Source organism: Spermophilus citellus (genome assembly GCF_964194105.1).
Source record: "Spermophilus citellus genome assembly, chromosome: 2".
NCBI lineage: Eukaryota > Metazoa > Chordata > Mammalia > Rodentia > Sciuridae > Spermophilus > Spermophilus citellus.
In genome coordinates, this window is record NC_138183.1 from 35820244 (window position 1) to 35923861 (window position 103618).

Here is a 103618-nt window from a genome sequence, read left to right on the forward strand (position 1 = left end):
ATAATTTTTATCTTTCCAGTCAATTAGACCACAGACCTGATAATCATCTTTTTTTTTTTTTTTAAAGAGAGAGAGAGAGGGGGACAGAGAGAGAGAGAATTTTAATATTTATTTTTTCTTAGTTCTCGGCGGACACAACATCTTTGTTTGTATGTGGTGCTGAGGATCGAACCCGGGCCGCACGCACGCCAGGCGAGCGCGCTACCGCTTGAGCCACATCCCCAGCCCCTGATAATCATCTTTGATTCCTCTTTTTTACCCCACACCAGTCCCTCATGAAATCCTTTTGTCCTAATTTTGAATTACAATCAAAATCTGACTTCACCAACTTCATTTCTACTACTATGATCCAGTCCAGTCATTTCACTTCTGATTTTTCTTTTTCCCTCTCTTTTTTGGGGATTGAACTTAGGGGCAACTCTACCACTGAGTTACATCCCTGGCTCATTTTGTTTTAAATTTTGAGATAGGGTCTCACTAAGTGGCAGAGGCTGGCCTCCAACTTGTGATCCTCCTGCCTCAGCCTCCTGAGTCACTGGGATTACTGGTGTGCACCACTGTGTCCGTTGTCTCTTCTGAATTGTTTCTACAGCCTCTTAACTAGTATCCTGCCTTCCACCCTTATTCCTGTGCGATATTTTCATAACACAGCAATCAGAATGGTCCTAGTCAGAAAATGTTACTCAAAATCCTCCAGTCTTCCTGTTGCACTCAGACTAAAAACCAGTCTTTTTAAAAAATATTTTAGTTTTTAGTTGTAGTTGGACACAATACCTTTATTTAATTTATTTATTTTTATGTGGTGCTGAGGATTGAACCCAGGGCCTTGCACATGCTAGGTGAGTGCTCTACCGCTGAGCCACCGCCCCATCCCAAACAAACAGCCTTTATGGTTGCTTACAGATTCTGAACAATTTAGTCACGTCTTCTATAGACTCTACCTCAGTGTGCTCTAGCCACCTTGGCCTTCTTGCTTCCTCAAACAGCTCAGACATGATGCTGCCTCAGGACCTTGCATGGGAGGTTTCCTCTGCGTGGAATGCTTTTCTCTTGATTTTCAAGTGCCTTGCTTTCTCCGGGCCTTTGTCTAAATAACTTTCTTTTTCTGGTATCAGGGATTGTACCCAGGGGTGTTTAACCACTAAGCCACATCCCTAACCCTTTTTATTTTTTTATTTTAAGACTGCATCTTGCTAAATTGCTGAGGCTGGCTTTGAACTTGGGATTCTCCTGCCTCAGCCTCCCGAGTCACTGGCATTACAGGCATGTGCCACCATGCCCAGCAAATGATATTTTCTGAGTGAGGCTTTAACCCAATTCCTTTATAGACCATAGAATATTTCAGCTTGTGAAGATCCAGCAAGCTATGTGCTTATGGCATTCTTTTATATTTATGTTACACTCTAATAATCTATTTTTTAAAATTTTTTTTTAGTGGTAGATGAACATAATATCTTATTTATTTTTATGTGATGCTGAGGATCGAATCCAGGGCCTCACGCATGTGAGGCAAGCACTGTACCACTGAGCTACAACCCCAGCCCTACACTCTAATAATTTTTAAAAATTACAGCCTGTTCAGAATTTCATACTCCCCCTTCCCTGCCTTATTTTTCTTATCATTTTTTTTAAAGATAGAGCGAGAGAGGGGAGAGAGAGAGAGAGAGAGAGAGAGAGAATTTTTAATATTTATTTTTTAGTTCTCGGCGGACACAACATCTTTGTTGGTATGTGGTGCTGAGGATCGAACCCGGGCCGCACACATGCCAGGCGAGCGCGCTACCGCTTGAGCCACATCCCCAGCCCTTTTTCTTATCATTTAATGTATTTTTTCTTAATTATTTTGTTAATTGTTTTCCCTATTAAATACATGCTTGATGAGGGCCGGAATCTCTGTGTGTTTTATTCATTATGAACTTAGATGAATTCCTGGAAACCGGTAGGCACTCCATATTTGTTGAATCAAAGAATTAGAATGGAGTAGTTATAATTATTTGTGGGAAATGTGAGAATAAGGTAATTAGAAAAAGGTAAGATTGTCAGGTGATCGTAAGCCCCAGATTGGTGATCATTAATTTGTGGCATTTTTCTCTGGCACTGCTCTGCCAAGAAGCAAACCTGGAGAAGGTGGAGAATTAGATTCATCCAGGATGGTGCCTTTGCCATGTGGATGACTTGAACTGACAGATGTCTGAGATGATACACAAGCTGCATGAGGAGGAGAAGGCAGGAAGGGAATCTAGGGGTCAGTCCCACTGAGGACAGTTGTAAGAAGCAATAACCCTGAAACCTCTAATGCCCTAAATATCTTTCCTTCATTTTGAATGGAGAGAGAAGTTCTTACTTTGAAAAATAGAACCCGTTCATTGTGTTTTGCTTTCAGAGAGAGAGAAATTACCAGCAGTGACCTTTCAGACTATTACCACAAGAGGTGGTAAGTTAGAATTTTTTGGTTTTACAACTAAGTGTTCATGGAGTAGCCTGGAAGGGACCTTCCGCCACAATTTATGCTCTTTATTTAGGAGGAAAGTGCAAATGTTTTTGTGATATCAACAAATTAATTTCACGGGATAACGCTGAAACTGGAGACTTCTGAAAGATCTGATACAGCAGTGGGAGTTTAGGGGAGCCTTTCTTCACAGAAGTCAAGTTGCATTCCCTCTGATTATTTGAGGTATTAAGTTGAAAAGAATTATTCTTATAAAGTGCTATTAGGTCAGTGACACAAGGCTGCTGAAGAAGTTGGAAGAGAAAAATATTTACTGCAACAATTACTTTTTCCTCTTTAACCTAACCCTCACTTTGTTTGCAAGCACTCAACTGCTTTACAAATTACCACCATGAAAGAGCAATTGCTTTTCATTTATTTTCATGAGTTAAAGGGTGCCCATGGTGCAGCACTCTTACCTGAAGGTGAAGCCAGCTCTTGGTTGCTGTTGCTTCACCACAGCTACCATTTGCCTTTGATGATCTTACTGTGAAAAATAGGACCCCTTCATTCTGGGTCCTTTTTTCCTTTGAGAGAAAGAAACAGAAGGTACTGAGTGTCTCTGTTAACTAAAGGGGGTACCTGCTTTAACAAAGTATTTAATGTTTTTTCTTCTCTTCCCTTTCAACATGTTTTCTTTCTTAAGTATATCAGGTTTAGATCCCCCCTTAATTATTTTCCCCATTCCTAAGTTTACAGAGTACAGCAGGGGAAGGGTTAGAATCTTTTCACTAAATTATTTAGACTCAAAATGTTCCTTTTATTTGCTTCTTCTCAATTCCATGTGTAAATAACATGGTAAAATATCATATTTTTAATACTTATTTGTTGGTAGAAAAAGGACTCTTAGGTAAATCTATCTTTTATGTTAAAAGGATAACTGAGTTTCTAGTCATTATTTTTAAGAATAAATAGGTGATGGATGTCATGTACTTGAGAATCAAAGAACACTTCATATAGAAGGTTGGAAGGATTTTCATACACTGGTACCTTGTGGTAATGGACTCCCTGCCACAGAAGAGGCTCAGATATAATGGAGGAAAGAGTACCGAATTACATATGTCACATACTTTCAGGCATCATATACAGAGGTGCTTTCCAAAACAAGTTGCAAACCAAATCACCTAGGAAGCTTTTTCCAAAGACTTTTTGACTTAGAACCATAAATCTGTTTTTCAGAACCATTGAGCTGATCTAATTAGTTCAAGAACTGCTCTGGTTACCTGGTAAATTAGTTTAACGAAAGGTCTCTATTTCTGAAATTTGGGAATTAGAGGCACAACTACAAATGAAAGCAGTTTTAGGTTTCATTAGTAAAATTGTGGTATTAAGGTCTCCAGGTCTGACAGATGCTTCAAGGGTAGCCATCTTACCAGAGGAGGGTTAGTTCAATACTGAAGGAACTGCTAGAGAAATGATTGACAAGATTATGAGTGTTTGGCCTGGGGAAGATGGAGATGGAAGTCAGAGAGCTGTTATTAAAGATGAAAAAGGTTGTCCTGTCAAGGAGTAAGTATTCCAGAAGGCAAGATAGAATAAATGTTTGGAAAGTTATTCCTTGAATTTACTAACAACCACTGTGACCAAGACGGACCGTGTTGTGCAAGGGATACTTCACTGTAAATTAATATTGGAGACCCTCTAACAGGTGTTGTCACTATAGGACAAAAGTTTGTTGTCTTCCCTGTTCCTGAAAAACATTTGAGTTCAAGTACTGTCTCATATTTTTCTGCCCCAAGAATAAACTGAATAAAACATAATTTTTTTTATTTTATTTTATTTTATTTTTTTAAGTACACAATAGCAGAATGCATTACAATTCTTATTACACATATAGAGTACACATATATCTTTGTATAGAGAGTATGTTCACGCCAATTCATGCCTTTATACATGTACTTTTTTGCATTACAATTCTTATTACACAATATACCACAATTTTTCATATCTCTTTATATATAAAGTAGGTTGACACCCACTTTGATTCTTAATACATGTACTTTGGATAATGATGTCCATCACATTCCACTGCCCTTGCTAATCCCCTGCCCCCTCCCTTTCCCTCCCATCCCTCTTCCCTACCTAGAATTCATCTAATCCTCCCATGCTCCCCCACCTCCACCCCACTATGAGTCAGCCTCCTTATATCAGAGAAAACATTTGGCATTTGTTTTTGGGGGGGATAATAACAACTAAATTGAAAGGGGTAAAGTACTAGCTTTCTGGATACAATCTATTGCCAAGGCCTTAGAAACACATTTGCAGTCTGTCTAATGGAGGTGTTCACAATCATACTGTGTTCGGTGATGGCAGTGGGGCAGGCAGTGTAGTAGGAGGCATATAGCAGAGAATTCAGTCATGGTCCCTGCCCTTAGGAGACTTGCAATCTAGCAGGGTAATCAGTCAGACATTACATCATTCCATTGCTAATCTTTCATCATAAAAACTGCTACGATGGGGCTGGGGATGTGGCTCAAGCGGTAGCGCGCTCGCCTGGCATGCGTGCGGCCCGGGTTCGATCCTCAGCACCACATACCAACAAATGATGTTGTGTCCGCTGAGAATTAAAAAATAAATATTAAAAATTCTCTCTCTCTCTCTCTCTCTCTCTCTCTCTCTCTCTCTCTCTCTCCTCTCTCACTCTCTCTTTAAAAAATAAAAAAAAAAATAAAAACTGCTACGAAAGTAAAGTTCAGATAGCCATGTGAACATGGGATGGGGAGCCTGGGCCTGTTTGGTTGGGGAAGAAGCAGGGAGGGCTGTCTTAAGAAGAGACACATCAATTAAGATTTGGACAAAAAGCAATTGGCAAGGTAAAGAGTGGGAAGAACTGAAGGTATAGCTTAGTAGAGTGCTTGCCTAACATGTGCAAAGCCCTGGGTTCAGTGCCCAGCACCCTAAAAAAAGAGTGGGAACCTTTGAAAGTGTTAAAGCAAATGTGTTTGAGGAAGAAAGAAGACCAGTATGACTGAAATGGATTAAGCACAAAAAGCCCTCAGTCCTTCCAGAAATTTTATTATATTTTCATACTTGATTGCAAGAAACAGTTCCCACTCTGACATCTGCTGGCTAGTGTACATTCTGTAGTTCCAAATTCCACTGTACAAGAAACAACTCTCAGTAACTTTTTTTTTTGTAAAAAAAAATAATAAATTTGAAATAAAACAGTCTTTCCTCCTCTGCATTTTGGACATCACCGAGGGGACAATGAACAGTTGTTAATCACATGCTACTTGTAAACATTCAGTATTATAGATATGCATATGTGGTGCTAGTTGCCTACTTTAGTATAAATTCACAAAAACAGAAATCACACTTAAGAAAAGTTGAATAAAATTGTTACTGAGACATCAAAACATTATAAAATCATTTATTTTTATCTTTTAAAAACAGCATCTGATGAAATATTTTCAGAGTTGGAAAACATATTCTTAACAATTTGTTTCCTTCAGAAATGAAACAGCTGGGGCTGGGAGTGTAGCTCCTCAGTGGTAAAGCCCTTGCCTAGAGTACTCCAGGATCACAAAACAAAAACAACAATAAAAACAGTTGATTTTAGGGTCTGGGGTTGTGGCTCAGTGGTAGAGCGCTTACCTAGCATGTGTGAGGTACTTGGTTCGATTCTCAGCATCACATATAAATAAATAAAGGTCCATCAACAACTAATAAAATATTTTTAAAAAACAGCTGATTTTAGTCCAGTGATCATTCTAGTAAGGCTAAAGATTGACTTTAAACATGTATAATAGTTTCCATCTTTTTCTCAGTCACATTAGTAATATTTCCATTTTCCACTTGTCTATACAGGCCAAAAATGGGGGAGGGAGGAGTAATTACATAAGCAGATACACAGACAAAGATTCTGCTGCACTTGAAACTGAATGTTCCACTGGTAAGCTACCTCACCATGCAGGCAATGGAAATGTTCATTCATCAGCTTACATATGAAAGTGTGAATTTAGTAAACAGTGATTTAGGGACATCAATAGATGTAAAAATTGTAGGTTGTTGGAAAGTGGAGGTCTGTCTGTAGGGAAAGAACACTACAATTAGGAGTTCAGATTCCTAGGTTATCAGCTTTTATTATATGACTATGAGTCAGATTTTTCAGTTGCAAGCATTAAAATCCAATTTTGGCAGCTTTAAGGGAAAAAAATTAAAAGGATTATAGAGTTAAGCATCACAAGGAAGCCTGGAGAATCAGGCCACTAGAACATCACCCTTTGCCATTTGATCACAGACCTGGTGTGGTCAGCACACCATCCCTACTGAGCATTAGGTGCCACCACTTACTTTGCCAAGGGTACAGGCACAGATCCCTGAACCAGCAAGTGTCACTCTAAAGAACTTGCTGCACTTGTCATGGTCACCAGAGAATTATTTCAGAGACTTTGTTGTGTCTCTGGATCTCAGTTCAATCTGGGGAATATTTAACTTGTAGCATTGGAATCACATGGAAAAGCAAAGGGAAAACAGAATATCTGGAATTTCCACTTCCATAGTGAAAGGCATGCCCTGCTCATAAGTGGGGAACTCCCAACTGTAGTAAGGAAGTTCAGATCCCTGAAGGGCAGCCAAAAAGGATGACAGATATCCACTATGTTGACCCTGGATAAATCACTGCCTGAGTCTAATCTTTCTAAAAGTTCACATGGCTGAGGAGATACCTATGTTCCCTTCTTCATTTGACAGTGTACGCCAATTACCTGCCAGAATACAAAGAAAAACAGATCTACTCTAGTTTAATGAAGGAGAAAAATCAACAGGAAGCAAGATGGAGGCATGCACAGGACAGATGAGGGCAGAAAGAAGGGAGGAGTCAACTGTAGTTTGCAAATTATGTTCTTACATTTAAATACTTATATTTAAAAAATCATATCTCTCATACAGCGCTGGGCATAGTGGTGCATGCCTGTAATCCCAGTTACTTAGGAGACTGAGGAAGGAGGATCACAAGTTCAAGGCCAGCCTTAGCAATTTAGCAAGACTCTAAGCAATTTACTGAAACCCTGTCTCAAAAAAGACTAGGGATGTAGCTCCATGGTAGACTGTCATGGCTTCCATCTCCAGTCCAACAACAACAATAAAAATTCCTATGTGGCATTTAATACTTGCAACACTAATGGAGAAGCCAGACAGTATGCCCTAGTAGAAAGCTGCTATTATGCTCCTTTGAAATTCTTAGTTATTTTATAGTTTATTTTACTGATGTATATTAATTATACACAACAGTAGGGTGTGCATCATGAAAGTAGAAGGGAGATTGTTAGGAGCTTGGCTATTTTATAAAGATGTCAAAGCAATGTTGACTGGCACACCAGCAACTCATGATTTTAATTCCTTATTGACAATCTTGTGTAGATTTATCAATTTCATATAATGGGACACTTCAAAGGATTAAATGTGATGTTTTGCCAGTCATCAATAATAAGATAAATCATCAAGTTTATTGTAGTATGAGTTTCTGATCTGACCTGACCTAAGTGTAGTCTCTCTTTATCTGGCTGCTTTATGTACAGCTTCATCTTTACTTTTAAAAATCATCGTCTTCAGGTATAGTGTTTTGTTTTTCCATTTATAAAAGAGCAGCGAGGGGCTGAAGTGTAGCTCAGTGTTAAAGCACTTGCCTAGCACACATAAGGAAGACCCTGGGTCCGACTGCCAGCATCACTAAATAAAACAAAAACCAGCTACATTTTAGGTAACTTAGGCCTCTTTCAAAAGTCCTACCAAATTCATCATATAGTATTAGTAGCTGGAATACAATTTAAAAGAATACATAATAATATAGAATCAGGGACTGACAGGTCAGTGGGCCCACGGGGTCAGCTGTTTTAAACCTTAATCTGGAACAACAGTTTCTTAATATTCTTGGTAGGTTAGGTTTCTGTAACTGATATTTTCTAAAATCTAGAGGTCTGAGTCCAGTTGCTTCTTTAATCACCATTTGATGATACATAGGCATCTTAAATTTAACAGTCCAAATTTGAGTTCTTGATCTTCCCCCACCTCCAAATACACCCCTTACAATAGTTCCTATTTCAATAAATAGCAGCACCTCTGTGGGTGCAGTTACTAGATTTAACTAGAAGACTGGGAATCCCTCTAGTTTTCCACATCAAGCCAAGTTTGACTACCTCAAATAATGTATCCCCAACCCATTTCTCTGGGCCCCCATTACCATTACTCCAGTCCAAGTCTTAGTAACCAATTTCCCTTCCACTCTAAAATTATTGTCTTTTCTCCACATAATGCTGCCATACTATTTTTAAAAGTATCAGATCACCCACATCCTCCACCCTTTCAGTGGATTCCTTTTACATAGAATTTTAAAGTTTTTATCAGAGCCTACTAAGGACTGCATGATCTGGTCAGTATCTGCCTCTCTGACCTCACTCACACTCTTGTCCCCATAACTCAAAAAACTTAAGACAAACTGGATATTTACATTTCCCAAAGGAGCAATCTTTTCTCCATCTACCCTGGCCGAAGAGCTTTCACCCAGGCCTTCCTTGCCTGTCTTTAAATTTGGCTAACTTCACCTTCATCTGAGAGGTCTTCCACAACCACCCTTGATTCTGTTACCAACAGCCTATCTCAGAGACCCTGCCTGGTCCGGCTGACTGGATTCAGCCGCCTGCCTACTTAAGCGACAGACAAAAGAGGGAAAAATGAATAGTGAACTTTATGCAGTTTGATCAAACTGGGGGGCAGGGGCAGCTGGATTGCTTCTCCCCACCTCCAGCCCCACAGTTATAATTTTATAGAAGCAAAAAACAGGTGATAGGAGCCCAGCACGGTGGCCCACGCCTGTAATACCAGTGGTTGCAGAGGCTGAGGCACCAAGCAATTCAGTAAGACCCTGTCTTTAAATAAAATACAAAACAGGGCTGGGGATGTGGCTCAGTGGTTGGGTGCCCCTGAATTCAATATCCCCCTCAAAAAAGGTGATAAACATTGAGGATTTAGTTGTCCTCCTGTGTTAGCACCTGCATGGTGGGGGTTTGCAGCTCTCCCAGCCTCCATTCTTAACTTGTGGAAGTCACTCCCAATTTCAGATTGGGGGGGGGGGCTCCTAGTTTCAGTTTGTTTCAATCATCAGTTTTAAATTAGAGTTCCTTCTATTCATTTGCCATAATTTTAAACATGTGTTGATTGAGACGGGGTGGGTACCACAGATTGAACCCAGGAAAATCCAGTGAGCCACATCCCCAGCCCCGTTTTAGATTTTATTTAGAGACAAGGTCTCCCTAAGTTGCTTAGGGCCTCACCAAGTTTCTGAGGCTGACTTTGAACTTGCGACCCTCCTGCCTCAGCCTCCCGAGCAGCTGGGATTACAGGTGTGCACCACCGCCCCCAGCTAAACATGTTATTTAAATGGTACTTGATTGCTGCCTCTTCTACCCCAGAGAATTTCAGAATAGGAACCATAACAGCTTTGTTCACTTCTGTGCCCATAATAACAATCAGCAGCAGAAGCGACTAACACTGTTACACAGCATTTACTCTGTGGAATGCTTTATGCTAAGCCCTTTACGTATAACTAATTTAATATATACACCCAGTGATCATTTGGCCCTCAGCTAGTGGTCAGGGTCGTTCAGCCCCTAAGTGTACGTCCACAAAGAAAACACCACTTCCTGAAATAGCCCATTATACTGTTAGATAACTCGGGTGCTTGGAAGAAGCTTCTTTGTATTGACCCCCCAAGCACGCCTCCTTGCAGTTTCCGCCCACCGATTCTATTTTCTACCCCTTCTGGGGCCACGCAATGTAAGTCTGCAGCGTCCTTCCCCAAGCTTGCTTTGCAGCACCCGAAGCCCAGTCCGCCCCTTCACATCTCTCCCGGCCCCCTGCCGGCAGAAATTCCTCCCCGCAGCAGTGGTCGCGAGCTCAACCCGGGGCCAGCCGCGGCTCCCGGCAGCCCCAGTCCCGCGCGTCACGTGACGCGGCGGCCCACACGAGCCGCCGGCAGCTGTCGGCCCCAGGCGGGGCTCGAGGGCGCCAGTCCGCCCGCCCCTGGCGCGCGCTGCAGTCCTCCGGCTGCGCTGCGGCTCGGCGGCGGGAGCTGCTTCCAGAGCACCGCGACCGCGGCCCGAGGACTCCTTGCGAGGTAAGCGGCGGCCGACGCGGGCCCAGGGTGACCCACTCCCAGATCTGGAACTGCCGGGGGAGGGCAGGGGTGCCTCGAGGCTGCCTCCCGGGAACAGCGGGCGCTTCACCAGGCGACCGGCGAAGCAGGCGCCGTTCGGTCCTGGCAGAGGCTGAGCGAGTGGTGGGGCTTTGGAATGAGGGGCCTGGCTCCTGGTGAGGGGGTGCTCTAAAGCCACCTGGAACCTCTGCTGGAGGAGCTGTCTTGTTGTTCTCTTGTAAAACCACCCTGCTGGGAGCCAGTAACTCCGCGGTTGCCTCCAGCCATGGGGCTTTGCGAGTGTGTTAAGTCCAAGAGGAACCGTGCGACTCGGGATGGAAAGAACCTGCACCTAGGAACACGAGCAAGTCTGGGGCGGGGTACCCACTGGGTCTTCTGCGTTTTGTACTAGTGGAAAGTCTCTCTCTTTTAAGGAAGAGGGGTAACCCTTGCCCTGCCTCCCTCATGGGACTTGAGTGAAGAAGAGATGGGAAAGCCATTTGAAGAGCCAGAACTCCGGAGGCGTTCAGCCCAGGGTTCAAGTCTTAATTCTTCTACTTAGTAGCCGTGTGACCTTGGGCTAGAGTGAAACCTCATCTGTTAAAAGCAGAAAATAATAGTCCTTTCTCATAAGTTGCTGTGAGGATTAAATATAAAGGACTTAGCGTGGAGTTGGGCACAGAAAGCTCATTACATAGTGCTGTTAATATTAGCATTGTTGAAGTAGTAAGGTTTAGTAGAATAATCACACTTATATGTGGTCCTAATACAGTGCCATTTTGGTTTGTAGAATCCTTTCCCCTTCTGTCATTCTGGGCCCCCTTTGCCTTCTGTTTTACAATGGCATGTGAACCTGTTGTTCCTACCAAATGAGTCAGGCAGGATAGGAACATTAATTTACTTGAGCAGATGGGTATCAGATTCCCTTTGGGAGGGTGGGGGAGAGAAAAGTGCCAGGCATGTGCTGCCACCAAAAAAAGCACAGTACAGTGATTGACTGTCAGAACTGGAAGCTGCCTGGAGAACCATGTAATCCAGCTGTCTCCTTTCGCAAACAGAGAAACTGGACCTGGAATGAGGACAGGACTTTGATTTTGCTCAGGACTCAACAGAGTGTTGGCACTGGGTGGCGGAGAGGATGTACATCTTACCAGGCACTGTGCTTTCCCTATGTTCTAACATAATTTTTGCTTTATTCTACAAGTAGTTACAGAGTCCCTACTGTGTGTTTGTACACCCACCAGGAACCGGAGATAGAGTTGTGAATGAAATAAAAATGGTCTCTGTCCCCTTGGGGCTTTTTCCATAACTAGCTATGTTAGTTTGAGGATATGTATGTTTTATAATAACATAAACATTATAAGCAATACGTTTTATAATAACAATAAGTTCCAGCTCCCAGCGAGCTTGCCTCATAGCAGCTGGCCCCAAGGGACAGCAGTACATAAGAGGCCTGAATTGTTTCATGATCCATTGCTGTTCTGCAGCCCTGTGGAAGCCTGGTAAGATTTTAGAGACTGGAGAAAAAGCTGCTTTGTCAGAGCTTTTAGGAAAGGATTTCCTTCTGGTCTGGAACACTTGGACTTCTTTGTCTTTCTGGTTTCAGGCCTCTTATTGTTGTTAAATTTCTGAAAAGAGCAACCCTCACCATAATGCCTTCATTCTGGTTTCCATGGTTATCAGGGGAATTGTATTTTTATGATAGCACAAGTAGCTATTAAGTAATGCTTGGTCAAGTCCTCAACCAGTTCACCCAGGATTTGTCTTGGATTTTTGTTGCTTTTCAGTTGCAATACAGACATACGCTCCTTTCTCCCTTTTTTTCCTCCTCCTTTTCTTCCTTTTTTTCATTCTTTTCTTAAACAAACATGCACTGGTGGCAGGGCCAAGAGAAGTGGGAATAAGAACAGATAAAAATAGAGAGAGACCCTGGCCTTGGGGACCTCATAATTGATGGAGGGAGAGTTGGGTAAACTGAGGACATTGCCACATCAAGAGGCAGATCAGCAGGTCTCTGATAAAAATGTACATGGAAGCCAGCAAGAGCTCTCTGAGGCAGGAGGGATAGTGGCCCGGGCAACCAAGAAGACATCACACGCTTTTCAAAGGAAATGTCAAAGAAACTAGTTCTTTTTTATGGGCCTCAGTCACACAGGAACAATAGATGGTACAACAAGCATTTTGTTCTTTCAATTTGCCTTAATGAATGAACCTTCTCTTGAGTCACCTTCATGGGCTTTGTTTGAGATGCCTGTTCATTTCCCTCATTACCCTCTGTTAGCTTAATGATTAGTTTCCCACTCATCTGAAATGTTGGATATTGTATACATAAAGGTAGGATAAAGAGAGACATTAAGATTTTGTCTATTAATTTAAATGTTTAACCAGTGTGTCTCATTACACAAGTTGGGTTCTAATGCAGTCACAGAGTTGTTGTTTTTTTTTTTTTCCCCAAGTAGTTTCCCAAGTCCTCTAATGCCCTCACTGGTGAGAATTCCAAGCCCTCTGGAGGCTTATGCAGTCTATAGGGGTTAGTCTTAACCATCACTGTCCAGAGGAGAGAACAGTGTCTGACTGGCGTACCCACTTTGTTATTTCTGACACAGCTATATGGTGTCACTATTGAGGAGCTATCCTGCCTGGTCCAAAGATGTGTGGATGTGTGGTCATTGCAGCTTGACACCCTTTTTGGTCCAGAACCCTGCCAGCAGTATCCCATGCTTGGATTCCCAAGTTAGAGCTTTTTTTTTTTTTTTTCCCAGTTTATATTCACATTCTTAGCCATTTTCCCCAAAGCACTGAAACGGACTGAAGTTGGGAGCCACCGTCCCTCCCATCTGAAATTGGGAATGGCATCCTCAAGCCATGGAGGCTGGGAGGGCTGCAACCTCCACATCCTGACAGGTGCCAAAGAACCCAAGATCTCCAGCTTCCTACCCCCACCCTGTCTAACCTAGGCCAACTAAATCCTCCAATGTATATCACCTGGGTTTTGTTTCTATAAATTATAACTGCTTCTGTGAGACCTGCAAAGAAATAGTCTAGCTGCTCCTCTCCCTCAGTTCAACCAAACTGCATAAAATTCACTATTCATTTTTCTCTCTTCTATTTCTTTTGCAGGCGGGTGGCTGAATGTAGCCAACTGGGATGCAGGCAGTGTCTCTGGGCTAGGCTCTTGGCAACAGCACCATATGCTGGGCCTTGTGCTGTCACCAGGCTGGGTTTCCCTGGTCTCCTGGAGTCACCCGAGACCATCCAAGATATCCTATTTTCAAATCTTTTATCAGAGCTTAAGGGCTCAATAACTTTTTTTTTCTTTTCCTAAATTTAACCCAAGTCCTTTTAGTAAATTAGTTCCACTTGTCTTCAGCATTTTAATTAACCAAGGATTCTCAGGAATGGCAGCCTTCAATAAGATGTCCACTCTAGGACTTTGGGTACCTGCTCAATCTTACTTTTTCACATGTAGGAGGGACCCTCAGGTGACCCTTGACACCATACTTCTGTTCTCTGGAGACTTGTCTCTGCCTACACTCCTAAGAGATTAGACAATGAAAATATACAGGACTGAAAATTTACTTGACATATATCTTAGAGGTTTGGGAGGCAAGGTTTTAATTTTTAAATGAAGGATTTTGGCCAGGGCCGGGGCAGTGGCACACACCTATAGTCTGAGCTATTTACGAGGATCCCTTGGGCCCAGGAGTTTTGAGACCAATCTAGGCAACATGGAAAAATCCATCACCCCGCCTTGTCTCAAAAAGGAAAAAATAAAAAGCTGGTTATGTGATTGAAGAAAAAAGGAAGTCTTTTCAATAGTTCTCTGTTTTTCTAAGAATCAAACAATGATCAATATATTCCGTTTTCTTTATTATGAACTTTTTTTAGTATGAAAAATAACAAATATGCATACAGGAGAAAAAACCCCACAAAGGTTTATAAGGGAAATACAGTGTAACCACCACCACCTCAAAAACTGGACGTTGCCAGTACATACGCAGTCCTTCCTTCCAAATCATAACCTCCTCCCCTAGAAGAAACCACTATCTCCACTTTTATGGTAACCATCCCTTTGTTTTTCTAAATAATTTACATCCCCATATTTACATCCCTAAGCAGTGTAGTTTAGTTTTACTACTTTAACTTCATACGTGTGGAAGCATACTGTTTGCATTTTGTTCGACTTCTTTCGCTCAGATTCTTGCTTGTGGCATCCATCCACATGGCAGCCTGACTGACTTTCATTGCTGATAGTGTTTGATGGTATGAATAGGTCACAGTGTGTTTATTCATTTTATGATGGATGGACACGGATTGCTTACAGTCTCTGACTGCCAGGAATATCCATAGACATTTTCTGTGGTGTATGTGAATGAGCTTCTTTCACATACATCGTGATTTCTGTTTTGAGCCATAGGTATCTAAGAAATGCATTTCTTAATTTCCAAACTTATGAGTATCTTCTGGTTATCTTTGGTTAATTGATTGTGAGTCAGTGAACTTGTTCTATATAATTTTAATTTTTTTCAAAATCCTAGTTAAGGCTATATTTATGATTAGTTGCTGTTTTTTTTTTAATAAATGTTCCAGGTGTGGTTAAAAGTAATGTGCATCCTACAGTTATTGGATTCATTGTTCTATATAAAGCCATTGTTATCAAGTTTATCAGTCACATTCAGGTCTTTGTTCTTATTTTTTGCCTCTATGAGATTATAGAGTTGTGTTAAAATATCCAACCATTATTATGAATTTATTTCACCTTTTTTTTTTTGCTTTATGCCTTTGAGCCCATATTATCAAGTGCATATAATTGTAAAATTGTTATATCTTCCTGGTGAGTTAACCTTTTATCCTTAGGAAGCTGCCCTTTTTTATCTCTAGTAGATTTTTCTTTTTTTCTTTTTTTTTTTTTTTTGCCTTATATTCTATTTCATCTGATAGTAGAACTATGTCACATTCTTAGTTGATCTGGATGAGTTATATTTTTACTGTTTTTTAGTTTCAACTTTTATGTATCCGTGTTTTAGCATTGGCTCTTATAAACAACACATACTTTTTTTTTTTTCAGGGTTGGGGGCAGGTCCTAGGAATTGAACTCAGGGGTGCTCTAGAACTGAGCTACATCTTATCTGTCTATCTATCTATCTATCTATCTGTCTATCTATTTATTTATTTATTTTAGACAAGGTCTTGCTAAGTTGCTTAGGGCTTGCTAAATTACTGAGGCTGACCTCAAACTTGTGATTCTCCTCCTTCAGCCCCTGGAGTCACTGGGATTATAGCCATGTACCACCATGCCCAGCAGGTTTGTTTTGTTTTTTTTATAGGCTGACTCTTTGTCTTTTAACTGGAATGGTTAGTCTGTTTTCATTTAATATCACCACTGTTGTGTTTGGATTTAAGTCTGCCTCCTTATTTTATGTTCTCTCTATATAATTTGTCATGCCGCCCCTCCATTTTGTTTTAGCTTGCTTTCTTCTTTTGGTTTTTTTAAAATCATTTTGGTTTTTGTGTTTTTACTTCTCCTGTTTTGGATGTTATATACTTTCTCTTCTTTAGTTACCCCAGAAATTTTAATTTAACCAAAGTTGATAGATTAAAGTTAGATGTGATATCCTTACTGTTTGGGGGGACTGTGCAGGGACCTTAGAAACTTGAATTTCATTTATCCCCTTCACACCTAATAGTAGACTAGTTGCAAATGTAGTGTATCAGCTTTGATTAGAGTCATTTAGGGACCTACAAAGAAAAAAGGGGAGAGAACAAAGAATTTACTTGAGAGAAGTAGGTATTTGTGGGAACTGGTTGCACGCGATCAGCTTAGACTATCTGAACTTTAAAAAGAAAATCTCTCCCTCTTAATTCCTCAACCTTGCTTGTCTAAATTTGGCCGCATTCCTCAGATGATCTATCCTGAGTTGCCCCCATTCCTGGCAAGGGGGATGGTTCCAATTGTCTGTTTTGGGTCAGGTATCATCTTGTGTAGTAGAGGACTGAGGCATAGCCAATGACAGCTCCATTAGGATTACATGGACTGGGAGCAGAGTTCCTCTAAGAAAAACAAAGTGTGCTGGACAGAAAAAAGTTATACCTACCACATCTACTACACTGAGTAATGAATGGCTGGGAAGTGACAGAAGGAAGAGGGTTAGAGGTTGCAATTGGAATGAACTCAATCTGTATAAGAAAAAAGGGGAAGAGGTCACTGACAGGGAAGGAAGGAGACAGGAGGAGTCTGGTCTGACAGTTCCTTTGACCACCAGCCACTGAGCACTTGGGCATTGTCAGGTGGGACATTTTGATTGTCTGTAGCAGCAGAGGTGAGGGAGGGCTGGTGTAGGGCTGTCTGGCATGTGGATGTAGTCAACATGTCAGCCCCGGTGCTTGCTGTCCTCACAGTTCTTTCCAAGTGAAACGTGTACATTCATGACTCCTGTTCATATACGGGTAACCATGTTTTCTCCCATAAACTTGTGCTCCATCTCCACCCTCTAATCAAAACTTCCTGGACCAGAGATAGACATCAGAGGCACGAACAGCCCCAGTTCACAGGATCACCAGGGACCTGTGATGTGACCAGTGAGGAAAAAGAGATGCATGCTGTCTCTCAGAAATTTGAACTGGGGACTACTGACAGACAAGTTGAAATGGTAGAGAGATGGTGAGATAGAGAAGGGGCCTTTGAGGAGTCCTTGCAAGATAATGGTGATGAGGTGGAGCAAAGTTTGCATCGAGTCCAGGTAAAGAGACTGGAGCAGGCCCAGGCAGAGTGGCTGAGGCATGAGATGAGTAAAGCCCCACGGACTTGAGCTACTGAGGGTCTTGGAGGTGCTGTGGATCCAGACTTTTCATTTTGACTCTGAGAGACCCAGCCCTCCCAGGGTCCTTTTCTTCCACTTCCATAAGCTCCTGTAATCCTTAGTAGACCACAAACACCCTCACAATAAGCGCTACCTTATTTGCACTTTCAGTAAAAAGACTGCCTAGAACAGATGTTCAAAACTTGGGGGGCATTGCTCACCTAGGTTAATTTTTTTTGCTTCCAATGCTGTTCCAATATCCTCTTCTGCAGAACATCTTCTCTTTGCCGTTGGATGATTGGGAGCTATGAACCTTGTTGCCTTGGTTATAACAGTGGGGTCTGGACAACCATTGGCTGGCCAGGTAGTTGAGCGGCTGCCTGTAGGCCAGCAGTGAGCGTCACTCTCTTTGGATATCTTCGTTCCATACCTCACAACAGAAAACTCTGACTTAACTGATGGGTATAACTTATTTTTCCCCCTAGGGTATAGAGAGGATTGGCTCAAAATGTGATGCAGAGGAGCTGGGGTTGTGGCTCAAGAGGTAGAGTGTTCACCTAGCATGCATGAGGCACTGGGTTCGATCCTCAGCACCACATAAAAAAATAAAGATTGTGTCCACCTATAACTAAAACATAATTTTTTTTTTAATGTGATGTAGAAGCCAGGTATGGTGGTAGAGCCTGTAATCCTAGCAACTCAGGAGGCTGAGGCAAGAGGATCACAAGTTCAAAGCCAGTCTCAGCAACTTAGGCCCTAAGCAACTTAGTGAGACCCTGTCTCAAAATTTCAAAAAGGGCTGGGGATGTGGCTCAATGATTAAGTGCTTCTGGGTTCATTCTGTGGTAACACCCTCCACCCCTCCCAAAAATGTGATGAAGAGAGAGAAAGAGAAATGGATTTAGGGAAAGGAAAGAGTCATAGGAAAGAGGGAGTCCATCACCATTTGTTGTGTGTTTACCAAGCGTCAGGCACAGTGTTAACTGTGTTCTAGCCATTCTCTCCTTTCATCCTCCTAACAACTCCCTAAGGTAGTATTACCCCCATTTTTATAGATGAGGAAGCAGAGATAGAGCTGGTCTGACTCCACTGAATGTGTAATGTCACAGTAAATTAGCCATCACTTGGTGTGGGATTGCCTCAAGCTGAGAGTGATTAAAGAGAAGTGGCTGGGAAGTAGATTGTGGCTGGAGAGGAGCAGGAGATGGTGGGAATGGGACCCCGATTAGATAGATCCCTTCTCAGACCATCAGACTGCCTGGAGATAGGCCAGAGGGAAGCAACCATAATGTATAGGTTGGTTTGGGTCCACTTGCCAGGTGGGGGTGCCCTGGATTCATGGATTCTGGCTTGAGGTCCTAAATCTTGGGGCAAGGCTTCCTAACAGAGAACTGTCGGTCCAACTCAGACATTGTACAATACTCGAGTGCATGTTAATTGCAGGAAATGTCATTTCTCTTTGATGGTCTACTGGTGTACATATCTGGGATAGTGAGGCTAATAGGCCCTATACTATTGTTTCACAAATTAATGACCCCAGCACTGCAAGATAGGACCTGGGATGTGGTGGAGAGGCTTTGGACTCCATTCCTGTTAGGAACCCACCTGTGCTGCTTAGCAGCTCAGTAAAATTTGAGGTACTCCTGGAAGCTAGGGGTAAGACTACCCCTGCATTCTGAGTTGTTGGAAGTGCTCTTGAGAGTACCTGCCATTTAATAAGCCCTTAAAACACCTTTTGCTGGCCCCTCAGGGTTGCCCATAGAATTTATGTGAGAATCAGGACTAAAACACAGTCTTAGGATTCCCTGCCCCATGCTTCTTCCTAGGAGAATAATGGTGAATAGGCAGTGAGTTGAAATAGGGGAAGAAGGTCCTGTGGCTTCAAACCCCTCAGAAAACACCTCCCTTACATCAGAACACAGCATTCTGGGTAATGGCATCAAATGTCAAAGCTGAAAATAAGAAACAGCTGGTTATTTCACAGGGCATATGGACCTGAGGTTTGAAGAAACAGTGAAAAGCCCAGCTGAAATGTTCATCACCTTCAAAGTTTTCAGTTTTGTCTCATTTCCAACAGTGTGTGTAGGTGGAGAAGTGCAGGGCTTTTGTGGTTCATATTTTACTCTCTAGTCCTTAAGAACAGTTTCAAACCCAAATCCACAAAAGTAGACAAATCTACTTTGATTTTAAGATTTTAAACCATTAATCTATTACAGTTGTTCAATTAATACAGTTTGTACTTACACTGGTACTTTGTATGCCTCACAATATTGGGTAACCCCTCCACCCACCTCCCTAGATCATCCCCCATCCCCCCCCCCTTTTTTTAAAAAAAAAAACCTAAGCTCCCACCATTTTTGTACTGAGATTGCCAACTCTGATTTTTTTATTATTATAATAATCATGGTACAAGAACACAGAGGTCAGTTACCTACCCTCAAGATTAGCTAGTGAAGCAGAGGCAGAACCCAAACTAGAATGTGAAGCCCATTAAGCCCCTCCTGTCCAAGTCATTTCAGCAGGAGGGATAGAGCCTTTTGTACAGGCAGCTTCCATTGCCCACCCAATTAACTAGCAGCTCCCATACCCTTTGGTAGGGGTGTCTGTGTGAACCAACTGACCACTCTTTATTTGCTTGTTCTTTTGTGGTGTTGGAGATTGAACCCAGGGCATTGTGCAAGCACTCTACCAACTGAGCTATATCCCCAGCCCCAAACTGACCATTTTTGCTATCACTACAGACTCCTGGAGCTGCAGCCAGACTGAACTAAGAACCATGTCCTAAGCCTGGCTGGAGGCTCCCCACTCAGGGCTTTTGCTGATGCTGTCATCTCCTCTGACTGCCCTCCATTCTCTGGATATCCTAGTCCTACCCATATCTCAGGGTCTAGCTCAGATGCCGACTCATCCGTGAAGCTTGGTTAAAAACAAAGACCTTGGATGAGCCTGGCTTCAATGGCTCCAATCCTCTTTCCAGTAGAGTGATTTGAGGAAAGGCATTAAGTTCTCTCAGGCTTAGTTCCTTCATCTGTGAAATGAAACAATAACTACTTTCAATCAGTGCTTCTCAAGCTTATGGTGCATACAAGTTCCCTGGTGATCTTGTTAAAATGCCAGTGCTGACCTAGTAGGTGTGAGGTGGTGCCCAAGATTTGCAATTTCTAATAAATACCTAGATCATGGGAACACATTTTGAGTTGCATGGTTTTGAAGAGGTGTTGAGAGAATAAAATGAAATTATGTATGAAAGGCATTCAAGATGGTGCCTTTTAAACAGTGGCACTTAGTCAATTGTGACTGCTGCTGTTTTTTGTTACATTCTATTATTATTGGCTGATTTCCCTGGCTGGAAGTCACATTTTTATTCCCCCAACCCCCGCCACCCCTAGGGGGTTGAACCAAGCGCTATGCATGCTAGGCAAGTGCTCTCCCATTGAGCTACATCCCCAACTGTTTTTATTTATCTATTTGTACTGGGGATTGAACCCAGAGGCACTTAACCACTGAGTCACATCCCTAGCCCTTTTATTTTGAGATAGGATCTCACTGTCTGAGACTGGCTTTGAACTTGGGATCACTAAATTTTTCTTTTTTTTGCTAGGTGGGGGAGGTTATCAGGAATTGAACCCAGGTGTGCTGAACTATTGAGACATATCCCCAGCCCTTTTTAATATTTATTTTGAGATAGGGTCTTGTTGAGTTGCTCAGAGTCTCACTATGTTGATGAGGCTAGCTGTGAACTTGCCATCCTCCTGCCTCAGCCTCCTCTGCTGCTGGGATTACAGGCATGCTCCACTGCACCCATTGGGCTTTCCCTTTTCTTGTGGCACTAAGGGCTTTTCCCCTTGTACTGTGTTTCATTTTGTTTTTGTTATGCATTTTTTTGTGGGGGCGGGGGTTGGTGGATATATCTTTGTCATTACTAGACTTGGGAGCCAGACCTTTGATCTGTTTCCCTACTGACCCCTCATGGTGCCTTCAGTGTGGTCTTACACACAGCCAGTGTTGAATACATACTTGGGCTTTATTTACTTTTTATTATTATTATTCCACAGGGATCTATGTGGCAGTGAAGGGGACAGAGTGAGTGGTGTTGAGGTATCAGATAACAGCATAATCATTCATTTATTCAGTATTGAGCACCTACTGTGGGCCAGTCATAATATAAAACAATAGTAAAAGCTTCTGCCCTTAAAGGAGCTTACATTTTACTTCAGGGAGACAGGTAATAAATAAAGAAAAACATACCTAAAATCATGAGCTCCTTAAGAGCAGAGAAGGTGTTTAATTCACCACAGTGAATTTCCTCATGGTGTTCAGGCCCCACACCAGCTGGCCAACGTGGGTCTGCACGTGCCCTTTCACTGTTCACATAGTTGGTTCCAGTGGGGTAACTGGGTGTTTCCTCATGTCCCCTTCATCCACCCCACAAATCCACTCATACAAAAGCATTAGTGAGCTGCAAAGATGTTACTGGCAGTTTTGTGAAGGAGCCAAAGAAAGGGCTTCACATTAGGCAACTTGACTGTATCTCCATAGTTCCCTTCCAACCTCTGTTAACACCTAGGTTTCCCCTGGTGGCCCTTTTCACCACACTGCTTCAGCTATGGGTTCTTCAGGAACAGACACCTTGGTTCCTGACCCCAACTACCCACCCATCATGATGATCAGCAAACTAAACAGCCCAGAGAGCATACCTTTCTCAGAAGCAGTGGAAGTGCAGACAGCAAAACCAGACAAGGCAAAGCTCTCATTCCAGTGCCTTCCATACAGAGGTCTGTAGTTTTCCAAGGGTGTTCATCTGCACTATCTCCTTCGTGAGTCCTTTTCCGTCGTGCACCCGTTAGACATTGAACTAGCCAAGGACTTGGTCAGGAGACCTCTTCTATTTTGTCACTAGTAATCTTCTCTTAAGTTATGTTTGAAATGTCCTCCAGATCTCTATTCAAATGTCACTCCCCCAGAGACCTTCCTTGACAACCCTATCTAAAATAGCCCCTACACGCACATGTACCCCTTAGCCCCTACTTCATAGTATTTACATTAATATTTGTTTAATTTGTTGTCTGCCTCGGATGGTAGGGACCTTTTCTTGTTTACAGCTTTTCAGTACTTGGAACAGTGCCTGGCGCATAGACAATGTAAATACTTGTTGAATAAATGATTGTCTTCTTTAGAATTTCTCAAAATCTGCATGACGTGTGGCTTGGCAGCCATCTTTAGCCTCAGAGAGATGAGGAAGTCGATCAACCCTTTGAAGTTCAAAGACTTGCCTCAAGTTACAGGACTAGGAAGCAGGAGAGAAAGCTTGTTGAGAGCCAAATCTTATGAGACTCATCTCCCCAGAGCAGGTCTTTGCCTCTCCTCCTGAGACTGGGGACACCAGGTGGCCTGGAGCATGTGGATTCCTCCAGTTACAGGGACGTTATGAGGGAGTCAGATAGACACCCTGAGCCCACACTCTTGGGAACATAAGAAAATGGAAGTGTTTGGGGGCGCACTGCAGGACCTGCTCCCTACCTTCCCAGACAGTGTTTTTCCAGTTTCTTCTCAGGCAGCACACTCCGGGTGCGCAGGTCCTGGGGGATGTTCGTTACTCTTTAATTCTACACTGGAGGCCCCGATGGCAGGTAGGAAGGGCAAAACTTGAAGAGTACATTTTTAAAAAGTGTTACCTGGTTATAGAAACCCTGTTGCTGCGTGGATCCCCATGGGTTGGTGTAAGACAGTAAATAAAGCCAAGTGCAGCAACAGGCAGTGTGGCATTTGAGAAAGGAAATCCGCATCTGAGCTCACAGGGGGTCCTAAGGGGAGAATTATTGGCTTCATTCTAGATTCAGAGCCCTGGAGTTAGGGACAGGGACTTATTTAGAGGAAGGCAAATCTGAAGGATACAAACGAACCTGCTGGGTGTCCTCCTTTCCCTGAGAGGCCTGCTGTAGCCCATTTGCTTCCTACTGCAGTGGGCTTCTTGGGCCCCCAAGAACCCTGAAGCCCCAGGAGTTTCTGTGTCAGATGCTGTCTTAGTCTGTTTTTTATTGCTATAACAAAATATTCGAGACCAGGTATTACAAAGAATACAGGTTCCGACAGGCATTGTGGCACATGCCTGTAAGCCCAGCAACTTGGGAGGTTGAGGCAGGAGGACTTCAAGTTTGAGGTGAGCCTGGGAAACTTAATGAGACCCTGTCTGGCAGAGGAGTGGGGAAATTTAAAATCTGGGGATGTAACTCAGTGGTAGAGCACTCGTGGGTTCAGTCCCCAATACCATAAAATTCAAACATACAGGTTTATTTAGCTTATGGTTACAGAGTGCAGGAAGTCTAAGAGCATAACTATAGTCCTACCTACTTGGGAGGCCAAGGAAGGAGGACATACTAAGCCCAGGGATTTGAAGCCAGCTTGTATAGCAAGACCTGATCTTTATTTATTTTTTCATTGGTTGTTCAAAACATTACAAAGCTCTTGACATATCATATTTCAAGTGGGTTATGAACTCCCATTTTTACCCTGTATACAGATTGCAGAATCACATCGGTTACACATTCATGTTTTTACATATTGCCATACTAGTGTCTGTTGTATTCTGCTATCTTTCCTATCCTCTACTATCCCACCTCCCCTCCCCTCCCCTCCCATCTTCTCTCTCTACCTCATCTACTGTAATTCATTTCTCTCCCTTGATTTTTTTCCCTTTCCTCTCACATCCTCTTATATGTAATTTTGTATAACAATGAGGGTCTCCTTCCATTTCCATGCAATTTCCCTTCTCTCTCCCTTTCCCTCCCACCTCTCGTCCCTGTTTAATGTTAATCTTTTTCTCATGCTCTTCCTCCCTGCTCTGTTTTTAGTTGCTCTCCTTATATCAAAGAAGACATTTGACATTTGTTTTTTAGGGATTGGCTAGCTTCACTTAGCATAATCTGCTCTAATGCCATCCATTTCCCTGCAAATTCCATGATTTTGTCATTTTTTAGTGCTGAGTAATACTCCATTGTGTATAAATGCCACATTTTTTAATCCATTCATCTATTGAAGGGCATCTAAGTTGGTTCCACAGTCTAGCTATTGTGAATTGTGCTGATATGAACATCGATGTAGCAGTATCCCTATATTACACTCTTTTAAGGTCTTCAGGGAATAGTCTGAGAAGGGCAATAGCTGGGTCAAAATGGTGGTTCCATTCCCAGCTTTCCCAGGAATCTCCATACTACTTTTCAAATTGGCCACACCAATTTGCAGTCCCACCAGCAACGTACAAGTGTACCCTTTTCCCCACATCCTCGCCAGCACTTGTTGTTGTTGGACTTCATAGTGGCTGCCAGTCTTACTGGAGTGAGATGGTATCTTAGGGTGGTTTTGATTTGCATTTCTCTGACTGCTAGAGATGGTGAGCATTTTTTCATGTACTTGTTGTTTGATTGTATATCCTCCTCTGAGAAGTGTCTGTTCAGGTTCTTGGCCCATTTGTTGATTGGGTTATTTGTTTTCTTATTGCTTAATTTTTTGAGTTCTTTGTATAATCTGGATATTAGGGCTCTATCTGAAGTGTGAGGAGTAAAGGTTTGTTCCCAGGATGTAGGCTCCCTATTTACCTCTCTTATTGTTTCTCTTGCTGAGAAAAAACTTTTTAGTTTGAGTAAGTCCCATTTGTTGATTCTTGTTATTAACTCTTGTGCTATGGGTGTCCTATTAAGGAATTTGGAGCCCGACCCCACAATATGTAGATCAGAGCCAACTTTTTCTTCTATCAGACGCAGAGTCTCTGATTTGATATCAAGCTCCTTGATCCATTTTGAGTTAACTTTTGTGCATGGTGAGAGAAAGGGATTCAGTTTCATTTTGTTGCATATGGATTTCCAGTTTTCCCAACACCATTTGTTGAAGATGCTATCCTTCCTCCATTGCATGCTTTTAGCCCCTTTATCAAATATAAGAAAGTTGTAATTTTGTGGATTGGTTTCTGTGTCCTCTATTCTGTACCATTGGTCCACCCGCCTGTTTTGGTACCAGTACCATGCTGTTTTTGTTACTATTGCTCTGTAGTACAGTTTGAAATCTGGTATCGCTATACCTCCTGATTCACACTTCCTGCTTAGAATTGCTTTTGCTATTCTGGGTTTTCTATTTTTTCCATATGAATTTCATGATTGCTTTATCTATTTCTACAAGAAATGCCTTTGGGATTTTGATTGGCATTGCATTGAATCTATAGAGAACTTTTGGTAATATCGCCATTTTGATAATGTTAGTTCTGCCTATCCATGAACAGGGTATATTTTTCCATCTTCTAAGATCTTCTTCTACTTCTTTCTTTAGGGTTCTGTAGTTTTCATTGTATAAATCTTTCACCTCTTTTGTTAGGTTGATTCCCAAGTATTTTTTTTTTTTAGGATATTATGAATGGGGTGGTTTTCCTCATTTCCAGTTCAGAAGATTTGTCGCTGATATACAGGAATGCCTTTGATTTATGTGTGTTGATTTTATATCCTGCCACTTTGCTGAATTCATTTATTAGCTCTAGTAGTTTCTTTGTAGACCCTTTTGTGTCTTCTAGGTATAGGATCATATCATCCACAAATAGTGATAATTTAAATTCTTCTTTTCCTATTTTAATGCCTTTAATTTCTTTTGTCTGTCTAATTGCTCTGGCCAGTATTTCAAGAACTATATTGAATAGAAGTGGTGAGAGAGGGCATCCCTGTCTTGTTCCAGATTTTAGAGGGAATGCCTTCAGTTTTTCTCCATTTAGAATGATGCTAGCCTGAGGCTTAGCATATATAGCTTTTACAATGTTGAGGTAAGTTCCTGTTATCCCTAGTTTTTCTAGTGTTTTGAACATAAAGAGATGCTGTATTTTGTCAAATGCTTTTTCTGCGTCTATTGAGATGATCATATGGTTCTTATCTTTAAGTCTATTGATGTGGTGAATAACGTTTATTGATTTTCGTATATTGAACCAGCCTTGCATCCCAGGGATGAATCCTACTTGATCATGGTGCACGATCCTTTTGATATGTTTTTGTATCCGATTTGCCAGAATTTATTGAGGATTTTTGCATCTAAATTCTTTAGGGATATTGGTCTGTAGTTTTCTTTCTTTGAGATGTCTTTATCTGGTTTGGGAATCAGGGTGATATTGGCCTCATAGAATGAATTTGGAAGTTCTCCCTCTTTTTTATCTCCTGAAATAGATTGTAGGGTATTGGTATTAGTTCTTCTTTAAAGTTCTTGTAAAACTCTGCTGTATACCCATCCGGTCCTGGGCTTTTCTTGGTTGGTAGTCTTTTGATGGCTTCTTCTATTTCCCCACTTGATATTGAAGACCTGATCTTTAAACAAAACAAAACAAAACAAAACAAAAAACAAAAGCCTGAATTTGCATCTGCTCTGCCTCTGGTGAGGGCCTTCTTGCTGCATCATAACTTGGCGAAGGCATCACATGATGAGACCGCACTGTGCTAGCTTGGGTCTCTATTCCTTATTAAGCCACTAAGACCATCATAGGGCCCTACTTTCATGACCTCATCTAATTGTGATTACTTCCCAAGGCCCAACCTCCAAATATCATTAAAACGACTTTGGAGATTAAATTTCCAACACCTGAATTCCCAGGGACACACTCAAATCATAGCAGGTACCCTTGCCCAGAATCTCTTTGTTATTATTGTTATTATTAGAGCTTTATGGTTATACATAGTACTAGGGTTCATCCCCACAAATTCATACATGCATGGAAATTGATTTCAGTTCATGATCCCCCCCTTTTCCCTTCTGTCCTCCCTCCCCTCTCCCATTCTCCTTCCTTTACTAAACTTCCTTTTGCTCATCTGTTAATTTGTATTTAATGGGGATCTTTATGTTACCCTTCCCTCCCCCTTTCCTTTATTTTTACTCTAGCTTCCACATGTGAAAGAAAACATTCAACCTTTAAGTTTCTGGGTTTGGCTAATTTCACTTAGCATGATATTCTCCAAGATTTCATTCTTTTTTATGGCTGAGTAGAACTCCATTGTATGTATGTATGTATGTATACACACACACACACACACACACACACACACAAATACCACTATTTCTTAATCCATTCACCTGTTGACGGGCATCTGGGTTGATTCCATCCATAATTTAGCTATTGTGAATTGTGTTGTTTTAAACATTGAGGTTTGTGCAGAATTTCTGAGATACCTCCATGTCATCTTGAGGAAAGAAATTTATCATTTAACATTTGCAAAATTGTGAGTTTCTGCCTTTATTCTTCCACCTAACATATCTCTCCTGGATGGACTGCCTTAAAAGGTATCTCTGATCACCTCCTGAGAAATCGATAATAGAGTACCAGCTCTGAGCCTGGCATTCAAGGCTTTTACCCACGTGAAATGAGTAAGAGGGGAGAACCTCAGTGTTCCAAGGGGACAGAACTGAGATCAACTAGGGAAGTAATTGAGAGCTAGACTCTGGCTCAGTTTGGGAAAGAATACTGAAGTCACTGTGGAATAGCCATAGAATGGGCCATCACAAGGTGTCCAGGGGCTCCATAATAGTGCCCTTTACAGTTCCATGTGCTCCATCAGTAAGGAATAATTAAGTTATGCTATAGTGCTATAGTAACAAATTGTCAAGTTGTTGTTTGTTTGTTCTCTTTCTCTCCTCCCCCCGCTCCTTCTCTCCCTCTCTCCTTCTCTCCTTCTCTCCCTCCCTGAAACTGGGGATTGAACCCAGGGGTACTTTACCACTGAGGTACATCCCCAGACTTTTTTTTTTTTGGCAGGGTCTCATGAAGTTGCTTAGAGCCTTTCTAAAGTTGCTGGGGCTAGTGTTGAACTTGAGATATTTCTGCTTCAGCCGCCCAGATTGCTGGGATTATCGGTGGGTGCCACCGCACCTGGATACTACCCAAGTTCTTAATGCCTTAACTCAAAATGAAGGTCTATTTTCCATACCCCAATCACTCAAAGGATTCAGGTTACCTGGGTAGTCATCATATATTGCCAGTTGCAGAACCAGAGCTGAATGAGAATGAGCTCTGGAGGATCTTAAATGCTGTAAGCCAGAAGTAACACGCATCTCTTCTAAAAACCCATTTGCTAGCTAGGCTCAGTGGCGCATGCCTATAATCCTGGCGACTTGGGAGGTTGAGGCAGCCTTATCTCAAAACACCAGAAGGGCTGGGTATGTGAGTAAGTGGGTAAGTGCCCCTGGGTTCAATCAGTGGTAGGGCGGGTAGACATTAGCTAATTCTAGGCATATGGCCCTGCCCACCTTCAAGAGTGACAAGAGACCAAAATCTCATCAAGTGCCTGGAGGAAAAACTGGAAATAATCAAAAGGCATCAGTTACCAACAGATGTACATTAGGTCACCACCCTCCTCCCACCCAGCATGGGTGCTGGAGATGGACCCCAGGACCTCACACACACTACAAGAGCTCTTTTAATCATCACAATAAGCCTTTGGGGTGGTATCAAAATCCTCAATTTATGTAAGAAAACTGAGGCCCAGAGTGGTTAATGGGCTTGTTCAAGTTCACTTCCAACTTGATCCCAGGTCTTCTTTGGGATAACTGCTCTTTGCCTGACGCAGCAAAGTCCACATTGGTGAAAGGGTTGAAGCTAAGGAGGAGAGTCATATGTTACCGATGCTGCATCGAGGTATGGATGGCGGGTGGCTAACACAATCTATAGACAGCTTTTTAAAAACACACATAATTGGGCTGGAGATATGGCTCAAGCGGTAGCGCGCTCGCCTGGCATGCGTGTGGCCCGGGTTCGATCCTCAGCACCACATACAAACAAAGATGTTGTGTCCGCCGAAAAAACTAAAAAATAAATAAAATTCTCTCTCTCTCTCTCTCTCTCTCTCTCTCTCTCTCTCTCTCTCTCAAAAAAAAAAAAACAAACAAACAAAAAAAAAAAACAAAAAAAAAAACCACACATAATTGCTTCTACTCTAGAGATCAAGATTCTGGAGGCCTGAAGTGGTGCTAGGAACAAGCCCTGGGTGATTCATAGGTAGATAGTCAAGAGCCATGATTAAAGATCTACTTCTATGGGAAGTCCTACCAAATCTGGCTCAAATATTCTCTTTACTCTGGAGCTCTATAAGCTGCAATGGTGCTTAATTCTTTCTGTCTCATGTTGATATTAGCTGTGTTGATTTGCTTATCACTTGATTTGCTTATCATTTTTTCTCATCCCAGTGTCCCCCCAACTCCTGAAGGGCCATGTGGGAAAACAAATAAACTGAGGAATGAAAAGGATTTTTATTCTTTAATTTCTTATGCACATTGAGACCTTAAGGATCTCTGTGTAGATGGCACATGCCTATAATCCCAGCAGCTCAGGAGGCTCAGACAGGAGGATGGCGAATTCAAAGCCAGCAACAGCAAAGCACTAAACAGCTCAGTGAGGTCGTGTCTCTAAATAAAATACAAACTAGAACTGGGGATGAAGCTCAGTGGCTAAGTACTCCTGAGTTCAATCCCCAGTACCCCCCCCCAAAAAAAAAAGAATCTCTGTGTAGGCTGGGCATAGTGGCACACACCTGTAATCTCATTGACTCAGGAGGCTGAGGCAGGAGAATTGCAACTTAGTGAGACCTTGTCTCAAAAGAAAAAATAAAAAGAACTGGGGTGTAGCTCCATGGAAATGTGTACCTGGTTCAACCTCCAGTAACAACAACAACAAAAGAATATGTGGAAATTTCTAGGTTGATGCAGCTATCTCATGGGGAGGGGGGGTGATCCCCAAAGCTCTGTTTACATAGTAAATAAATTATGTAAGATTAAGAAAACACTAATTATTCACCTAAAAATTGGAGGTAAAGACTTGATGGAAAGAAATTCATTTCTGCTTATTAAAAGCAGTGTTAATAAGCATGTACTTTTTGCTAGATATTAGATGCTGTGTTGGATTTTTGCTGTATTCTAACTAAACTGTGGCCCAGGTTTTTGTTAATGGGCTGTTGAGTAACCATGACAAATCCATCTGGGACCAGAATTGGCAGTGCTGGATGCTATGAGATGTAACATGGAGCACACAAGGGGTTGGCTGGGTGGAACATGTGATGTAGTAAACTAGGCTGAAGTTGGCAGGGAGGCAAGCTTCAGTGGCCAGCACGGTGGTTGTAATGTAGGTAGTATTATCAAAAGTTCAGTCCTGTCCCCAGTGCCCATCTAATAATTAGGACAAGGTTTTGAGAAAAAGGGGAAAGAAGTTTTATTGCTTTGCTAGCAAAGGAGAAACACAGGATTTCTGTCCCAGAGGCTGTGATTCTGCCTATCAGGGGAAATAGGGTTTTATTTTTTTTTAATTTTATTTTTTTATTAGTTGTTCACAACATTACAAAGCTCTTGACATATCATATTTCATACATTAGATTGAAGTGGGTTATGAACCCCCAATTTTACCCCAAATGCAGATTGCAGAATCACGTCGGTTACACATCCACAATTTTACATAATGCCCTATTAGTAATTGTTGTATTCTGCTACCTTTCCTATCCCCTACTATCCTCCCTCCCCTCCCCTCCCATCTTCTCTCTCTACCCCCATCTACTGTAATTCATTTCTCTCCTTGTTTATTTTCCCATTCCCCTCACAACCTCTTATATGTAATTTTGTATAGCAATGAGGGTCTCCCTTCATTTCCATGCAATTTCCCTTTTCTCTCCCTTTCCCTCCCATCTCATGTCTCTGTTTAATGTTAATCTTTTCTTCCTGCTCTTCCTCCCTGCTCTGTTCATAGTTGCTCTCATTATATCAAAGAAGACATTTGGTATTTGTTTTTTAGGGATTGGCTAGCTTCACTAAGCATAATCTGCTCTAGTGCCATCCATTTCCCTGCAAATTCTATGATTTTGTCATTTTTTATTGCTGCATAGTACTCCATTGTGTATAGATGCCACATTTTTTTTATCCATTCATCTATTGAAGGGCATCTGGGTTGGTTCCACAGTCTAGCTATTGTGAATTGTGCTGCTATGAACATCGATGTGGCAGTATCCCTGTAGCATGCTCTTTTAAGGTCTTCAGGGAATAGTCCGAGAAGGGCAATAGCAGAGTCAAATGGTGGTTCCATTCCCATCTTTCCCAGGAATCTCCAAACTGCTTTCCAAATTGGCCGCACCAATTTGCAGTCCCACCAGCAATGTACAAGAGTACCCTTTTCTCCACATCCTCGCCAGCACTTGTTGTTGTTTGACTTCATAATGGCTGCCAATCTTACTGGAGTGAGATGGTATCTTAGGGTGGTTTTGATTTGCATTTCTCTGACTGCTAGAGATGGAGAGCATTTTTTCATGTACTTGTTGATTGATTGTATATCCTCCTCTGAGAAGTGTCTGTTCAGGTCCTTGGCCCATTTGTTGATTGGGTTGGAAATAGGGTTTTTAAAGAAGTGAGTCAAAGGCTACATTCCAGGTGTGCCTTCTCAGGGGTCATAATTCACTTGTGGACTTGGGAGATAGCCATTTCTTAGAGTCGGCTGACTCTGTCCCTGAGGTTTGAATTACTTCACTCCTACTGGTGTAGTTTTTTCTCAAAAAAGATAATTCAGCCTAGGATGGGACAAAGGGTAATCTTGCTTCCCCCAAGATTGGGAAGAAGGAGAAGAAAAATGGGGGGTCAGTTTTTAAATAAGGCTCATAGGTAGGCAGAAACAATTATGTCCAAAGCATGGAATGGACTCCTGTTTCATTAATAGTGATTTAAATCACATGCCTCCAAAGAATTGGAATATTAGCAGAGGTCCCAGGGAGGGGCCTGCATGAACAGACATGAAGCCTCTTACCTGGGAGGCTATGTAGATTAAGGTTAGCTTGTTCACTCTTTTGGTGGTGCTGGGGATTGAACCCAGGGCCGTGTGCATGAGAGGCAAGCACTGTACCAGCTGAGCTACATCCCCAGCCCAGCTCATTCACTCTTAAACACCTACCTGTCAGAGTTGTTCCTTGTAGAAGGAAAGAACTTCTTGAAAAGTACATAGTATATGGCACTCCCTGGAAAAACAGTACCCAGTTATACTCAGAAGAACTAATCAGAAAGTAGGACGTGGGGTGGAGAACAAGAGGTCTAAGAAGAAGTAGGTCAGAGCTCTTATAATGATCAAAAGATATTCCTTCCAGATGCAGCAATTGGTCCTGTTTAAAATGAACTGGCCCTCAGGGATGAACTGTTTGGATAGTGGATGGTTTGCATACTTTCATATGGGAAATTATAAAAATGGGGATAATATAATTCTTCTAGTGATTTTAAATTGAAGTCACCAGTTAATAAAATATGTACTAGGTGAGCACTTTACCATCTCTGAGCCACAACCCCAGCCTGAGTTTTTTTTTTTTTTTAAGAGGATAGAGATATTCAAAAAGAAAAGTGTAAACTGTGTGGGGACATAGTGTGATGGGGGAGGGGGTGGCATCTATTATGTGGAAGGAGGAGACTAAATCTGAGCTAGTTAGCAGAAGTGGCCTGCGTGAAGGGTCGGGGCTAGATAGAAGAAGTATAATATGTGAAGTCTTTGAATTTAGAGAACCAAGTACAGGTTACCAAGACTTATATGGAGATAGCAAAATAATATTTTTTATTACTTTGTAACTGAGGGAAGCCAAGAACATATTATCATCCCTCAGCATCTGTAGGAGATTGGTTCCAGAATACCACCCCCTGCCCCACAGCCACACAACTACAAATACTAAAATCTGCCAGTGTGCAGCAAGCCCCTCATGTAAAATGACATAGTATAGCTGGGTGCACACGCCTGTAATACCAGTGGCTCCAAAGGCTGAGGCAGAAAGATTGTGAGTTCAAAGCCAGTCTCAGCAACTTAATGAGGCCCTAAGCAACTCAGTGAGACCCTGTCTCTAAATAAAATACAAAAAGGGGCTGGGGATGTGGCTCAGTGGTTAAGCACCCCTGGGGTCAATAATCTGGTACCAAAAAAAAGACATAGTATTTGCATATAACCTATGCACATCCTCTCATATACTTTATTTTTTAAAATTTATTCTAATTTGTTATACACAACGGCAGAACTCTCATACACTTTAAATCATCTCTGGATTACTTATATAATACCCAATACAATGTCAGTGCTATATAAATAGTTTTGTTAAATTGTACTGTTTAGGAAATTGACAAGAAAATGTTTGTACCTGTTCATTACAGATACAATTTTATTTTCAATAAGCAGTTGGTTGAATCCATGGATATGGAACTGTGGACGCAGAGGGCCAGCTGCAGCTGGCAGGGAGGGGCTTATTGAGGCTGAATTGTATTTAACCCCCTCAGAGTGGCCTTGCTGTCAGAGCTCCTTCTTCATGCAAATAACACTGTGATAAGAAAAGCAACATTTGAATTATAAAACAATTAGAGACAGAGCCCTGTAAAGCTTTCTGAAAGGTCTTGAGTAAAGTTGGGATGGTTGTGGAATGCGAAAATGAGACCTTCTGAGGGAAATAGGTTATGTGAGGGTCAGACAAAAAGGTTATTTCAGCCTGCTGAGGTGCTAGTGGTTGGTTGGAGATAATGATAAATCATCACTTATTGGCATATTTGATTGAAAGAACCCACAGGCTGAAAAAACTCAAAACCCTGTTCTCAAAGGGCCTGGGACAGTGGCACAGGAGTTATCTCAGTGCCTTATAGCTAAGAATGCTCTTCTTGTCTTTTCTCTTGTCCTGAAGAGTTGGAACTGAGAAGGGAGTCAACTTTGGGTGTTGAATCTTCAGAAATAAGTACCCAGACCCTACTTGAAGGAAACTCACAGTCCTATGGAGGATACAGAAGTACACCAAGTAGGCTTAGAAAAATGACCAGGCCAGTAGAAATAAGCAGGTCTGATACCCAGGTTGTGGTTCTGAAATATAACGTCCATTAAAAGAAACTAGGACAAAAATATATTGAGTTGATTTTTGACAAGAATACAAAAGCAATTCAATGGAGAAAGGCTAACCTTTTCAACAAGTGGTGCTGGGACAGCTGGACATCATAGGCACACAAATAAATAGATACATAAATAAACTTCAGTCTGAATCTTATCTCCAAATAAAAAATGGATTATAGGCTTAAGTGTAAAATGTAAAATTATAAAACTTTTAGGAAAAAATGAGAGAGAAAAATCTCTAGGATCTAGAACTAGGTAATGAGTTCTTAAACTTGACATCAAATGCACAATTCATGAAAGGAAAAAAATGTCAGAAATGTGTTGGTGGTGTGGTGCAGGCCTTAGGATTGACAAAGAGATCAGGGAAACAGAATAATAGCCTAGAAATAGATCCACACTATTGATAGCTGCATAGGAAAAAAAAAATTAGAAAATGAACCTCAATCACCCCCTCATGCCATATCAAACATTAGTTCACAGTGGATCATAGAACAAAAGTAAAAGTTAAGGGCTGGGGATGTGGCTCAAGCGGTAGCGCGCTCGCCTGGCATGCGTGCGGCCCGGGTTCGATCCTCAGCACCACATACAAACAACCATGTTGTGTCCGCCGAGAACTAAAAATAAATATTAAAAAAATTCTCTCTCTCTCTCTCTCTCTCTCTCTCTCTCTCTTTAAAAAAAAAAAAAAAAAGTAAAAGTTAAAAGCCACAATGTTCATAATATAGGAGACTGTATTTATGACCTAGTGATTACCAGAAGTTTTCCAGTCAAGAAAAAAATTAATAATCATGAAAGAAAAAATGATAAAACTAGCTAGGCATGATGGTGCAAACCTATAATTCCTGTAACTCTGAAGGCTGGAGGATCACAAGTGTGAGGCCAGCCTGGGCAAATTATCGAGACCCTATCTCAAAATAGAATTTTAAAACGCTAGGGATGTAGCTCTGTGATAGAGTGCCCTGGTTTCAATCCCTAGTACCATACACACACACACACACACACACACACACACACACACCAGAATGAAAGAAATGGTAAAACGAGAATTCACTCAATTTACAAAGTTCTCATCAGAAGATCCCATTAAGACAAAGGGCAAATCACAAACTGGAAGAAAATATTCACAGAACATAAGTCTGGCAAAAGATATATAAGGACATCTTATAATTCAATAATAAAAATAATGCCTGATTTTAAAATAAGCCAGAGATTTGAATAGGCACTTCAAAAAGGAGATACATGGATGACTGCCTGAAAACATGCTTAACGTCATTAGTCATGAGGGAAATAAATGAAAACCAAAACAGTATAGCATTACATACCAGAATGGTAACATTAAAAGACTGACAGCAACAGGTGGTGAAGTTGTAGAGGAACTGTGTTTCTTGGAAATTCTTGGTGTGAAATGGTAGAGCCTCTTTGGGAGAAGGGCCCACTGATACCACTCCTAGGTATTTACTTAAAAGAAATTAAAACAGGTTCTCAAAAGCACTTTTTGGAACTATTCTTAGCAGCGTTATTATAACAGTCAAACTGGAAACTGTTCAATCTTCCATCATAGGACAATTGATTTTTTTAAGAAAATGATATATTAACATATACAGTAAAGTACAATTCCACAGTAAAAAGAAATAAACTATTGAGATATGCAACTCAGATTATGCTGAATGTAAGAAGCCTTCCAAAAGTATATATACCCCATGATTTCCTTTATAGGAAATTCTAGAACAGACAAAACTAATGGTGGAAAATCAGAGCAATGATTTCCTCTTGGGGTTGGAATTAACCGAAAAGACTCAGGGAACTTCCTGGAGTGTTCCCTTTTTTAATAGGGGTTTGGATTACACATGTGACTTCATTTGTCAAAATTCTACAAAAGCATACTGTGGAATGTCCATATTAAAGAATGTGGCATTCTAAAGAGATAAACTATTGATAAACAAAACAGCTTAGGTGAATATCCAGGGACTTATGCTGAGTGTGTGTGGGGGGGAAGCTAATCTCAAAAGATTGCATACTATATGATTCCATTTATATAATATTTTTAAATGACCTGATTTCAGAAATGGAGGACAAATTAATGGTTGCCAGAGATTAGAGGAAGGGGAGGCAGCTATCAAGTAGGTGTGACTTAAAAGGCCATTGTGAAGGATCCTGTGTTTCTTGTGTGGTGGTGGATACACAAACCTACACAGATAACAGTTGTACAGAACTTAATACATAAGCACAGAAACACATAAGTAAAAATAAAACAAGAAATCTGAATAAAATTATCAGGGTCCTTATGCTGAGTATGATCTTATACTGTAGTTTTGTAAAATATTAGCACTGAAGGAAATATGAACAACATATGCAAGGGACCTCTCTATATTATTTCTTTTTTTTTTTTAAAGAGAGAGTGAGAGAGGAGAGAGGAGAGAGAGAGAGAGAGAGAGAGAGAGAGAGAGAATTTTTAATATTTATTTTTTAGTTCTCGGCGGACACAACATCTTTGTTGGTATGTGGTGCTGAGGATCGAACCCGGCCGCACGCATGCCAGGCGAGCGCGCTACCGCGTGAGCCACATCCCCAGCCCCTCTATATTATTTCTTATAAATGGATGTAGATCTGCAATTATATCCATACTTTAAAAAACATCTTCTTAAAGAAATGACTGATACCATGTTTGGGCAGGAAATGTATAAAATAAGCCAGGAACTTTGGACATAACAGAGAGCTAAGAAGCTATCAGAGATTCCTGGGTTGTGTCAAAGGGACTGTGGAACCAATAAGAGGCGAAAGATGTCTCAAAGAGAGACAACCATAAATGTGCCTCCTGCTAAGAAGACAGCAGTACCTCTTACTAGGCATCCTGGGGGTGGAATACAGGAGTGGAATCCAGCAAGTCTCTGGATCCAACGGCCAACATGCAGGAAATACTGATGTCAGGGGAACAAGTTGAACTCTCCCATGAGTATGCGTGCAGTCGGGAGAAATCAGACTGTGGGAAACTGGCTAAAAGGGTTGGGTTCTTCAACAAATAAATTGTAAAGAAGAGACAGAGAGAATGGAACCTGTAGATTAAATCAGAATCATGGGCTGGGGATGTGGCTCAAGCGGTAGCGCGCTCACCTGGCATGCGTGCGGCTTGGGTTCGATCCTCAGCACCACATTACAAGCAAAGATGTTGTGCCCGCTGAAAACTAAAAAATAAATATTAAAAAAAATTCTCTCTAAAAAAAATAAATAAAATAAATCAGAACCAAAAGACCTATGAAGCTAAAACCCTAAGGACAAAACTAAAACTATGGTACATGGGAATGCATACTTGTAAGATAAAACCATAAAGAAGTACAAGGACATGATTAATTTAAGGAAGTGAAAAACAGAACTTTAGAGACTATCTGAAGCAGGAAGAGAGAAAAAGAGGGAGAAGAGAAGAAATCAAGAAGCTTTCCCTAGTTACTGACTTGAGCAGTCAGGTGGAAGAAGCTGGTGCCATTAACCATGATATAGAATACAGATGGATGGAGAGATTATAATATGAACTACTATTATGGTAGTGCATGCCTATAATTCCAGTGACTTGGGAGACTAAGACAGGAAGATCACAAGTTTGAGGCCAGCCTCAACAATATTATTGAGGCCCTGTTTCAAAAAAATAAAAGGAAGGGCTGGGATTATGGCTCAGCAGTGGAGTGCTCGCCTAGCATGGGCGGGACTGGGGTTCGATCCTCTGCACCACATAAAAATAAAGGCATGTGTTGTGTCCATCTACACCTAAAAAATAAATATTAAAAAAAATAGGAAAAAACGGGCTGGGAATATAGCTCAATGGTTAAGCATCCCCAGAATCAAAAAAATAAAACTGAGATGAAGTTCACATACAATGGATTGCACATTTTGAAACATACTATCCAGTGAGGGTTTTTTCAAACATATGCACCCATGTAACCAATATACCAATCAAGATATAAAACATTTCCTTCACTTCCAAAGTTGTCTTCAAGACCCTATGGCAAGCAATGTTCTGATTTTTATCACCATAGATTAGTTAGGTCTGTTTTTATAAACCTAAATGGAATTATAACATGAATACTTAGTCTTTTGTGAATGGCTTTTTTTTTTTTTTTTCTCCCGACGTGTTTTTGACATACATCCACGTTATTGCCTACATCGGTAGTTCATTCCTTTTTATCACTGAATAGTATTCTGTCATGAATACATCACAATTTATTTATCCAGGATTATGTTGGTGGACATTTGGGTTGTTTCAGTTTTTCGTTGTTTTATTATTGTAATTGAAGCTGCTGTAAGCCTTCTTGGATGGGATTTTTTTGGATATATGTGCTTTAATTTTTTGTGTGTAAATATCTAGGAATGGAATTCCTTTAACTGTAGAAGAAAGTGCCAGTTTTCTGAATTGATGCTAGTAATTTATACTCCTACTGGTGATGTTGGAGAGGTCTGTCCGGCTGCTTCACATCTATGCTAATTCGATGCTTTGGGTACTTTTAATTTTAGCCATTTCAGTGCATACAAAGTGGCATTTCATTGTGGTTTTACAGTCTGAGCTCCCCAATCTAAAAATCCAAAATTTTGAATGCCAACATGATGCCACTAGTCGAAAATTCCAGAACACAAAACTTTGTTTCATGCATAAAATTACTTAAAATATTATATAAATTATTTTCAGATTCTAAGACATGAAACATAAATGAATTCATGTTTAAACTTGGAGCCCATCTCCAAGATACTTCATTAGTGTATGCAAATATTCCAAAATCTGAACCATTTCTGGCCCCAAGCATTTCGGATAAGGGATGCTCAACCTACAGTGAATACTATGATTTTTAACTTCATGAATTTATTGGCTGCTTATTTTTCTTTTGTGAAACTTTTGTTCAGATCTTTTGCCTATTTTTTATTGAACTTTTTGGTTACTGAGTGCGCGATTTCTTAACATTCTGGATACAAGCCCTTTGTCCTATATGTGTATTGCAAATATCTGCTCCCATTTTCTCTCTTGTCTTTTCTTGTTCTTAATTGTATTTTTTGATGAACAGAAAATTTTAATTTTGATAGACTGGTTTATTAGTTTTTCTTTACCTGGGGGTTAAAATTTTTATTTTCCCATGTTTTCTTCTAGAAGTTTTACAAGCTTTAATGTTTAGGTCTACAACCCATCATGAGTTGGTTTTTGTATAGTCTGAGGTATGCGTCAAGGTTCATTTTTTTCCCATACAGATACCAAATTGTTATCTGTGAATATTGAGCTTTTTTTTATATATATTTATTTTTTAGTTCTCGGCGGACACAACATCTTTGTATGTGGTGCTGAGGATCGAACCCGGGCCACATGCATGCCAGGCGAGCGCGCTACCGCTTGAGCTACATCCCCAGCCCCGAATATTGAGCTTTTTATTGAAAGGCTTTTCACCCTTGAATTACATTGACCCTTTTCCAACTCAGTTGACTGATACATGTGTGGCTCTACTTGGAACTCTGTTTTTCTAGGCCATACTCAAGTATATCTTCTGGCTGTTGGGTTGAAGGGGTCTAGATTTTGTTCTTTTTTTTTTCTTCAAAGAGTGTTTATTCAGTTTCATTCTACAGATGGTGAAATCAATGGCAGAACCTTTTAATATGTCAGGCTGACTTTTTTTTTTAATAGTTTTTGTTGCTGTTATTTTGATGGGAGAATGAGTAATTATATTTGTTGTAATTGTATCCATTTGTTGGTTGGTTTTGCACATTTGTTGGTTGGTTGGTTTGGCAGTGTTAAGGATTGAACCCAGGACCTCATCCATGCCAGGCAAGTGCTCTACCACTGAGCTACAGCAGGCCTGCTTTTATTCTTCAAATTTGAATTAGAATATGGCCAGTTCTTCTTGAGACTCCAAATGAATTCTCCACATTGTCTGGGCTAGAATTCCATTGTCTCCCAGCTCTGCATGATCTCTAAGGTTCACTTTTTGGTTCTCAACCCCATAGCAGGCTGTCTCCACTAGGGCTGCATAGTCTTGGCCTGCACATGTGCAGCCCGGCTGTGCTGCTCTCTCTGGTCTGGTACCTTGCCTTGCAACCACCAGCCTCTTCAGCAGCTCAGAACTCAAGTCTGCCGCTCAATGAGACCACCACTCTGCTCAGCCTCCATCTCTCCCCACCACAGTAAGAAAGTGCCCCGGATGAAAAGGCCTTTGTGGCACTTGCCTCCCACCTTCTCTTTTTCTCAAAAATCGTGGTCCTGAGCAGCTCATTGCCCAGTGCCTGAGTGTATATTCAGTTGCCTCATATATTTTATCCAGCTTTATAATTGTTTATGCCAGAGGGGGACTCCAGTTCCAACTATTTTGTCATAACCTAACATGAAAGTCAGAGTTCAGTTTTGGACATAATGTTGATTTTTTCCCCTTTTATTTTATTTATTTATTTATTTTAAATCTCTGGAATAGCCAAGTAGAAATGCCCAACAGGAAATTGTGCATTCCCCTAAGGAACTCGAAAGAGACATCTGGGGTTGGAAATTCAGATTTTGTAGTCATACATGTACAGTGGTAGTGGAAGCTAAGGAGATGGATATGATCACTCAGCTACAGAATTGATGCAGAAATGGATAAAAGAATGTTTTTCTCTTAAAATGACCAAGACAATACAGCTAAAGAAAGAAGTGAGGGACGGGAGATATCAATATCACAGAACCACCATGAGTAAAGTGGCGTTTATCTAGGGGAATGGTCTTTCTCTATGAAGTGTAACAGTCTGGATCCCAGCTTTTCTCCAGTGCTGCTGAGGACCTGGTAAAAAGTGACCATGACAGAGGAGCCTCCGTGCTCCTCTAACCTGTAGAGTTTAAACCACACCAGGCTTGAGGAAGCTGAGCATTTCTTCCAGATGTGATCACACGTTTGTGCTTCTAACCTTATTGGAGCTAGATACCTGATAGGTATGAGCACCATTTTCAGAAAACTGAGAGGAAAAGCAAGGCCCTGGGGAGGAAAGCCGTTTGACAGAAGGTCAGTCATGGAGCCTGCCCTGTTCTAGTTCTTATTTCCAGTTGTCTAGAGACATGCTAGCAAGTTCTCTAGGTCATGTGTCTCCGCCCTTTTGGTTTTCAGATGGGCAAGTTGACACATAAGTGAGAGGGACCTGGGGTGTGGCTCAGAGATGGAGCGCTTGCCTAGCATGTCAGGCCAAGTGTGATCCCTAGCACCACAAAGAAAATAAAAATAAACAAGAGGGCTCGAGGTACAAGAACAGAAATTCAATGAGGTCAGCTTTGCCAAAAGGAGAATCTATTATAAGAGCAAAGAGACCCGATGGCATTCAAAGGGCAAGGATAAAGCTGAGCTCTGGGGAGAGGACTGAGGCGAGGCCTGCCCCAGAGAAACTGGAATGCTTCTGCTCTTTTCTCGGCTTTTTTTCTGTGTCTCTGATTCATTCTTCTCTCATTATAGACCCACTTCTGCCTCCCATCTCAGGGAAAAATGATCACCAGCAACTATCTCTGAGTTTGTTTGTATTTATCTAAATATTGTGTATTTATTACTTTTGGCAGAATTGGGAATTGAACCCAGGAGCACTCTACCACTGAGCTACACCTCCAGCCCTGCCCATTTGTTTGTTTATTTGTTGAGACAAGGTCTCACTAAGTTGCCAGAGCTGGCCTGGAACTTGCAGTCCTTCTGCCTCCAGCCTCCTGAGTCTCTGGGATTACAAGTGTGCGCCACCAAGCTCAGCCTATTCCTGAGTTTATAGCTTAGGAAAGAAGGCATGCATTTCCCATCACTCAGGAAGGAAACTACCCTGATTTTAGAATAGCACCTCATATTCTCTTGGAGGTCTCGAAGAGCCATTTGGATCAATTGCAGCCAATCAGTTGCAGCTTAGGAGTTGGGGTATCATTTTTCTATATACACATCTTCAGGAAGCCTCTGTAACTGTGTGGTATAAATCAGTAAGAGAGAAGGATATTTTCCAGAGTAAGCAAGGAGGCAGATGGCTGGGCAGCCAGCCTACTAGATGTTTAGGACATTAGGATTACATCAGTAACCAGTGACTGAGCCAGGACCAAAACCCACGCAGTCTTTCCAGGGGCTGCCCCACATGGAAAACAGTAGCAGTGATTTGATCTGGGAATAAGGAGAGACAGACAGACTCCATTCTTCTTCCTACTGGTATGAAGAGATAGTGGTCTCTTCCCAGGGAAACTAAGGGATCCACACCCATAGGACCATCAGAGCCAAAGGTAGGTTCCCTCTCTATGAATCCAAACCCTTTCAGTTACAAGTCACAGAAACCTAAATCAAACTAGTTTTAGCATAAAGGGGATTTATGGAAGGCCACTGGAGCCCCTCACTAGATTGAAGGAAGAACCGTAGATGTGAGGGTATCTTTAGGAATCTGTATTCGGCACCACCAGACACATACAAGTGTACTCACCTTTTTTCATACTCATTTTCATTTTTCATCTTCCATCTCTATTCTTTTCTGCTTCGCTCTCATTCCACAAGGTTTTCTCCACGGAGAGGGGTACCTAGCTGCCAGCAGTTCTGGAGTCATATCCTTAAAGTGTCTGACCAAAGAGAAAAGAGTCTTCCTTCTAACACTTGGTCAGAGAAGGATTCTGATCACAGGAAGGGGGTCCTTTGATTGGCTGGGCCTTGTTCACTCGCTCATCCCTAGGGAGATGGTTGGGTATGTTATGAAGGGGAAAGGTAAACAGGGTAAACAAAAGCCTCTTCTCTTTTGTATCTTTCTCCAGGTGACCATGGAGGCTGGAGGCCTGCCCCTGGAGCTGTGGCGCATGATCTTAGCCTACTTGCACCTTCCTGATCTGGGCCGCTGCAGCCTGGTGTGCAGGGCCTGGTATGAACTGATCCTCAGTCTTGACAGTACTCGCTGGCGGCAGCTGTGCCTAGGCTGTACGGAGTGCCGCCATCCCAACTGGCCCAACCAGCCTGACGTGGAGCCCGAGTCTTGGCGGGAGGCCTTCAAGCAGCATTACCTTGCCTCCAAGACATGGACCAAGAACGCCCTGGACTTGGAGTCCTCTGTCTGCTTTTCTCTATTCCGCAGGAGGAGGGAACGACGCACCCTAAGTGTTGGGCCAGGCCATGAGTTTGACAGTCTGGGCAGCGCCTTGGCCATGGCCAGCCTGTATGACCGAATTGTGCTGTTTCCAGGTGTGTACGAAGAGCAAGGTGAAATCATCCTGAAGGTGCCTGTGGAGATTGTAGGCCATGGCAAGTTGGGTGAGGTGGCCCTGCTAGCCAGCATTGATCAGCACTGCTCAACCACACGCCTGTGCAACCTCATCTTCATGCCAGCTTGGTTCTCACCCATCATGTATAAGGTGGGTGTCACATCTAGTAGATGCCATCCAGCCCTGAACCCAGGGTCATGGCCTCTTCTCAATTTTTGTTGGAATCGAGAGTTCAATAGCTATTCCTATACACACAGTCCTCTGAGGTCTGAACCCATTGAGAAATGGGCACAATTTTATCCCCATCAGAGCTGTATTAGAAAATGAGCCTTGGCTTTGGGGTCAAAACTGCTGTTCCCTTTCCAACTAGATTCTCTGGAGCTACAGGTTGAGTAGCCTGGTGGGCAAGCCAGGCTGCAACATGGTGAGAGGAAGCAGAGAACTCATTAGCTAGCTGCTCATGGCAGCGGGTGAGCCAGAGAGAAGGTCATGCAGGGGCAGCAAATCTCAACACATGAACACCCCGCCCTACGCAGGTCAAGGAAAGTCAGGCTTTTACCAGGAGTGGCTACTTCTCAAGGGTGACTGGAGAAGGGATCAGGAAATGTTATTCCAACACATTCCTTCCATGAACACACAGATGTGTTTAGAGCAAAGCATGTATGAAGGCGTTGGTAGTTCCTGGCACAACAGTCTACAGCTTATATCTTGCCTACCTTCTGCAATATTTGGATTATGTACCTATTTGGTAAAAATTATATTTCCCCTATTACTACCATTAGTATCTTGTCTCTTGCATTTGTAATGGTCATTATACCACCAGCCGTTTAGGAAGCACTTGATGTGCACTCGGTATGGGCTTTACAGCCATGATCTCACTTACTTTCCCTATAGTCTGATGGGATGGGTAGTGACATCTGATTTTATAGATAAGGAAGTTGAGGCTCAACAAGATTCAGTGATATACCCAGGGTCACAGACTCAGTAGGGACAGCTAGGATCCAAAACCCGTATTTATAATCTAGGTGACTTTCCATCCGTGGCCTCACTTGATCCCCTCAACAAACACTGTGGCAGATAGAGCAGATGTGGTGTTCCCGTTTTGTAGATGAGGGGTACTAGAGGTTAAAGATGCTAAGTAACTTTCTCAGGTGGTTAATTAGTGAGGTTAGAGCTCAAATTTGGGCCTCCTGATCTAAGCACTTATAAAATCACATCATGTTGGATTCCTTGAAAGCTTAAAATCCTGCTTTTTTGACTCTAGAATGTTTTAGAAGGACTGTTAGAATTGTTAGAATTGAGAGTTCAATAGTTATCCTATACACACAGTCCTCTGAGGTCTGATATGTTTCCCGTGTGCTGGTCCACAGACATGGAAAGGGGACATTGTCTAGAAACAATATTCCAGACCCCTCATTTTCATAATATATTAATTATTTGAAGAATATGTTAATTTCAGTCTCTGCTTCCCCCTCAGCAGTGTAGCCATAGGCCTTCAAGGGAAAGAGCCTGGCCTTGGGCCTCTGGGTGGCCCACCATTTGGCTTAGTGCTTGGCGTTTATTAGTGCTCAGTCCATGATAGTATTTTGCATAAAAGAGGCACAGTGGCCTGAAATGGCCTTTCCTAAAAAATGCAAAGACCAGGACGATTCTCAGCAGTTTGCAGTGAATCCCGAGGACCCTAGCAGTGGCTCTGCATCTCCAGAGCACTGGCCTTTATCCTTAGAAAGGATCAAGGAAGACAAGATGGACTTAAATTGCAGCTAGAAAAAATAAGTTAGCTGTAAGGAAGGACTTGGAGAGGTTAAGGGGACTTCAGCTCTGGGACAAGCTTTCAAGGGAGGCCACTGCTAGAGAATTTTAAAGATTGTTCAAGGGATAGGTGTGGCTGGACTGTTAAATGGAATCATGAGACACCCCCTCCTTCATTTTATGGCATCTGATAGTATTTGAGATCCAGAAACAGGTCCCCCCACCCCCAGAAATATAAAGTAACTGGGTCTTGCCAAGCTTGCCTCTCAGTCAGGCCTGGAGCCAAGAGGCCCAGATGAATTATGCTGTGGGTTCAGGGCTTCCCCTCCCCACCCCAGACTCCTGAGGGCTCTCTGTTCCTTGTGTTCCTGACTCCAGACAATAATGGTAACTTTTATTGCCAGCTTTGCACCTGGCACTGTGCTTTATGCTTTATTAACTAATAAGCCCTGGGCTGCAGACAAGGAAACTGAGGCTTAAAGAGGTGAAGTCATTTGCCCCATGTTCATGCTTGAGAAAGGCAGAGCCAGGAGCTGTCCTGCGTGGTCAACCCTCCAGAGCCTGTGCTCTTAACCACTGCTCAGGACTTCCTGGCTCTGGAGGCATACCTGGTCCTCTCTAGAGAAGCAATCTGCTGTCTTGCTGCAGTCACCACACTGCAGTCATCAGTCACAGCACAGACTCACCCTTTCCCAGCACCTGTCTCAGCTCAGGTAGGGCTCAGCCCTCCTGCCTGCTCTCCTCCACCAGTGATCAGGGTTCCATGACGCCTTGAGTTCAGATGTTCAACAGGGCAGAAGGTTCAGGTGAAGGGCACCTGCCTGCAGGCCCAAGAGAGGGCAGGAATGAAAGGAAAGCGCTTTGAGAGTGTGAGACCTGGAGAAATGCCTATGATTTGACACATTCTTCATATAACCCAGTCACTGATCAGGGACTCCCCTGCTTTTGGAGGATTAATAAAGTTTTGCTCAGTTCCCAGCTAATGCCTATATTTATAAAAATTCAAACCTCTAAGGACCAGGGTGTAGCTTAGTGGTAGGATACTTGCTTAGCATGTGTGAAACCCTGTGTTCAAATCACAGTGCCATCTCCTACCCCCCAAATTTTTTTTTCAAAGCTCTCCTGAGCTCTAATCTCTCCCTTTCCCTAATCTCAGGGGGAACAGGATTACCTTTCTTCCCCATCCTAGGCAGAATTATCTGTCCCTGAGTACACACCCACCATAGGAACAAGTAATCCAGACTTTGGAGATGGTATCAGAAGATCTCAGAAATGACTGTCTCCCAAATTAACAAGTGAATTACAACTCCAACAGAGAACACGTAGAATGTAGCCTTTGAATTACCTCTTTATAAGCCCCCCATTCCTGGTGTGGGCAGAATCACAGCCTTTGGGACAGGAATCCCTTGTGTTTCTCCTTTGATAGCAAAGCAATAAACCTTTTTCTCAAAAAAAAAAAAAAAAAAAAAGGCTCTTCTGACCATTTTGGATCCTCTACAGAGTGACCCTCTCCTGCTTTATCTCCCTTATTAACATGTGTCAATTCCATCTCACCCAACATCTCCAGATACAGCTTTTACCCTCCTTCCAACTTTCACTACAAAAGAAAGGGAAGGGAAGAGAGGGAGGAATTCTCACTAAGCATTTCACAAGTATTAGGAGAATCCACTGAAGACATGTAGGAAGGCCATGATGCAAAGTGAGAACTTTTCTGCCATCATCCACTCCTGTCCCCCTTCCTTGGGATCAGAGGGGAACTAGTGCAGGCAGCTCCCAGTTTTTCTTCCTGTCTGGTGCAGAGCAGTTCCCCAGCTCAGGCCCTGGTAGGGAAGGGGAGATGATTGATGGAACACGTGGCCTCTCCTTGCTCTACTCTTCTTAAAGAGCACCTGGAGAGCTGACCACCAAAGCAAAGCTTAGCCCTCTTACAACCGGTTTCTCCTTTTCATTCTCCAGACCACATCAGGTCATGTCCAGTTTGACAACTGCAACTTTGAGAATGGGCACATTCAGGTTCATGGCCCAGGCACCTGCCAAGTGAAGTTTTGCACCTTCAAAAACACCCATGTCTTCCTGCACAACGTGCCCCTGTGTGTTCTGGAAAACTGTGAATTTGTGGGCAGCGAAAACAACTCTGTGACAGTTGAAGGTCACCCATCAGCAGATAAGAACTGGGCCTACAAGTATTTACTGGGGCTTATCAAGTCCTCTCCTAGCTTGCTCCCCACAGAGGATTCTGACTTTTTAATGTCCCTGGACCTAGAGAGCCGGGACCAGGCCTGGAGCCCAAGGACCTGTGACATTGTCATCGAAGGCAGCCAGAGCCCGACCAGCCCAGCCTCTAGCTCCCCAAAGCCAGATTCCAAGGCTGGCTCCCAGGAGGCAGAGGTGGGCAGCGATGGGGAAAGGGTGGCCCAGACGCCAGACAGCAGCGATGGAGGCCTGAGTCCCAGCGGTGAGGATGAGGATGAGGACCAGCTCACTTACAGACTCTCCTACCAAGTGCAAGGCCCGCGCCCCGTTTTGGGCGGCTCCTTTCTGGGCCCACCACTGCCAGGAGCATCCATTCAGCTGCCTAGCTGCCTGGTGCTGCACTCACTGCAGCAGGAGCTGCAGAAGGACAAGGAGGCCATGGCCCTGGCCAGCTCCGTGCAGGGCTGCCTCATCCGCAAGTGCCTGTTCCGGGACGGGAAGGGAGGTGTCTTTGTCTGCTCCTACGGCCGAGCCAAAATGGAAGGAAACATCTTCCGGAACTTGACTTACGCAGTGCGGTGTATACATAATAGCAAGGTGCTGAGTGTAGACATGAGCCTTACTGGGTCACCAGAAACATGACTATTGATAGCTGAGCGGGCTCCTGCAGCTTTGTGTAGGAAGGGTGTGAGGGGCTACTTTGCATTTTAAAAATAATCTTTTCTAAATCTTATTAACACACACAGGACTTTGTGTCCATCATCTGATTTGGACAGGACAGAAAGTTTTCCCATTTCACAGAAAAGGAAATAGGCCAAGAGAGGGAAGGTGTCTTACCCAGGGTCACACAGTAAGTTTGAGGCAGATCGGAGACTAGCACCCAGGTCTTCTGCCTCCATTCACTATATCACACAGCTTCTCAAACCTGTTGCCCAAGTCCTAATAGAAGAAGCAAGGTAAGAGAGAATTCAGGGAGAAATGATCGCAGCGTTCCGTGCAAACTCGAGCAGGGTAGTTGAGAAGGCTTCCCAGAGGAGATGTCTATGCTGAGCAGGGTGAGTGAAGGTTCTGGGGCAAATGGGACATATGTGATGAAAAGGGGGTACAGAATGGGACATTCCAGTAGCAGAAACATCTTGTGCTGGGGGTCCTGGGTGTGAGACTGACTTCACCCACGCATCAGGGACAGGTTGAAAAGACTCAGGCAAAAAGGAGCCACCCCACCCAGGGCCTGGAAAGCCCTGACAAGACACTGGAGTTGATGCTAAGAGCAAACCACCAGCCATTGCTGCCAGCAGCACCTTACATTTGCAGGCACTTTGGCAGCTTCATGACAGCCTAAAAATCTCATACATGATTGGTGACAGGAAAGGCTTCTTTCTTTCTGCAGGGAAAGGATGAAAGTAAGGAGAGAGGTCCTCTCTGAGGAGCAGGTGCAAGACAGGCCTTGCAGAAGGCATGGCCCAGCACCTAGGTTTGAGTATCACATCTCTGTTATTCACTGTGCACATTACCTTTGCTTCTGTACAGGAGAAGTAAGAATTCCTACCTTGTTTCTCTCACTAAGGTTGAGGATCCAGTTGCCATAGTATTAGAAATTGTCCTCAGTAAACTACAGGGCACTGTTCAAATGTCAAACATGGATCTTACAGGTTTCTAGAATGGTTAATAGCAATTGCATTTTAGTAGTATATTACCCAGCCCACTTCCAAAGAGGATTTAAGGTGATATTACCCAGAAAGCATAACATAAAAGTGTACTATAAACAGAAAAGAAAATGATAAAATAAAAAAGGAAGGATGTTGGGGGCTGCGGTTGTAGCTCAGTGGTAGAATGCTTGCCTAGCATGTGTGACACACTGGGTTCGATTCTCAGCACTGCATACAAATAAATAAACAAAAATTCATCAACAACTAATAAAAATATTTAAAAAAAAAAAAAAAAAGAGGAAGGGTGGCCAGGCATGTTGACACACTTCTGAATCTCAGTGATTCAGGAGGCTGAGGCAGGAGGATCACAAATTCCAGGCCAGCCTCACAACTTAGCAAGACCCTCAACAACTTAGACTCTACCTCAAAAGAAATAAAAAAGGGCTGGGGTATAGTGCAGTAGTAGAGTGCCCCTGGGTTCAATCCCTAGACATGTATTTAAAAAAAAAAAAAAAGGAAGGATGATGGTTTTGTTCTTAGGCACCATAATGAAAGGGTCTGGTTCAAGCCCTCAGGGAGGGCTTTCCTCCTTGCATAGTTATTAAGAATATGCCTGTGATCTGCCACTAAAGTCCCTTGGATTAATGATACTACTTATCTCCAAGGCATAACAAGGATAATTATTGTAGGGCACATATGTAAAGTGCTCAGCCATGTAGCTGGTGTATAGCCAGTGCTCAATAAACTCATTTTTTTAAAAAGATGTTGACAGTCCAGTGTGAGAAGTTCAGTGACAGAGCTGCCATGGGTGGCACAAGAGACCTGAAAGGGGAGCATCTGGTCCAGCCTCAAGGAACCATGAAAAGTTTCCTCGAGGAACAGTGCCTGGCCCATGCTATTCAGGAGGAGTAAGAGTTAGCAGGGTTAAGCTGTGTGGCACCAGATGTATGTATAAAGGCCCAGAAGTAAGGAGCTACAAGTCGCTCAGCAGGCCAGAACTGGAGATGAGGTTGGCAAGAGTTGCCAAGGAAGGAAACTGGTCAACTGGAGTCTAGTCAAGGTCTTGCCAACAAGATTGGAGTTGACCTTGAGGTTTGCTGGGAGCCTGCTGAGAGATTTTAAGCAAAGGAGAACTATATACAGATCTGCCTTCTAAACGCTTCTTCCGTGAACCTCTTAGAGGACTAACTGGGGGAACAAGGCTGGAGGCAAGGAGGTCCATGAGAAGCAGTTGATGACTGTGGTCCAGAGATAGACAGGAGGGGACAGGGCAGCCTAGGAAAGGAGGACCTGGGCAGGGAATAGTCGAGAGCACGAGGCCTGGATTTGTGGCCCAAGCAGCTGAGGCAATGGCTGGAGCTTGAAGAACATGAGCTTGGTTTGGGGTACCTTGAGTTTGCAGCACTTATGACATCTGGCAGATGTGCCATCTTGTCTGGATCTGGAGCTTTGGAGAAAGATGTGCACTGACATGCTGGCAGCGTGTAGGGACTTGGCTTTGTTCAGGCCATCACTGGAGATATCCACATGGACAGACAAAAAGTTATACAGCCTTAGTTGTAGCCCTCTTGGACAACTGCCTCCATGGGACTTTTAGCAGGAGTTGTGTGGCCAGAAATTCCTGATGAAGCTCTAGTATTTTTCACCTGAAAAAATATATATATATTCAGTGTTTTTTTGTTTTGTTTTTGGGGTGGTTTCTTTTCTTTTCTTTTCTTTTCTTTGGTACCAAGGATTTAACTCAGGGCACTCGACCACTGAGCCACATTCTTGCCCTACTTTGTATTTTATTTAGAAATATGGTGTCACTTTTGCTTAGGCTGGCTTTGAACTTGCAATCCTCCTGCCTCAGCCTCCCAAGCCCCATTGGAATCACAGGCATGCGCCATTGTGCCTGGCCACATTCAGGGGTTTTTAACTTAAAAAAAAAAAAAAAGGTCTACAATGTTTCATGCGTACCCAGCATCAGGTTCAATGGCATGCTAAGCCGCATGATAAACGCAGGGAGCTGTGTGGGAGTGTGGGGCTTACTGAGCCTGTCTCTGTGCTGCATTCAGCCCATTTGAGTCTAGAGCATCCCAGCAGGGTGAAGGCTGGCAGAAGGAGCCCAGTCACTTGAGGTTTCAAGATGAAAAGCAGCACCGACTGTGATGTTCTCCTTCCTGTGGGTTGGAATTTGTAGTTGGAAGTCAGGTGTCTATAATAGGCCAGCAGAGACCGAGGCAAATTGTGTTGATGTTTGAAAATGCTTTTGCTTGCTCTTTTGGGATCAATCTCTTAGGGAATTGGATGATGTCATCTGGATTATCCTCAGTGTCCCGTGGGCTTCAGTTTCCTCTATCTCAACCTTGTGCTGGTTCTGTCTGTCCTGAATCTTCCCTTTGCACCTGCTCCACAGAGGCCTCTCCTTGCTCTCATCCTCCCTGCTTCAGTATATAATATATGTCACTCTGCACAAGTAAACCTGCCAGCATGGTGACAGATTTTCTTTATTATCCTGGTTCATCCTTAGTCTGGGCAGGTGCTATGTCCACAGGTCTTGGAAAGGACTTTGTCAGTGACCCTACCTCACCCCCAGCATAAAGGGTGCTCTCTCAGAGGCACTGACCCAAGATGGGTTCCTCCCACTGCCCCCAAAGGTGAAGCTGTTCACTGGGTGCCACAGGGTTTGCTGCTCTTATCCCAGATTCCAGCTACTTAAGGCTTGTGTTATAGGAAAGTTAGGGAAGAGTCCAGGAGGGGCCTGGTGCCTTTCTCAGAGTCGGCTATCTTTTCCCCCAAACCTGAACTTCCAAAAAGGTGGTCTCCTGCTGTCCTGCCCCCAGTCTTTCTCCATGAGCACCCAGGGAGATCCATGGAGAAGTAAATAGGTGCAGCTACCACCAGTTTCTATGCTCTTTACCTAGCTCACACTTAGCCTTTGAACAATTCATTAAGAATGTCAGCAAAATTCTTACCAGATTATATGGCACTCGTTGTCCTGCACCCTCAGCACTCTGATGAGTTCCAGAAAGGTTATTATGTTTGTGCGTACTATCTTATTGTCTTGTAAGTGTAGGAGCAGCTTTATCCATCATAAGAAGAATCTAAGACCTCCTTGGAATTGGACTTCCATTATACTCCTCCCAAAATTTATCCTAATATATTATATTGTTTAATAGTAGTACACAATTTATCATAATGTACTGTGTTAATATACAGTTGTTTAAAACCACATATACTTACTAAATATAAGAAGAAAATATAATTGAAAACACATCCTCTAAATAAGCTTGGTACCTCCTTTAAAGGACGCTTTCTTATACCAGTATTTCTATTTGTCCCTTAGTTTGGAGTCTCAGTGGTTTTTCCCTACCAGCTAGTACACCAAGATCGGTTCAAGTTAGGCATGAGTAGACTTCTTCTTCTTCTTCTTCTTCTTCTTCTTTTAAGTAATTTGTTTGTTGGTTGGTTTGTTTTTCAATTGAGAATCAGCCATCATTTCATAAAGTGGAAGGGAAGGTGGTCCAGGAGAATCTGTGGTATCTTATTTGGTGCTGGCTCAGACAGGTGAATACTTGGAAAGGTACAAATAGCAGTGATAGATCTAGAACTTGATTCCATTAAAAGCAGCTGTTCCCCTGGACCCCTGGGAAGTCTTTGTGCAACCCTAGTGCATAAAGCCTGAAGACCCCGAATCCTGTCTTCTGTAAGCATCGTTTGCATCCCATCATCCAGTCTTGCAGCTTAGCCCTGGAGCCAAGCATCAGTCCAAGTTTGTAAAGGTGCAATGTGAAGGTGTTGGGTAAAGAGCCCACAGGGCAATACCAAGGCAGGCAGGTGTCCTGGGAGCTCACGGTGGGAGCGCGGGTGCGGAGGGAGGCACTCCTCTCACCTGTGGTTAACAGTAGGCACCCATGGGGACCAGCTGGGAAGAAAAAGACTTGAGGTGTGTGATCTCTAACAAATTCCCTGTGATAGGAGAGTAAATGGCTTTCTCTCTTCTGCTTAGATCGTCATGCTCAGGAACGACATTTACCGCTGCCGAGCTTCAGGCATCTTTCTTCGCCTGGAAGGCGGAGGCCTGATCGCGGGCAACAACATCTACCACAACGCGGAGGCTGGCGTGGACATTCGGAAGAAGTCCAACCCGCTCATCCTGGTACTTTCCTCTGTCTTCCTCCCCTGTTCAGGCTGGCTCTCAAGGATTTCAGAAATCTTTTCCGAGGATATTTAAATCAGTGTTGCCGTCTTGAATTTACATGCTTCCTGTTTGCAGGTAGTTTCTGCTCCTCTCTGTGTGTCCTGTGACTCCGCTTCTTTTTGTCTTTCCATACATTAGTAATGGCTTTGGACAAGTTGCTTCCTGCCCTTTCCCCATCAGTGAAGAAGAAGAGCATGGGATGGACAGGGAAATTCCACAGGGCCCTCCCAACAGCCCTGATAGGTTATGGGTGGCTTTGAGTTTAAGAATACAGACACAAAAGCCAGCTCCGTGGGACATGACTGTAATCCCACTGACCCTGGAGGTTGAGGCAGAAGGATCACAAGTTTGAGACCAGCCTCAGCAACTTAGTGAGACCCTTTTTCAAAATAAAAAAAGGGCTGGTAATGTGACTCTTTGGTAAAGTCCTTCTGGGTTCGATCCCCAGTTCTCAAAAGAAAAAGAAGAAGAATACATACATAGTGTCTGCTCCAAAAGACACTTGGATTTAAAAACAAGCTCCCCAAAAGACTCCCTAGTTAGTTTCTTTCTTTTCTATAAAATCAAGAGGGCATGTAAGATATATAGTTCAGAAAATGATTTGTTTCATGGATATTGTGAGGACATATTGAGTTTGATTTTATACCAATGTGAAAACCACTTAAAAATCTTAGAATTTCTGACCAGTGATCTAAGAAACCAGCCCCCTTTTCAGTCTGGCATTCCTGAGAGACAGATTTCCAGAAACTGTGCACTTGGAAAAGTAATAGCTAACCTTAAGTGTAAAGTTTATTATATGCCAGATACTTTTCTAAGCACTGTGTAGATATTTACTTAATTCTCCTTTAATCCTTGTGTAGCCTTGGAAAGTAGACATAGCATTATCCCCATTTTACAAGTGAAGACACTGGCCACAAAGAGCAAAAGGATCTTGCCCAGCCACATAACCAGTGACAGCTGGGATTTGAATCCAGGCAGTCTGACTCAGTTGATGTTCTTAGCCCACTATATCTAGACTGGCAATGACAGCGTAGAGAAAGGAAAATTCCTAACTATTTTTAAAAAGACACACTAGCCAGCGTCCTCTGTCCACCACTCCACTTGCTATGTTCCTGTCACACAGCAGGTGGCTGATGCACTGCCTTGGCCTAGGAACTTACTATCGCTGTTGCCAGAGACCAGAGGAGTTCTCTTTCCTATAGGCAGAGGGAAGAGGGGTAGATCACCTTAGCAGGTGGAGGGGGAAGAGAACAGAACAGCATGTTTCAGTCCTTGCTTTGTGAGTGGGGATGAGGGTGGATATACTGTTTGTTGCATATGCCTCACTCTCTGAGCTTGTCAGCTTTCAAGGGACTTCTCTCAGATAGTGGTTGCCTCTGGGGGTCTGCCGAACCCTTCAGAAATCAGGAAAGTAAGACTGAGGGTGTAGCTCAGTGGTAGAATGCTTGCCTGGCAGGCCCTAGGTTCCATCCCCAGCACCAGGTGTGTGTGGGGGGGGAGGTGTCAGGAAAGTAAGTGACAGTAAGGAAAGCTTGCAGCATGAAATGCTTTAAAGCAAACTCCATCATTGTCTCCATAAAATCATTTTGGAAGAGATTTACCTAGCCTTTAAGAGTGGGATTAAGCCAACAAGGTGGCACATGCCTGTGATCCCAGTGACTCAGGAGGCTGACACAGGAGGATCCCAAGTTCAAGGTCAGCCTCAGCAACTTAGTGAGACCCTCAGCACCTTAGCAAGACCCTGTCTCAAATAAAAAACAAACAGGGCTGGGGAGGTGACTCAGTGGTAAAGTGCCCCTTGATTCAATCCCCAGTATAAGGGCAGGAGCAGAATGAGATTGTATTTCAGGAAATAAGGTGAGACAATGTTTTTGTAATGTAAAAAATATTAAGTCTTGGGCTGGGGCTCAGTAGTAGAGCACTTGCCTGGAACACATGGGGCACTGGGTTTGAGCCTTAGCACCACATAAAAATAAAATAAAGGTATTGTGTCCACCTACAAATAAAAAAATACATATTTAAAAATATATATATTAAGTCTCTACAAAAGCAACTAACTGGACTGGAAGACAGAAAAACTAGGTTTCAGATTTAGCTCTATCACAAATGTACTATAAAATCCTGGCCTGTTTCTCTGTTTACACAAAGTATCAGAAATATATATCTTTTAAGTGTCCTGAAGCTCAAATACTTCCTGTGACCCTCACAGGACAGCTGATTTCCCCAGCATTTGTGTCCTTCCACAGGCCTTCTCCTGAATGAGACATGAGGACCAAAACCAAATGGCTCCTGTCCCTCTCTGGATATAGTCCCTCTGGACTGCTCTGAGCTAACATTCTATTGACCCTGGGCACTCCCCTTCCCTGAGACATGGGCTTCCTGGCCATGGGAAATGAGGCCTGAGTGGACAATTGTGGTACCCTGACTCTGGAGAGGCTCAGAAACTTTCCGTGTCCTGCCTTGCAAATGGAACCCAAGAGACCTCAGCAATAATTACCAGTGAAACTGTATCCAAGAGGCTGGGGGGAGAATTCCCCCCACAGTCTCCCTCACTGTTTCCATACATGCACCTGTGCAGGAACAGCAGGGCAGCAGCGTGGTCCCATCCTTTTGCCATGTGATAAGGATCGTTGGTGACCGTTTCTCCACCATGTTCATCCTGGGCAGTCGGGTGGCAGTGATTGAGCACACGGCTTCTTGCTGCAGGTCTGACCTATCTTCTCTGATGTCTCATTTTCACTTGCAGTGTAACCAGATCCACCACGGCCTTCGCTCCGGCATTGTTGTCCTTGGCAATGGGAAAGGCGTCATCAGGAACAACCAAATCTTTTCAAATAAGGAAGCTGGCATTTATATCCTGTATCACGGAAATCCAATCGTGAGGTAAGTGGCACTGTCTGGCCAGTCCACAGTCTCCCTCTTTTCTGTTTCCCTACTCCCTTTTTTTCCTCCAATTGAAAACCTTTTTTGTTCACTACAATAACTGTACAGATGCAAATAAAGAAGAGACTTTGCTCATCTCCCACCCCAATAACACGATTGCTCTTGTGCTTCTGGCTCCCTTGCAGTTAACTGGGTGTAGGCATTCTATTCAGCAAACATTACTGAGCCCTTCTAACAAGGGATAATAAAGGTAAACAAGGGGTGGACCCTGCTCACTAGGCACTTACTCTAATCTGGAAGACATGCATGTGCAGAAATACAGTGTAAGATGAGAATAGCACAGAGATTTCCACTCACACGCCAACTCTGCTCACCTGATAGAGGCTACCTCGGGTGCCTCGGTGTTAAGATTCTAGGGCTACATCTGGCCTCATATGAGAACATGCTGGAATCCATTAGTGATGTGAGCCACAGGTGGGAAAAGAGGTATCAGGACTGGGACCCTGTATCTGCCATCCCTGTTATAGTATGGATAAGATGGCAACAGAGTGGAATCAAGAGAAGGAAAGAATAGTTTTGACTAGAGGATATGGGAAGGCCTCCCATTGGAGGTGGCCCTAGAGTTGACTTTGAAATAGTTGACTTTTGCTAGGAATGCCCACCCCCTGTGGAGCTGGGGGTGGGCATTCCCAGCAAAGGGAAAGCATGAGCAAGAGGCAGCAGAACACAGATCCAAGGGTGGGCAGACAGTCCACTGTGACTTGAAAACACCAGAATATATTGAATTGGGACTATCCCAAGAAATTTGGGCCCAGGGGTCATGGCAGCATGACCTTTTATAGCTGGGCAGCAGTCTGTCTGCCATGCCGCCAGTGGGAAGGAATGGTGGAGAGAAAGGCTTGAGCCAGACAGGAAGGGTCCTGGCTGAGGAAGGGGAAATTGCTTCTGGCAAGATAATGGGGAATGTTTAAAGGTTTTTGAGCAAAAGAGTCACATGGTTATGTCTTCACTTTAATAAAATAGCTGGCAATAATGTGAAGCAGGTATAATCTGAGGTGTTTTACCCCAGCATCATTCCATTATAGGTGTTGCATGGCTTTGATATTTATCACTCGGAAGGTTTCAGAACTCTCCATTTTTTGATATTCCAAATTTTTTATCCATTCCTATTACTATGAGGCAGATAATTTTTTTCTGTTAAAGGCACTTATTAAACTAACGTTTATTTTATTTATTTATGAATTTATTTATTTAGTACTAGGGATTCAATCTAGGGGTGCTTAACCACTGAGCCACATCCTCAGTCCTTTTTAATGTTTTATTTAGAGACAGGGTCTTGCTAAGTTGCTGAGGTAGCTTTGAACCTGTGATCCTCCTGCCTCCACCTCCCAAATCACTGGGATTACAGGTGTGTGCCACCATGCCCAGCTTACTAAAGTAACCTGTGCTCATAGTGCAGTGGTGCTGGGGAACTGTTGCAGAGTTTTGAGTGAAGAATATCATGATGAGACCAGTGTCATGGGTTTTTAAAAAATGAAGGCACCTTGAGAGAATATATTGTGCTTCTTCCCTTTTGGTTTCTTTGTAATAGGAAGCAGGACTCTGGGCAAGGACACAGAATGAAGTTTGAGATCCCTGAAATGGCCAGGATGAGGCAGGCCATAGCATCTTTTTTGCCATTGAGAGATAATGACCTATACCCCCAAGCTAGCTTAGCACAGCCTCCTATGGATTCTTCATGCCAGCAAAACTTTACCTGTGGTCCATGCAGCACGGTGACATCTATTTAAAATTATGTTTATATATAGATGACAGTAAAGAGGAACCACAAAGAACTGGATATCATTGTGCTTCCATTATATAATCATGGGCTGAGTTTTTGGTCAGGCTATCCCAGGGACAACCAAAGGTTTCTAAATTCATGGCTTATAGGACTTCAGGAGCTGCTTTATGCCCCTTTGAACTTGAACCATTGGGAAATCCACCAAGGAAGGCATTGTCTTGAAGCAGATGTCGGTACCCTGGCCTTACTCTTTGTCTTACTTGCCTTCCATTTCAGCGGGAACCACATCTTCAAGGGCCGTGCAGCTGGCATAGCGGTGAACGAGAATGGCAAAGGCCTCATCACAGGTATGGGATGGGAACTGTCTGAAGCCATGGCAAGCAAAGACAATGGACAGCCAAGGCACTGTCCCCTGGTATCATCCCCACCAGCTTCAGGACCTTACACCACTCCATGCAAGCTTGCGGGGTCGTGGGCTTCATGCTGGCCAGGCTTCTCATGAGATGGGCGTGGCACAGCACGGAGGAAGTGTCTGCTCTCTGCCAGGCCCAGAGCTGACAGTAGCTCAATGGGTACCTCACAGTCATTCCAGAAGCACCAGTGTCAGATGTCCTATGGGCTTCCACCTGCTCTGGAAATCTGTCTGGCCAACACCTGCTCATCCTTTAGGTCTTGGCTCCAGCATCCCTTCTCAGGAAAGGCTTCCCTGACCTCCTCTTAGACACAGATACTCACTGCACCCAGGATGCCTCCTCTGCAGGACATTTATTTAATTTCTTAGAGCTTTGTTTTGTCCGTCTCTTATGTTAGGCAGCATATTTATTCCCCAAGGCCAGGATCAAGTCTGCAGGATGCGTGGATGGAGGCTCAGCACAGAGTGAGTCATGCCTGGGATCTTGGCCCAGGGAATTCCCTGACTGCATCCAGCTGCCATTCATCCACCACTTAATGAGCACTCACTGTGCAGGCCCTGTTCTAGGAGCTGGAGATTCAGCAGTGAATGAAATAGATGCTGTCCCTGCTCTCAGGAACTGACATTTAGAGGGGAAAGCAAATGAATAGTTTAAGCATACATATACAAGTAAAACTGGCCTGGGGTGATAAGGGCTTTATGGGTCCTTGGCATGAGATGATAAAAGTGTTGCTCAATTGTGTGGTCAGGGCAGGCCTTTCTGAGATGGTAAAACATCAGTTAGAACCCAGAAGATGGTAAAGAGCCAGGGAAAAAAACTCCCCATACAAGGTCACCCTGGGGAACAGATTTGGCACGCCTGAGCAGAGATCACTTGCAGGACTGGAGTGTGGCAAGCAAGGGGGAGAGACATGAGATGGGGACACAGAAACAGAACAGGGCCAGTCACACAGGATTTCAGAGCCCTTGCATCCTAGTCCCAGGAGGCTGCGAGTCTGCCCTGCTGGAGAAGCCATGTACAGGACCACCCTTCTGACTTGGGACCTCTTAATCCACTCCTGGAGGAGGGGATAGATCCTGGGAAGAGAGGAGAAGGGTCTAGTCAGTGGAGCTGAGGCTGAGCAGGAATGGCTGGATTCCACTTCTGGGGTTCGGAAGCCAGCTTGCTCTTACTCATGGGTCTCAAGGCCACTGGGCACAGTGGATGGGGGCTATGAGAGTGCACACACACAAACCTTGCCCTTGGGGAAAGCAGACAAGGTCCTGAAGCAGCAATGGACAAACTCTGGGGTGTGGATTGCTGACACCCTGGTCTGGGGTGACCTTTCTCTTAGTTGTGTGAGTCCTCATTGCCAGCACTGCAGGTGACCTTTGGGTTTTAACTTTCTTTATACCTCTTTTCATAGAAAATGTCATCCGTGAGAATCAGTGGGGAGGTGTGGACATCCGCCGTGGAGGGATCCCCGTTCTTAGGAGTAACCTCATCTGCTTTGGCTACTCAGATGGTGTGGTCGTAGGCGACGAAGGCAAAGGACTAATAGAAGGAAATACTATCTATGGTGAGGAGCATGTTCCCAGGGGTTGGCTCTGGGGTCCAGCCCCTCCAAGGAGACAGGAAGCCACATTCCATCTCCAGCCTACAGGTCCTGAGAAAGTCACCAACTTCCCTGGGCCTCAGAGACCTCATCTGAGGAACAAGAACTGCCTCAGGCCTCGCAGAATGAAGAGTATCTATTATAAATGACCCATAATCCACCCTGAGCCCATTAGGTCAGCAGAGCAGAGGCTTTTCCCTATGTAAAATAGCAAAAGCAAGAACTGGCTTATGCCAAGAGGCTGCCTATTTAAGCTCCAACACATCTAACTCTCCTGTTGCTCCAGAAAATTGAAAATATAATGGGAAAACAGGATAATCAGAGAGAGAATTATTCTTCCTCACTCTGTGGCTTTGGGCAAGGCCTTAATCTTTCTGGACTCTCTCTCTAGTAATAATTTCAGATAGTATTTATTCAGACCACCTCTCTGCTGGCTCCTTTCTATGTATTATCACATTTAATCCTGACTGCCTTCTAAAGGTACAGTTAGGAGGAAACTGAGGCACAGAGATTTGGTAACCTTCTCAAGGTCACACAGCTAGGATGTGGCAAGGCTGGGATTCAAACTGGGGCTACTCCCTCCGTACAAGGAGGGCTTGGCACTGCCACTGTTCCTGATCTGGCGGTGTGGCTTGACAGCACTTTTATACCTGATGGAATGACCCTGGCTTGAGATTGACCTGGTCATTATCCTCCCTCTTGTATGAAGGAGAAGCCAACAGCCTCGGGTGCTAAAGTGACTTATTCCAGGCTGCTGCCTTTCTGCGTCCCTTTTGGGGAGACACAGTGCTGGGTCACCCGTTGCTGGGTGTCAGTAACCAGCTCTTCTCCCTGTCCCAGCTAACAAGGGCTGTGGTGTGTGGATGATGTCATCCAGCCTGCCCCACGTCACCAGCAACCATGTGAGCTATAATGGCCTGTATGGAGTGGCAGTTTTTAGCCAGAAGGATGGCTCCAGTGAGTTCCCTGGAGGCCATGGGGCCCAAGAGAACTTCAGCGAGGACGGGGATGCCATCCTCTGGGAGACAGAGCTGGAGAAGGAGGACGATCCACTGCGGCGGCCCCTCACCATAGCCCTTGTGGAGTCCAACAGTATTAATCACAACGGAGGTGAGTGTGCCCCCAGCCCCAACTGCAGAACTCACTCTCTTAAGGACCCTCCGCAGACTGGTCCCAGTGTGACCTCATCAGCTACTTCTCTCTGCCACATTTTTACCTCCTACCCTACAAGCATCCCTCTTGCCTGAAATTCCTCCCATTCAGACATCCCAAGTCACCTTGAACTTCTGAACACTGTGAACACATCTGTCCATCCTCTCCTTCCTTGGAATTTTGCTCTCCTCCCATCCCCAATGACATGTTTATAGGGAAAGAATCACTGACGGGTGCCAGTGGGGAAGGACTCCATCCCTGGCTTTCATCTGGGAGTCATAGAGGACAAGGAGAGCAACAGCCAGCAAGCAGCCCCAGCCCACCTTTCTGGGAAATGAGTTCTGTCCCCTCTCACTCAGGGTTTCCTCCATGTGGTCATGCTGTCCGTCAAGACAGGCAAAGCCACATAATTCACAACTTATTTTTGCTCTTCTCAACCAAGCCAGGAGAACCTACAGGCAGATGCCCCTGAGAGGTTCAAACTCACAGGCTCACAGCTCAGCTGCTTCCATGGGTCCCAGTCATTGTTCCCCATACCCTCCCCACCCTGCCACCCCCGCTCTCTTTCTGCATCAGAGGGCAGATGTAATGCCACAGACTCCTCCCCACACCAGGTCTGGCACCATGCTCTCTGTCCCTGACAAGACAGGGGCTCTACTGCTGGCTCTGGGCTTTGTCCTACATGTATAAAGTGTCTCTGGGCATACCGTCCCCAAGCACCATTTTTCTTTTTTTTTTTTTCTTTTTTTTTTTTAAAGAGAGAGTGAGAGGAGAGAGAGAGAGAGAGAGAGAGAGAGAGAGAGAGAGAATTTTTAATATTTATTTTTTAGTTCTCGGCGGACACAACATCCTTGTTGGTATGTGGTGCTGAGGATCGAACCCGGGCCTCACGCATGGCAGGCGAGCGCGCCACCGCTTGAGCCACATCCCCAGCCCCCCAAGCACCATTTTTCCATTCCAAAATATCTAACACCTTTTTTAGACCCATATTACTTAGCTTGACAAATTTTTCTACTCAAAAATTATAGAATGTCCCTGATGAAGAAAATGTCCCAAAATAATAGAGAGGCAGATTCCAGTTCAGTATGAGAAAGAAAATGCCTTTCTAGCAGGTAGAGTTGTCTGGAGGTGGCATGGGCAGCCTTGAGGAGGTAGCGAGGTCCTTATCTCAGGAGGTACAAACAGTGGTAGGATGCTGTTGTAGGAGGCATTCAAGACTGGGTTGAGAGCTTAGGCTAAAGGACCAGGGACGCCAAAGAGTCTTCTCCTAGCCTGTGTCCCTGGTTGCCTTTCACGAGGGCTTGCTTCAGCAGGGAGAGTTTTTCTGATACTCCTGGGTTTCCTCCTGCTGTCTCTCCTCACTGAGAAGATGAGACCTGAGGCCAGCTCTGAGTCATTGCCTCTTCCCCATCTCTCTCCTGAGGCATCCAGTTCAGGGAAGGCTTTCTTGACGGGTATTGTTGGGGCTGACCTGCTTTCTCCCCCTCTGCCTGCAGCTTCAGGACTCTATGTCCAGAGCAGCGAGGCTCTACAAGTCATCACCAATGTGATCCACGCCAACGGGGACAGAGGTATCACTGTGGCCCAGAGCGGCCAACTCACCCGTGTGGCCAACAACAGCATTTCCTGTAACCGCCAGAGTGGGGTCAAGGTGGAGGCCCAGTGCAAGGTGGAACTTCGGGGCAATGGTATATATGACAACAGAGGCCATGGCATCATCACTAAGGGCGACAGCACTGTCGTCGTCGAAAATGACATCATTGGCAACCGGGGCAGTGGTCTGCAGTTGCTCCCCAGGTCTGACACTAAGGTGAGGAGATGCACATGTGTGTGTGTGATGTGTGGTGCCGACACAGGGCCCAGCCGTGGGACACAGGGCCAGCTCTGGCTCATGCTGTGCTCTGAGAAGCAGAACCACAAGCATTCAGCCCTGTAGGAACATCATCCTTCCTGTCCACACTGGGTCTGGGAGATGTGGTTGGGCCTTACACAGGAGCAGACATTGGAACAACAATTCACCTGCAAGAAGCCAGGAATGGCCACTCACGGTGGCACATGCCTGTAATCCCAGTTACAGGAGGCTGAGGCAAGAGGATTGCGAGTTCAAAGACAGCCTCAGCAAAAGTGAGGTGCTAGGCAACTCAGTGAGACCCTGTCTTTAAAAATATAGGTGGGGATGTGGCTCAGTGGTCGGGTGCCCCTGAGTTCAATTCCTGGACCCTTCCTGCCCTCCCCCAAAAAAGCCAGAAATGAACTGGGCAGAGTGACACACACCTGTAATCCCAGGAATTCAGGAGGCTGTGGTAAGAAGATCACAAGTTTGAGGCCAGCTTGGACAACTTAATGAGACCCTATCTCAAAATAAAAGGAGCCGAGTTGTCCCTCAAATCCTCAGTACCTAAAAAATAAAGAAAAGCCAGGAATGGGGATGTCATCTCCTGTACTCATAGAGTTGTAAGCTTCCTGAGGTATCAATGTATCTTCATGGTCTCCAGATTAAGATTGCCTTCCCTAACAGAATAATCTTGTACAGATCCTGTTATCCAGTAGGTACTTAATGAGGAGAGAAATCCTGCCTCCAGGCATTTGCATGCACTATTCTCTGTACTGAGAGTCCCTCTACCTTCTGTGCTACCTCAGCTGTGCACCTTAGATGTCGCCTTCTTCATGAAGACTCCCTGATTTCCCCAGGCCTTTGAAGGGCCCCTTTTCTGGACTTCTGTGGTACTTATGCCCACCCCTGCCTCACACAGCACTACCCACAGTGCTCCATATCTGTTCCTTTACCTGTTTGTCTCCCCACAAGTCTGTAAACTCTGAGCACTTTTATGCAAAGCAATGTGCTGAGTGCGAGGGTTTCCCTGTTGAGCTAAAGAAATGCAGTCCCTACCTTTGCAGAATTATAATCCCAAAGGTGGTTTTCAGTTCTGCAGCTCCATGAGTCGGTGACTTAAGCAAAGAGTAAAGAATTCCTGGGCTGGGAATGTGGCTCAAGCGGTAGTGCGCTCGCCTGGCATGTGCGGGGCGGTGGGTTCGATCCTCAGCACCACATAAAAAAATAAATAAAATAAAGATGTTGTGTCCACCGAAAACTAAAAAATAAATATATATATTTAAAAAAAAGGAATTCCTTGACTTTGCATCTGAGGTCTGTGGGAGTGATGGAAGGGAGGTGGGGTTCACTGTTGCCTCAGTTGGGTGGCCAGTGGCCCTGGCTTCTGGCACCAATATCCCCTGTTTCCAGGCCTTTGCACATTGTTCCCTCTTCCTGGATACCTGTCCTCTCCTCCACACTGACTATCACCGCCTCCAAGAAGCCTTCCCAGGTTCCCCCAGGCTGATCTCCATATCCTTTTCTGAGCTCCCGTGGATCTGTGCTGACCTACCTAGCATACTCAAACCCCTCAAGGGTTTGTTCTTTTGCAGTGTTAGGAATGGGGGTCTTCACTCATGATGGGCAAGTCCTTTACCACGGAGCTTCACCCCAGCCCTTTAAAAATATATATATTTTTTGAAACAGGTTCTCACTAAGTTACTCAGGATGTCCTGGAACTTGCAACCCTCTGTCTTAGCCTCCCGAGTAGCTGGGATTAGAAGCCTGCACCGCTATACCCAACTTTGTACCCCTTGGTTTTATAACTGATCATTCGCTTGCCTGGTTCCCCCCACTGTGAGTCTCTGAGGTGTGATAAGCTCTGGCTACTTCTCTCAGGTACTAAAGAACCGGATCCACTCATTCCGAGCCTACGGCATTGCAGTGCGGGGCCGCGCCAAGGCCCTGGTACAGGAGAACATCATCTTCCAGGGCAAGAGCAACAAGACCATCTTTCAGCAGATCTCAAATAACCGAGAATGCATCATGCAAAATAACAAGTTCCTGGTCTTAAAGAAAAAGTAAGTGCCTGGGGCTGCCTAAACTAGTCTTCCAGAACCATAGCAAAGTTGCTGGGGAAGCCAGACCAGGCCAGTAGTCATTGCTGCTGCCCTGCTCCCTGCATCCTGCCAGCTGTTGGCTCTGGTCAGGTAATGGCCTGTCTTCCAGCTTTGTGACAGGCCCAAGCTGAGGACTCACCCCCGACTTTTTTTTTTTTTTTATGTGTGTGTGTGTGGTATTGGTTATTTAGCCCAGGGACACTTTACCACTGAGCTACATCCCCAGCCTGTTGTGTTGTTTTATTTGTTGATTATTTTGAGACAGGGACTTGCTGAGTTGCTGAGGCTGGCCTCAAACTTGCAGTCCTCCTCCAAATTGCTGGGATTATAGGCATGCGCCACTGTGATTTTGCCCAGTGAGGGAAAAACTTTTTTTTTTTTTTAGTACTGGGGTTTGAACCCAGGGACACTTAACCACTTAACCACATCCTCAGCCCTATTTTTTATTTTATTTAGAGATAGGGCCTCACTGAGTTGCCAAAGCTGGCTTCGAACTTGTGATCCTCCTGCCTCAGCCTCCCAAGCCACTGGGATTACAGGCATGCACCACTGCGCCTGGCAGGAAAAGCTTTTTTAAGAGTTGGGAATGGGGCTGGGTGGGGTTGTGGCTCAGCAGTAGAATGCTCGCCCAGCACGTGCAAGACCCTGGGTTCGATCTTCTGTACCACATAAAAATAAATAAAATCAAGGTATTGTGTCCAACTGCAACTAAAAAAAAAAAAAAAAAAAAAAAGCAGTTGGATTTTAGAGGGAATGCCTTCAACTTTTGTCCATTGAGAATGATGCTAGCCTGAGGCTTAGCGTAGATAGCTTTTACAATGTCAAGGTAAGTTCCTGTTATCCCTAGTTTTTCTAATGTTTTGAACATAAAGGCATGCTGTACTTTGTCGAATGCTTTCTCTGCATCTATCGAGATGATCATATGGTTCTTATCTTTAAGTCTATTGATGTGGTGAATAACATTTATTGATTTTCGTATGTTGAACCATCCTTGCATCCCAGGGATGAATCCTACTTGATCATGGTGCACAATTTTTTTGATGTGTTTTTGTATTCGATTCGCCAGAATTTTATTGAGGATTTTTGCATCTAGGTTCATTAGAGATATTGGTCTGTAGTTTTCTTTCTTTGAGGTGTCTTTGTCTGGTTTCGGGATCAGGGTGATGTTGGCCTCATAGAATGAATTTGGAAGAGCTCCCTCTTTTTCTATTTCCTGAAATAACTTGAAAAGTATTGGTATTAATTCTTCTTTAAAGGTTTTGTAAAACTCTGCTGTATACCCATCCGGTCCTGGGCTTTTCTTGGATGGTAGTCTTTTGATGGCTTCTTCAATTTCATCCATTGATAGGTCTGTTCAGATTGTGTGTATCCTCCTGACTCAGTCTGGGCAAATCATATGACTTAAGAAATTTATCGATGTCTTCACTATCCTCTATTTTATTGGAATATAGGTTTTCAAAATAATTTCTAATTGTCTTCTGTATTTCTGTAGCATCTGTTGTGATATTGCCTTTTTCATCCCGTATGTTAGTAATTTGAGTTCTCTCTCTTCTTCTCTTTGTTAGCATGGCTAGAGGTCTGTCGATCTTATTTATTTTTTCGAAGAACCAACTTTTAGTTTTGTTAATTTTTTCAATAGTTTCTTTTGTTTCAATTTCATTAATTTCCGCTCTGATTTTAATTATTTCTTGCCTTCTGCTATATTTGCTGTTGTTTTGCTCCTCCTTTTCTAGGGCTTTGAGTTGGAGTGTGAGCTCATTTATTTGTTGGTTTCTTCTTTTTTTGAGGAGTGACCACCAGGCGATGAACTTTCCTCTTAAAACTGCTTTCATTGTGTCCCATAGATTCCGATATGTTGTGTCTGTATTTTCGTTTATCTCCAAGAATTTTTTGATTTCCTCCTTTATGTCTTCTGTAACCCATTGATCATTCAGTAGTATATTGTTCATTTTCCATGTGATGTAGGATTTTTCCTTCCTTCTTTTGTTATTGATTTCCAGTTTCATTCCATTATGATCAGATAGAATGCATGGTATTATCTCCACCCCTTTATATTTACTGAGGGTTGCCCTATGGCATAATATATGGTCTATTTTTGAGAAGGATCCATGTGCTGCTGAGAAGAAAGTATATCCATTTGATGATGGTTGATATATTCTATATAGGTCAGTTAAGTCTAGGTTATTGATTGTGGTATTGAGTTCTATAGTTTCTTTATTTAACTTTTGTTTGGAGGATCTGTCCAATGGTGAGAGAGGTGTGTTGAAGTCTCCCATAATTATTGTGTTGTGGTCTATTTGATTCTTGAATTTGAGGAGAATTTGTTTTATGTATGTCGCAGCACCATTATTTGGTGCGTAAATATTGATAATTGTTATGTCTTGTTGGTGAATGGTTCCTTTTAACAGTATATAATGACCTTCTTTATCCCTTTTGATTAACTTAGTCTTGAAGTCAATTTTATTCGATATGAGGATGGCCACCCCTGCTTGCTTGCGAGGAGCGTGTGCGTGGTATATTTTTTCCCATCCTTTCACCTTCAGCCTGTGTATGTCATTTCCAATCAGATGTGTCTCCTGGAGGCAGCATATTGTTGGATTTATTTTTTTAATCCATGATACCAGCCTATGTCGCTTTATTGGAGAGTTTAAGCCATTAACATTCAGAGTTACTATTGATATGTGGTTTGAACTTCCATCCATGTTTGATTGTTTATCCTTTTTAAAAAAAAAAAAAATTTAGTTTGTTTCTCCATGATTGTCTTTCCCCTTGCCCTCTGTCTTTACTGAGGCACTTCCCACTGATGGTTTTGGTTATTGTTTTTCATTTCTTCTTCTTGTAGTGTTTTGTTCAAAATGCTTTGCAATGCTGGTTTTCTGGCTGCAAATTCTTTTAACTTTTGTTTATCATGAAAGATTTTTATTTCGTTGTCATACCTAAAGCTTAATTTTGCTGGATACAGAATTCTTGGTTGGCATCCATTGTCTTTCAGTGTTTGAAATACATTGTTCCATGACCTTCTTGCTTTCAGTGTCTGTGATGAAAAATCCGTGGTTAACCGTATTGGTTTACCCCTAAATGTAATCTGTCTCCTTTCTCTTGTAGCTTTTAATATTTTCTCTTTGTTCTGTATATTGGATATCTTCATAACAATGTGTCTTGGCGTTGGTCTACTGTGATTTTGTGTGCTCGGTGTCCTGTATGCATCTTCAATTTGTATATCTGTTTCCTTTTTTATTTCTGGAAAGTTTTCTGTAATTATCTCATTCAGCAAGTTTCTCATTCCCTTGGTTTGAATCTCTGTGCCCTCCTCTATCCCGATGACTCGTAAGTTTGGTTTCTTTATGTTATCCCATAATTCTTGGAGGTTTTTCTCGTGATTTTTTACCAGCCTTTCTGAGTTGGCTAGACTCTTTTCAAGATGGTATATTTTGTCTTCATTATCTGACGTTCTGGCTTCTACCTGCTCCACTCTGTTAGTGATACTCTCAATTGAGTTTTTCATTTGGTTTATCGTTTCCTTCATTTCTAGAATTATTGTTTGATTATTTTTTATAACCTCTATCTCCTGATAACAAGACAGGGATGCCCTCTATCTCCACTTCTATTCAATATAGTTCTCGAAACACTGGCCAGAGCAATTAGACAGACGAAAGAAATTAAAGGCATAAAAATTGGAAAAGAAGAACTTAAATTATCACTATTTGCAGATGACATGATTCTATACCTAGAAGACCCAAAAGGGTCTACAAAAAAACTACTAGAACTAATAAATGAATTCAGCAAAGTGGCAGGATATAAAATCAACACGCATAAATCAAAGGCATTTCTGTATATCAGCGACAAAACTTCTGAAATGGAAATGAGGAAAAACACTCCATTCACAATATCCGCAAAAAAAATAAAATACTTGGGAATCAACCTAACAAAAGAGGTGAAAGACCTATACAATGAAAACTACAGAACCCTAAAGAGAGAAATAGAAGAGGATCTTAGAAGATGGAAAAATATACCTTGTTCATGGATAGGCAGAACTAACATCATCAAAATGGCAATATTACCAAAAGTTCTCTATAGGTTTAATGCAATGCCAATCAAAATACCAACGGCATTTCTTGTAGAAATAGATAAAGCAATCATGAAATTCATATGGAAAAATAAAAGACCCAGAATAGCAAAAGCAATTCTAAGCAGAAAGTGTGAATCAGGAGGTATAGCGATACCAGATTTCAAACTATATTACAGAGCAATAGTAATAAAAACAGCATGGTACTGGTACCAGAACAGGCTAGTGGACCAATGGTATAGAATAGAGGACACAGAGACTAATCCACAAAGTTACAACTATCTTATATTTGATAAAGGGGCTATAAGCATGCAATGGAGGAAGGATAGCATCTTCAACAAATGGTGTTGGGAAAACTGGAAATCCATATGCAACAAAATGAAACTGAATCCCTTTCTCTCGCCATGCACAAAAGTTAACTCAAAATGGATCAAGGAGCTTGATATCAAATCAGAAACTCTGCATCTGATAGAAGATAAAGTTGGCTCCGATCTACAGATTGTGGGGTCGGGCCCCAAATTCCTTAATAGGACACCCATAGCACAAGAGTTAACAACTAGAATCAACAAATGGGACTTAATTAAACTTAAAAGTTTTTTCTCAGCAAAAGAAACAATAAGAGAGGTAAATAGGGAGCCTACATCCTGGGAACAAATTTTTACGCCTCACACTTCAGATAGAGCCCTAATATCCAGAGTATACAAAGAACTCAAAAAATTAGACAATAAGATAACAAATAACCCAATCAACAAATGGGCCAAGGACCTGAACAGACACTTCTCAGAGGAGGATATACAATCAATCAACAAGTACATGAAAAAATGCTCTCCATCTCTAGCAGTCAGAGAAATGCAAATCAAAACCACCCTAAGATACCATCTCACTCCAGTAAGATTGGCAGCCACTATGAAGTCAAACAACAACAAGTGCTGGCGAGGATGTGGAGAAAAGGGTACACTTGTACATTGCTGGTGGGACTGCAAATTGGTGCGGCCAATTTGGAAAGCAGTTTGGAGATTCCTGGGAAAGCTGGGAATGGAACCACCATTTGACCCTGCTATTGCCCTTCTCGGACTATTCCCTGAAGACCTCAAAAAAGCATGCTACAGGGATACTGCCACATCAATGTTCATAGCAGCACAATTCACAATAGCTAGACTGTGGAACCAACCCAGATGCCCTTCAATAGATGAATGGATAAAAAAAATGTGGCATCTATACACAATGGAGTACTATGCAGCAATAAAAAATGACAAAATCATAGAATTTGCAGGGAAATGGTTGGTACTAGAGCAGATTATGCTTAGTGAAGCTAGCCAAACCCTAAAAAACAAATACCAAATGTCTTCTTTGATATAATGAGAGCAACTAAGAACAGAGCAGTGAGGAAGAGTAGGAAGAAAAAATTAACATTAAACAGAGACTTGAGATGGGAGGGAAAGGGAGAGAAAAGGGAAATTGCATGGAAATGAAGGGAGACCCTCATTGCTAAACAAAATTACACATAAGAGGTTGTGAGGGGAATGGGAAAATAAACAAAGAGAGAAATGAATTACAGTAGATGGGATAGAGAGAGAAGTTGGGAGGGGAGGGGAGGGGGGATAGTAGGGGATAGGAAAGGTAGCAGAATACAACAATTACTATTAGGGCATTATGTAAAATTGTGGATGTGTAACCGACGTGATTCTGCTATCTGCATTTGGGGTAAAATTGGGGGTTCATAACCCACTTCAATCTAATGTATGAAATATCATATGTCAAGAGCTTTGTAATGTTATGAACAACCAATAAAAAAAAAAAAAAAAAAAAAAAAAAAAAAGCAGTTGGGACCATGTGGGTTTTAAATCTCCATTCTGCCAATTACTCACTGTGTGACCTTGGGAAGGTCACCTAACATTTCTAGGCCTTAGTAAAATCTAGTTAATAATACCTGTTTTGTGGCACCAATTTAGGATAAAATAAAATCTTGTGACCTAGATGAACATCTGAGGTGTTATATAAATGCTAGTTGCTGCTGCTGCTGCTGTCCTTGTTTCAGTGCCTCTGGGTGTCACTACTGCCTCCCACTCATCAAGCCTCTTTGTCTCCTCTCCCCTAATACCAAATTTCAGGCAGTCACCAGGCCCCTTTTGATTCCACTTCTAAAGTGATCTTATATTTGGCATCTGAGGTCTCAGCACCTCACCATGAACTGTGGCCGGAGTTACCAGCACAGCTGCCTCACTTGTTTATGGAGGGCCTCTGTTCTGAGTGGTCAGCGTTTTGCTGTACGGTTGTATAAATAATGGTGATATCCAGGCCCAGTGGCGCATGCCTGTCATCCCAGCAGCTCGGGAGGCTGAGGCTGAAGGATCATGAGTTCAAAGCCAGCCTCGGCAACTTAATGAGACCCTAAGTGACTCGTAAGACCCTGTCTCAATGGGGCTGGAGATGTGGCTCAAGCGGTAGTGCGCTTGCCTGGCATGCGTGCGGCCCGGGTTCGATCCTCAGCACCACATATAAACAAAAATGTTGTGTCCGCCAAAAACTAAAAAATAAATATTAAAATTCTCTCTCTCTCTCTCTCTCTCTCTCTCTCTCTCTCTCTCTCTCCTCACACTCTCTCTCAAAAAAAAAAAGACCCTGTCTCAAAATTTTTAAAAAAATTAAAATAAATAAAAATAAGTAACAGTGATAGGCCAGGTGTGGTGGTGAAGGCCTATAACCTCAGCTACACCCCAGTCCAGAACATAGTCTTTTGACTCTGGTTCTTTCACTTGGCTTAGCTCATTCAAGGTCCATGGTGTTGCTTTGAGTGGCTTGTTCCTTGTTGCTGTTGAGTAACTTCCATGTATATATGTAGAAATTTGCTCATTCATTAGCTGAAAGGCAGGTAGTTGCTAGTTTTGGGTAGTTATGAATAAAACTTCTATAAATGTTCATGGTCACATAGCTGGGGGAAAGAGGATAGTGAAAGAGATCAAATGATCTCATTTCCAGATTCTTATTTAAATATGGAGAAATTGAGGTCTTCAGAGGGAACTTGCCCAAGGTTCCATGCAGAATTATAGAATTAGAGGCAGAGCAGGACTTAGAATGCAGGAGGTTTGTTCTTCCATGTCATGTCTCACCTCTCTGGGTTATCACTAACTCAGGAGATAAAACCTACATCCAGATTTTTTTGTTGTTGTTTGGGTTTTGTTTTTGTTTTTTTTGGTACCAGAGATTGAACCCAGGGGCACTTAGCAATTGAGCCACATCCCCAGCTCTTTTATTTTGTATTTTGAGACAGGGTCTCACTAAGTTGGTTAGGGCCTTGCTGAGTTGCTGAGGCTGGTTTTGAACTCATGATCCTCCTGCCTCAGCCTCCTGAGCCACTGGGATTACAGGCATGTGTCTGCCCCCAGCTGACCTACACCTGGATTGTAACATGGGGATCCAGTGATCTGGAGCCCAAGATGAGAATGTTCAGCAAGTGCCCAGACCTCCCAGAGTTCACTGGCTTTCCTTTTGTACTTCCAGGTCTGACACATGGCGCCTGGTGAACCCACCAGCACGGCCTCATCTGGAAAACTCTCTCAGGGGCCCCTCTGCAGCCCATAGTGGGCAGAAAGTGACAGCCATGGCAACCAGGATCACAGCCCGTGTGGAAGGGGGCTACCACAGCAACCGCAGCATCTTTTGCACCATCCTGTAAGGACAGACATCTGCCTCAGGCTCAGGCCCTTACAGGCGCTCAGAAGAGCTGGGGCAAAGGTCCTGGGCTGGAAGCAGTGCCTGAGAACACTCCACCCTTCCCTCCTCTTTCCCATCGTTCCCTGGAAAACCACAACCCAATCCTTCTGGGGACTAAGAACAAGGTACCTCCAGACCCCTTCAGCTCCACAAGCCTCAGCAGGAAGGAACTTGAAAATGCTTTTCAAGAAGGAACAGAAACGGAGGGTTTCCAGTCACCCCAGCACTTGTGGAGATTATGCAGAGTTGGGGAGACTCATACAGTTCATGAAGCTTTCGAGTCAGGATTCCTCTGAGTTATAGGGAACCTTGTTTTACACACACCAAATCCAGACTCTTCTCAGGGAAGAGATTTAATTCTGAGGGAGGGAAGTGATTCTGGTGGGAAGGAGACATCTGCTCCAGAATTGCCCCCTTTCCTGGACTTGCCATGCCCCTGGTCTCCCCCACAGCCTCCCAGCTGCCTCTTGAGGCTTCCTTATGAACAGTTCTCTTTGACTTGGACGTTGGCCCTATAGGGAGGAAGGGGCTTGGGATGGGAAGTCCCTCATGAAAGGCTGCCCTGGGGATGACAAAAGGACATACTACAAACAGGAGCCTGCGGGCAGGTGCTAGTTAGGCTGGGCAGTGCAGGGATGCAGGAAGTTCCACTGTCCTCAAGGAGCTCCCAAGCTCAGGAGGATGTTAGTCCAGTGCCTGCTGCAGGGTTCAGACCTCATGAGAGTGCACCCCCACCGCTGCCCTCCAGGCCCCAGCCTGTCCAGATCGGGGTGCTGGGCCCTGGATATGTCCACCTTCTCATGGGTGATCACCTTCCTTTACCAGCCTTGCCGTGTTCCCCACTCTGTGCCTTGGCTCCAGCGTTCCTCTTCCCAGCATGCCCTTCTCTGCCCTATCCATTCCTCAAGGTTTAGCTTAGACACTGCCATCTCCACATGCTCTCCCCTCACTCAGATGACAATGTTGTTCTGAGCCCCATTTGTCCCTCTGCTGTTCCCTCAGGGCACTGAGCACTTTTTGCCTTGTTTTAGAAATATCTGGGTCCATACCCTGTCCTACCCACTTGCCTGTGAACTCTAAAGGTTAGGCCACATCTGTATCCCAGGTCCCAGCCCAGAGCTAGGGTGGGGGTAGTGGCCTGAGTGAGGAGAGGAAGGCCAGCTCCCAAAGTGCTTTATTGGACTGTCCTGTGAATGTATGAGGGTTCCAAAGCCAGTGGGGCTGGGTCCCCACAGTTTGAGGGGGCTGTCCAGATGCAGGGCCAGCTCAACCTCAACTATCCCCTTCCACTCAGCCTCTCAAGCGGGGCCTTCACCAGCCTATTGGGGTCACTGTCCAGCACTTTCCCAGGCTGATTCTGTCAGGCCCCAGGTGCTGCTCTGGTGGGGTGGGGTGGGAAGGAAGTAGAGGGAGCCAGGAGAACTGGCTTCTCCGTGAAGACTTCAGACACAAAAGCGCTGGTCCCTCCCATCCCCAGCACTGTCCTTTGCACTTCTGTTTGGTGGCCCCAATGTGAGTCGTTGTACAAAATGCTGCCTTTGTTATTTTGTAAGAAATGACTTTTCTGTGAACCAAGAACTTGTGAAAATCTCAGTAACCAAATAAAGTTCTATATTTTAAAAGAGGCATATTAGAGGACGCTTTCTTTGGTTTGGACACTTGCTGGAGTTTCCAGAGGTCAGATAAAGGCCCAGGAGGGCCTGACCTTCCCAGAGGTGCCAGTACTTCCTCCACAGGAGACAAGATAATCTGGGGACCCACTTATCAGGGCAGCTTGTTGGAAGGACTGCCTTTCAGAGTTGCAGTGTCCTGTGTCACCATCAGGTTATTAATCCAGTCCAGCCTGTCCCCTAAGACTTTGTGAAGATAAGTTATAGGCCCTCCATGTAGATCACTTGATGGTCAGCAAAGAGTCCTCAGATGCACAAATACTTCTTCCCAACTTCAGTTACTCAGCCTCTTAAAATTTTTGCTATAGCTGGGTGCCATCACACACACTTGTAATCCCAGCAGCTTGGGAGGCTGAGGCAAGAATTCCAATCTTTAGTTCAAGGTCAGCCTCAGCAATTTAGCAAGGCTCTAAGCAACTCAGTGAGACCTGTCTCTAAATAAAATATAATAAAGGGCTGGAGACATGGCTCAGTGGTTAACTGTCCTGGGTTAAATCCCCTGGACAAAAAAAAATTTTTTTACCATATCTATCCATTGAAGAAAATCTAGGACTTATTTTTTGTGGGTTTTTTTTTTTTTTTTTTTTTGTCTGAACAATCTTCCCTGAAAATGGTTTGGTTTAGCTCTTAGCAGCCTACTCCTGAGCTCTTAGGAAACTTGCTTTCTTTTGGGCTACGTATTTCTTCAGGACAAGATACATTTTGGAATGGTTTCATGTCTTTTGAGCTTTTTTTCTTGAGTTGCTTCCCAAAGAAGGGCTTCTCACAGAGGAGCATGAGCTTTCTTGAGTATCTCCTTATGATTGGAGTTACGGTGTCCTTCAGTTAATGAGAACTGTTTTTTTGTAAACACCTTCATCATATTACCCCTACATCATCCCTAATGTGCTTCCCACGTACTCCTACATTAAACTGCTTACCTTCGGGGTCATATGGGATTAAGGGACAGACAAGCCTCTTCCAACGGCTCCTTCAGGGACCCAGAAACTTTATTGCCAATAGATCTGACAAGGCCAAACTCCAAGGAGCAGATGAAGGTGCCAGGTGGTCTGAGTGTTTTACCCTCCACCTGGCTTATCCCTGCACTCCACTGTGGCCTTAGCCAGACAGAAAAACTGGGGTTATCACTTCTTCTTTTTTTTTTTTTAAGTTATAGGTGGATACAATGTCTTTATTTTACTTTATGCTATGCTGAGGACTGAACCCAGTGCCTCACACATGCTAGGTGAGTGCTCTACCTCTGAGCCACAACCCCAGCCCTGGGTTATCACTTCTTGATTAGGCTCCACCTTATCACAGCAGGCTATATATCAGCCTGTCTGGCAACCCAACTGCACTAGCAACCCACAGTTCTCTCTGGATAAAGCTGGAAGCCTCTACTTCAGTCACCGCTGTGCTGGATCCCCCTCTTCACCTCCTCCTCTGACCCTTCCAGATTCTTTATCAACCTCCATCCATTAGATTTGGTTCAGGGTTTAGCCTGGTAAAATCTTTTGATTCCAACTTTCTAGATGCCACCCTTCAAATCCCCACAACAGTGAACCAACATGAGAAACACACCATCACAGCAACACCAGAGGGAATTTGAGTCCAATCTAGCCACCACTTTATATTTCTGCATAAGCCAGGCATGACCAGGATGCTAGCTTCATCCCATGCCAAAACAAGGCTTCTTTTTTCCTCTTCCTAAAAATAAAACTGGAAGTGAACAGAAGCAGTGGCTATGATGTGGCCAAAAATGCTGTCTAGAAGGCACACATCTAGGTAATCCTCCTCCGTTTTGACTGGTAGTCCGAGACCTGGGGCAGTGGGATGGACAGAGTGCCCAGTTTGTGATCCTCTTCCTGGTCAGCTGCCAGAGACACCTTTCTTTTAGAGATCTTCAACCTCATAGCTTTTGCTATCTCAATCATCCTAAGGAAGAAACAAGCAGAAAAATGGAGAAAGAGCTCTCAATGTGGTTGTTCAGGACAGCTTGGCAGGAGGGAGTAGCACATTCATGCTCCAGGCCATAAAGACAGAATCCCAAAAGTGGCCAAGCCCCAAGCAGGTAGACAAGATGCCTCACCCCCCAAAGTTATCAGAAAATTTCATTTTAATGTGTTGTCATCAGAAAACAGTCATACAGGTGATGGAAAACTAGGTCTCTAGATCCCTATTAATAACTGTCTTTACCACCTATAACCCAAGTACAAAAGCAACCAGGTCTGAGCACTTGCTAGAACTGACAGACTGCTAGTTCTACTAGTTTTATTTCTCTACCTCACTGCATGTGCCAATGCTATTTTTGGAAAGCCCTCAGAATACCTTCCATGGTCTGCTGGACAAGTGTAGACAGAGGCGTCATCACAGGCTTAGAATACCATCTGGAGCCTTGATGTCAAATGCCCCTCGATCACCAAAAAAGGATCCTGGAAAGCTCTGCCCTCTATTGTTGGAATCTACTCTAGCAAGGCTAGAAGGAGCCTGAAAGGTCATTCCCTACTCCCATCTAGTCAGGGAAGCTTAAATATGGTGTCTGTGCCAACCAGTGGCTTCACCTTCCCTTGAAGACCTTCCATCAACTCTGAGAAAACTCTGCTTGCTAAGATGAAGGTGAGTTCTCTGAAACTTCCACCCCTGGATGTACCACTCAGAACCATAAGAACTCCTCCTCCCAGTGACAGGAATTCAGAGAATGGAGGCTGCCTGGTAATCCAGAAACAGGACACTATGGCAAGACTCAGGTGTGAAGAAGCCCAGTCGACTCCCCTCTTGGCTATGAGAACCCGAGGAAGTCACTGCTCTGGACTGCAGATTCTTCAATTGTTTTTTAGGGAAATTAATGAGACAGCATGAAGGTATTTAAAACTCTGCCAACACAGGCACTCAAAATGTCTAGGTGAAAACCATCCTCTGGTCCCAAGTTCTTCCCATATGAAATACCCCCAGGTTCCTTGATGTTGCCCCTTGATGTTGGTGTAGACACATACCAAGGTATCCTAGAAGGAGCTTTTTATTCAAAATGCTGTGCTCACCTTTTTTCACTGAGTTTCAAGTCTCTCTGTAACAGTGTCAGGTCAATCTGGAAGTCATTTATGTGCAAAGCAAGTATAATCACATATGCAGTGATCTTCGCCTTCATAGAATTTGAAATGAAGTTCCGTAAACTGCAAAATCAGTGGCAGGAAAGGAGAAACAAAATTAAATTCCAAAGCAAAATAGGAACATCTGAGCCCGATTCTTTAGCATTCAATGCCTTCCCAACCTGGGGAAAGGAGGAACTGGATCAATCTCTCTTCTTTCTTCCAAAGTGCCAGAGCTTCACAGCAAGCAGAGAGTCAACCCCAGAGCATCCTCCTGAGCAGGAGAGAGAAAGCTGCGCCTGCACCCAGGGGGTGCTAGCGTCTCATACTGGTGAGGGCCCTCCAAGTCTGTCCCTGTCTGCTCAGAAGGGCTGCTAGGATAATAATCACCCCAAACTCAGTTGCTGTTGCTTCTTCCAAGCCCACTCAGGAGCAGGAAACACTACACAAACGGCTGAAGGAAGCCCAGGGATGCTGCATGGGCTTTCTTCCCCAGAGTCCTCAGGGTGGCTTGCCCTTTTCTACAGCACTAGTTCTGTGGGACATCAGGAAGAAGGAAGTGTGTAAAGTAAGTCTCTATTGCAGGGCATCCCACAGCCATTTTTTTTTCTTTTTGGGGTACCGGGGATTAAACCCAGGGGCACTTAACTAATAAACCATATCCCCCACCCCTTTTATTTTGTTTTGAGACAAGGTCTTGCTAGGTTGCTGAGGCTGGCTTTAAACTTGTGACTCTCCTACTTCAGTCTCCCAAACTGCTGAGATTATAGGTGCAACACCTTGCCCAGCTCTGCAGCCTTGTGTGTGTGTGTGTGTGTGTGTGTGTGTAGTGTGTATAGACTGGGGATTTAACTCAGGGGCACTTGACCACTGAGCCACATCCCCAGTCCTATTTTGAATTTTTATTTATTTATTTATTTATTTATTTTAAAGAGAGAGATTTTTTAAATATTTATTTGTTTTAGTTCTCGGCAGACACAAGATCTTTGTTTGTATGTGGTGCTGAGGATCGAACCCGGGCTGCAAGCATGCCAGGCGAGCGCGCTACCGCTTGAGCCACATCCCCAGCCCTATTTTGTATTTTATTTAGAGACAGTGTCTCACTGAGTTGCTAAGCACCTTGCTGTTGCTGAGGCCAGTTTTGAACTTATGATCCTCCTGCCTCAGCCTCCCAAACCTCTGGGATTAAAGGCATTCACCACCACACCTGGCTAATATGTATAAAAGATATTCACAGTGGCACATGCTTGTAATCCCAGCTACTCAGGCAGAAGGATCACAGCCTTGACAACTCAGTGAGATCCTATCTTAAAACAAAAAGGGCTGCAGATGTAGCTCAGTAGTAGAGTACCTGCCTAGTTTGTGCTAGGCCCTTCAATCCCCGGCACTACACGGGGGAAAAAAAGAGAGAGAGAAAATATTCATGAAAAATAAAGTGAACTTTTCCATAGGGGAGATACACACACACACACACACACACACACACACGTCCTCAACTTAATTGATACCAGAAACCCACCAAATGGCAGCAATCTCTTAGCACTGCATCTTTATGAACTTGGCTTGAACCCAAGCCCCTACTCCTCACTCACATACCCCGACCTGCTTTCTCCTTCACAGGCAAAAATCCCCAAAATCAACTTTCCTGACCTGCCATTGTTGTAAGTCAAGCAGGTAAAGTGCTTCAGCAGTTTGGTATTGATGATGTGGGGAATTCCAGGTCCTAGGGCACCTATAACACAAAGTTGTATTTAATCATTTTCATGAAAAAAACACAGGCCATGCCTCATTTGTGGGCTGGGAGAAGAGGTGAACAGCCGGGCCACTATAATGACAGAAAGAACCATATGTTAAGAAAAGCAGGAGCCCAAGATTCAGAACAGTCACTTTAAAATAAAATATGAGCCAGGCACAGTGGTGCACACCCAGCAATGCAGAAGGCTGAAACAGGAGGATGATAAGTTTGAGGTCAGTCTCAGCAGCTTAGTGAGACTCTGTATCAAAATAAAATAAAAAGGGCTGAGGATATAGCTCAGGGTAGAGTACCCTTGTTTATCCACAATACAAAAAAAAAAAAAAAGGGATGGAATGAAATGGACAATACAATGAAAATATGCTCAGATATGCTTTAGCCTGCAGATCAGATACACACAAGAGATGTGTATGATGGGGTCACGACCAGACAGATCAATCACTCCAATGAGGCCTCACAATGCAGAATAAAAAAGGTTAGGGGCTGGGGTTGTGGCTCAGTGGTAGAGTGCTCACCTAGCACGTATGAGGCCCTGTTCGATCCTCAGCACCACATAAAAATAAATTGATAAAAAAATAGGTATCGTGTCCAACTACAACAACAAAAATAAAATATTTAAAAAAATTTAAAATAAAGGTTAAATTGTTAAAAACAAAAATAAAGGAAACTGAATAGATTTTGGAGAAATCCCAGGGAGAGAGGGAAGAAGAGAGGTTTGAATGTGCAAATAAGAACTAAACAGGGGCTGTGGCTCAGTGGCAAAGCACTTGCCTAGTTTGTGTGAAGCACTGGATTCAATCCTTAGCACCACATAAAAATAAACAAATAAAATAAAGGCATTCTGTCCATCTACAACTACAAAAAATAAAAAATAAATTAAAAAATAAAAGAACTAAATAGGGCTGGGGTTGTGGCTCAGCGGTAAAGTGCTTGTCTAGTATATGTGAGGCCCTGGGTTTGATTCTAAGTACCCATTGACAACTAAAAAAAAAAAAAGAACTAAATAAATACTGAAAACATTAATACAAAACCTTGGGTACTCAAACTCAGTAACAATGACTGACTACAACTGTGCGGAAAACCACCAACGTCTCCATCAGCATTTCCAACATTGCCACATATGGTCCTGGCTACAGGTGACAGTGGGATTACCGTTAGAAAACTCTCTCCTTTCCTACTTCAAATAAATAAACATAACACAAACCTAACAAGCAAAGCCAAACTTTTCTCTCCCTTCTGTTCTAACAGTCTCTTAACATGTGCATTCACTTTGACCTGGATACTGCACTTTGCATAATGCAGAATAGTAGTGAATGTTAGCTCTGGAAGGCCCCCAAGCCATCATGCAATCTCCAGGTAAGGAGGTCCAGAGAGAAGAGTGAGACTGGCAAGTCCTCCAGAGTGCCAACAACACAAGGAATGATACTGTTGCAGTTAAAAATTAAGACGTGGACAGATGTATGTATCTTCTTCCCTTTTTGAACTGATCTGAGATCTACAGACAAATAATGGACTAGAAATAACTAAAATAAAATGTCTATCATGGACTTACTTTTCCGCTTGATCACTTTCTGGGCTCTAAATTTGATGAGGGTGTCTAGAAACCATATACATCTGGCCTGGTGATCTCGGTTCTCTTCATTTGATGGCAAAGACTTCAACGCTTCTATAACAGTGGAGCAGTGGCTAAAATAGGGAGAAAAAGGGACGAACGTGTCAGAGTAAGACAGACTCTGTCAGGAACCACCCCTTACTATGAGAACTGAGGCACCTTTCCCCGCCATACACACTGAAGGCATCTGAAGGCCCACCATATTCAAAATCCTCACAGCAGGAGGTTTGTGGTTAAGGGAGTGGAGGGGTGGAAAACGGGGACACTGTAAAGGGCCAGTAAATATTTTAGGCTTTGTGGGCCATACGGTCTCTGTTGCATTCACTCAACTCCATGTCATGGTGCAAAAGCATCCAGAAATAATACTTATAAGAGTAAATAGGGCTGTGTTGCAATAAAACATTAACTTATACTTTTACTTATTCATAGGCAGCAGGTCAGACATGGCGTATGGGCCAGTTTATCGACCTCTGGATTAGTAGTTAGGAGCATAGGTTCTAGAGTCAGATTGTCTGGGTTTGAGTCCCCTCTCTGAAATCTGCTCAGGCAAGTTCCTTTATATATCTGTGTCCTGGCTTCATCTATAAACGGAAGCCACTGATAGCATCTGTCTCCCTAGGGACTCTTTCTGTATTAAAAGACACTGCAGCCAGGTATGGTGGCACACTCCTATAATCCCAGCAGCTCGGGAGGCTGAGGCAGGAAGATTGTGAGTTCAAAGCCAGCTTCAGCAATGGCGAGGAGCTAAGCCATTAGCTCAGTGAGACTCTGTCTCTAAATAAAATACTGGGTATGTGGCTCAGTGATCAAGTGTCCCTGAATTCAATTCCCAGTACCCCCCCACCCCCCAAAAAAAGACACTGCAACCTGGATGTAGTGGCACATGCCTGTAATCCCAGCAACTGGGAGGCTAAGGCAGGAAGATCACAAGTTAAAAGCCAGTCTCTGCAACTTAGTGAGACCTTGTCTCAAAATAAAAATAAAAAGGACTGGGGATGTAGCCCCTGGGATCAATTCCAAGTACCAAAAAAAAAAAAAAAAAAAAGACACCGTTAGCTAGGCATACTGCAACTCAAGTGGTTAATGCAAGAGAATCACAAGTTCAAGGTCAGCCTGGGCAATTTAGTGAGACCCTGTCTCAAAATAAAAAATAATAAAGGCTAGGACATAACTTAGTGGTAAAGTGCTCCTAGATTCAATCTTTAGTACCACAAAAACAAAATAAAACACTGCAAATAAAGTACCTAGAAATCTAGAAGCGTGTCTGGCACAAAGCTAGAGCCCGATCCCTGTTAATTGTTATTTTTATGTACTGTTCTACTACCATCAGGATCCTGGACTTGGAGATAAAAAAGTTCTTCAAGTTCACCATGTAGCAGCATCATTTTACAGACAAGAAAACTGAGGCTCAGACAGTAAGAGCACACAGTTAGACAGGACAGTGCTCAGGGTCTCAGTTTTCAGACTCTCAGCCCCGTGTTTATTCCTGTGCCTATCCCAAATCATGATCACATTAAGACAACTAAGAAGCAGTAAAGAGCTCTTTCCAGAAATGTACCTTTATAGCCAAAAAAGAAAGGCATTTTCCAAGGCTTTGGATATCACTGACCAGTAAATTTTCAAGACAAAAATTGGGAGACCCAATGTAGGATTGAAAACATTTTAGCAATTTATTTGCTCAAAATAACATTATCAAAAGAAAAAACTCAGAAGCAAAATAATGTCACCATCATCATTTAAAAACAAAAAAGTTATTTTAATGGTAAAAGGGGAGAGGAGGAAATAATCTCTGAATTATTTAAAGTACACAAACTGAACTTTAGAAAAGCTTGCCCAGCATACTGTCATAGAGAAGCCATCCCTTCAGCCAGCACCCATTCCCAGACAGGCATTTGGGTGCTGCCAATGACAATCAGCATCAGCATAACACTGGGGGACAAGAACTAGCTCTGGTCCCAGCCCTAGACTATAGTTCGCCACCCTCTGCCCAGCTACAGGTGCCAACGCCCTCCCTTGAATCCACCAACAGCTCCGAGAGGCCCAGGGTCTAGAAAACAGGTTTATTCATGTTCGAGGGCTAGCAGATACCTTCTCACTGACTGGCACCCTAAGGTCTTGCTTCACATCTGACTCCCTATTTCCCAATATCACTGCCCATCTGCCCAAGTGAAAGTACCTGTTCTCTTCAATTATCTTCAGTATTTCTTTTGATGTGATCTTACTGAAAGCTTCAGATGGGCTCTTAAGAGCTTCATACTCTGCAGAAGAAAGAACTAGGTGCAGGTCAAGAACACAATCTGACCAAAATGGAAACATTCAACCAGAAAAATTACCTCATAGAGGCTTCATTTCACAGATGGGAAAGCTAAGGCTCACAGAGGGGAAGAAGCTCATACAGGAGAGCAGGGCAACTTCAGACCCTGTTGTCAGGCTCCAGCCCAGCGCTCATCTCCTGCTTGGGCTTCTTTGCCTTCTCTCCCCTATCACAGAGCCAGGGCCAGCATTCCCATCTAACTAGACCCATCAAGTAGTAAAATTCTACACTCCAACCCTTCTTTTCACAAAACTGGTCTGCCCTAGACTTCAGACATTGGCCAACTCAAAAAGTCATATTTTGATTATTCGTGGAAGAGTGACCCCTGTGGGTTGAGGAGTAGCCTTTGGCATGTTGCTTAGGAATGGGTATGAGTCCCAGGGGTGGCTCCCTCAGCTGGTGAGGAATTCTACCTGACCTCCTGGTGACAGCACTGGTATAAGGGCAAAGGTCTGTTGCTTCTGTGAAGGTCATAGGACCAAGGACCTTCAGACAGCCTGGATGTGCCAATGCATACAAATATTACAACTTATAAAATAAGGCAGCTTTTCTACCACAAGAAGGATACTGTCTTCAAATTTATACACATCTTCAGGTTTGGCTGCATCAGCATAGCAAGGAGGAAGGTAGAGGGAGTCGTCTTGCGAGTCATCCTGGATGGCATCACTGACCAGAGCTTTAAAGTAAAGGTAAAATTAGTGATCGTATCACCCTGTTCAGCTTCTGGTCCCCAACACTCTTTGCAATCTGTGAAGCTGAGACCACAAATGGTCCAGAAATCCGAAATCTAAATGCTTTTGCCAATATGTCCTGCCATCAGGCCAACTGCTGCAGGACTCCCAGGCACAGGAGAAGGGAATACAGCAGTTTCCCTCCAGTAACCTGAGTTGGCAGACAGGCCTGCTAGTGAACATTTATAACACAACATGAGAGAAACTCAAAGTGAGAGACAAAGCTGGAAATGCAGCATTGTGGTAGAGCACTTACCTGATACATATAAAGTCCTGGGTTTGGTCCCCAGCACCCCAAAAATTAAAAAAATTAAAAAGTGAGAGGTATTCAAAATGGCCTTTAATAGCTTAACTTCCAAAAAATCTCACTACACATTTTGAGTGAAAATGAAAAATCAGAATATACATATCAACAGAAATAGAGATGGAAACAAAGAAGTTTTATTAGTCTGGCAGACCAATGTTGGGAATGTGGTTTAATTATTTTTCTTTTTAAATGCCTTTTAATACCTGAAAGTAAATTTAACAAAATTATGTCTTTTTTTTCGTACCAGGGATTGAACCTGGGGTGCTTAATTACCAAGCCACATACCAGCCCTTTTTATTTTTTATTTTGAGACAGGGTCTCGCTAAGTTGCTTAGAGCCTCAATAAACTGCTAAAGCTGGCCTCAAACTTTTAATCCTCTAGCTTCAGCCTCAAGAGTCTCTGGATTATAGATGTACACCAGCACCCAGCTAACTTATGTCTTCAAATAAATGCTGAAACCTATGTCCTAGAAAGGAAAACACAACACTGTAAAGATGTTGATTCTCTTCTTATTAATCCCAATTGGATTTCTGAAAATAATTCTTAAGATTATCTGGGAAAGAAGAAGAAACAAAGTGATATAAAAAGGTTTATAGGTTCAAGAGTTGCATATACGGGGTATATGAAGAGGCGGTAGGATGTGTTTTTAAGAGAGGGAGAACAAAAAACAATAATAAAAAAATAGGAGTAAAGAGTTAAAGAAACTGCTATATCGATGTTCATAGCAGCACAATTCACGATAGCAAGATTGTGGAACCAACCTAGAAGCCCTTCAATAGATGAATGGATTAAAAAAATGTGGCATTTATACACAATGGAGTATTACTCTGCAATAAGAAATGACAAAATCATAGAATTTGGAGGGAAATGGATGGCATTAGAGCAGATTATGCTAAGTGAAGCTAGCCAATCCTTAAAAAACAAATGTCAAATGTCTGCTTTGATATAAGGGGAGTAACCAAGGACAGGGTAGAGACGAAGAGCTGGAGAAGAAGAATAACATTAAACAGGGATGATAGGCGGGAGGGAAAGTGAGAGTTAAGGGAAATTGCATGGAATTGGAAGGTGAGCCTCAGGGTTATACACAATTACATATAAGAGGAAAGGAGGAGTAGGAGGAAAATTATAGAAGTGGAAGAAACGATTTATAGTAGAGGGGATGGAGAGAGAGAAGGGGAGGGGAGGGGAGGGGAGGGGTGAGGGGACAGTGGAGAATGGGATAGACAGCAGAATACATCAGTCACTAGAAAGGCAATTTGTAAATCAATGGAAATGTAACTGATGTGACACAGCAATCTGTATACGGGGTAAAAATGGGAGTTCATAACACACTCGAATCAATCTGTGAAATATGGTATATTAAGAACTATGTAATGTTTTGAACAACCAACAATAAAATAATAAAAAAAAAAAAAAAAAAAAGAGTTAAAGAAAGAGTAAGAGACAGCAGCAGAGCCTAGCTGTTGGCAAGAAAAAAAAAAGAGAGAAACAGAAACAGAAGAAAACAGTTGTGAAAGGGTCAACAGAAAGTCAATGCAATGTATATTAATCAAAGACCTAACCTTCCAAATAAAAAAAAGAGCATGAAAAGAAAGTTACCTTAAGGAAATGCTAAAAGCTAAAAAATACAACAAAAAACAATATGTATGTGTACAAATGTACAAATGTCCATTATTTGTCAATCAATACACATTCAAAAATCAAAACCTAACAAAAACAAAACAGCAAAATAGTCAATGAGAGTTTTTTGCCCGCTTTCTGTGCCAAACTGCCTTTCTGTTTCTCAGTTTCCCTTCTCAGCGGGATGGTGTGAGCAGCTATGGAAGATGCTGGCAGCTTGACTTTAGGCTCTGTTCGATGAGATGCTGCAAGTGAAGCTCCCAGGAGCAGGGATTTGCTGTTATTACCCAGGCATTTTTTATGAGGGGAATTTTCCGGGGTTAATGAATCAACGAATACATGACCAGCCACATCAAGTATAGCCACTAGAATCCTAATTTGAATAAGTTATACTCTACATATGTATAATTTGCCAAAATGCATTCTACTGTCATGTATAACTAAAAGGAACAACAACAACAAAAAGGGATATAGAATGGATGAAGCAAGGAATGTGAAACATTCTGGCTTCCTTGAGGAAATAATCATTGTAAAGTTATGTAAAAGATTTTAAAAAATGAATGAATGAATGAATCACCTGGATGAAAAAGCATACTATGACAGCAAATACATTAAAAAAAAAAATGAAGAAGGACAAATTTGCCCTATGAGCCGAAATCTAATGAGAAGGCTACTAAGATTTAAAGAAAAAGCCTTATGCTGGTACAGGAATAAACCATGGGAAGAAAAAAACAGAACACAACTAAGTATCTAACATGCAATAAAATGGTAAGGATGTCCTTTTTAAATTACCCAAGGATGGAGTTGGGGGACAAATGGCTAACCACTTGAGAAATATAAAATAAAAATCTGTATCATATGCCAAAAATAACAAAGAAATTGTAAAAGTACTAAAAAGGAAGATATTATGTAAGTCACCAAATCTGGAAAGGTTTTCTTAAAATTTCTAGAATTCCATTCTTACTAAACTTTCTCTAATGTTCTTCTCAGCCTTTTTAACCAAAGCTCCTTCGACTCACAAATGGCGAGACTCACAAAGGAAGCCTTCTCCTTTCTCTGTGCCCTGCAGGCTATTCTTTGCACTAAAGATGGACTTGGGTATGCCATTCCCATGCCTGCCTCCTCCACTTGACTGTTAAGCCACCCAGGGCAGTAACACATCAGATGTTTCTTGCTGCTCTCAGAACCTGTCCCTCAGCAAGCAGCAGTAAAGAACGCAGCCTTAACTCCTACTATCGCCATCTGTAAGGCAGTTAGAAGATCTCAAGAGAAAGCTATCTTTTGGGGCAAATTCTTAACCCAAGTTCCAGTTGCTTACCATCCACACCCTTTTTATCAATGATATTCTCTGCAGCTTTAGATACTGCAAGATTCAATGATTCACTGCCAACTTTGTTCATTCTCCTGGAGTTCAGAGCTCGTTTCTGTTTGGTGGTACCAAAGGCTTCAATGCAAGAATCCATCTGTGCAGGAAACAAACCTGGTTACTGGGGACAGGGCAGATGGGCACTGCTACATCTATCTGTGGGACAACAAAGGAACTCTAAGCTCCTGAGCCATCATCACCTCACCTGTAAGTCAAGCTATCATTCCTATCATAACTACCTCCCTCATGGGTCTACTGCATACATTAAGTGATATTGCCAGACTGAAAACATCTTACTTTATAAGATATAAAGGCTATTTACAAATTAACAGTTTTTCCATCAGTAAAATAAAATGACTTGACTAGAATTATGGTTGGTAAATCTGTGGCACACAGCTTACCATCATCCCATTCTATTTCTATAACAGACATTGCTAACAGACCTCTCACTCTTTCCCCTGAGCCACAGTAGCCACACACCTCCACTTCAATATAATTCTTCAGGCAGCACTGAAGATCCAATCAATTTGCTATCCTGAGGTGAAATGACTTTTATAGGAACTTTCTATATTGAAAAATGCTGTCTAGGTTTTTTTAAATTTTTTTTTAGTTGTAGATAAACATACAGTATCTTTATTTTTATGTGGTGCTGAGGATCGAACCCACTGCCTCACACATGCGAGGCAGGCGCTCTACCACTGAGCTATAGCCCCAGGCCCCTGTCTAGTTTTTTTTTTAATACAAAGGTTTCCAGGTACAATCAATATTTTCTGAAACTTGAACTAATCTAAAAACAAGTATTTTAGGGTGTGGGGATACCAGAGCATAGGTTCCAAACACTGGCTCATTCAGCTGCATTCAGCTGCCCCAGACAGGAGCAGGCCTCTATAAGTAGGAACTCTCCTGAGAACCACAGACTTCATGAGCTGGGAGTAGCCTGGGAGAACAGAGTTCAATAAACTCATTGTACTGATGGAGAAACACATGCCTACAAGGAACTTGGTTAAGCCCCCACACCTTAATTTTTTATGGGCAAATTCTTAACCCAAGTTCCAGTTCACACTCACCTTATCTCTGAAAGTTTTGGTCTGGCTCTCCAGTGTGAGTTGACTCTCGGCCGACTCATCTGTGGAAACACAAAACACAAGAGAGGGAGTCTTGCTATGTTACCCAGGGTGCTCTTGAACTGGGCTCAAGTAATCCTCCTGCCTCAGCCTCCCAGGTAGCAAGGACTACAGGCACATGCTGCCAGGTCAAGCTCTGTAAGGCCTGCAGATATTAAGTGTTCAGTATTTATTTGTTTAACAATTAATCTAAGAAAAACAGATTTCTTGGGCTGGAGATGTAGCTAGTGGTAGAGCACTTGCCTGGTGTGCACAAGACCCAAAGCCCAGAGTTCAATCACCAGCACTGCAAAAAGAAGAAGAAAAAAAAAAAAACAGATTTCCTTCCTTATTACAGTACTTTCCTAAGCCTTAAGTGAATGTATTCTGTGAATATTCAGCTTAAGTACACAGTTAAGAGAACTGGAGATTAGGGAGTCAAATGAAGGACTCATCTGATCCAAACTCTTCATTTTATAAATAAGGAAAAATGAGTCTCCAAATGAAATGACTTGACAATATTAGTTCACCATGCAGGCAGAAATAAGTTAGAAACCAAGTCCTCAACTCCTTCCATAGTTTTCTCTCCTGGTGAAAGAGCTAACAGCAGGCATAAACATGGAGGTATATATTTCTTATATGATGTTCTCTAACCTTCCACAAAGAACTCAAATAAGGGGAAGTCTAATCTGGTAGACAAGAGCACAAGCCCTGGAGTGACCTTGCCTGAGCTACATCAGCAATGTACTCTACCCAGTCATGCTAACTCTATGCCACACTCATCACTGGTTAAAAAAAAAAGGGGGGGGGGGCCATGGGGATAAACAGGCCAGGTGCAGTGGTGCACATCTGTAATCCCAGTGGCTCAGAAGGCTGAGGCAGAAGGATTGAGGGTTCAAAGCCAGGTGCAGCAATGGTGAGGCACTAAACCACCCAATGAGACCCTGTCTCTAAATAAAATACAAGGGCTGGGGATGTGGCTTAGTGATAGAGTGTCCTTGAGTTCAATCCCTGGTACCACATGAAAAGGAATAACAGAACCTATGAAGTAAGTGACAGTGTACTGAAGGTGTTCAGAACAGTGAAGAGCATACAGGAAGGAACTAGTAGTCAGGTTGTATGCGAATGTGTGTTTGTGTATGTGTGCTAGCCAGTACAAACCAGTACTAATAAACATTTTACATTCAAAAACAAAAATGTGTTTAATCAACAAATTAATAAACAATTTTCTGTGCCTCCTGGAATTTAGAAGAACATTTGAAGAGTGATTTAAATGTAGTTATTTACAAAGCAAAGAATTCTTAATTTTGAGCCTCAAAATCCATAGGAAATTTACAGATGGGTGTCAAGACACAAGAGTCTTTTTAATGTAAAATCTCAGTTCTATATATTTGAGGGGGGTTCTGGGGATTAAACCCAAAGACACTGAGCCTCATCCCAGTCTTTTTTAAAATTTGAGACAGGGTCTTGCTAAGTTTACCAGCATCACTAAGAATTCAAGTTTTGAGATTTAGGGAACAGCAGCCTCTTGAATCTGACACTACTATTTATCATTTTAGACCATCTCACTCTAGCCCTGAGCATTCTAAGAATACCAGACAGAAAAGAAATGCAGCTTCTTCTAACGGATTAAGGGGGGAAAAAAACGTCCCCAAATTAAGACAGTATAGACACTTTTCATCAAATGAAAACTCATCCAGCAACACAAACTATGCAGCATTATCATGAATTTTCATGCCAGGGACTTACCTGAAAACAGTGGCTGCATATTGAACAATTCAGCATCATATACTTCCATCTGACCAGAGGTCTTATTCAAAATTCCCACAAAGTGCCTGAATAAAGAAAAATAATGCTATAATGCTTTACTAAAAAGGTACAACTTCCTTCTTTCTGTTTAAAAGCTCTCAACCTTTTTTCTGTCCCAACACACCTGAGAAATGCAACAACTTGCTCATGAGTAACAAAAATCTACTTCAGCAATAATTCTCTGCATGAAGAGGAAAAAGGAGGGTGTGGGAAAGGAAGAAAGGGGACATGAGGTAGCTCTGGGGAAAAAAAACACATCTGGACTCATTGGTGTAATGGGAAATCCTTCTGAAGTATAAGAATCTACAATTACACTAGAACTTACTGTGCACATAATTTTTATGGTGGAAAATGAAGTAAAAGCTTGTTAATTATGGGGAGAAGAACAATCTGAAACAGAGCATCTCTTTAAGTGAATGATGCAGTATTAAGTTTTAAGGATGAATAAATTCATCTATTTTTTATCAGGCCATGGTCCAGTGGGAGCTCTGACAGGGCCTTGTTTATGGTTCACTATTGGTAACAATCATAGGGACCATGACTGTATCATGCCAGCCCCAGACACTTCAGGGTGGGCAATCTTCATTGTACAGAGAAGATGAGGGATCAGTGAAGTACAGAGCTGCTCAGTGACTGAGCTGCATAGAAACCTGGGCCCAGCGGGTGCAGTGACACATGCCTGTAATCCCAGCAGCTCAGGAGGTTGAGGCAGGAGGATTTCAAGTTCAAAACTAGCCTTAGCAATGGTGAGGCACTAGGCAACTCAATGAGACCCTATCTCTAAATAAAATACAAAATAGGGCTGGGGATGTGGCTCAGTGTCAAGTGATCCTGTCTTCAATGCCCCTTACCAAAAAAAAAAAAAAAAAAAAAAAAGAAAGAAAGAAAGAAAAGAAACGAAACCTATGCCCTGGGCTTATGATTCCCAGTCCTGATTCTTCAATACAACCAAATCCTTTTCTTATACTTGGTCCCAAGGCAAACCTCAGGCAAGCTTTAACCTATAGAACATACATTCCAAATTTGTGGAGAGTGCTTTTAGAATAAGACCATTACAAGTAAGTAGTTATAACAAATAAGTGGAGTCTTTGGGAAATTCAACAAATACAAGTCATCTTTTCCTTTCTAGGAATGTCCTCAGGATTACAAGGACCCCTGGGGTCTATAAACGTAGGGACTTGGTACACCTGCCTAGATTTCCCCAGTGCCCCTAAAAGAAATATGGAGAAGAGTACCACCCCCATCACCTTTCCTGCTGCACCTCTCCCCACCATTACCTGCACAGAGTGTTGCATTTAAGGGCTCCAATCCCAAAATTGTTTCCAACATAGGAAAGTCTGTCTGTTTCAGCTGCCTAAAATACATAGAGAGGAACTCTATTTACAACCAATGTTGAAAGGTATTAAGTATGGTCTCTTTTCTACATTTGGAGAAGTTTTAGAATGAAAGACCACAGTGGGTTAGCATTAGGAGATGATTCAGTCCCACTATCTCTATTGGAATCTGGGCTATCCCTGAAGAAAAGGCAAGAGGGCCTTAGTGCTGGTTTCTAACTGGTTTGAAGAGTTCTTGGGGGACTTAAAGCACAGGACTTGACAAAGAGGTCCTGAACTCCCAACACTTACAGGTGTGTGAAAAAGTGATACTGTAGGCAATTTCCAAACCATTCTTTTTTTTTAATAATGTTATTATATTTTTTATGCCTTTGTTTACATTTATGTGGTGCTGAGGATCGAACCCAGTGCAAGCAAGCACTCTACCACTAAGCTACAGTCCCAGCCGGGTCCAAACCATTCTTGAATCTTCTTTACCCACCTCTTCCATGACTGCTCTTCATATACCCTCAGGACTAGTGCAAATGGCCAATTCATTTCCTGGTCACAGCCAAGCTTTCCTGCTTCCCTGTACTTGTCCCTACTACCCTCTTCATTTGGAAAACCATACCTTGAGTGTTAAACCTTCCCCCATCTTTCAGGACTCAACTCCAGTGCACTCTCCCAGGAAGGCATTCTTGTAAGCAGATCTCTCTTCCTACTGAGTTCACTATGTCCTGCACTCTCCCCACCTCAGATCTTGAACTTTGTCTACTCTATGAGTATCCCTCATGGACAGTTCTCAACCCAGTGCTACCAGCATCTGGTGGGTGGAGGTCAGAGATGCTACTGAATGTCCTGCAATGTGCACAACTGCCACCCATTACAAAGAATCATCAGGATCAAAAAACAAATGAATGAAACACTTCAAATATCATAAACCAGGATAGTGCCCATTCCCATACCCCAGGCTGCTAGGGCTCAAAGGAATTCTTCAAAGGTCCATTTGCTCCTTTCCTTATTCTCCCTTCCTACCCTCCCACATCTGTCCATATCAAAAAGGACTCCTGAAGCCCACAGAGTGAAGGCAACTGCAACTGCAGCACTTACTAGAATTCGCTGTTTCCGCTTCCTGGGATTTGTGGAGTCGTTGCTGTTGTACAAGGTAAAGCGTAAGTTGCCTGGATTCTGCAGCTTCCCGTTGGAGAACTGGACTGTAAGAATGCAGTCCAACAATGAGATAGGAGCAAAAGGACCCACGGTGTAGCGGGGAAGAACTGGAGTATCACTGAGAGTGACAGAATGGGGAGGGCAAGGAAGATCAGGTCCTGTCCTAAAAGGGGACTGAAAAAAGTCCTGGTCCAATTGGGAAGAGGGGATGGTGGGGGCGGGACTCTCAAAGGCGAGGCTGGGACTGGAAGGCACGATTAGGGCAATGAGGCTGAGGGAAGAGGCCTGGCCCAGACCTAAAGAGAGGGAGAAAGAGACAGATGGGGCGGGAGAGAGACTTAGTGAGGGGATGACAGGGTCCCGATACCGTCCTGAGAAAAGAAAGGTATCTGGTACATCCTCGTGCAGGTGGCAGGTAGTGACAGAAGAAAAATGGGATGACGGGGGAGCCCTGTCTTAACGCAAGGTCGAGGAGGGGTCCTGGCTCAGCTGGGGAGGGAGCAGAACGCAGGGCGGGAGGACTTTACCCAGTACAGCTCTCTGACTCTCGTCCGGCTCCCCACAGTACAGCCACCTCGCACTCGGCAACATCTCTGCCGCCATCGCGCCTGTCCCACAGTCAGGTCCCAGAGAGGAAAAAGAAGCACAAACACTTTGGTTAACACGCGGGAGCCCCAGTGCAGCGCGACGGAAGAGGCGTGGCCTCCACAGGCCCCAACCTGAGCACGTGAGCAGCGTGGCTCCGCCCCCAGGCGCTGGGCACGTCATTCCCACCCACTCGTGACCCCACCCCCTCCGCCCACGCCGTGCCACACCCCCTCCTTGGTGGGTCTCTGAGGCACGGCAAGTGATTTGCCCTGCCGTCGGCCTTCACGGTTCGGATTTGGTGGGACTAGAGCCCCAATTGCCGAAAAGCCCTGTAGCTTCAGCCTGACTGGGTCTGGGACTTCCTCTGTTTAGGGTGGACCGTGGGAAGAGGCCCAGCAAGCTCAGAGTATTTAGGCAGAGGTTTCTAGGGTAGGTTAGAACCCGGGTGTGAGGGACGGTGTTGAGGGACCGGGTGGGGGGGGTGCCGTGTCTAACTGATGGACATGTCTGTTTGTCCTTGCGGATTTTTTCCGTATGGGAATTAATCAGAGTAGAAGAGGGTAAAAGCAGGGCCTTTAAGCATGGACCATAAGGGCCGTGAAGTTCAGGGTTGACTCCTCACTGTTCTCCAAAATACTGCCTCTGGAGACCTCACCCCACCTCCTCACCTGGGATCTTCTGAATAACCTTGACACCTGCATACTCCTTTGCTGAGCACTTGTTACATTTTCATTTTCTGAAATCAACTAGTGTAGAGCTCACAGATAACTCAATCATAGGCTTATAGAAACATTGCAAAGCCGAGCGAGATGGTACACGATGCCATCCAATAATCCCAGCTACTCCAGAGATTGAGGCAAGAGGATCACTACTTCGAGGCAAACCTCCACAACTTAGACTTATCTCAAAATAAAAAGTGAAAAGAGCTAAGGATGTAGCTCAGAGGTAGGATACCACTGGGTTCAGTCCCCAGTATCTGCTTCCCCTAAAAAAGAAAAGAAACATTGCAATTGCAAGGAACTATTCTGAATCATTTAGAGTAAATTGTCAACCTACTATCCCATTCACCCCTGAAGACTATAGTTATTTCCTATGGACAAGGACAGCTTTAGTTTGAAATCTGGAATGTCCCCCAAACGCCCGTGTGTTAAGGCTTGTTCTCCCAACCGTGATGCCATTGGAGGATGGTGGGCCCAATGGGAAGTCTTTACTTTATTGAAAGGCTGTTCTCAAAGGAAATAGTAAAATCCCCCACCCTTACTCTCTTTCTATTCCTGGCTATGAACTAAGTGGCTTTGCTGCCATGATGTGCTGCTTCCCCAGACCCCAAAGCAACTGGGCCAATGGGTCATGAACTGAAACTTCTCAACCCGTGAACCAAATAAGCCTTTCCTTTTTACAACTTGATTATTTCAGGTATTTTGATACAGCAGTAAAAGTTAACACAAGAATCTTCCCTAGGTTACAAGACAGCCAACAGAGCCAGAAAATTAACATCAATACATTATTATCATATAATCCCCACACACCATTCCTTTACCAATTGTCCTAGTAGAAGAAGACCTTGTCAAGAAGAACATGTTGCATTTAGCTGTCAGCTCTTTCTTTGATTGGAAAGCTACCTTGCTCTACTCCATCTAATAGTTTTTGAATTATATAGTTCAAGAAGGGAAAAGGAACTTAATTGTCTAAATATTTTTCTGCCTCCCCATTTATCTTTTCCTCAATTTATTTTCAGTTAACAATAAACGATTTTTAAACAATAAATAGACATTTGTTTTTCTTGATGTATCACCCACTCCTGGAAGAGTGTTTATGGAAACTGTATATGCTCAGTAAATGTGTAATGAAATGAATGACAAGGCAAGGAATAGGTTTGAATCCTGGGATCCTATGGCAGGGACTAGAACTCAAAAGATGTCTATAGTCTTAGTTGAAATCAACTAATGTAGGGCTCACAGATATCAGATACTCTGTAGATGTCTGAATGAAAATTAACAGTTAAATAGGGCACGGTGGCCCTAAATTACAACAATACAGCCAAGAGAACCATAAAATTAACATCAATACCTTATCATCATATAATCCTCAAGTTACAAGTGCACACCTGTAATCCCAGCAGCTAGGGAGGCTGGGGAAGGAGGATCTCATGAGTTCAAAGCCAGCCTCAGCAACAGTGAGGCACTAAGCAACTCAGTGAGATCCTGTCTCTAAATAAAATACAAAATAGGGCTGGGGATGTGAATTCAATCCCTGGTACCCCCAGGGGAAAAAAAGAGAAATGAAAATTAACAGTTAAGGAGTAACAAAAAAGACAACAATGGGCATAAGGAACCAAATGTAATTCTTGAGATAGGTGCCTTGACTACTCATGACATATAAATACAAGGTCTTGCTACTCAGTGTGGCCCATGGAAATAGAGACATCATCATCTGGGATTTTGTTAGATGTGTAGAATCTCCAGCTTGATCAAATCTGAATCAGAATTAGCCAATGATTTGTGTATACTTGAAGTTTGGGAAACTCAGTTGTTCCAGATCAACTCCTTTGACAGACATATTCTGTGAAAGACTTCAGGATGGATTGCTTTAGAGTTGGGGGGACAAGTAAAGAGTACCATACAACTGTTGATGGTAAAAACCTCCCAGAATTACCACAGGCAAGAATTCAAAGTGATAGAGATTCTATCTGGGGAAGTGTTAATAATTGGGTAGCTGGCAAGGGGATTGTAGTATACCCCTATGTTGTTTAATTATTTTAACCATGGTTCATAACATAGGTGCACACACCATGTACATACACATACACACATATATAACTGGGATAGGGCAGGATGGAGGGAGCCTTACTCAGGCAGTGACAAAAAGATGAAAATCCACAATGGCCTCTTCTGGATTAAAATCATAAATAATCACAGGTAGAATTTACATAAAATGTTGCCAGACCTGGTGGTAAATGCCTGATATTCCACCTACCTGGGAGGCTGAAGCAGGAGGATTGTGAGTTGAAAGCTAGCTTCAGCAACTTAGTAAAACCCTGCTTCGAAACAAAATATAAAAAGGGCTAGAGATGTGGCTCAGTGGTTAAGCACCCCTGAATTCCATCCCCAGTACCAAAATAATAATAACAATTATTTTTATTATTTACATTAAATGTTCATCAATTTATTTTAGAAATTCAAAGACATCTGGAATTCTTTCTTAGCATCTTTCAGAGAAGGAAAACTTGATTTTTTAGGTGGAGGGAGGAGAAGCAAAGTTCTCCATTCTCAGAGAAATATCTCCATCTGCTGGTATTTCAGGATATGGCTAATGAAGACTTGAAAAGGCAAGGCAGATTCTACTTGCAGTGACTCACACTGTATTCTGAAAAGTGCTACTTCCATCTCTCCTCTTCTTTTCCTTTCTTGCACTTCTGCCTCTTTTTCTTCCTTTATTTTCCACTGTCTGTCCCCCTCTTATGTTCTTTCCTCTAATATTCTCTTTCTCTACCTTCATATGACTGATGAAGACTGGGTGTGTACTTACAAGCAATTTGCTCTTTATAAGGCAGGACAGGATTTTTTTTTCCTGAATCTGCCTTCCGTAGCTTTTTCCTTTAGTTCCAGTTCTGCTGTCCAGGGTCATGCAGAATACAACCAGCTTCTCTATCCTGACCTCTTCAAAACCTGAATATTCTTATGCTTTTCATTTACCTGCTCCTCTCCTGCCTCAGCAATTCCTTCCATACTTTCAGGTGTTCCTCACAACTAAAATCTGTAGTTTCCTCTTCTGATATCCTGGTCACCTCTTCTGGACATGCTCCAGTATATCTGGATCCTCTTCAGTCTGTGGGGCCCCACATGGGTCAATAAATACTCTAGCTCTGACTGGGAAACACAGAACAGAGATGACCCATCACTTCTCTTGTTCTACTCCATGCTTCTCCATTATGTGCATTTATTGTGAGCATCTATAATTCTCAGTTAACTTGTTTGGGGCTACAACAAGTAAACATTCCTAACTTTGCTTCTGCTAAGTCACGTCTCCCTTGCAATTTTTTTTTAATAGAAACAAAGATTATGACTCACTGAAGACTCAGACAATCTTTAGCATTTTTAGCATTAAATTTTTTTGAGGGGTTGTTTGTTTTTTTGGCATTAGGGGCACTTAACTAGTGAGCCATATCCCCAGCCATTTTTTACATTTTATTCAGAGACACGGTCTGAGTTGGAAAAAAAAAAAAAGTCTTTTTGTTCCTTTTTCTTCATCCTTAAGGGTTAATTGAAATTTTTAGTATTGTATTTTATTTCCACTATTGATTTAATTCACTGGTTGCCTTGTGGCAAATATGACTTAGTTTACTGGGGCTGCTAAAACACAACACTATAAAGTGTGTGGCTTAAACATTTGTTTTCACAGTTCTGGAGTCTGGGAAGTCCAAGATCAAGGAAGATTTGGTTCATGGTGAATGTCTCTGTTGAGGGCCACAGCCGAGTGGGGATGACACACGGCATTCTGCCAGAAGGGAGTGGTTGAGAGGTGATGCCAGCGAGCCATTGAGATGAGGATGGTTATGTTAAGCTGTGTATTCAGTTGTATATGGACCCCTGCTGTCCGGCAATAGGGTGGCTGGGAGGGGGGAGAGGGAATAGGGTGGTTCCTGCTGCCTCTGGTGCCTGCTACTTTGCAGTTCCCATTGAGTTCCTGTGGGGTCCGGGTCCGAGGGGGGTAGGCCGAAGTGGGGGGAGCTGAGAGAGTTCCCAGGAGTGTGGAGTGCTGGTGGAGTTCAGACAATAAAGTTTCCTGTTTGAACATACAAGTGCTTTGTGGCGGCTCTGTGATTTGTGCCCAGCCAGACTGCAGCAGGTCTCCTTTCTGCCTTGGAGATGACTGTCTTATTACAGCCTCACATGGGAAAAAGAAATCTGGTGTCTCTTATTTTTCCCTTTGTGGTACTGGGGATTTAACCCAGGGACACTCTACTACTGAGCTACATACCAAGCCCAATTTTACTTTTATTTTGAAACAGGGTCTCACTAATTTGCCCAGCCTGACCTCAAACTTGAAGTCCTCTTTCCTCAATCTCCCAAGATGCTGGGATCAGAGGCATATGTCACTATGCCTAATTCTTACAAGGCACAAATACTGTCATAATCCCATTCAAAATGCATATATTGAAGTCCTACCCTCTAATGTGATGGTATTGATTAGGAGCTGGGGCCTTTGGAAGGTAATTATTTCTAAATGAGGTCATGAGAGTAGAGTGCTTATAATAGCTATTTAGCCTATTTTGGATTATTTTAGTGGAACAAATAATGCTATAGTAAATAACTTTATGTACATGTGATTTAAAAATATTTTTTAATATTTATTTTTTAGTTGTACTTGGACACAATATCTTTATTTTATTTATTTTTATGTGGTGCTGAGGTTTGAACCTGGGGCCTCACACGTACTAGGCAAGTGCTCTACCACTGAGCCACAATCCAGCACTATATGTGATTTTATACGTGTGTAAATCTGTATGATAAAGTCCTAAAAGTTTAATCACTGAGAATGAAGGTATTTGTATTTGCAATTTTAATAGTTGGGAGGAAAAAAAAAACCTTTTTTCTCTACAAACTCAGATCCAGTGACTGAAGGCCTATGAATTAATTGAAAAAGATTCACAAGAAAAAAATGTGTATGGGAATGGGAACACGCAATGAAGAAGGTCTCCAAACAGCTGAAGTTAAGAATTTATACACCATCTTAAATTCTTTTTTTTTTTTTTTTTGTACCAGGGATTGAACTCAGGGACACTGGAGCACTGAGCTACATCCCCAGCCCTATTCTGTATTTTATGTAGAGACAGGGTCTCACTGGATTGCTTAGCACCTTGCTTTTGCTGAAGCTGGCTTTGTACTGTCTCAGCCTCCAGAGCCAGTGTGCCTGCCCAGGCCTATCATAATTCTTAAGAAGGAGATTTAAGAACATAAACAGAAGGAAACTAATCAGAAAAACAAATGAAAATTATGGAGTCATTTATTTATTTATTTATTTGTTTATTTATTTATTTGCAGTACTGGGGATTGAACCCAGGAGCTATCTATCACTGAGCTACATCCCTACATCCCCAGTCCTTTTTTTTTTTTAAATTTTGAGATAGGGTGTTGAGAGCCACAGCCGAAGGGGCCCCAGCAAACTTCCAGCTGCCAGCTGGAACAGACTGCGGCATATGGTGGGCCGCACCGGAACAACTGAGGGTAAGTGATAAGGTAAACTGCTTGCCCCTGAGGGCAGGGCGAGAGGATGGGTAGTCATTTTAAGATTATTCTTTTGTTTTGTTTCACTTTTGTTTTAAGTTGCCTGTCCCTGGAGATGAGTGAGACAGAAGAAAAACCCCTCACATCTGAGGAAAAACTATTTGCGTCTGAGGAACAGATAGGGAGAAAGGACAGATGGACATTTCAGGAGGATAGAAAGGGTATAATGATTTTTTGTTGTTCCATTTTTATTTCGTTCTGTCTCGGTTTTATTTGGCGTCATCTTGTTGGGTTGTATTATAGTAGAAATATAGGACCAGAAATTAGTAAAAAACAAACCAAAAGAGTATTAAGTAAATTGTTAGAGGAAGGAGGCATCCCAGTAAAATCAAGAGCATACATTGATACAATACAAAAATGTAGCCCATGGCTTTTTAAGGAGGAGTTGTTGAATATATCACAATGGAACCATCATGGTGAAGATTTAAAAAGAATAGAAAAGAAAAGTCCAGGAACTCTGCCAGTTGGCACATTGACATTGTGGGCGTTGGTATCTGGTTTGCTTAGTCCAAAGCCTTCAGTTCAGACAAAGGTAGAGAAGGAGAAGACATATTGATTCAAGTAAAAAAGAAGGTCTCTCAAGTTAGTCAGAAAGAGGAAAAGATTCAAGTAAAAGAGAAGGTCTTTCGAGCTAGTCAGACAGAGGAAGGAAGTTTAGAGCAGAAAAAGACATCAGGGGAAAAGTTACAACAGGAGACTGCTACTAACACCTTTCTATCACCAGAGGGCGTAAGTGTCCAACCAACAGCGCCACCTCCATATGCTGGGAGGCCCCCAACCCCCGCAGTTGATAGGTGGAATCCTGAGACAGGATCTCAAGTATTAACATGCCCTGTATTTGAGGCAGGAGGGCAGCGAATTCACCATGCTTTAAATTTCAAAACAGTGAAGCAGCTATAAGAGGCTGTAACAACCTACGGTCCTCAAGCACCCTTCACTGTAAGCATGGTCGAATCCATTAACAACTTGAACATGACGCCAACAGATTGGGCTAATATGTGTAAAGCTGTGCTAAATGGACGTCAATACCTGTTATGGAAGATTGCCAATGAGGAATTTTGCAAGGAGACAGCTAGGCGAAATGCAGCAGCTAGTTATCCTCAGAGAAATCTAGATATGTTGTTAGGAAAGGGACCTTATGGGATCAGCAGCAACAAATTGCATATGATCCTGGTGTTTACGCACAAATTGCTGCAGATGCAGTTAAGGCATGGAAGATGTTACAAGGACATGGAGGTTTACAAGGTCAATTATCTAAGGTAATACAAGGAGCTAATGAACCTTATGCTGAGTTTGTAGATAGGCTTATTCAAACAGCTACCAGAGTTTTTGGGAATACAGAACAAGCAATGCCATTACTAAAACAACTGGCTTATGAGCAAGTGAATCATTGGTGCAGAGAAGTCATTAGACCATGGAAACATGAAGATTTAAACACATATATTAAATTATGCAGAGACATTAATGAACAAGAGCAAGTCGTGGTAGCTGCAGTAAAACAGGCTTTAGAACAAGGGCAAGTCGTGGCAGCTGCAGTAAAACAGGCTTTAGATGCCAGGCCAAGAACATGCTACAATTGTGAACAAACAGGACATTTTAAAAGGAATTGCCCCATAGGAGGAGGGTTTAACAAAACTAGGTATCAAAGGAGTAGAATACCGGGTATTTGCCCACGATGCCATAGAGGGAGACATTGGGCTAATGAATACTGTTCTCAAACCACCATAGAGGGTACTCCATTATCAAAAAACGAACAAGGACCAGGTGTTTATCCACGATATCATGGAGAAAGGCATCGGGCTCCGTTGCCAAAAAATGGACGGGGGGCCCAATGCTCCGGGGCCCAAAACCACAAATATACGGAGCACTGGAGGAACCCAGCAACCCCATCAGGGTAGTGCCCAGGACACATTGTCCATTAGATCCCTCATCAGACAAACCAGAGGGAGCGCAGGGTTGGACATCTGCGCCTCCGCCAGAGCAGTACTAACTCCAGAGATGGGAGTTCAAATCATTCCCACAGGGGTAAAAGGACCTCTTCCCAAAAGAACAGTAGGCTTATTATTGGGACGCAGCTCTTCTACTCTAAAAGGACTTATCATAAGTCCTGGGGTAATTGATCCCGATTATGAAGGTGAAATAAAAATTATAGCCAGTTCTCCAAAGGGTATATCAGTAATTTTACCAGGAGATAGAATAGCACAGTTACTAATAATACCCAGCCTACATGATAAATTTTCCAGTCGTACTGTAGAAAGAGGTTCCAAGGGATTAGGCTCCACAGGTGTAGATTGGGCTATGCTTTCTTTAAATTTAGATTCTCGCCCCATGCTAAAACTAAATATTCAAGGACATGAATTTAATGGGCTACTGGATACAGGTGCAGACCTTAGCATCATCTCTCGTCAAGAATGGCCAAAACATTGACCATTACAACAAACCACTCAAATGCTTCGAGGCCTAGGAGTGGCGACTAATCCCCATAGAAGTGCAATGGTATTAGATTGGAAGGATCCTGAAGGATGTGAAGGAACTATACAGCAATATGTATTGGATCATCTTCCGGTAAATTTATGGGGACAAGATGTCCTAGATCAATTAGGTTTGACATTAACAAATAACATCAACCAAAATGCACCCACTATTATGACTAGACAAGCTTTTAGGAAAGGAATAAGATTAGAAAGACAATAACAAGGTATAGCAGCACCAATACAAATAGATCAAGGAACGGACAGACAATGGTTGGATTTTTAGAAAGGGCCAATGAGACAATAAAAATTACTTGGAAATCAGAAAGACCAGTATGGGTTCTTCAGTGGCCCCTGACTAAAGAAAAGATACAAGCAGCCCATGACCTGGTCAAACAACAATTAGTGGAAGGACATATACAACCTTCTGTATCTCCCCTTAATACTCCCATTTTTGTCATCAAAAAGAAATCTGGTAAATGGAGATTATTGCAAGATTTAAGAGCCATTAATAATGAGATGGTTATTATGGGACCTGCTCAATCGGGGATTCCTCAATTGTCTGCTTTGCCAAAAACTTGGTATGTTTTAGTTATAGATATTAAAGATTGTTTTTTTTCAATTCCAATTCATCCTGAGGATAGTCCATGTTTTGCATTTACTATCCCTGCACTGAATCATGAAGGTCCTGATCAGAGATATGAATGGAAAGTACTCCCTCAAGGGATGGCTAATAGCCCAACTATGTGTCAAATTTATGTTAACAAAGTAATCCAGCCACTTAGAAATCAAAATCCTGAACTACAAATATTTCACTATATGGATGATGTATTATTAGCACACAAAGATAAAAACACATTGCTAGAATGTTATGCCACACTTACAAACTTATTAAAAATTATAATCTCGAGATAGCAATAGATAAAGTACAATTAAATTTTCCAAGTAATTATTTAGGAGTTCTATTATCCTCAACCATGGTCCGTCCACCAAAAATTCAAATACGAGTAGATCAACTCAAATCACTTAACGACTTTCAAAAGTTGTTAGGAGACATAAATTGGATAAGGCCTTATCTAGGTATACCAACAGGAGAGTTGGGACCTTTATTTGATATCCTAAAAGGTCTAGCAGATCCAAATTCACCCCGAATGTTAACGCCTGAAGCAAGAAAGGCATTAAAAATCATTGAAACATATATGGAAAATATGCATTTGGATAGAATTGATATAAGTTTGCCTTTATTATTTATTGTACTACCAACAAAAAATATTCCTACAGGAGTATTTTGGCAAGAAGTTTCATTATTATGGATACATTTATCTTATTCTCCTAACACTATTCTTACTAGGTATCCTGAGGCTGTAGGACAATTAATACTCAAAGGAATAAAAGCAGCAAAGGGAGTGTCTGGAATTTCTCCCAATAAAATTATTACTCCATATACTATGAATCAAATTGATGAGTTAGCTAATGAGTTAAATACTTGGGCAATAATCATGTGCAAATCTAATGTTTCATTTGATAACCACTTACCATCTAATCCTTTATTGTCTTTTTGGTCATCGCATCCTGTAATTTTTCCAAAAATGACAAGAAAAACACCTATCATGAATGCTCCAAATATATTCACTGATGGGT

At 42.9% G+C, this 103618-nt stretch overlaps 2 protein-coding genes across 2 annotated transcripts; one reads left to right on the forward strand and one right to left on the reverse strand.

Annotated features, from left to right (window-relative positions):
• Positions 1-10446: 10446 nt before the first annotated feature.
• FBXO10 (F-box protein 10) lies at positions 10447-74419 on the forward strand. The gene is made up of 11 exons (XM_081279341.1): positions 10447-10601; positions 43042-43632; positions 47191-48024; positions 53068-53217; positions 56006-56142; positions 58202-58272; positions 59744-59896; positions 60773-61042; positions 62581-62894; positions 64797-64978; positions 72585-74419. Exons 2-11 carry the CDS (start codon positions 43048-43050, stop codon positions 72757-72759), a joined length of 2871 nt encoding a protein of 956 aa, XP_081135467.1. The 5' UTR covers positions 10447-10601; positions 43042-43047; the 3' UTR covers positions 72760-74419.
• Positions 74420-75597: 1178 nt separating this feature from the next.
• Positions 75598-93395, reverse strand: POLR1E (RNA polymerase I subunit E). Its single transcript, XM_081282707.1, has 12 exons — positions 93159-93395; positions 92572-92675; positions 91426-91502; positions 90089-90174; positions 88304-88362; positions 87189-87333; positions 83780-83887; positions 83074-83170; positions 80838-80971; positions 79183-79264; positions 77485-77616; positions 75598-76381 (listed from the first exon to the last, which is right to left on the reverse strand). The coding sequence occupies exons 1-12, from the start codon at positions 93232-93234 to the stop codon at positions 76228-76230; spliced, it is 1254 nt and encodes a 417-aa protein (XP_081138833.1). The 5' UTR covers positions 93235-93395; the 3' UTR covers positions 75598-76227.
• Positions 93396-103618: the final 10223 nt, after the last annotated feature.

What these genes read in the sequence shown, in the direction of transcription:
- FBXO10 (XM_081279341.1), top strand. Translation starts at nt 43,048, where the DNA reads ATGGAGGCTGGAGGCCTGCCCCTGGAGCTGTGGCGCATGATCTTAGCC. An exon ending in CAGTATTAATCACAACGGAG is followed by an intron (nt 61,043 to 62,580) that starts GTGAGTGTGCCC and finishes CTCTGCCTGCAG; the next exon opens with CTTCAGGACTCTATGTCCAG. An exon ending in TCCCCAGGTCTGACACTAAG is followed by an intron (nt 62,895 to 64,796) that starts GTGAGGAGATGC and finishes TACTTCTCTCAG; the next exon opens with GTACTAAAGAACCGGATCCA.
- POLR1E (XM_081282707.1), bottom strand. Translation starts at nt 93,234, where the DNA reads ATGGCGGCAGAGATGTTGCCGAGTGCGAGGTGGCTGTACTGTGGGGAG. An exon ending in TGTGTATAAATTTGAAGACA is followed by an intron (nt 83,171 to 83,779) that starts GTATCCTTCTTG and finishes ACCTGCACCTAG; the next exon opens with TTCTTTCTTCTGCAGAGTAT. An exon ending in TTGACTTACAACAATGGCAG is followed by an intron (nt 77,617 to 79,182) that starts GTCAGGAAAGTT and finishes CTGATTTTGCAG; the next exon opens with TTTACGGAACTTCATTTCAA.